The sequence below is a fragment of the Podarcis pityusensis genome (genome assembly GCF_964106645.2).
Source record: "Podarcis pityusensis genome assembly, chromosome: 1".
Taxonomy (NCBI): Eukaryota; Metazoa; Chordata; class Lepidosauria; order Squamata; family Lacertidae; genus Podarcis; species Podarcis pityusensis.
In genome coordinates this window covers 57,379,815-57,523,993 of record NC_138028.1, presented here as the reverse complement: position 1 = coordinate 57,523,993, position 144,179 = coordinate 57,379,815, and the positions used below count along the sequence as shown (strand labels likewise).

Here is a 144,179-nt window from a genome sequence, read left to right as displayed (position 1 = left end):
ATTAACTGCCTTAAGATGTGAACTTTGTACTGGAAAGAGGAGTACCACCTTCTATGAAACATGGTTTGATTTTATTCAATATGCGCAATCCATTCAACAGAGCTTTCACCCACACATGGAACACAGTGGAATGACAATTCCAATTAATTACTTTATTGATGCTTGTGAAAACTTAGAACCAGAAAGAAGCTACGTCTTACTTAGAAGCAAATCCGGACATTTGTTGTTATTGTGTAATTCTGTTTATGATTTAAATCAATAAAATGTATTTTTAAAAACCCAAAACAAAACATAGCCTTCATATTCCTTTGAAACAACCCAGCAGCTGCAGTTCAAGCTACAGTGCAACATTAGTTCAGACAAATTCATCCTACTCCAAGTTCTACGAGGCTCTGTGCCTGCACTTGTAATCACTCAGCCCATTCACTTCACTTGCTATTCAAAGTAATGTGAGTTCTGGCACGGTCTACTTTGCTATGCTTTTCATCATGTACCTCGTGTGCACCAACACTGGGTGTTGTCTCCAAAACAAATAACAGTGCTTCTTTTCTTTTCCTGGCATATTTGAGAAGATCTTTGTTTCCCCTTTAATCCTTTGAGCTAGAATTAACTCATCCTGCATACTTGCAAAGTTTTCCCAGCAAAACGTAATTTGCTTGTCATTCTCGTTTGGTTGTTATTCTGCTTCTGCACAAGAAGTTCTTAAAATCAGTTTTTAGCACCAGGTGCAAACATCTGAGCAAGTCTTCTTTTTGTACCCAGAGAAGATGTCCTGCTCCTGTATTTTAAATATTTGGTGGGATTATTTGTTAAAATGCATGTCATTCAATTGTACTAATAGTGAAAGGTCAATTCGTAGAATCATAGAATTTTAGAGTTGGGATGGACCTTGAGGGTTATTTGTCCAACTTCCTGCATTGCAGGAATCTCAACTAAAGCATCCATGACAGATGGCCATCCAACCTCTGCTTAAAGACCTCCAATGAATGAGAGTCCACCACCTCCCGAGAGACTCCGTTCCACTGCTGAACAGCTCTTACTGTCAGAAAGTTCTTCCTGATGTTTAGTTGGACTCTCCTTCTTGTAACTTGAATCCACAGGTTTGGGTCCTAGCCTCCAGATAAGGACAATTCATTTTCTTTTCTTATTAATTAAAAATACAAAATAATGAAAATCGGTATGCCATAAACAGAAAAGTTATCCATCCCTTCCAATATAGAGTCTTCAACAATCACACTTGATCACAAACATTCTGTGTGGAAAATACTCCAGCTATTTGTACATCCATTTAAATTCCTATACATTAGCCCCAGAAATAAAACTATTGTTATGCCTGCCAAAAGCCAACGGTCCCAATTTAGGTGGATACTAAACACATGACCAAGCATGTTTACATGTGGGACTGGCTCCAATATAATTTAGCCTACCTTCCATGGATCAGCTTCAGCATTCTTAACATTGTCTAAGTTTTACATTTTTCTGCCTGTACAAGTAGGAGCAATTTATTCTTCTGTTACTTTGCCATGACCATATTTGATATATATAAATAAAATAAAATTAAAATGAAATGAAATGAAATGAAATGAAATAGAAGACCCTTGGTACCAAGGGGACGGAAATTAGTTTTACATGGAAAAACACTTTCCTATGGAACTGTGGGCTGCTCTGTATATAACAATTTCCTCTAAAGGTATTGATGTTCGTGTAGGAAAACATATGTGGGTTGTAATGTATCACGTGTGCTGTGAGTGATTTTCCTGCTACAATATTTGCTGTGGTTAAACCCATGCACCATACATATCAGTGCACACAGGCAGACATATCTCAATGTAAAAATAGTGGGGGGAAATGTAAAGTGCCTATTAAAAATACTTTAATGAAGGAAGTGGTGGTTAGTGGTGATGGGTTAGAGTTACAGATGCTAGCATAATTACCTGCTAATAGACAAAAAATGAAAAAGGGATTGAAAAAGCAGACTTTGAATTTTCTGTTTGACAAAATACATCTTTCCTTGATGAACAGCTATGTCTGGAAATCCCTTTGTGGTTAGGAGCCACAAAATCAGATTACGGTTCAAGGTGCAACTCACTTTCCATGTGTATTTCAAGCTGATCTTCGAGAAGTCACTGTGTCAGTGAATGATTCTATGCTACCCAACCAAGAAGATAAAGCCACCAAGCTTTCATTGACAGAGTAATCAATGAATGCTTTACAGTGCATTCCTATACAATATTATTCAGAAGAAGACTCCATTAAATTCAGTGCCCACTTCTCTGGGAGTAAGCCCTAGTGAAATACAAATATTGTGCTGTTAGTTGGGTATTTGGTGGAAGCCAATTTTAATTAATAAAGAGAAGTTGTCATTGGTGGTGGATTTGATTGTCCAGAGCACACTTGAGATTGTTTAGTTTCTGGTGTGTAATTTTAATCCTTTTGTAGCAAATACAATTGCTGAATAAAATGTAAACTATCTCAGCTTTCTGTATTACTATTGAAATTTCGATAATATACTCATGAACTGAGCAGATGGATTGTTTAATCAATTTATAATACTTCAATTAACATGTTTATTACCAAAACCTCAATATAACTGCATTTCCCCCCCTTTTTTTCATTTTTTCATTTCATTTTTTCAAGTGTGAAATTAACTAGAAATTTCTTAGCTACCATTGATTGGCATAAGAAAAGGCCAAGTGGAGCCATTTTTACAAACTTGGAGAGCAACAATAGCTTCACTTTGCTTGGGCCCTGCTCTGTGGCCCATTTAGCACAATGGTTCATCCAACTCTGAGGGATGATGAGATTTGGAGGACTTCAGATTCCAAGCGTGACTCATATTGATGCAACTGCTTGGGCAAAAGGTGCTCTTGCTTTTTCCTGGTCATTCCAACCTGTTTACAGTAATATGTCACTCACCAGTACTGCTGTCACTAGGAAGCAACGCCCCTCTGTTCTGTAACAACAAACAACAACATACCTCTGATAACTCAACATGCCTGTTTGCATGCCCAAATACTGACTTTCAAGCAAGATTTGGTGGTTTGTTGGCACATATCATTGGGGATGAGTTGGTGTGTGTTTGTTTGTGCCTTCAACAAAATGTTGCAATAGAGAGGTCCCGTTCAGAATTCTCCCACCCCCCTAATCCTAATCACTTTTTTATTATTCTTTGTCCTCAGTCAGCATTTCATGACCAGTGATCATGCTCAGCCCTCACTGTGCATTTTCCCTAAATATTAATTGTAGTTCAGATAAATTTAGGCAATGAGCACATGGTAGTGATTGCAGTTTGGATCAATAAGATGTAGGGGTTGATTCTTCGGCCCATACCATTTTTCATATGAAAAACCACCACCACACTTATCTTAGAATGGAAAAATTGCATATAATGTAAGCAACCACAGCAATTATATGATAGGCATTGCAGCTCTTCTAAATATCAGTCCCCAAAGGATTCCGTTGTTTTTATTTGTTTGTACTCACACAGGGAAACTCCTAAAACTTTAAAAAAACTGTTTTAATTGTCATGCTTATTAATTGTTTGTTTTAGTCTATGTAGTTTAGTTAAGGACGTTTTGGTGCCCCAGTGGAATTGTTATTGTGTATTCTAATTATGTATTGTAAACTGCTTAGAAGCCATTTTGGCTTGACAGCAACATATACATTGATATCATTTATAAATAGCAAAGAGAGCCAGTGTAATGTAGTGGTTAGGATGTTGGGCTAGGACCTGTGTGACCAGGGTCTAAATCTCCACTTGGCCATGAAGCTTGCTGGGCAAACTTGGACAAGCCATAGTCTCTCAGTCTAACCTGTAATAAATGTGTAATAAATGTATAACAAATGTGTAATAAATGTGTAATAAATGCAATAAATGCAATAATAAAATACTTGGGAGCCCCTCTAGTCCATGTACTGTAGCACTGAGCCAGGCAGATCAATGTTCTGACTCTGTATAAGGCTGTTTACTATTGGTATCCGAGATGAGCAGCATGCTGGCGAGGCAATGGAGTATGCAAGACAGGTTCACAAGTGAATGGAATGAGGTTAGCAGGCACATAGGGCAAGTGGGAAGAGCTAGGTGAGAAAGCAAGCAAAAGAGGTGTCTACTCAGGCACTCTATGATGCTGTGCGATCAAGATGAACATAGTGGTGAGGATGCAAAGGGTAACAACCGCCAAAAGACACAGCCCAAAACAAGCACTGTGGGTGATGGGAGAAATAAATTAAAGTTTAGGGCTTTCAGGCATGTTATCATTTCTGTCTCCAACAAAAGGATCATACCAAATGGGTGGAAGATTTTCACATAATTGTCAATTAAGATCTGTCAGGCAATTATATCTCCCTTCCCAATCTTTTGCTTGTTTGTCAGCATGTCTGACCTATTTAATTCAAGGAGCAGCTATTGCAACAAAATGAGAAAGATAGGAGAACAGCTTGAACGACAGACTGATGAAAATATATATATACAGCTACAGATTCAGTTATCAACAACAGAAAGTTATCAAGAACAGAAAGACCATGCAGCCATGGTTGTTGTTATTACACAATCAGAAATGAAGTTTAGAAACAGTCCTTATAAACTGAAGTCCTTTAAAAATGCAGGTCCAGGAGACCTTCTAGAAAGCAGAATTAATGGCTCCAAATGAGACAGATCAGAAGAAGGTGAAAATCAGAAGGAGTTTGATTTTAACTATTAAGAAGTGTCAAATTCTCAGAAGATTTGTTGGGAAGGTGTGCAAAAGAAATAACCTCCCTAGGTTTAAAATGCAGTTTGTGATTACACAGTTATAACACCTTCAGCTGTGTTCCATAATGTCAGAGATGGGTGGGAAATAATGACTGCTTTTGAAGCATTTGACTTTGCAAAATCACACAATTAACACTGCATGGAGGGGAATAACAGAACTCTGCCCCTGGCTCCACATCCCTTCTGTCCATGCAGTGGGGGGCAGTGGGGCCTGTTCCTGGTCACCTGGAGCCCCTACACACAAGCAGGTGCTCAAACGTTGCATTTTCTCTACAAACAACCATGTGCAACATAAGGTTGTTGCAGGAAGAAGCCCTAACAGTGGGGGTGAGGCTAAAGCACAACCCTGCTCTACCGCCAACACAGATATGTCCTACCTAAAAATAACACATGAATAGGGGTTATGAATTCACAACGTGTATGTGCATCACAACTGCCCAGTCAGACTTTGGGGAAGTCACTTTTGGTGGTCCCCCCGGCTCGAATGCACAGCTCGTATCGACTGGGTGCTATGAGCTCAGTATTGTGGGCCCAATTTTATGCAACTCCCAGTTTAGGCCAGATAAGCCCCCTTCCTACTGAATTTCTAGCACCTACTGGAGACCTCCGTCTGCATCAGACACCATCAACTTATAAAACCATACAATAATATATTAAATGTATATGGCTGCCCATCAATAAATATTCCCAGGGCTCCTCACAAATCAAAACAAAATTAAGATTACAGAATACAGTAATAAAAATTATATAATAATCTAGCTCATCATGAAGCTGCAGCTCTGTGTTCACAGAAGTCCACAGCCCAAATCATAGGTGCCAACTCCCTGAGTTCCTGGGTGCCGGAGCACCCACAAATTTTGCTGCCAGGGCCAAGCACGCTGCATGTTCCTGGTTAGTCACAGGAGTGCCTGAGAGTACTTGTTCTGTCAACACAATGGGATTCCCCCATTTGCTGAGACACAAGGAACTGAAAAACTAGGTATTGATACATAATATTTCCAGTTGCTGGTTTATAATTACAAAAGAAGCAAACAGGAGAATGGTATGTAGACATTTTTAACCTTCAGCTGGTATCAAATGCAGCAGCTTGGATGCTGGTGGGGGCCAACTGATTGCACCATATGACATCTTTAGTGTACCAGTTGTACTGATAAACTAATCAATTCTTGGCTAAAGAAAGCTCAGTAGCTTTTGTGTCTGGATTTTTGAAATATGGCAACCCTGTTTAAAAGCCTGCACATGGGAGTTTGGCCTCAGAGGCTGATATTGGGTCCACCATTGAGATCTGAGATCTATTAGATTATGAAAATCACATGTGGGTAGAGTGCTGTTGTGCACAGCTCCTGCTTCTGGCTTCCTGTGGGTATCTTGTTGGTCACTCTGAGAACAGGCATATGTTCTGGGCCGTCATTTTGTTTCTTTTTGCCAGGACTGAACCATCCCAGATACTCTTTAAACAGGTGGCTGGCCTTGAGACTTCCATCAAGGGCTAGAGTTAAATAAGAGGCTCTCAGCATGTACTGTTTTAGATGGATACATACATAGCTGACTCAGGAAAAAGCATAGGAAAAGCAACAGAATAAGTACGGCTGACTACTAAGAGATTCAAGTAAACTGGGTACAGATGGAAGAAGTGAATCACATCACACTTACTCCTTGATATCCCAATGGTCTTCTGAGTATTTGCAGGTTCTAAAAGGCACAGGGCATCTTTATGTGTACACCTTGTCAAACTATCTCCCTCCAATTCAAGGATAGCAATGGAAACAGTGAGCTGGGGTTCAAGCAAGCAGCACTTGTCTCCACAGTCCATCATATATGTTATGCTAACCCTAACGTGTCATACCTGAATAAGACTTCTGTTGTCTTTCAGATATGAATTCCTTTTTCATTGTTTACCATTTTTCTGGTTTTAAATTGCTTTTAGGTGTTGTATTTTACCTTGTCAAGTTGCTTTAAGACTTTTATTGTATCAAGTGAGTGACTAATAAATGTCGAAGTAAATGTTAATATTACTAATAATATCAACAGCTACAGTATTAACCATGACGACTGTGGAGAAACTTCAGCTTCAGAGGCAATGCTCTGAATATCAGCTGCACCAGTGATGCCTTCATGCCTTTCTTGTGACGTTGGAAGCATCTGGTTAAACATTGCAAAAATGGAAAACAAAGAGAAACCAAACTCAACAGATTCGGACATCTCTGTTTTCTATGGGTTTACTCACATGCGCACATTGAAAGAGCCTATATGTTGCTTTTGCTTTTACAGCTGTTATAGCATGGCTTGCAAATATACTGTCATTTCACAAATGGAGAACATGATGCCACAGCTGTTTGAATATGTATGTACAGCTTGGGATGCAAACAGAATGGCTGTTCCTTTGGCCTTCATTGGGTCCTAAAGGAAGGATGGCTCTACAGATGTTATTGGCTTTTCAGCTCCCATCATCCCTGACCATTTGCCAAGCTGACTGGGGTTGACAGGAGATGGAGTACAGCAACATCTGGAGACTCACAAGTTCCTGACCCTTGTAAAATGTTCTCCAGAGCTTCGTCCCCCACCCCATCATTTTTTAATGTATTGAAGATCCAAATATATAATAGCCCCTGCAGATTAAATCGTTGTGTGAGCTGGCTGGGACTGATAGGAACTAGAACAACATTCGTCACAAAAACCTTTGCCCACAGGAACGTCCAAGCAGGCACATCATCATCATCATATACTATTTATATCCCGCCCACCGGCTGGTTTTCCCCAGCCACTCTGGGCGGTTTCCAACAAAATATTAAAAATACAATAAAATACAGTGGTGCCTCGCAAGACGAAATTAATCTGTTCCGCGAGTGTCTTCGTCTAGCGGTTTTTTCGTCTTGCGAAGCAACCCTATTAGTGGCTTATTGGCTTAGCGCTATTAGCGGTTTAGCGGCTATTAAAGGCTTATCGGCTTATCGGCTTAGCTGCTAAAAGGCTATTAGCGGCTTAGCGGCTTAGAAAAAGGGGGGGGGAGCGAAAAAAAATCTCAAGACTCGCAAGACATTTTTGTCTTGCGAAGCAAGCCCATAGGGAAATTCGTCCTGCGAAGCAACTCAAAAACAGAAAACCCTTTCGTCTAGCGGGTTTTCCGTCTTGCGAGGCATTCGTCTTGCGGGGCACCACTGTATCAGACATTAAAAACTTCCCTAAACAGGGCTGCCTTCAGATGCCTTCTAAACTCAGATAGATGTTTATTTCCTTGACATCTGATGGGAGGGCGTTACAAAGGGCAGGCGCCGCCACCACCACCGCCGCCGAGAAGGCCCTCTGCCTGGGGAGTTGCACTGGATGCAGAGGATTCCAGTGTGTTTACATGTGTGCTCCCTAGCCTAGATCCTGCAATTCTTTCACCTGAACCAGAGTTTGTTGCTCCCTGCTGAATACTGGATTTACCACCAATTTGCTTGCATTGGGTGCAGAGCCTTGGAGGCACTGCATCTATTATGTAGAATGGAAGGCAAGAAGCAGGGGGTGCCAAATTTAGGTACTGCAGAGGGTGCCGCTGAAATCTGAGACCCCAAGGTCTGCCACTGCTCCCAGTGCAAGGATTTCTGGGAAATAATTTTGTGGTGTTCTTACATACATTTTGCAATTTATAAGGGACTGTCTTGCTATCGTTTCATGTACTGTGGTGCAGTTTGGCCCTCAGCTGCTATATACTAGTATTCTAAGTAGTTCCTAATACTTGTTTGCCAGCCGCTTCCAGGATTGTGCATGCATGCATGATGAACCTCTTGGTTTAATGAGTCCTAACAATCAAGCAATTAGAAATTAATGAGCTCTGATACTAAGAGTTACGCTTTAGAAAGGTACTGTTTAGCCACAACTCAAAGGTCAGACTGACTTCCTGCTGTTTATGTAGCATTGTATGACTAGCCTTTTGCGCAGTAGCTAGTTAAAAGGAAGGCTGGCTTGGTATTGCATTGGCAGTGTCTCATTAATATATATGTGAGCATTTGTTCACTTGTGAACAAAAATTAAAGTATCCTGAAACTGTGTGGTGGTGTATTAATCAGAAGCCCCATTTAGTCCCATAGGATCTGGTCCTAAGTAATCACTTACTGTATAGGATTGCATCCCTAATGACATACCTTATGCACAGATTGTGTTTAACTCATAGAAAAAGTTAACATAACTTCATTGTACAGTGGTACCTCAGGTTACATCCACTTCAGGTTACATCTGCTTCAGGTTACAGACTCTGCTAACCCAGAAATAGTACCTCGGGTTAAGAACTTTGCTTCAGGATGAGAACAGAAATCGTGCTCCGGCGGTGCGGCAGCAGCAGGAGGCCCCATTAGCTAAAGTGGTGCTTCAGGTTAAGAACAGTTCCAGGTTAAGAACATACCTCCAGAATGAATTAAGTACTTAACCTGAGGTACCACTGTATAGAGACTGTATAATGGGTTGTTCCATGTTGGCAGGTAGATTAACTTGAAGGTAGACAAGGGTAAGTCAGAGGCAGAGCTAGCTGCTCCAGCACCTGGAGCGGCACACATGCCCGTGGGGGCGGGGCTACCCGCCGGGGGGGCGAGCATCCCAGGGGGGTGCCTCCCGCGGCAAGTGTCCCAGGGGGCAGGGGGGCAATGTCACCCCCTCAGGAATGACACCCGGGGCGGACCGCACCTACCGCACCCGCCTTTCTCTGCCAGAGGGGTAAGTCCACCCCACCCCACAGGATTGAGCCCTGCCACAACACACACCAGCTGATGTCACCCAGTAATGCTGATTGACAGGTGGGCATGGTTTGCAGGGCAAATTGGGGCCACCTGGCAGATGAAAACTGGCCCCCATACCAAAGGTTCCCACATAACCTAGTTTCTAGGACTTCTTCAGTCCCGCCTGGCAATTCTGGGAAGGACTGTCTGGATTCACAGCATGTTCTCTCCTCCTCCTCCTCCTTTCTAATGGCCAAACCCTTTCATTAGGCTAGCATTCCATTTCAAATGAAACCAGTTCTTTTCTTTCTGTTAGAGGCCAAGCTGGAAAAGCTGTGGCAGCAGATATAACGCTGATCGGTTGCAGACAATGCACATGTCGCCTGTCACAGACCTTAATCAAATCAAATCAAAATTGCAAACAAGCAATGCATTTTTAACAAAACTAAAATCAGTGGCCCATTCATATTTTAAAATGTACCTCAAACAACAACTGAGACAATTAAATCAGATTGCAGAAATATTTTCCCCTTTGCACGTATTGATGGGTGTAATTATGTAAATTTATTCTCAACATTCAGTTATATTTCCTGGATCACAACCTTTGTGAGGCAAGAAGAATTTCAATACAGAAGATACTATTTCATCATATGTCCGCAGACAGGCAACTAAAAGTGTTATCCTGTCATATGTGCAGATTAACCAGCCCTTCGGTATCGAGATCAGTTTTTTTATATATATATAAAAATGTTCTGTAGCAATTTAAGCTGGTTCTCAATCCTGATTCCCAGGTATTGAAATTTCATCATTCATAAATGGAATATTTACACACAGGAAAAATAGGGAACATGTGTTGACCTCCCCCAGCTGTATAAAACTACATGATCATTGCTGAATTTCTCTAATCAATTCTATTCCTTCCCCCACCTTTCTAATTCAATTTTTCATTATGTCAGAGGTTAGAAAAAAAAACAGCAAGTGGATCTACACTGAACTGATTCCCCAATCCCTTTCAGCAGCACAACTGAATCCCTGGGTAGCTGAAGGTGAACATCATTCAGCTAGAGAAAAGGTTCATCTGAACAAATGGGCAATGAAATTACTACTGGGAAATCTGTTGACTCACAGTAGAAACAGCATGGAAATATAATTTCCTGGATTGCTGCAGGTTTCTAGCCAGTGGAGACTGGTACATGCAAGTCAGAGAAAAAAGTGCCAATTTATGACTGATAGGAGTTTTTGCGAGGGTTTTTTTTTAACATGGGGGAGCATTCAGTCATATAACATCTGACTCAATACTATTGAGTCTGCACTGGTTAATCCATGTCTTTCACTGACCATGTCAATCATGTCCTATAATGGAACGGTAATTCAAACAACGTGCCTAAACCATGTAGGATATAACATCAGTCTTCTTTCATTTATCCTTTTATTAAAGCCAGTCTGTGACATATTATGTCTACCTGCGGCATGGTCAGATATGAAAGTGTGATTCAGCCACAGCTTCTGCAGCATCATCTTTCCTCAGCCTTACTGACCCCTTTGACAAAACCATAAAAGAAAACATTGTATGGGGCGATGAGAACAGTGTGTCTCTTAGGAGCTGTGTGCAACTTGTCAACTGGTTGTACCAGTTTTGAGCCGAGTACATTCTGTTAGGAGCATAACAAGAGACAGGCAATGCTCCACCATCTCGTCATAATAAATGACACTTTGAGTTAATTATTACTTTGTAATTCTTTATTTAAACTTTGTACCAAAATTCATTTGCAATATAGCCTTTCATGCACAACATGAAAGGCATTATTGTGTGCGGTCTGGGTGTGGCAGGATCCCAGGTCAAGTACAGAATAATTTTGTTTACATGCTTGAGTGGTGCAGTGCATAGTGTACACGTTGCACAGATAGCCACTTGATTTATAAGACTAATTATTTACATTGGGTTGTTTGCACAAATAAACTTTTAATATACCTGGATTCCCTAGGCCAATTCTGTTCTCAAGGGATTGTTCTGCCCTGTGCTTAAGTAATTGCAGTTAAGATACCAGATAGGGCCTTCTGGTCAGAAAGCTGTGATCAAAACATTTGCGCTGATATCTCTGCTAAACTGCTGGAGTAAACTTTCGGTACTGCACAGAGACTTTAAGTCAGTGCTAAAAAATACTCTCCACATTCATAAGGTTCCAGGTTGAGTCTTAAGCATCCAATTGCACTTCCAACAAAAGGGGTGGGTCTTAAGACAAATCAAGTCTAAAATTGCCTGAATGTACCACTGGTAGTCAGATGTCTCTAGGAAGCCTAGGCCCAACCACCATCTGTTATTTTTCCTCAGCATCTGGTAGTCAGAATATGGAAGTTGTATTTAGTTATTCTGGCTAATAGCTGTAGGCAGACACATATTTTCATGGATTTCCCCCATGACCTTCTAAAGCTATCTAAACCAATACATAAAGTGGCAGTGAATTCATAAGATTCTTTTCATTATGGTTTACATTTACATTATTGTTTACAACTGGCACACAAATACCTCAAAGCTACCTATCAACCGCTGTAAAACAAGATACATACAAGAAAATAAAATGTTTCTTAAGGAGTCTATTCAACAACAAGAATAAAAGGGATGAATCCTACTCCATCCCATTAATTTATGAATTATACACTTCTGTGAGTAATGTATTTTCATTTGTCTATCCTAAATCTTCTGCCCATCAAAATAATTGAGAGCCCTCCCTCCTGGTTTTAGTATTATGAAGGTACAATTCTGGCAGGGTTGTGAGCAAAGTGTCCTCTAGTCGTCCCCATCCTCTGTCTGTGGGCCTGATGAACTCCAAGTGGTGCCAGATTGTTGGGTGTAGCTGTCATTGTAATTTGCCCTCAGTGCCTCAGATGTAGCGCCATTCAAAAGCAGCAGTAGCCAACATGGTTTCCCCTGGATACTGTCAAATTCCAAGCCCCATCAACCCCAGCAAAAATGGCCATTGGCCAGGACTTGTAGTTGAACTTCGAAGTTGAACAATATCTGGCTGCTCCTGCTTTAGGGCACTGTGGGAAATTGAAATGGCAGATAGAATAGGACTGGTTTTTTTCCCCATTTTGTTTTGTTTTGCATGCCTCCAAGGCACTCCCAGCCAGGATACTGGGCTCTGGCTGCAACCCAGTAATGTAAAGTACTGAAGCTGGTCCTGATTTATCCATCATCGATCGATCTATGGATTGTTCTATATCTCCATCTGTCTTATCTATTTCTGTTCTAATGTGTATATTTGGAAATTTATGTATCTATTCTCTATGCATTTGTTCACCACGTAAAATATCATAACCAAATTTTGCATATGGTTTCTGAAATCCAGGAGCAGATTTTCATCTATGTTTAGATAAAATTGGACACCACTGTGACTCAAGATGATGGACTGCACCTTTGAAAGCGGCATTGATTTCAATCAAATTTTGGGTGATAGGTTCTGAGATCAAGGAGAAGGCTTTCACTGTGTTTGGATACAATTGGACACTATTTCGAATCAAGATGGCAGACTGAACCTTTCAAAACCTCACTGATTTTGTTGGGTTCTTGGAATTTCCAAGCTACACTGAGTAGTAGGCTACTAGTAATTTTATAAATCTCTGTCAGTACTCTCTCCTTGCTCCCACTCCCAAAAAACATTAATGTCAGGCAGGTTTTTTAGACACCTTCTGAAAATTACAAACATGTAATTTAATTACGTATGCATGTTTTTAAATTTTGTTGCTTCTATCTGTAGATTTTATTAATTAAGCAGTCCATAGATTTTGTTAAACAAATAAAAGACAAAACAACTGCTTAAATATATGATTGCCAGCCTGTCAAAGGTACAGGGTTCATTAATTGGTTGCTTTCATGTTAATGTACAAACCATGAATGGTTTCCTGGAATGTTCATTGTTTTTAAAATGTATTATCTTCAAAGTATACTCACCCCTTATTTTGAAAATAGCAACAAACTCAATGTCAGCATAGAAGAGTCAGTGAGCAGGCTCTCCATCATAATTCTCTCATTCAGCTGCTGAGTTGATCAGGATCAGTGGTGAAAAACAAGAACTGAGTAAGTACCTTGTGGTCAACAAGAAGATACAAAGGTTTACTCTGACCCTGCATAGTGGTCCTCATACTCTATTTTTTATCCTACTGATTGTACAGAAAATTACTTCTAAATGCCTCAGGGAGGCCTATTTAATATCTGTTCTAGCAGCTTGTAGATAAATGGACACAGACTCATTTGAACTGGTATCTTTGAAATGGAAAATACTACGGGAAGAAAGGGGTAAAAAGAAGGTATTATAGATATCCTTCCAAAAGAACTATTATAGAGGGATATGTTTTGTGGTATTGCCCATATCTCTCATGGCTTCCTTTATAATCCATTTCTTATATAATCCTAATCATTTAAACACACTTCTATTTCGTTTATCAGACCAATGTAGTAGAAAGAAAGATGTGCATTGACAGGCGCTGTGTGTTATCTCCCAGACCTAAAACGCTTGATCCATATGCTGTACATTTATGTAGGGAATTTTATATTTTCTGCTAAATTTGTCAAGAACACCGGGGAAAAAGGTATGTGAAACCTCTAAGCTATTCAGTGGCTCTTCTTTGCATGCAAATTACCACTAGCTGCTGTAGTCAGAAAGTCATGAAGAAATACTGTAAAAAGGGCTTTATAATCTTAAAGTGGAATAGAGGTATGCACTTCTGTAACCCAAGAAAACCTTATTAAAAACATTTTTTTTTTAAAAAAAGAAGAAATACATGTGAAGATGGTCATAGTTTTCTCAGGAAATAAATTTCCTTACTTCATTTTCATAATGGTACAGTGGTACCTCGGTTCTTGAACGTAATCCGTTCCGGAAGACAGTTTGACTTCCAAAACCTTCGAAAACCAAGGTGCAAAGGGCTGGCTGCAAGTTCAACTGAGAAAACTGAAAAACATGCAGCGGAAGCCGTTTGACTTATGAGGTGCGTTCGAAAACCGAAACACACACTTCCAGGTTTTTCGCATTTGAAAACAAAAACATTTGGCTTCCGAGACGCTCAAAAACTGAGGTACTACTGAACCCAGCACAACAATGAATGCAGTCAGAAGGTTAGGTCCCATTGAAAATCCTTTTCTCTCCCTCCCTTATCAAAGCTGCTCACCTCTTCTGACCAGCTCGTCCAGTGGTTGTCTTGCAAGTCTAAGATTCTAAAGGACCCCATTTCTCTGTATCTTACGTATTTGTGTACCTGACCAAACCCACACAACTCATGGACCACTAAGACAGACACAGAGCTTTAGACATGTCTTGTGGCCTATCAGGTTTCTCGTTGCTTTTGTAATCTTAGCAAACAACGAAAACAAGACAGTCACTGAACCCCTGATGAATCACCAAACACTGCTAATAGACTCCAATTCAGTGCAGACCTGCTTTAGGCAGCTTCTTCATAGCAGACTTTGAACATTCTTGTTCCTTTCACTATATCAGACCCTCCAAGTGTCCCTATTTTCCAGGGACATCCCTAATTTAGAGAAGCCATCCTGGTTTCTGTGTTGGGTTTTCTTAATATTGATGTGGTCAATGGTGCTACCCAGAGGTGTGTGTTTGTAATTATAACCTGCATGGCAGCACATCTGTTAGCTCTTGACAATTCAACACACCTGTAGTATCTGAACAATTTAACTAATTAGCAGGGAGGGGAGTTTACCTGCTGCACCGAATGCAGCGATGTGATAGGGTAATTGATTATTTTGAAAACTGTATTTAAGTTGACCAAATGTTTTGTATGGTACTGGCTGATGCAGAGTTGCAGCTGTTTGATTACTATTTAAAAATAAAGATAAGCAAAGATATTGCGAGCAAGTTTTTACTCCATCGCCCCAGTTGCTGTGCAAACTTGGTTGGCGAAGAAAGTCCAACATTCTGATTGGATTCCGGAATGTCCCACATTTCATTAGGATGTCTCTATTTTCACTGGAGAAATGTTGGAGGGTATGGAATTATCCAACCCCGGAGCCGTCTGAAGGCAATCCTGTATAGGGAAGTTTTTTTAAAAAATATTTAATGTTTTATTGTGTTTTTTATATATGTTGGAAGCTGTCTATAGTGACTGGGGCAACCCAGTATGACATGTGGGGTATAAATAGTAAAATTATCATTATGGAATGGAACGTCCCTATTTTCATCAGAGAAAGGTTGGAGGGTATGCTATATTTTTTCCTCATTGAAGCATGGTCTGAAACTGCACATAATCAGTGCTGACTTTTTTATTTAGATAGGTTGCTTCTGTAATGTAACTTTCAAAGTGTTGGATAGGACACTTCTGTTTATTTGCTTAAATTGCTCTGATGTGTTTATCAGAATGTCTGTCTAAAATTCCCATGCAGCACAATGCTATGCTCCTTTCCTTAGAAGCAAGCCCCACTATATCCAATGGGACTGAGTCCTAGATAAGCATGCATCCAATTCCAGCCCTAAACTTCTCAGGCATGCTGCTTATTAGCTTGTTCTCCCTTTGCTGCTACTTGTGCATGATGACAAGTGCATGTTTGTTTGCATCATATATCCTCGCCTAACACTTTCGATTTTTCACTGCACCTATAAATGGGGCAGCAATTTATGAGTCCATTCCATCAAATGCATTGTGAATGGTAAAAGCATTTGGGACATAGCATAAGGAGTTCTGTATGACTGGAGCCTTGCTGGAGATTGTGATCAGCATCAGCTACATATTCAGGGTGTTATCCATTATTAGTGTTACGTAGGATAGAACCAATGAAATACCAAAAGCAGTTTAAAACAACAACATCACATTTACAGCTACTGTTGAATAGATTAAAATGAATACAATAAAACAACTGTCTGCTTTCCAAACATCTTCTTTTAAAGGTTGTTGGGTTGTTGTTGTTTTTTGCTAGCTTCTGGAAGGCTGTGCAAGAAGAGGTGTGGGTGCCTCCTTTAGAAGGGATTTTTGGAGCATTAGCATAGCAACAGAACAAACCTTTCTCCTGGTGACAAGCAAGCATATTTCAGAGGACAGAGAGGAGGAGCTTTGAAGATGATCTCAATCAGGGGTTGACTTTGGTAATCTTCCGTAATATGGCGCCCTGTGCGAGGCCAAAATTTGGCGCCCCCAATGGATCTTTTCATTTATTAATCTTCTCCATTTTGTGTCCCTTTGTCTTTGTACCCTGGGTGGGGGAAGTGCCCACACTGCCCTAAATCTGGAACTGATCGCAGTACATGGGCAGGTTTGGGGGAAGAAGGCACTCCTCTAGATAACCGGGTCCAGAATGATTTGGGGGGTTGAAGATAATCACAACCAATTTGAATTGTGCCTAGAAGCAAATGGAAAGTTAGTGCAGCTGCTATAGTAAGGAATCCCCATGCACCCTATATGCGGACTCTGTTAACATTCTGGCTGCTGCAGCTTTTGTATCAATGGTAGCTTCTGAGTATTCTTCAAAGGCAGTTCTATACAGAGTACGTGGCAATGATCCAGGTATGATGTAACTAAGGAATGCATCACCATGTCCAGATCTGTATTCTCTGGGAATGAGTGTAGTTGGAGAACCACTCTAAGCTGGGCAAAGAAACTGCTGGCCACAATGGTCATCTGGGCATCTAGGATCAAGGCCGGGTCCAGGAAACGAATAAGTCTCTCTTAGGTACAGGAGAGATGTGATGTTAATTGCATGAATGCAAACTAATGTGCACATTTTCAAAAAATGTAAACAGCAGCTGAAGCGGGGGGGGGGGGTTAGTATTTGTCTGGGAGCACAAGAGATAAGGAGGGAGAAGTTTAACTCTTTACTCCTTACTCCTTACAGTCCCAATGAAAACTGATCCTCTGCAGCTGCTATTTGCATCAGAACAGCTTCCCTCCCTGGTGGGTGGGTAGATGTATCAGGACCACAACAATGGGAGAAGGGTTAAACTTTCCTTCCCCACCAGTTTCAGTTCTGATGCTGCTTAGGGCCCCAGAGGCTATTTATATTTATGTATTTCTTTCATTAATTTCCTGTACTGCTTTACTTTTCTTTTGGGGTAGGGGGAGATCTCTAAGCAGTGTACAACCTATCTTAAACCAAATAAAGATTGAAAATGAAATACAGAAGACAATAAAGACCCACATTTTTAAAATGCATGTCTTTTTTATATTAAAAAGTGTGTTAATTGCATTCACTGAGGCTGAGTCTACACAGGCCATTTAAAGCACACCCATCCCCCAAAAGGGGGAAAAAATAATCCTGGGAACTAGAGTTTGTTAAGGGTGCTAGGAACTGTAACTCTCTGAGGGATAAATCACAGTTCCTAGTATTCTTGTAGTGGAGGGATATGCCTTATGTATGCTTTAAATGGTGTGTCTGCAGACTCAGTTAAAGTTATATCTAGTTTAGCTCTCATGGTGGCTCTGTGTTAACTTAGAGGAATTACTGATCATTTGCTCATTAGAAAAGCAGCAACTGAACTGCCTTGCTGTGCGATTCCTCTGCTAGTTAGCAGCTTTCTTGTGCTTTCCAGAAGAAAGGATGCATTTGCCAATGGACAGCTCCTACACACTTGACATGCTCCAAAGTCATGTGTAGATTCTTCGTTCCCCATTTGCCTTTTTTTTGTACCAGTAATTTATTTTCCAATTATTCTCTTTTGCTGAGACAGCTAAGCTGAGCGTCTCTCTGTCTGCATGAATGTTTGCAATCCTCCTGAGATATACCGTGTCAGATACAGCACTAGCATTATGTAACACAGTGAGGAGTGCAGCACACAGCACACCCACGCTTTTAAAATACCACAAGGTGAATCTTAATTGCATATTTATTGAGAAATAATACAAAGTGTTGCTGTCTGGTCTTTGACCATAATAAAGATTGATTGACTGAATGAAAATTGTTTTTCAGCAGTCATATTCCACACATTCATGAGAAATTTGTGTAGCATTATTCTGTTGTGTCTCATAAACATTTGAAACATTGGATTGACGCATGTGCTTTTAAAAGAAGAATGCACCTTGAAGACATTTATTTATTTATTTATTTATTTATTTATTTATTTAAAAGAAGAAGAGGAGGAGGAGGAGGAGGAGTTTGGATTTGATATCCCGCTTTATGACTACCCTAAGGAGTCTCAAAGCAGCTAACATTCTCCTTTCCCTTCCTCCCCCACAACAAACACTCTGTGAGGTGAGTGGGGTTGAGGGACTTCAACGAAGTGTGACTGGCCCAAGGTCACCCAGCAGCTGCATGTGGAGGAGGGGGATGCAAAGCCGGTTCACCAGATTACTGTACGAGTCCACCGCTCTTGACCACTACACCACACTGGCTTTCTTACCTGTCCTTTTCCATAAAAAATTGGGGTTTACATGCACACACGTTCCAATGCTCTGACCCATTGGCGTGTTCAGGTAAATGCCTGAACACATCTTTGATGTTACACTCATCAAGTGATGAACATGTGTTGCTTTTTTATTATTTATTGTTTTCATGCATGAGGATAGCAATAACAGTAAACAGAAACAAAAATCTAAAAGTCTGGAAATGAAATACAAAATCAGTCTATAGCCACAAAACCATTATATCAAATAATATGGTATCTCTCACATATACTGTACATCTTATCTAGATCTTACATTGTGGTTCATATTGTCCATATCTGAATAAATCACCCAACCACAACTTTTTCACCACTTCTGGTAGTTTCTCGTATTCTCCAGTGCCCATTGTATATTGTATAAAGTCCTACCACACAGCACAAAAATGCTTGTGGCTGTGCTTTTAGTTGTATCAAATGTGTGGAGAAAGTATTTTTTCTGATATTGCTGTATACCATATGTTTCCATACCAAGTCTTCAAAGACACATTATCCAGGTTTTTAGGTGATAAACGTGTGTGTGTTTGAATTAGTACTTAGAAGATGCCTAATATGGACGCAACCTGTTTGGTGCAGCCCCAAACGCTCCTTATAGTCATAAAGGCATAGTTAATTTACAGTCAAATCCAGCTGAATAAAATAGAGCTCATGACAAAAGCAAAATGAGGTCTGGCTTTCGGTGTGAGGAAAGAGAAGAGCCCCCTACTAGAAACATTAATAAAATATGTGATGGAATGAACGCACCCTTTGCCATAATTAGTATTTTAGCACTGTGGCTTGCTGGTCATTGCCACGGCACTTACTATATCAATACTATGTAGTTGAAGAGCATCCTTATAGACATGTTTCTGCAGCAACTTTTGTTATTCCAGAAAGGGATTATAAATGCAAATTTTAGGGTGTGTGACTGGGATGAAAAAAATGAGGGATTTGCCAAAGTAAACGACTGAGGAATTCATCTATCAGCGTTCTCAGAAAAGGAGCCAGATGTAGACCACTTCTAAGTATAGTGAAAATATGTAAATTTGGAAAGCTAAATATTTCTTAAGTTACTTTTCTATCTCCTTTTCAAGGATCCATTCACTGTTTTCACCAAACATACACTTGCAGAATACAGGCAGTTTATACACTCAGAAAACAGTACTCATATGTTTTTCCCCCATCGCACATAAAGCTTTGCCCTCTTAAGGTCCCAATCCTGCAGAATATGCTTCAGCTGTAGCTGGATTGCCACGAAAGCTTCCCATATATTCAGCATGTGTTTTGCGGCAAGAAAGTCCATTTTGTCATGGTGGCAAAAGCTTCACCAGCTGAATTTTCACATGTGCAGTTATTGAAGAGACGGGAGCCATGAAGGGGTGCAGGGAGTGGACAATGCTTTCTCTATTAGCTGCGCACCTCTTACTCTAGGATAAATTGGGTAGGCTTGATGGAGTTGGCCTTAGGGACAGTGTTAAAAAGGTGCTCTTTACTCCACAATTTCATCAGATCCAGGATTTCTGGGCCAGGAAGTTCTCATCATGGTTTTGGAGGAAATCAGTGTTGAAATGAGTCTGGGGGATCTGGGTTAAAATTTATATCCTTCAAATTACAGATTGGGTGAGTTTGGGCCAGTCACTATATTTCACAGTGCAGTTACCTCACAGTGCAGATAAAGGAGAGAGCCATGCAGATTATCCTTGTAAGAATTGTCTTACTCGGCTCCAACAGAACATTTTTCAGCAACACACAAACATACACACAAAATTCCCTTAACTGTTTCAAATAAACACCCCGTGTTTGGTTCCCCCACAATTCACATGTGTGAAGTAAGATCAGCGAGAATGCTCATTTCATTGCAAATTTCTCTTTTCTGCTTTGTGTTTCGCTTGACAACATATGAGAGACTCAAGATTAACCTCTGGGAAAATGTCCCATGCCTCTCTGCAAGCACTAGCCCTCTGTGTGCCAGTAGATAGCGTCTGCTTGCCATCCTGGGGCTCATCCCAGTGGAAACATTTTCCACCATGATCAATGCTGAATAGCTGCTTCTTGGACCTTCCATGTCTTCAGACACCAGGAATGTAGCAAGCTGCCTTATGACAGGTCAGACTGCTGGTTCATCTAGCCAAGTATTGACATCTTTGTTTGCAGTGGTTCTCCAGAATTCAGTCTTTCACTCACTTACTACCCCATCCTTTTAATTGAAGAAAAACAGTGTTTTTTCTAATGGGTAGATTATGAAGTGGAAGTCATCATGACAGCCCTCCATAGCCTTGCCTCCAAGGAGAGTACAAACATGCAGGCAGCTGTCTTAACTGATTATATCCATAAACTCAGTGGCCCTTACTTCTGGCTTCCATAGGTTCAAGTTGTGAAACAAAATCAGCATTAACAAAATATCTAGGAAGCTGAAGCACACCTTAGGCTTTAATTACAAATGCAAACAATTTTGCAAAGATGTGTTATCATTTAAATTGCTCACATGAAATAGGAATCTGCTTGATAATTGTCTTCAATCTCCAAATTTGTCGTAAATCAACTTGAAAGCCTCATTATCCCCTCATTCACACATCAAGGCAGGGAGAATCCATCAGTCGTTGTTTTTCTTCTTAAAAAAAAGTCCTGGAGCTGTGCTCCCCTCACCTATACCATGGGAGAACCCAAGGATTTTTACCGTGACACCTTCCTCATGCAAAGCTTGTAGACCAGATGTGGAGAATCTCTGGACCGCCAGCTATTGCTGAGTTATAGCCCTATCAGGCCAAGCATGAGCAACAACTAGGGATGATGGGACATGTAGTGTAGCAACAACTGGAAGGCCAAATTTCCCCCCATACCAGTTGTAGACAATCAAGAAGCTACATTTTTGTCCTCATCCTCTGATGTACACCAACAAAACCAAAACGCTCAGGCCCAAGGTGGTTCTGGGAAGGAACCATCCTCCATATCTGCTCTTGCAGCAGAAGTGTTTCTCCTACAGGCTGGTCTCAGCTTTCATGGTTAATTCTTGGTCATAAACTCTTATTTTTGCAAGTGATGTTTCTTGGTTTGAGAAGTTATATTGATTCAAAATGGTCACTGCCACAGCCAGTGCTTCAGTTTTTTAAAAGTAAGGGTTCATGTGCATTTAAGTGAGGTCATTAATTAATAATGTATTTCTCCCCAACCTGCCCCCCTTTGAGTCGCTCTTTATTATACTCCTACGTCGGCACTCCTCTATTTACAGACAAACTGAGTAAAACACACCTAGACATGTTGTGAAATTTTATTGTTTCATTTTTTGGCTAGAACTTTTGTAGGTGTAGACAGGCATTTTTATTTTTGTAGCATGAGAGGCATATCCAAAGTCATTGTAACCTGACGGCTGATCCACATAATAGCGCTTTGACCCAAGAAAATATTACAGCACAAATTATGGCATTTGAGATAAGTAACACCCCAAAGGGATTGGAATTTTACTGAATGGCTTAAAATACACCCATTGTGGAGGCAAATTTATAGTAATCCTTTGGTATTTCTTTGTGGATAGTGACTTATCTAGGAGGAGCGTGACCCGGTTGCTGCAGCACAGTCTTAAATTACTCAGGATTTTGAGGTACTGACTAATAAAAAGCTTTCACTCATATAAATTACATTTGGGGCTTGGCAACCAAACAGTCCTCCAGATTTTCCCTAGCTCTTCCCAGATCATGATTATGCAAATCTTTTACAGGAAACTAGTCATAGTTATGACAGTGTTCATGCAAACTACCAGATTTCTCCCTCATTATAAAATCTTTAAAAGTTCATTTCTCTGCCCAGCAACTAATTTTAATCAAGATAGAGAAAGAGGGTCTCCTGGTTGTGTCAGACTAGACCTCTGCCTCCATTTTCTCAGAGTAAGTTCTTAGCTACCACTCTGTTGGTGCCTCCCTTTTGTCTTAGCTGAATTTGACCCTCAGAGCTTTACATGTGGATCCCTAGGTTTCAGCTGTGTTCCATATTTCCATAATTCATGATTATGCAAATATTTTACAGGTATCTATAGTCAATCCTCGTGAATGTGTTCGTGCACAAAGTACATGGTGTGCCACCATTGCATAAGGCACTGAAGGTATGGAGCAACAATATACTTTCTAGCGCAATTTATTTTTCTCATCCTCTTCCGGCCAAAGTAACCGAGGTTGAAATCCCATTTGCCAACGGTTGGGAACTTTTTCAGCCTTTGGGTCACATCCCTCACTGGGGAAGTTTTTGGGGATAGTTTTAGACATGCAAAGGTGGGCAGATCGACAGAGGCAACAAGTTGGGTGTAGCCCTGAGCCAAGGAGGTAAGTAACTAGGAAAGGTTTTTTATGTTAAATGTTTTATTATATTTTTATACGTGTGTGATGGAAGCTGCCCAGGGTGGCTGAGGCAATCCAGTCAGATGGGCAGGGTATAAATAATAAAATTATTGTTGTTGTTGAATAGGACATCCCTACTTTCATCGGAGAAATGTTGGAGGCTATGTAGGCTCCATGCCAGCCTCACAAAGGTCAAAGGTTTCTACTCGCACACTCCAGCCCATCTCTGCATCACCCATCCAGGCAATCAGGAAGCATTTTACAGTTCAACCAAACAATCCAGACAGACAGACAGACAGACAGACAGACGCATTTGAACTGGACACAGAGTAGGCCTGGTGAGGAGTGTGCCCTAGAGAAAGTGGGTGCACCTGGGAATGGGGCATGGCCCAGTGAGAGTGTCAAGGGCCATGTTCAGCCCTGGGCCTCAGGTTCCCCACCCCTGCTATATAAAGTTACCTGAGATTGAGTCCCCTGAACATCAGTACATTGTATTCAGTGTTGCATGCGCAGAAGACAAATTTGGGTAAAGAATCTTTCCCTCCCAGCCTCTGTTCATGTATTTCAAAAGGGTTGGAGGAGTGTCTTCCAAATGTTGTCATCTGGGAGGTCAAGGTTCTTCCACTCAGTTTCAGGTGAATCTTCTACTGCAGTACTGGTCAACACAGCCAATGATTGGTAGTCCCCTATTACCATCTAGAAAAGTTTTTGGGGGTTTTATGGGGACAAAAAGGCCAAGGGACAGATTAGTTGTGCAAGCTGCCTTCTATTTGTGCAATGTTGGAGGCAGCCCAATGGTACTAACACCTGAGTACAGATATGCTGGATTGTCACTACGACTTGCACAATGGAATGCAAGGGTTTGCTAACATCTGCAACTGCAACGTAACGGTGCCTTCTTCCTTCTCCTTCCCTACTATCACAGTATCACCCTCAGAGGATCCTGTGCTGGAAAACTACGGTACTCATGTAATCTGAGGATCTCAAGGACTATACTGGCACAGTTGTGTGCATGCCATTCTTTGTTGATCTGCTACCTATAAGAAAGTTAATTGAAAATGTTGATACTATAGACCAGTGCTTAAATACCCCCTAGTTTATGATTTGGCGTTATGACTTAATAAATTCAATGAACATAGTGTGCATTCTTGTTTCTGGTGGCCACTTATACAGGACAAAGCAAGTAAATGTTTTTGAAACTGCAAAACATGTGTGTGTGTGTGTGTGTGTGAGAGAGAGAGAGAGAGAGAGAGAGAGAGAGAGAATTCATTAATTTGAAAGGTGTCATTCTGAAGAAGATAGGAAAGGAAGAGTTTGTTACATAAGAACTTGTATAAGACACTAACAGTGCACTTCTGTGTAAGTCTACTCAGAGGTAAGTCTCTTTAAATACAATGAGATTTACTCCCAGATGTGTACAGAAGGGCGACTAACCTGTGACCTATGGGCCTCCTCCTAAGGTTTATAGTAGCTCTCCCGTAGATCACCCCAAAGTATGTGCAGCATTTTAAATTAGTCACTGTGATGACATGATGCCAAATGATATTTGTGTCTCCCCCAAAAGTGTCAAACGGCTATTAAAAAAAAAAAAAAAGATTCTGAGTTTAAGAATGGATAATGAATACTAAAAATGATGTAAAATATTAAAATGATTTAAAATATATGAAATACATAAAGCTGATAAGAAGGCCTTTTGGAAAGTGATCTTGAAAATTGCCCTTGTCACCATGCCTGCTTTTACACTTTGGCCAGTCCCACTTTGACATACAGCTCCCAGAGTCTTGATCAATGCCCAAAAAAGGTTTGCCAATCCCGATGTACAGGATTGCAACTTAATTCTGCTGTTCTTCAAATACTTGAGACTGTGTGGGGATGTTTCCCCCAATACCACTGGGTGCATGGAGAATTAACTCTGTAAAACTGACGGAACTTGTGTTATTGGTATTCACATCATGTATTTCCCATGAACATTGAGGGGTGGGGATATTTGCCCAGAATCTTGACTATAGTTTGGAGAGTGCGGATCAATGATATCTTTGTGCTGGTTTGTGATAACAACTTGAGACAGTGAGCTAGTGAGGATTGCATCTTTAGGCAAAAGAGTAGCATCTTATTTCTTCTACGTGACTTCCTACGCTTTTTCTTCTTCAAAGTAAGGGTTGCATAACTAAAGCCTTTATGCAGACATTCCTCTTCAAATTGGATGTTAACCTGAGACAGCTCGTAAGCTATTATTGGAGGCCTGTCTGCAGGTTTTATTTGTATGTTTAAAGACAGATCAACTGCCTTCCAGGTCACACTGCCCTCAGAAGGCAGCATACAAAATAATGTAGCAAAATTAACCCTATATAAACGCATCAAATTAAAATCATATTAAATCTTGAAAATGAATTGTAGCTCATTTAGGGCGTATTCATGTAATTTGAACATGTCAAATTTTATTTTTCTAAAAATCGTTGTTCCCAAGCTGAATTGTTGATTTCACAATTACACCGAAATTATACTAGTCTTGCATCTTGTTAACATCTGTGAAAATAACATTATATGAGGAGGAAATGCTTTGCAAAAAAATGTGCATATGAGTCACGATTGCAAACAAACAGGATGTTAGAAGAAATTTGCACTCATATGCTGGATTTTCATGAGATTTTTTTTTTTTTAAATGCCAACTGATGTGGAAACTGAATTTAGAATTGGGAAAAAGAGGAACTGAAGTTAAAAGATTCACCCATCCCTGGTTGGGAGGCTCCTCTTGGTGATGCTCTGGCCGTTCTCAGCCAAAGGTCTCAGTTCTCAGATGCTTCTGCTACCAGCTGAAGGACCATGCACTACTAAGAGATTGCATTCCCTACCTCCCAGGAAGGAAACCACAGCTAGAAGAAAAACAGTATGGCCCTATCAGAAAAGGAATAGCTGCAAGAATCTTGGGATTGTAAGAATCTGCTTTAAAGTGAGCCAGGCCATTGATCAGTCTAGCTGAGTATTGGCTATATCTCCAGAGTTTTAGACAAGGGGACATTCCCATTCTTACCTGGAGATGCTGGGGATTGAATTTAGGGACCTTCTACATGCAAAGCAAATGCTCTCCCACTGAGTTACAGTTGTTGCCTTCTCTGCCAGAAAGAACATTGGAATCTATATACCAGCTGGAACCCCAAAGCTGAAGCAAAGCACTCCCTGGCTTCTGCTTCTGGCCAGAGGGCATGTCTGTGTATGTGTACTTAAAGGCAGTTAGTTCCATCTGTCCAGATCAGATGATGTCGTTGAGATTATGTCACTTCAAGAATTAGTATCTGTCTTTGATTCCTTTCCTCTCCTCTCCTCTGCCCATTCCCTTTTCCTTTTATTATATATTTATTATACTGAGTCTTCCAGCATTTTAGAATTTAGAAATTCTTCTAAATTTCTGTACAGGGCTTAGGAAAAAAAAATAGGTGCTTAGTAATTAATAATGGTAATTTCTGCATATTTACATAAGGCGTAACTGCTGCTGTGAGATGGAGATCCAATCATATGGAAGTAGTTTCTCACGGGGAGCCAGGCCACGGTGATAATGTATGAATTGGGCATTAGCCACGCCTGGAGTGCTTATTTTGGCAGAATATGCCGGCATTCCAATGCGCTAGCTCAGCACCTTTCAGCAGTTCAGATGATACGTTTTCGAGGGCACTCTTAGACCGACATCCTAAATCAACGTGGGTAGCTGGGAATAAGATCCTTGAGTTATGTTTACTTTAATCATAAGCCTGCCTCTTCACTTTATAAAGAATATGGTAGATTTATAATTAACAATGTACCACCCTGAATTTTTAAAAGGCCACTAATTCAAGAGTTACACTACCCTTTGCGGTTACCGTTCTTGTTGAGCAGGTTTCTGAAGATTATAAGCTTTACCATTGTGTTGCTCTAATGCCTGAGACATCTGCTTCTAAGGAGGCATCCGAGCTGCAGAACAACAATCCAATTGTGGTTGGCAAAGTCTCTCCGTTTTTGGAGATTGTTCATTAAAAAGTGATGGTGAATGACAGGCAGAAATCAGGGTGGGGGGAGTCCATTTGAGCCTAGAGCACTTAAAAGATTTCATCCAGTTTCTTTTTAAAAAAATATTTTTTAATCATTTTCCGTTTTACATCAAATTCCAATACCCCATTTATCCAGTTTCTTGGTTTTGATTTGAAGAAACCCCAAACAGCAAAAAAAGTTTATATAATATATGGGATTGAAGATTAATAATTTTATCAGCATTCACACATACACACACCCCTTACTACGCTTCACAAGTTAACTTTAACAGTTGAACAGGGGTGGAGCTGTGTAGGATTCAAACTCCCATTGGCCCTGGGCCACGTGCCCACTTATCAGGAATGAGGGGAGTTATAGTCCAGCAACAGCTGGAGGGTCACTGGTTCCCTATCTCTGCAATAAAATTACTACCTGTTGACCCTTTTCTTGTCAGTGGTACCTCAGTTTAAGAACAGTCCATCTCCAAGGGCCTTCTGGCAGTTCCCTCACTGCGAGAAGTGAAGATACAGGGAACCAGGCAGAAGGCCTTCTCAGTGGCACCTGCCCTGTGGAACTCCCTCTCTTCAGATGTGAAGGAAATAAACAACTGACTTTTAGAAGACATCTGAAGGGAGCCCTGTTTAGGGAAGTTTTTTTAATGTTTGATGTTGTTGGTTTTTTATTATTGTTATTGGTGTTCTGTTGGGAGCCGCCTAGTGGCTTGGGAAACCCAGCCAGATAGACAGGGTATAATTAATAAATTATTATTATTATAGTCTTTACAGCTGCATTAAATTGATCACATAGTTGCCTATGATTGATGTGCAATCCTTGAGAAGATGAGTGAAAGCAGGTACTTTGAATTATATGAGCAACCAATAAATACTGATGCTTTTGCATTGACTTTGCACTAGTCATTAATGCTAACTTCAGTTACCTTCAACCTGACACACTTTCAAATCATACTAGACAGGAAAGGCACATAAGTTTTGAGGCCTTCAGCAAGGTGGTCTCCAGAATTGCTTTTTAAGTATACTCTGAGAACTCAAAAGTGAATCTACTCATAAATACACAAGTGAAGCAAGAATGAAAACGTAAGCTGATTATAACTTTCACTTATCTAGCACCCTGAAAGAAAACTTGGGACATTAGGAGTAATAAGGCCTGTGGTATGTTGGGTTCATCATATATTTGTGTCTATAGTGTTGAATGGAACTGATCAAATAGTAGGCAACCTTGCCAATTACTTACTGATGACCTGCTACTAAATTCTGGGTGCTATGCTACAGGAGTGCACAGGATAGGTCTGAAGTGTCTCTATGAGCCTTTTGTGACATGAAAGGCAGAGAGTCAACAACTAGCTAATAGTTTAGCAACACTGACGTTGAAACAGTTGTCCAAACAGGGTGCAGCTAAGACAACCCTCTTGCAATATCCGACAGGCAAAGACAATGTCTTGAGTGTATCATCCACATACAAAACCATCCTCTGGGGGAAAGGCAGAAAGTACTGGGTTCAATCCCAGGCATTTCCATGTAGGACTGGGAGAAACTCTTGTAAGAAGTCCTAGAAACCTGTTGCCAGTCAGTGTAGACAGTACTGAGCCAGAAGAGGCAATGATACCAAAGTATAATGTGAAACTTCTGCTCACTTGACGTTTCACCAAACCTAGAAAATTTTCTAGAAGCACTTCAAGATCTTACTGACTGGTTGTCTGGGACCGTGCTGAGGAGGGATGGTGGGAACCACCCCCTCCCTCTGATCCTGAATCTTCCCAGGAAAATGAGGATAGTGTAGATTTGGAACAGCGGTTTGCAGAGAGGCATAGTTCAGAAGGCAGAAACTGGGAAATACTGGATGGGGAACAGTCTCTGGACAGCATTCCTACACTGCCCTTCCCAAGGTCGAGAAGAGCTCAGAAAGTCTCAGAACAGAAAGCGCAGAGGGTACAAGTTCAGATTTCAAGACGTAGGAGTGACGTAGATTAACAGGGATTATAACTTTCACTAAGGTGTGAACCTTAATTGGGAGCACCACCATTTCTAGGGAGACATTTTCTTTTGTCTCTCAATGTGATTACTAAAGAATCTAACTGGTAAGATGTTCCTTTGGTTTGATCTTATTTACTGCCACAGGGGAGGAAGCTGATTCCCCAAATCCTGACACAGGTAGACCTTTAGCTGATGAGAGTGTGGAAATACTCTCTTCCTTGTATCTCCATCCTGCATGAAATCTTCAGATGTTACCTGTTTCACGGATGCTATCTGATACCAAGATGTGCCTAATTAAAAAGGGTATAGTGCAGGCATAGGCAATCTCGGCCCTCCAGATGTTTTGGGACTACAACTCCCATCATCCCTGACCACTGGTCCTGTTAGCTAGGGATGATGGGAGTTGTACTCCCAAAACATCTGGAGGGCCGAGTTTGCCTATGCCTGGTGTAGTGCCTTATTTACCACCTCAAACCCAGTGTTTGATTCAGATTTAAGGGCAGTCCTGTAGAGACGAGGAACCCCCTGGCCTTTTTAAGAAATCATACAGGAGCAGCATAGATTCTAGTCACACAGGAACTCCTCGTATAAACCACCCACTTGTAGAATTCAAAGCTTTTGTAATCACGTCTCTTTAGTAAAATTACACATGGTGTAAGCCATACTGAAAGAAACTTGGCACAAAGTCTACCTTACGAATATTACAGAATTTAATTTTCCTTGAAAACAGAGTTGTTTCTAAAGAGGATTAAATCATTTGGCAATATTATCCAACACAGTTATGTAACTGAAATGGTGAAGAAATGATATGTGCTGTTTTATCCACAACAATATCCTTACTGGAAGAAAAAGAAATAAAGACAATAAAGTTTTTAGAAAGGAATGGAAATGTTTTATAGAGTATTTTCAAACAAATTGTAAACAAATCAAGACATTGGTAGGATTATTGTAAGAACCTGCGGCTTCAAAAATGTTTATGAGATAGATATGAGAATAGATGAATAAAATAATAAGTTAATTTGGAGTATGCAGGAAATGATGAAAATAAATGCAAAGAACCGCAGAAAGAGGGGGAAGAAGAGTCGAAGTTTGAAATGTTAGAACGATTGTTGAATAATTGTACATTTGTACATAAACAGAAATTATAAATTTAATTATATAAAAAAGAAAGTCACCATGTACTTTCACATATCTGATTCTCATTTCTACTTCAAATATTATCATTTTTAATGCATACATTTTCTCCTCTGCTTAACTTACAAAGAAGGCATCCATTAAAATTAACCAAGAGAAAATCTATTGTAACCTAGGGGTTGCTGAGGAAAGAGGATAGTGTAAAATATAATTACTACTGCACTTTTCAAAGAGAAAAGGATAATGTCTCATTTTGGCGTACTTTTATACATGGCACTCTTTCAACACTATCTAGCTTTTCCAGAGATAGACTCTTTGTTGATTTAGTTTAAAGCTGTTTTAAAGAACTTTTCCATTTAGTGCCATGCTAGGCTTTCAAAATGCAACATGTATTTTATTTATGAAAACCTTACAATAATTTGAAAAGTTGTAAGGCCTTTGCATTTTCATCATGCTGTATCATAGAATATGAGCCACAAGGAAAATCCTAAAGAAACATGCCAGTTGTACTGTGAAAGTAAAGGGAAAGGGAAGTCCCAGATTCTTTAATATGCACAACTGGGAATCCATACTGCCTTGGGAATCCTTCAGGATTTTAACAAACAGCATAAAATGGTCTGTATTTAGCAACAATATTTCACTAAAACCAATAAGCACATATTGTGCAAAACATTAAAAGTTGATTGGGCGTGAACCCTAAAACCTATTGATATTTCCCTGAAATATCAGTGTCATTTTGGTAAGAGATGTCGAGGTATTAAACGATCCCATTTTCTTCCTTTGGAACTGCAGTAGGATCAAGTCCATGTTGCTTCATTTGTACCGCAATATCAAAAAGGTAGTCATAACATTCACACCTAAAAGACAAAATGAAAAAAGTTGGCATCTTGCTATGTGATTTAGCACCAATTGTAGCAATATAAATTTTGTGTGTTTTTTCTTATACAACATTATCTTGGTAATGTCTTTCCTCACATTAGAAACGCAATCATAAATAGCAACAAGACCCGAATTAGTTTTTTAAAAATTATGCTTAGCTCCCAAGTCTGTGCTACGATCTGCAAAACATGCGAAGGCTTTTGAAAATATTTGCAAAAGGGAATTGTACTCCCAGGGATCTTCACTTTTGGGAATCTGAGTGTATGAGAGCTGTTCTCAGTATCTACATATATTAAAGGAAAGACACAGGTGAAGCAGAAGTGGCGATACCTTCACCTGAAAGCAACATGCATTCTCTAGTACATTCGGGAATGTAAAATCCAGTGATATTTGCTTGCAACAGCAGAGGGCTACCATTGTGCTTCTTCGTAGTTGTACTCACATAGTTGTACTCAGCTATGAGTGACTGCCAAAGAAGAAGAACTCACATTGTCTTGGCTTTTTCCCAAGTTTCTCCCCAAACATAGACTCCATGACGTCTGACCAGCACAGCACAGGAGTCTGGGTAGTCATCCATTGCCTGAGCCATTCTTTCCTTCAGGTCCTTCTCTTCAGGTGTGTTCTCGACAATAGGAACCACTAAGGTATCATCATACCTGAAAAGATGATGGAATTGGGACACGTGTTCCTTTTCAGGTTAGCATTGTGCTTCTGCTACCTGGAAAGGCTGGTCCAAAGCAATCTGGTTGGCATCCATCTGTCTCAGGAGACAATAGAAGAGTATGTCCCACTTTTCTGCCACAAAGTGATTAACAATGAATTAAAATCAGCAATGGCATCCCGTATACCCAGGGAAGAGCAATCCTTTCTACCCAGCTCTCCTGGTTAAGCTGGCCTCCTGCTGGCCATCAGTGGTACATGACCCCTTCCATCAGTTGAAGGTGCAGGAAGGCAGGAGGACCACTGCCGGGATGCCTAGCAGCAGCAGTCGCCAGTGGAAAGCCCCAATGCAGGGTGTTCTGGAGGTGGGGATTGACTGAGTCGGTCCCAGGTCTGCTGGATCCCAAGCCAGTGTCACTGTTGTCATGCAACAGCATTAAGCCTGAGCTGGGTCATATTACAATTCTCCCACCTTCTGCTCCACCAGCTGTGTGCAGCAGAGCTCTGGATGCTTGGTGGCCCTGCCACTCTGTAAAGGCTCCCCAGTGTGTGTGTGTATGCTGGATTGCAGCCTAAATCACGTAACACAATGACGACACCAGCACCATGTCACTGTGGTATTAGGAAGAGTTTGATCTAAAGCATAGAAGTGAATGAAAGAGGAACTAAATCATCAAAGAGATAGTGAACATCACAGCTTGTTTGTACTAAGGACTTTTTGAAACAAACGTTTCTTTGAAAACATCTCCCTATCTATGTTTCCATTGGTTCATCATGGAATTGGCACTCAGGAATGGTAGCGTTTGGGTGCACAGCATCAATGGGCACGACCAACCACATGACTTAAGGCAGCAACCATGCACCACACGCCTACCCAGGAACAAGTCCCACTGACACTTATTTCTGAGGAGAAATGCATAGGATTGCATTGCAAGTGTCAACAATTTCAAAGAAGTTGAAACTCTTCTTAACTTTGGCTAGACTCTATCAATTGTTCTGTATTTTGCATTTATTTGTCTTAAGCATTTACCAGCAACAATGGAACGTCAGTCTGCTGTGACAAACAGCACAATATTAATCTCTTGTTATTAATCACCAGCATATGGTAGGTGATGCTACACTGTTGGAACGGGTTATTACTGCAACGGACATAACACCCATGAATTGTAAAAAACAAAAGTCTGCTTATGCCACTGGTCATCCTAAAACACTAGAGAAGTCAATTCCAGAAGTTAATTGTGCAAAGATCAGACCACTTATCAGTTTCGTTGGGTCCTGAGTTCTTTCATTTTGAAGGGAGTGAGGAGAGAAAAATATCACGTGTATTCCAAGAATTGATGTTTTGTTCCCTTGTAATTGTTTGCTTAGAAGTCTTAGCAGATCATTCGTATTGTTCTATCATATTCTGAGAATCTCAACTGTGAGCAAGATGGAGCCTGTCCCTCCCTGGAATTTGCTCTATGAATACTAAAGTGGGATTAAGATAACCTGGCATTGTTTAAACCAAGTTAATTAAAACTGGCAGGGTACTAGCTACACACTGTTGGAACCATGACAAAAATAATAAATTAAACATGCCACAATTTATATGCTTGAACTTTGTTGTTCTAAAATAAGATATGACTCTAAGTATATCTCGCTCTTATATGTAAAGATGATTGGGCACCTCTCACTCACAGAAGTATCGTGATTCTTAGGATACTTTCACGTGATCTAGAAAGGTTAAATACAGTACATGTAAATTCAATCCGTCTTGATTACCAGAAAAAAAAAACCTCTGCAAAGGGAGTATTTGTATGTGTCCTCCATAGAAAGGGGGGGGGGGGGGAAGAGGCATTAGAAGTGAAAACCAGAGCAGCATAGTAGGCCCCTCTGCACTATACATTTAAAGCAGTATCAAACTACTTTAAACTGTTTGGGCTTCCCCCCAAAGAATCTTGGGAACTGTAGTCTGAAATATGGGGGTTATGGTGCTCAGAGTTGTTAGGAGGCCTCTATTCCCCTCACAGAGCTCCAATTTCCAGAGCAGTTTAACAATCAATCCCTTCCCCCCCCCCCCCAGGGAACTCTGGGAATTGTATCACTTTCAGGGGAACTGCAGTTCCCAAAATCACTTGGGTGAAGCCATGACTGTTTAAAGTGGTATAATACTGCTTTAAATGTATAGTGCCGATGGGGCTTTACAGTTCAACCATAACCACGTCCTCTCAGTAGTAATTCCTATTGAATTCAATGGGGCTTAGTCCCAGGTAAGTACGATTAGGACTGCAGGCGTACTTATTAATCAGAAAGTCCCAGTTTGAAACTTGACTCTACCATGTATGCGCTAGATGGCCTTAAAGCAAGCCACTCTCATGCTACTGCCCCACCCCCATCTGCAATATGGAAGTAATAATGCTGACTTCCCTTACAATGTTGTTGTAATGGGCACAACTAAATAATTATAGTTACAGTGTCAAAACGATCAAGCTACTGAACTAAGATATTTCATAAACTACCTACAAAGCTAGAATCTGGTATACAAAGTGACACAAGAAAGCCTAGTTACTAGGAAAACATAGGAGATAATTTTACACTAATGTGCAAGAAATGTGCTAGGTTGTTGAAAATGCAACAACTATAGGAATTTGGATTTGAAACAATATCTACCACCCCACTTTACCCAATTCTTCCAAGGATATCTGTAACAGTAACCTGGGATCTCAGGGATTCTGTGGAATTATTAGATAGCTCTACATCAGGGGTCGGCGATGTTTTTGTGTCTTGGGCCGGTTCATGGTCCTGCAGACGCCGCGGTGGGCCGGAGTGCGCGCACACATGCACAAGTATACTCTAGGAGTATAGCATCTAGATCAAGGGAAGTAATAGTGCCACTGTATTCTGCTCTGGTCAGACCTCACCTGGAGTACTGTGTCCAGTTCTGGGCACCACAGTTCAAGAAGGACACTGACAAACTGGAACGTGTCCAGACGAGGGCAACCAAAATGGTCAAAGGCCTGGAAACAATGCCTTATGAGGAACGGCTAAGGGAGCTGGGCATGTTTAGCCTGGAGAAGAGGAGGTTTAGGGGTGATATGATAGCCATGTTCAAATATATAAAAGGATGTCACATAGAGGAGGGAGAAAGGTTGTTTTCTGCTGCTCCAGAGAAGCGGGTACGGAGCAATGGATCCAAACTACAAGAAAGAAGATTCCACCTAAACATTAGGAAGAACTTCCTGACAGTAAGAGCTGTTCGACAGTGGAATTTGCTGCCAAGGAGTGTGGTGGAGTCTCCTTCTTTGGAGGTCTTTAAGCAGAGGCTTGACAACCATATGTCAGGAGTGCTCTGATGGTGTTTCCTGCTTGGCAGGGGGTTGGACTCGATGGCCCTTGTGGTCTCTTCCAACTCTTCTATGATTCTATGATTCTAAGTGCTATTTCTGGCTTCTTCCAGAGCAGAGGAAGTGGGTGCAGCTTCCCATTGGCTGCAGGAGCTTCCTGCAGCCAATGGGAAGCCAGCCAGCGTCACGGAAGGCAGTGCCCGCTCTGCTCCATACTGGTTTAGCACAGCGCACAGGAGCTGACTGAGCGGGTGGCGGGAATCCATGGGCTGGTTAAACGACCGCCATGGGCTGCTTGTGGCCCATGGGCCTTAGGTTGCCGACCCCGATCTACATCTACTAACATAGGTTTGTAAAGGCAGAAGAGGTGTCTTGTACAACAAAAGCCAATTTATGCCAGTTCAGCTCACATGTCCCACTGAGTTCAACAGAATTTGTGCCCTGCATAACCATCTATTGGACTGCAGACATATTTTCTGAGAAATTACCAGCAGAAGTTCTTTTTTTAAAGTGAAGTATTTGCACATTACACATAAAAACAGATTATCTGAAATATGAACAAGAGAGATTGTTCTGAAATCAGGGTAAACTATGACACGAGCCTGAAAACTTATCAAGGGGAAATTACCTGAAATAGCCTCCTGCTGTGCATTTCTTGATCCCTTTTATCATCTCCTGATGAGTAATTTTAAACTCTCTTCCAGGATAGAGAAGTGTAGCCATTACAGCAGCTTTGGAGTGCGTATGGATTACAGCTCCAGCTCCTACGAAAGCGAAAACTTAATGAAAAATATGACTCATACATCACTCTTCAATCGCAGCTCCTTTTTTTCTTGATATGTTCCTGGTATATAAACTTACGACCTACACCAAATATTTTTGCTAACACAGACAAGGTAAATTAAAAGACAAAACAACTCACTTCTTTAAATCAATGGAAAGCATGGCAGACTGCACTCAGTAATCCTCTGAGAAAATGTATGGGTTGCTTCAGTTTCACTAGCTCAGTGAAGCCAGCTTCTTACGCACCACAAAACAATGAAGGAGGCATCTGTACATTTTCCTATAAGCTTTTTATCAGAGATCAGCAAAACTTGTTTTTATTATTTTAACCCCCATTTGTAGCCAAGAGCGCAAGAGAATGTTCCACATATCCCAACATTGGCATTGAATATTAAGAAAACAGAAGAGTGTGTGTCAAAATGAGAGTAGTGGCAAATATTCAACAGGATCCACACCAGCAGTCAGTGTGGTGCTCCTGCCAATGTGACCACACTGCTCCAAGCTTGTCATCATCCAGTTCTGCCCCGTCCCTCCAGGTAAGTTGCAGTGACGCTGGAAGGGTGGGTTAACCCCACCACAACCTTTCTTAATAAAATTGTGTCTACATCTGTACCAATTTCCAATTGTTGTTGTTTAGTCGTGTCTGACTCCCATGGTCCAAAGCACAACAAGCACTCCTGTCTTCCACTGCCTCCCACAGTTTGGTCAAACTCATGTTAGTAGCTTCGAGAACACTGTCCAACCATCTCGTCCTCTGCCGTCCCCTTCTCCTTGTGCCCTCCATCTTTCCCAACATCAGGGTCTTTTCCAGGGAGTCTTCTCTTCTTATGAGGTGGCCAAAGTATTGGAGTCTCAGCTTCAGGATCTGTCTTTCCAGTGAGCACTCAGGGCTGATTTCCTTAAGAAAGCATAGGTTTGATCTTCTTGCAGTCCATGGGACTCTCAAGAGTCTCCTCCAGCACTCCAGGGACAAAAACCAGTTTCCAGTACTAATTACTAATACTAGCATGCAGCTACCAGCTAAGTAGCACAGGTGGGAAACAGAGGCAATATTCACAATTTCTAGTAATTTGTATTCCTTGGGGAACAAACTTAAAAGGAAGCAAATAACAATCTAGAAAATTATCTCTCTCTACTTGCACTTCAGCCACACTCTCCCCCTTTGGGTGTATTAATTACATTCAACACACACATCCCCAGAAGGCATACATTCTCAGAATGAAAATTCAAATGCCCTGTCAAGACTGAAATACCCCAAACCACTTCTTTTCTTTTCTCTCTCTCTAAGATTTGATTTGATTTAATAAAGAACCAGTCCTTTGAGTTTAACCTTTGAACTGGTCCTCCACCCATTCCATTCCAAAGGTGCCAAGCAACAATATGAACAGATTCTGATTTACTGGATCTCTTGTTAATCATGCTAGACATATTTTCAGGATTATACAGTCGTACCTTGGTTTTCGAACAGCTTAGATCCCCAATGTTTTGGCTCCTGAAAGTCGCAAACCTGGAAGTGACTGTTCCAGCTTGCGAACTATTTTTGGAAGCGAACTATTTTTGGAAGCCGAAATCAGAAGCTGTGATTTAGTTTTCGGACGTTTTGGAAGTCGAACGGACTTTTGGAACAGATTCCGTTTGACTTCCAAGGTATGACTGTAGTTCCACAGTCAAACATTTGTCTTATTTTGAACTGAGCTACAAAATTCAGCCTTCATCTCCCTGCATTCATTCCTACCAAGAGCACCCAGACCCCTGTCCACAGACACAGTATAAAACTTTTCTCCAAAACCTGTCTGCTTCCTTGTCTCCTCCTTCCCCAGCCTAAGTGGTAGACAGGTTCACTGATTTTGAACATTCTGCTACTCCTTTCCAAGTGCTCCTCCTCCTCCTCCTCATCGCTTTTAATGTCTTGCCACTGCTAATATGGGACGCGGGTGGTGCTGTGGGTAAAACCTCAGTGCCTAGGACTTGCCGAGCGCATGGTCAGCGGTTCGAATCCCCGTGGCGGGGTGAGCTCCCGTCTTTCGGTCCCAGCTCCTGCCCACCTAGCAGTTCGAAAGCACCCCTAAGTGCAAGTAGATAAATAGGTACCGCTTATAGCGGGAAGGTAAACGGCGTTTCCGTGTGCTGTGCTGGTGCTGGCTCGCCAGAGCAGCTTCGTCACGCTGGCTACGTGACCCGGAAGTGTCTCCGGACAGCGCTGGCCCCCGGCCTCTTAAGTGAGATGGGCACACAACCCTAGAGTCGGACACAACTGGCCCGTACGGGCAGGGGTACCTTTACCTTATTGCTAATATGGCAGCAACACGCCTCCTTCTGAAGAAGGGAAGGGGTATTTTCTCAAGGCACTGCGGGACAGGTGGCCTGGGAGAATGCCCGAGCTGCCACAATTCTGGGGTGGCTGGGAATTATTTAAGAGAGGATGTCTACTAACCCCCCAAAAAACACTGGAAAAGCATTCTCTGTAGCCACCTCTCCCAGGATGCCTCTCCGTCTTCCTCAGAATGAGTCAGAGAGGAGGGGAGGATAAGCTGCCAGCACATGAGCAGCAGCCAAACATTGAAAGGGGAATGGCCAGGTACTCATTCATTGTCCCACTGCTAGCTGAGGCAACTGGGCACCTCTGATTCTGCCACTTATGATTTCCCCCTCAGAAGACTAGTAAGTCAGCCATATTCTGTGCACATACAGAGAGGCTGAATTATTATTATCTTATAATAATAATAATTAATAATTTATACCCCACCCATCTGGCTGGGCTTCCCCAGCCACTCTGGGTGGCTCCCAACAGAATTAAAAGCACAATAAAACATCAGACATTAAAAAGTTCCCTAAACAGGGCTGCCTTCAGATGTCTTCTAAAAGTCAGATAGTTGTTTATTTCCTTGACATCTGATGGGATGGTGTTCCACAGGGCAGGCGCCACTACTGAGAAGGCCCTCTGCCTGGTTCCCTGTAACCTCACTTCTTGCAGGGAGGGAACCGCCAGAAGGCCCATATTAAAAATGTAGTAATTGTTACCCAAAAAGAGAGACTCGATTGGGGTACATATTTGTATTTGCCAAATGAAGCTTCTGTGAATCATTCCTTTTCAAAAAGCCATCAAAAGAGCTTTTTGTTATAAGGAGGCATATATATACTGTAAATGAAATCAACCAATCGGTAACAGAAAGATGCTTTAGCTGTTATAGCAATTACAGCAAGAATTGCATTGTACTGTTATAAAAGCATGTTCCAATTCTGCTGCAGTTTCAATTAAGAAATCTCCATTTTATAAGCAGAATACACTCGTGTTTACGAAGTGCTGACTTTTCAGTAACGCTGCTTGCTGCCTACCTCTCATGGTGTAAGCATTCATGAAGAGAGGCGTGCATTGACTCTTCTTTAGCTTCTTGTGTGGTGGGGGACCACTGATGTCCCGTTCTTCAATGTCACACACAAACATATCTTCAGGCTATAATGAAAGCATTTGGAGACACAGTTTGAGCATTTATGCACACCTACATTTCGACGAACTAAATTATAAAGGGTTCAAAGAACAGAGAAAGATTTGTTTAAAGTGCACTGTGAGCTGAAAAACCACTGAAACTTTTTTTTGGCTCTGCTTCGGAATTTAATAACTGTTTTCTGTTATGATTTTGTTTGATGCTTGGTTTTGCATTTTAATAAAACAAGGGGAAAAAACCCACTGGAGAAACTAGTTCTTGATAAAATACATTCAATATACTGTATTTTTCGCTCTATAACACGCACCCGACCATAACACGCACGTAGCTTTTAGAGGAGGAAAATCCGTAGGCATGCCACCCATAGGCATTCCCTCCATAACACGCACAGACATTTCCCCTTACTTTTTAGGAGGAAAAAAGTGAGTGTTATGGTGCAAAAAATACGGTAATTAGATTCTGAGGGGGTGCAGAAATGTGAGTGTGCAGTGAGTTGTTAAGGCATGGTGGAAGTGACCAGTTCCCTGTCCAGGATCAAACTCGGGGGGGGGGGGGGACCAGTTTATCCACCGCGAAGCAAAAGCTGGTTGATCCTTGTGTTCTTGGAATCCTTCCCCCCCCCCCCATAACCCTGGAGCAGTTTCACAGATGTTTTTAAGGCATCTTCCATTGACAAAAATAAAGTGAAAGTGCCCTTATAAAGTTTTGTGCTGCCTAAAGACAACCCAGAGAAAAATGTTGGGGGCGAGGAGAGAGAAAGTAAGGCAGATGACTGAGATCAGCATTTGACTAGCTGATAAATACTGTATTGGCCTGAATATGTCACACTATTTTCCAAATTCCGACCGTGAAAAGTTGAAGTGCGGCTTAAATTCGTGACCTTACAAAAATGGCCTTTTAGGACATCGCTGCTGAAACAGACATATGGTAAAACAGAACAAAAAAAATGTTTTCTTGCTGATTTGCAAGCTTGAGACTGTTGTGCAGTTAATTCTACTGTTGTCTACTGGGAGGCAGCGGGGCCAGGCAGTGGAGAAGATGCTTCTGTGAAGCTGCATGAGCAGAACCAAGGCACCATTTGCACCAGTGTGTCCGCACAGCACCTCTCTGTCTCTGCCACATCACCTCTCCCCTTCTTAGCAAACTGCAGTGGTGCTGGCGCCAGGTCAGGCGCATGATGCTGCCTTTCCTGAGAACATCATTTTTTAGTTGTTCCCTTTCTGGTGAACTAATTTATGATAATGTTAAGAAAACTGTATGACCAGTACTATATAGAAATGCACACCCTTACATATCACTGATTATATTTTATTTTTAACATTTTTTGTTGCTCGCCTTTAAGAAGTAAACTCCCCTAGGAAGTGCACTTTGTTCGTAATTACCACCATCTTAGCATGCTCGTTGGTTTTCAAAACTCTCTCTTTCAAAGGATTAGAGACAAACAAATGAAAGCTGAGACCGAGAGCCTCTGGAATCCATCTTTTGATTCTGGCACACGTACAAACAATCGCAGAAAAGACACAGAGCCCTTGTCAAATATTTACAGAGCAATCCTATATGCACATTTGTTCAGAAGTGAATTCCATTGCATTCAATGGGCTTGCACCCAGGTGAGTATAGGATTACAGCCTTCATTTGAAAATATACCTTAATATTTATTTCTCTAATGTTGCAGCAGAAACAGCCTATGATTTAATCTGTACTCCTACCTGGGAAGGAGCTCCACTGAACTCACTGGGGCCAACCTTTGAGTCGAAAAGTATAGAATTGCACTTAAGTTTTATTTTACCGATACATTCTTGGGGCACCTATGAGAATTCAATCTAGTAACTTTTTTTAAAAAAAACTGTATTGGTCATGCTTTCTGTTAATCACAACACAATATTCACAGATTGAGTTTCTATGCCAAAAAGACACAAAGATTTCCTTTAAAATCCAAATTATCACTTCCGGGTTGGCGCCATCGCCGAATGGCGGACTCCCTCCGAGCTCCGGAGGGAGTCTGCTCGGCAGGGGCTGGGTCCTACCGCACCGGCGATGCGGGGACCCTTAAAAACCACGGCCACGAGGGTCGTGGACATGGAGACTCGGCTGGCACCGCTAGCGCCCTCCCGACTCGTGAAGGAGCCTTTTTAAAGGCTAAGGATCGGGTGCCGGGGAGAAGCGTGGTGCTTTGAGTCCTCTGCTATCCCTGCCGAGCGCAGCCGCTTGCCATCCGGCGGAGAGCGCTGACTTCTTCTATTGAAAATTCGGACTTTTAGACAACAACCCGTGAGTAATTTGGAAACTGGGTTTAAAAGGAGGAAAAAAAGAATTTCTTTTTGAATTGGATACGAGCGGGGGGGGATCCAAAAAGGAAGTCAGTCCCCCCCCCTATTGTAAACCTTTCAAGACAAGGACGGGGCAACCAAGGTCCAAAAAGATTTGTATTGCTGATAAAAACTAAGAATTTCACGATGGGGAATTATAAGAACTGTGCTGGAGGATGAACTGAGGGAGAAGAAACGTAACCCCCCCCCCCCCCCTGGGAACCGGGGTGATTGAAGAGAGAGCCTGGTGAAAAGAGTCGGAGATTTTGACAGCTGTCAAAGTAGCTGTCAAAGTCGGAAAGCAGAGAGGATTTTATTATGAGAACTTTGCTGGCTAAATTTGCTATAATTTGCTACAATTTGTTAAAACTTGGATACAAAATGGTGAAAATATGGATAACAATCGGACTTTTGGACTAGAGAAGACAAAGTTATAACAATCCCCCTAGAGGAGTTTCGGGACATTACAAAGATGGTCGTAAGTGAAAAAAAACACCATTGGAATTTTACAGGACTGGTTATCTTCTGGGAAAGCTGCGAAACGGAAACAATATTTTGTCTACAGGGTGTTCAGCTAAAGGAGACAATAGAATTTTCTATTGAAGAAAGGAAGGGACTGAACGCAAGTTTTTGTTCCTGAATAATAATAATCCCTGCAGACTTACTAAGCTTCTGAATTAGAACGTTTCAGCAGCGGAACAAGAGGAAACTGGACTACAATTTGGAAAGAACAATGGGGGGAGTTTTATTACAGATCTGAAGTTAAGTGTTCTAAAAATGTTTATGAAAGGGAAAAAAAAAAAAAAAGAAAAGAAAAAACCAGCAAGGAGTCGGGGGAAATAGGTGATTTATGGATTGTAAGAATCCCAGGCGGATAACATGGTTTGGTGGTCAGGGGGAAATTAAACCGGGGACAGGGGGGGAGAACTATAATCCAAAGGCTTGTTAACTTCTTTTTTTTTGAACTAGCTTTGTCTTATCTATTATACTCTTTATTTCTTATCTCTGATACTTTTATTATGTGGGGAGTTTTTATTATTAAAAAAAGGGAAATTGTGGAACGAAAATGGGGTGGGCCTTGGGAAAGAAATTTTTTGTGTTTTATTAAGGGTATTGACGTGGAGTGCAGAAATTTTAAATTCGAATAATGGTTTAACAAATTAAGTTTTTAATTAGAACTGAGAGCTTGTGGAGCCAACAATATGAAAAAGGAATATGGTAGGGGTGGGGGAAGGGGGGAGTCCCAGAAAGCGGATATATGAAAATAAGGATATATGAAAATATGTAAATTCTTGCTTTCTGTATTTTCTTTTTTTTTGAAAATTTTAATAAATATTATTTAAAAAAAAAAAAAAATAAAATCCAAATTATCGAGTTCTGACATCTGACTCATTTTGTCAGAAGTCTTTTTTATTTAAGTGTTTATTTAAGTATTAATTAGGAAGATTAAGTTTTTTTATGCATGTAAATCTGCTTTTTCTTTTCTTTTTTTCTGTATTTTCTTCTTTTCTTTTTTCTTAATTCTTTTTTCTTTAATTTTCTTTTTGTAGTATGAGATTGTAAATTCTTTGTATATGTGTGTAATTTAAATTAATAAAGATTATTTAAAAAATAATAATCCAATTTTTCATTATGGTATACAACAGGCACGTCCAACATCCAACAGGTTGTGATCCATCATCCAATATCAAAAACTGGCAGTGAGCTACCACACTCTTCCATCGTCATTCTTCAACTTAAACATATTATATTTAGCTGGGGAAACCCAGCCAGACAGGCGGGGTATAAATAATAAATTATGATAATGATAATGATAATGATAACAAATTATTACCCCCATGCTAGCCCCCTCCCAAGGCCATTGGTGCACACGGGAAGCCAACACGCCCTGAAATGTCCAATTCCCCCTTTACCGGATGGAAGAGCTCTGTAGGGAAGGGGGCAGTGGCTTACTTTCAAACAAATGTATCTAGGCTGGAGCTGGAAAGGTGGAGAAAGTTCAGCATCCATGCAGAACTAGGAGGGAGAGCAGCTTACTTTTGAGTAAACGCAGCTAGGCTGGAGCTGGAAAGTTCCACATCCATGCAGAACTAGGAGGGAGAGAGTTTTCTTTCCATGGGAACCGGTGGGAGGGGGGAGAGGGAGGAGAAACGTCATGGTCTCTCTCTCACAAGCTGCCCTTCCCTCGGCTCCCTTTCCTGGCTAGCCAGCTGACTGGGAGCCTCCACAGCTGCAGCCCGTGCAGAGCCCCGTGTGCCCCATTTTTGCCTCCCTCCCCAGGGCGGAGGCTTGTTGGGGGTGGAGGCAGGTGTCTCGTGCCTTTCCGGGCCAGCCAGCTGACTGGGCATCAGGCAAAGACGGCGGCCCAGCAGGGGGCTTGAGGTGGCCGCGATCAACCAAAATCCTTGCGTGGTCCCTGAGTCGATCGCGATACAACATACAGGCCCAATTGCACAAACCTATTTTCATCATATTAAGCACTGTTTCTTCCCAGCTTTGCAGACTGCTCCAGCATTCCGGGGTGGTAGAAGGAGAAGCCCCTTCAACCAGCCTCTAAGGTCAAGAGAAACAGTGCTGTACAGAGCCAATTTCTTGATTTATTCTTAGTGGCTATTCCTGCTTGGCCACTGGACAAAAGCAATGCTCCTAATCAGTCCTGCTATTGTTAGGCTCTTCTAACCCAATATGAAGCCAAAGGGTAAGGCAGGCAGCCCACGCTTGTTCCTAACAGTAGCTCACAGCAGCAATGGCATTAATGGCAAGTAGAACCCTCCAATGCCATTTGTGAAATAAACTTGGCTGCACAAAAGAAAATAAACCATCTCCCTTTACCACTCCCGAGTGTCTGAGGGGTGAGGCGGCAGGAACAAAGGACCAATAAATGGAAAGGAAAAGAGGATAAATAAATGGACATACATGCATGTAGGGTGGATCACAATTTAATTCACTAGTCAGTAAGACTTGATTTAAATCTTCTTCTTTTTTTACAGAAAAGCTCATTCTCACTGGTATAATCTTAATATTTACATCTAGAGAAAGGTTTCATATTTGGGATAGTAAATTTTCAGAGTACATTTTACAGTTATATCAAAAATTACTGATTTGGTTATACTAGTAGAAATAGATAAACAGATAATTATGAAATTATTGTGAGGTTTAATAAATTAACTGTTTATATTTGGACAACTTTTCTGCTGTATTTTATTGGAAGGAGAAAAATATTCATTTCCTTAATAACAATTTAAGCAATTTATTTAACTAAAACAATAACATTATAGCAGATGTATCCATGTTTGTTAACTGATGTGGTTAAACATTTTTTTTAAATAAAAAAACTTAGACTAAGTTTTAGCACACATGAAAAACTTAAAACAAATCCTTATTTGTTGATGAATAGCCTTTGGACCATAATGTAACTTAAATAGAAAACTATCTTTAGAAAGATTTTTCCTCCAAAAGCATTTTATTTTAAAAATCCAATTTAAATTTTAAAAACTCTGATTTAAATTTTAAAAATCTGATTTAAATTAAAAAACCAATTTTTATTTTTTTTTAATTTTAAAATCATTGCTTTTTATTCACCCTGCATGCATGTCTTGGTTATGTGGCTTCAATAAGTTTCTCTCCAATACAGAGAAACTCATTTTGGCTGTCCAATAGGAAGTGCAACCCTTCCATACAGGCAAAAGGGCTCCCCAGAGTGAGAAGATCCAAGCAAACTATCACCTCTCTCTTGCAGACAAGGAACACTGCAATCTATCTGGCCCATTCATCCAGGCTGCCTCCTTAGTTTTTTCTTTAGCCAAAGATACCTTAATGCCACCATTCAAGGCTGTTCCAAAATTAGCCTGTTTAGGCCAGAGCTAATTAGAAAATGAAGCTTTTGAGTTTTCTTCCTGTGTGTGTTTAAATATGTCTGTGGCTGCAATCCTATACATATTTACTAGGGTGTAACTCAGCCAGAGTTCCTTATGAGTAAGCATGGACGGGATAAATCTTCAGATTAGTTTTCAAGGAAGATTATCAGAGGTAGAAATGCTAACTGTACCTACCTGAATTCTTTCTTTTTGGACACCAGAGGGAGCAATATATATCTCATTGCTAGAGGGGGAAATCAAGATCGGTTTAGCTGTAGACACAAAGTAGCATGAAGCATATGGCTTCATTTACCAACAACAGAACATACAGCAATTCCTCCCATCACAACATGATCTGCATCTGACAGCAGTGCTTAAGCTACTGCCACAGGCTTAGCTAGCCCTAGAACACCCGACATTATTATAGCTTAGAGGTGTTATTGCTTGCCGTTGCCCTTAAAGCTCTTCATAGCTGTGATTATGCAGGGCACGCTATGAGACAAAGAAATCCCTTTTGATTTGCAGGGGAATAAACATCTATACTGCCGTAGGAATGCCACACTGTCAAGTTAACCAAGGCTGCAATTCTAAGGAAGCCGAAGTAGAAGAAAATCCTTCTGAAGCCAAGGGGACTTGATACACAAATAAAGGGGTTTAGGACTAAAGGGTGAAACATAAGCTGTATGCTTTGTTCTTTCTTACTAGTTGTTCATATTTTACTGTGTTTAGCGTACGCCACGATTTAGGGAGGAGGAGCGGGATTGTAAATGATTTCAAATAAATATAGATGTTTTTAAAAACTATTGCACAAATCTGTTTGTGGGCAAAAGAGAAAGTGAGGCAACGTCTGCACGAATAACCGTTGCCTTTAATAATATTGGAGTAATACGGAGCTCTGGAGCTCTTACTTGGAATTTTGCAGAGCAGAGACACCTAGTGGTTAATTGGCCAGGTTATGCACAGCTGATATTTGAAGACATACCAATAAGGTACCATTATTAATTGAATGTTAAAGGGAGGTGGGTGGGTGCACATTTATGAAGAAGATTCAATTTGATCACTCAACTGGCAAGGATTTGCAGTCAAACTAAAAAGAACACTATATATCTGTTAGGAATACAGTGGTACCTCCGGTTGCGAATGGGATCCATTCCGGAGGTCCAGCCGGATCCCGAGGTTTTCGCAACCTGAGGATCACTGTTATACGCATGCACACGGCGGTAGACCACTTCTGTGCATGCGCACATGGTGAAACACTCCCGGGTTTGCCACTTTCGCAACCTGAAGTTTACGTTTCCCAAGGGTAACGTAACACGGGGTGCTACTGTACAGTGGTACCTCGGGTTAAGAACTTAATTCGTTCTGGAGGTCCTGAAACTGTTCTTAACCTGAGGTACTATTATAGCTAGTGGGGCCTCCCGCTGCCGCTGCGCCGCCACTGTGCGATTTCTCACCCCGAAGCAAAGTTCTTAACCCGAGGTACTATTTCTAGGTTAGTGAAGTCTGTAACCTGAAGCGTCTGTAACCCGAGGTACCACTGTACTAAGAATGAACATGGTATCTTGCATAGAATTGTCAGCAAAGAAAACACAGTGCTTTTTGAAATATATACAATGAGTTTATAAGGCATATATACAGTGAGTATATAAGGCAGCAGCCTCAAGTCACGGATTAACTTTTGTGACACAGGAGCCATTTTCAGTTTAGATGAAAGATTAAGGCTGCAATTGTTACCCCCTGATCAGAAGTGCTGGTGGGGGTTAGGATTAGGTGGCAGTGTCCCTCAGCTGGGCTCTACGAGGGGAATTTCGTTGTGGCCACAGTATGGCCCCAAAATGGGGTGTGGAGTTGGGCAGGACAGCTGTGCATATGGCAAGCAAAAAAACCAAACACATCTACACAAACAGCACTTCCTCTACCTTTTGCCATGGTGGACAGGAACCAGCAGGGTTTCAGGTGAGGCAAAGGATATGCCACTCTGCACCTCCCTGGACCCTCTTGGGATTGTCCTGCATGCCAACCTCTTTGCTAAGGCTTTTACACATTTGCAATAAAATTAAGTAAGGATAATTTTAAAATGTCAGCATTTGAAACTGACATTGCACTGTGTTCATGCGAATGCTATCCTGGCCTTAAGAATAATTTAGCCTTTATTAAGTGGAGAAGTTATACTATATTATTATGTTAAAAAAAAATCAATGGGATTTATTTCTGCGTCATGTGTTTTTGTTTTGAGAGCCGTTACTTTATGGTTTTCACTACAACAGGCCTTCTGCTTCCTCTGTCTCCAGCCCCGAGATGAATACAAGTGGTACTCTCCCATTTATCCCTCCAAAATTCTTTCTATAACCCAAGACACTGACTTCAGTCATCCTGCTGTCCAATCTAGCCTGTTTTCTAAAACCTCTCTTGCTCTTTAGGGGTATTGGAGTCTTACTTCTGTTGCCATTGCTACTTCTACTTTTATTTATCATCTAGATTCACCTTCTTCTCCAAGCATGCAGTACAGTGGTACCTCAGGTTAAGTACTTAATTCGTTCCGAAGGTCTGTACTTAACCTGAAACTGTTCTTAACCTGAAGCACCACTTTAGCTAATGGGGCCTCCTGCTGCTGCTGCACCGCTGGAGCACGATTTCTGTTCTCATCCTGAAGCAAAGTTCTTAACCTGAAGCACTATTTCTGGGTTAGCGGAGTCTGTAACCTGAAGCGTATGTCACCTGAAGCGTATGTAACCCGAGATACCACTGTACTGGCTATACAGAAAGAGGGAAATGGCAATTATCATTGGAAAACTCTTTTTTGGAACAGCTCAAGATCCACCTGCTTGAATCCACATGTGACTCCAAGGCTAGAAATTGGCAGCTCTTGTGGCAAAACCCTTCACAGTGTAACTAATATGTCTTTATCCAGACACACATACTGTATATCTTTATGCCAACAGATTGCAAGTTTTTCCTTTTCCCACCACTAAGTGGAGCTAGGTATCCACAAATGCAAATATCCAGAGCAACTCGGAAATAAGCCAAACATTTCATGTACATGTTTCTTTAGAAAATCTATTTAGAGTACTGCACCTGCACAAAATCATTCACTTTATGTTCTGCTGTCAGCTGGAGGAAATTATTTATATTCTGCTCAGAGAGTCTGAGGACTTACTTGCTTAAGATATACAAGAATGACAGCTTTCTTATCCGGGGCCCATAAAGTTCTTAAGCCGCTGTATTGCACGTAAGTAGCCTTCTTTGACAATGGTATAAGGCCACTCTAATGAAGTTCCAATTGTCTACTTCTTTTCAACATCTATCATGTTTTATCTTTCACTTTCCCTCCACTTATGCTGATCTGTGCCTAAGTGGGTATTAGTTTAAAACAACCACCACTAAACACTCACCCGTGCTTCATGCTGATTCCACCACCAGTCCCTGTAACCCATCCTAAGTGATAAAACTGGCGGCAGAGCTCTGGGATCAAATTCCTTGGATGCACATTCTCCTACGGAAGAAACAAAAAGAAAAGGCACATTTTAAAATGGTTTATTTGCTTTTTAAATGAAAGCTGCAATATTTATCTGATTCCTTGATTAAAATGTGATTCCATCTGATCAGCAACCGCCCCCTTTGAAGTTGTTTTAAATAGAAATACTTAGAAATATTGCTATTTTGAACAGATTTCTGCTCTTCTCTCTCAGTCAAGGGGGATTGCTTCTTCCTGCTGTAACACACGAATCTCTAAAAACAAAGAGTATGCTTTTTCTTCAGCATTATGGTTTGTGTATATGCAAATTTGATGACTCAAAACGCGCACAATAAATTCACTGAGATTTGTTTAAGTGGGTGGCAGCTGTTATATAAAGTCCATATAGCATGGGTGACTAAATTATCTATCTCACATTTAAGATTTTGCTAAGCTAGAACTCCCATCAGCTCCAGCGAGCATCCCACGGATGATGGGAGTTGTAGTTCAGCAGCATCAAGAGGATAAAAGGTTCCCACACATGGGCTCTATCCTTTTGGTCAGTGGTAGACAACATGGCAACCTCCAGATGTTGAACTACAATTCCCATCAGCTCAAGGCAGCATGGTCAAGAGTCAAGGAAGATAGCACTTGGGAGTTTAGCAATTTCTGCAGGACCACAGATGAGCCATCTCTGCAACCAAGTAAGCCTGCAACGTACGTGGGGGATCATGCCTAAAGCCAAAATTGTGTATAGTCATAACATACTGGGTTCAATGGTGGTGAGAATGCCAAAGTCATTTTTTCCAGAACTTTGCCCCCTTTCCATTTTGTTTAACTGCCGTGCACATAGGTTACTGGCTTACCGTATATCATTTTACTTTCTGCAGAAGCGTCACCTACCCTTCCATACTATCCATATAAACTGTGCACTAGGACTATGAATGAATCAGGCCACACATAAGCCATAAGCATCGTGGCACAAGCATCCAGGAGTCCATTGTGATTTCTGTGCAGAATGGGGACCTGTTTGACCTGGGATAGTCCTGTCCCATGCTTCTAGGAGGGCCCTGACCCCAGTTGCTTTTTCTAAATAGCACAATTTTCACTGTTTGCAGCTATGGAGGGTGGGGTACATGCTTTTAGACACTTGGCTATGGTTGACCAACAGACTTTTCAGGTCCAGTCCAATGCAGAATCTGCCCAGCAGTGGAAAGGGCTGCACAAAAAGCATTTGCTCATGTGCATATGGTGAAGACCAGTGTTCCTTCTGGTTCCCTTGCACAGCATTGCTTGACACCTTTAGATATTATGGGTACCCGTGGGTTCAATACCCATCTCTGCAGTGGTTTCAAGCAAAAACATGAAGGTTTCCTGTACCTGTGATATATTGTGCACAAGGCTATCACAGTAGTGTCCATTGACTTTTATGTACAGCTTTAAAACATCTGCTTCTAATATAGCTTCCGAAGTTGCACAGTCGACTGTGCTTCTTTTTTTAATATTTCACTCAAACTGAGACTCTATATATTTTCTTAAAGGATGAGCAACTACAAGATTCCCTAAATATTTACATTTAAATTGAAGGGAAAAATAAATTAGATTTCTGCAACTCGTTCAGCTTGATAAACGGTCATCAGTAACAGACATTGAAAGATAACTTTCAAATGGAGTTTCATGAAATTACTATTAACAACTGCAATTTGTCATTCTTCATTTACCACATTTTAGCAGATGCCAAGCAAACACTCCAGGGCACCTTCACAGTTGATGTAAACTGGAGTATCTGTCCTGAATGCAATGCAGCCATGCAGGTTTACACCAGTTAATGCTGCAAATCATTACTAATCCCAAATCTGCTATGAAATCAAAGTCCTTTGAAACCTTTCATATTATTATTATATGCTAGTCTAGCTATTATACACACTATTTGCTGCAAAGAAAAATGATATACATTTGCATAAGCTGGGTGTAAGCTTCATCTCAGTAGAACACCTTCTAGTACGAGCTTCAACTTATGGTATGTATCAGCGTAATGACAAACATTTGCAAAAGGATTCACCAAGGATTTACAGAATTACTGTTAAGCCAACATGACTGAAGTATATTGATGGCAGGGTGGGGGAGATTGCTACTTTTCTCTAACATTTCAAATGAAGTGAATCATTTATCCGACATGAACTTGAAATTGTTGTTTTTAAAATACAGATAAATCTGGCATGTACAGTGGTACCTCTGGATGCGAACGGGATCCGTTCCAGAGCCCCGTTCGCATCCTGAGCAGAACGCAACCCGTGTCTGCACGTCTCGCTGCTTCTGTGCATGCGCGTGACATCATTTTGAGTATCTGCGCATGTGGCGAAACCCGGAAGTAACCCATTCCATTACTTCCGGGTTGCCGCAGAATGCAACCTAAAAACGCTCAGCCTGAAGCGTCTTTAACTCGAGGTATGAAGGCTGATCGCCGAAGAATTGATGCTTTCGAATTATGGTGCTGGAGGAGACTCTTGAGAGTCCCATGGACTGCAAGAAGATCAAACCTATCCATTCTGAAGGAAATCAGCCCTGAGTGCTCACTGGAAGGACAGATAGTGAAGCTGAGACTCCAATACTTTGGCCACCTCATGAGAAGAGAAGACTCCCTGGAAAAGACCCTGATGTTGGGAAAGATGGCGGGCACAAGGAGAAGGGGACCACAGAGGACGAGATGGTTGGATAGTGTTCTCGAAGCTACCAGCATGAGTTTGACCAAACTGCGGGAGGCAGTGGAAGACAGGAGTGCCTGGTGTGCCCTGTTCCATGGGGTCATGAAGAGTCGGACACGACTAAACAACAACATGACTGTATTCCAAAATACGCACTAGGTTGTTAGTGAAGGCAGGTCCACGCAGTCATGAGCCAGGCTGACTGTGTGAATAGCAGTTTTAGTCCCTCTCCCCACTGTGCATCCACAACTGCCTTCATTCACACACCTGTGTGAAGGTATTCTCCATTTTACCATCTGTTGCCTCCAACTCAACCATTTCACCTTCCTGTTCTGGCAATCCTATATTCATATTGTTCTCCAAAATCACTGTGTGCTCTTTAATTCCACTTCCCATTTCATCCTTCTCTGGTCCACTTTCATCAATCCTAGCTCTGATCTCTTTTAACTGCTCATCAAACAATTGCTAAAGGATGCCAACAGTCAATGGAATGTCCAACAGAGTATTTACCATACTGAATGTTCCTGTTAACAATTCAGTCTCAATCTTAAGATCTTCAATCTCCCGTCTCCACTTTAAGATCTTCACAGTGTTATCTCTTATCAGAACACATTCCTTTCCCACAAAGCAAATATGAAGTAACAAAATTACTTTTGATTTCAAGGCAACACTTTCACGGGGAAAATGGAGAATTAAAAATTCTTAGCACTCAGAACTCACTTTATCATAAAACTTTCTTGGTTCAAACAGTTAGAACATCCCCCCCCCCCGCTTGCTTTCAGCCCTTTAATGATCAACTCTTCTTAAAGCCATAAAGTAGCTCAAACACCAAATGTAAATTTCAACCAGCAGACAGAAACATCTTTCTCATTTGTAAATTTTAACAGTCACAGAGATATTTAGAAAAAAGGCAGACTTGCAGCCCCTATAGCCTCCAGGGCTCCTGAGTGGCTTTTGGGCAACATGTTGATTCCTCCATTCTAAGTTGCTCACCCCCACCCAGATTCCCAGGTACTGACAGCTTCTTGGTCTCCCGGTGTAGAAAAAGGCTTTTTCAGAGCATCAGAAGTTATTAACATGTTCACTCTTATCTCCAGAGTGAATTTTGATAGCCAAGATTTATGTCCTGGCTATCATCAGTCACCATGTAATTATCTCGGTCGGCAACTTGCCAACAGAAAACGTTCAGTCTGCCATGTTCATCCCCTGGAAATCCTCCATTTCTCATAAAACTAGAACCCAGAGCCATCCAATTAAGTTGAATGGTGGAAGATTCAGGACAGACAAAAGGAATTCCTTATTACACATTTGCTACTACAAGAGGTATTGATGGCTACTAACTTGGGTGGTTTTAAAAAAAGAATAACATCAACAGTACAGTGGAACCTCGGGTTGCGAATGTGATCCGTGCGGGAGGCACGTTCGCAACCCGTTCCGGTACTTCCAGGTTTGGCACGGTGTGCAACCCGAAATCACGTAACCTGAAGCGTCTGTAACCCGAGGTACCACTGTATGGCTATTAAAGACTACTAGCAATGATGGCAATGTTCTGTCTTAACTTGGAGACAGTATGCCTCTGCATACCAGTTGCTGGAGGAAACCATTGGAAAGAGCCCTGTTGCACTCAGTTTCTGTTTACGGACTTTCCATAGGTATTTGGCCACTGCAAGAACAGGATGCTGGACTAGATGGGTCTTTGATTTCCAACTTAATAATAGGGAAGTGAGTTCAATACTGACTGGCATAAACCAGCTGAATGCCACGTTTCTGAAAATACAGTGGTGCCTCGCAAGACGAAATTAATTCGTTCCGCGAGTTTTTTCGTCTTGCGGTTTTTTTCGTCTTGCGAAGCATGGTGTCGGAAAAGTTTTGGAAAAGCTTCAAAAATCACCAAAGTCTTCAAAAACCTCAAAAAAAGCTACCACACCGTGTGCTATGAGTTGCTCCTCGAAGTCAAGTCGCAACTGTATTAACAGTTTTAAGAAAAAGGAAACAAACTTGCAAGACGTTTCCGTCTTGTGAAGCAAGCCCATAGGGAAAATCGTCTTGCGAAGCAACTCAAAAAACCAAAAACCCTTTCGTTTTGCGAGTTTTCCGTCTTGCGAGGCATTCATCTTGCGAGGTACCACTGTATGCTCTCATATGGAAGGAGTGTAGCTCAGTGCTTTAAACATGAGAAAAATCACCTGTGGAAGTGAACATTGCACGATCTGAAGCAGTCCTTGAACCAACAAATATTATGGAATGTGTTAGCTTAAAAGTTGGCAAGTAATTTTCTTTGTCCATCAGACACCCGCCCCATTTCATTTCTACCACGATTCCCAAACGAGCAAATTTCCATTTAATATAATGGTGTGAAGAACGGTCATATTCCTTTTCTAAAAATAGCAACCATAAAACCTTTAATTAGTCAGTTTTGTACAAAATGTATCAAAATAATTCACATGATATATAATTTTGTTGTTTTATTTTTGGAAGGAGATGAATTACATCTTAATTATAGAGAAGAACTTATAAACTAATATAGTCAGAGCTTCTGCAATTTTCAAAATTCCAAAATAGAATTTGAGCTCTTCTCATTTCAGTTCCTTTATTACAAGAATTAGAAGCATTAATAAACTGAGGAAGCAACAATAGATGAGGCAGCTGTGCTGATAACCTTAGTAATTTAAGTGCACAAAATGATACATATGTAAGAAGTAGTGTCAGACAACTCTCCCCCACAACATGATTTGCAGTAATCCTTTAAAACTAGATTAATTAAACAGCTAGTTTCCCAGGGGAATTGACAGTGGCATTATCATGTTTGAAGGGCCATGGTGATTCCTGGCACCCTACAGTTATGTTTCCCCTCTGCTGAAACCACAGTGTCTCCCCACTGCCACTGCTCCCCTGCTTGCCTGGATACTCGCTGGCTTGCTCTTTAGCCATCTATTCTCTCTTCTGAGGATAGGGTATAGACAGTAACAGCCTGGATAGCCCACTGCTGATTTGGAACTGGAGACCAAAGGAAGTGGAGCAGTAAGTAGGCTTCCCACTTCCTGTCAATATTTGCAAAATGGGCAGCAGACAGCCTTAAACAGAAGAACGAATGAGACTTTCTGGCCTTTGAGGTATAAGTATAAAAGTTGGGGTGGGAACTAATGCTATCAGCTTGGGGGCTACCCATAAGGTAGCAGGAATCAGAGAATAGGAATAAATGTTGAGATATAGTGGAGTCTCCCAAGGATTGATATTGGGACCTGTGCTTCTTAACTTGTTCATAAACATTTTAGAATTAGGAGTGAGCAGTGAGATTGCCAGGTTTGCTGATGAGACTAAACTGTTCAGGACCATTAAAAGAGATTGTGAAGAGCTCCAAAAGGTCCATCTGCAGCCATTTGGGTGGGTACATTGGGGAGTTCTTTGGTGGTTGGGCTCCCAGGCAGAACTGAACTGAAATGACAGATCTCACACTCTCTCTTGTTGATTTCACCAAACCAATGGGTCCTTTCACTGATTATGAAAGTGGTAAAACTTTTATTTCTTTACACATTGAAATTACTCATTCTGTCAAAGTTCTGACCATCTTGGATCTTAAATATAAAGCTAGAAGATTACTGCAGCTCAGTTCTATGCTGACTAATAATAATAATAATAATAATAATTAATAATAATAATAATGATAATTTATTATTTATACCCCGCCCATCTGGCTGGGTTTCCCCAGCCACTCTGGGCAGCTTCCAGCAAAACACTAAAATACAATAACGTATTAAACATTAAAAGCTTCCCTAAACAGGGCTGCCTTCAGATGTCTTCTAAAAGTTTGGTAGTTATTTTTCTATTTAACATCTGATGGGAGGGCGTTCCACAGGGTGGGTGCCACTACTAAGAAGACCCTCTGCCTGGCTCTCTGTAACGTGGCTTCTCGTAGCAAGGGAACCGCCAGAAGGCCCTCGGCGCTGGACCTCAGTGTCCGGGCAGAACGATGGAGGTGGAAACGCTCCTTCAGGTATACTGGACCGAGGCCATTTAGGGCTTTAAAGGTCAGCACCAACACTTTGAATTGTGCTCGGAAACGTACTGGGGGCCAGTGTAGGTCTTTCAAGACCGGTGTGGTCTCAGCGGCCGCTCCCAGTCACTAGTCTAGCTGCCGCATTCTGGATTAGTTGTAGTTTCCAGGTCACCTTCAAAGGTAGCCCCACATAGAGCGCATTGCAGTAATCCAAGCGAGAGATAACTAGAGCATGCAGCACTCTGGCGAGACAGTCTGTGGGCAGGTAGGGTCTCAACTCTCAGCTCAACTCTCTCAAATAGTACTCAGAACGCTATTCAAATTAAAAATGAACAAGAAAATTAGTAAGTATTGACAAATAAAAGCATTAAAGCTCATAAAGCTGTACACTTACAATTTGTAATACAGCTAGATACGTGTGTGTAAATATACTTATTAAGTTAACTGAATTTAAGCCTAGTTTCCAGTGGCTACCCAAATGTTGTAATCCAAAAGCCACTCCGCCCCAGAATAAGAAGCAATGTAAACAGCAACTGTATGTTGATTAGTAGGCACTTCAAAAATAGATATTAATATAGGTATTGTGTTAATCTTTGATGTGGGCACATTTGCCAAGTAAACTCCACCCAATTTTAAAATGCATTATACAGGCGCATATGGAAAACAAGATCTTAAAATAACTTCAATAATTAAGCAGTGTTTTAAGAAGTACTCCCCAACAGAGCAAGATTAGTGACTTGCTACAGGCCACATAGTAAGCTTCATAGCCAAGAAGAAATTAGATCCTGGATAAGAGTTGACTCCAGAAAGTGGCAATGTCACTTTTATTTACCCCGTAAGGACTCAAGATTGGGAAGAAGCTCCCTGTCCTGCCTGTGCCAGCATTCTCATTTTGCACAGAATCCAGGATGCAGAACTAGGGAATTATTGTTTTCATGCTCTATTCCTCTGGGTCAGGCATAGGCAAACTTGGCCCGCCAGATGTTTTGGGACTACAACTCCCATCATCCCTAGCTAACAGGACCAGTGGTCAGAGATTATGGGAGTTGTAGTCCCAAAACATCTGGCGGGCTGAGTTTGCCTATGTCTGCTCTGGGTTATTGGTCTTCATCTGGTGGCTGGGACCCACTACCAAGTCACAGCCTGATCAAAGGTGGGTGCAGGTCCAACAGCAGCATTACTACTATACAAATATATAGGAAATGTGAGAGGATGGGGGAGGTCTTCAAATACATGTTTGGATGAAAGCTGTGTCTAAGTCTGAAAAAGTAGGAGACTGCTGCTCTAGGTGAAAGGGGGTATTGGTGGTGCTTTATCAGTGCTGGCATACATTTAAAAAATCCAGTCTGATTCCCATCACTGGTAAAAACTGAAGGCACAGTTGGATCCTACAGTTCCTTGCATTTGCTGGTTATCAGCTACTCCTGATTTCTGCCCCTGACTCTTTCAACAGCTATGACAGCCAGACGTGATGAAGCCTCCCTCTCCGTTTTCTCCTTTCCTTGCTGACATGGCTTCTGTCGATATGCACAGTATTATTAATAATAACAGCAATCTTTGCATCATGCTTCCCAGCCTGTAAATGAAAACTTTTCATCTGCTGAATTTTAGGTTTTCCCCCAAACAGTGTCTTCTCGTTTTACAAAGAGAAGTTCCCCTAGGAAGGTGAGCAGCTTAGCCTTGCTCCGGCGGGCGATCTTCCCTGCTACACCGGGGACCCTCGGCGACTGAACCTGGTCCCTCCCCTCCCACCGGGAGGCCCCTGTCTTCTGCGTGAGGGGAGAGGGAAAGAGAGAGAGGCTGGAGCTGCTCGGCTCTGCTCTTTACCTCGGCTTTCTCCAGGCCCTTCCTGCAAGGACAGCCACAATCGCCTCGCTGCTGCTGCTGCTTTTCAGCCATCTCGCTGCACGCGAGGATGAGAAAAGGCCCCGCGCAGGGAGGAGCTTGGCTGAGCCGCCGGCAAAAGGGGGCGGCTGCCCTCCAGGCCGGCGGCGGTGAGTCCTTATGTCCTTCAACCCTATCACCTCAACCCCGACGAGCCACAACAACAAAAACGCGATGCATTCAGTGGAATGCATACATTTACTCAAACGTGAAACCGACCAAGTTCAACGGAGCTTACTCCCAAGAAAAGGGTCGCAACCATTAGGCTCCAAATGTGGCTATTTAGCAGGCGGGGATGCGCCTAATTTTCCGCTTAGTAGGGAGTGATAATGCCTTTTTTTTTTTTTTTTACATTTTTGTTATGAATTCGCCCACGAGGCTAGATATGACTGGGGAGCAGCTGGTGAATATTTTAAGTCCACAGAAGGGACGGGGAACCGGGGAGCAGGAGTTGTTAGACTCCAACTCTCAGCATCCCCAGCCAGCGCTGCCAATGGTCTTGCACGATGGGAGCCCATCAGCGCCCGAAGGCTCCCGCTTTGGATATCCCTCCTTTTGCAGGCACAAGTACCAATCCATCACTACCCTCTAATAGCCTCCCGTCCGGATAAGAAATAATTCTGAATCTGCTTTGGGTTCAATTTATTTATTTAAACAAGATACACAATGCTGTACGGCGCCCACCATCTCCTATGCGTTTGCTGCATCCTTTCTCCTGCCTTAGTTCCCATCTCTAATATACGTTAAGGTTGTTGGGTCAGAGTGACTGAACGGACAACTCGTGTCTCCGTTTCCTTTGTCTCCCCGGGTCTATTTTATTGCCTGGGCATAGGGACTGATTAAGTCACCTGTTCTTTGTAAGATGGCACTATATAAGTAATAAATATCTGATGGGCACAGAGGTGAAGCCTCTTTGGGCGAGAGACTGAGCAGGAGTGAGTGGGCTGCCCCGGGTGTCAGATGGGGGTGAACCAGGGAGACCATTTGCTTATTTCCAATCAGCCGACTTCGAAACGTGCTTTTGCATTTAGACTACGGCTGCTTGCCACATTTATTTCAATGCCTGGAAAAATGAAAAGAAAAATCGACCTAGCGCAGAAACGTGATCACCAGAAAGCGTCGCTTTTTTATTCGCCCGCCTGCTTTCCGGCTGCTAAATGGGAACCTTTCCCAATGGGCGGCAAACTTTCTTCAGAGAGCGAGAGAGAAACCTGGTGCATCCACTCGCTCGCGCTGCCCGGGGAGCCTCGACTCCGGAGGAGGAGGAGGAATTCCTCTCGCGCGCATTTTTGTTCAGGCGCGTAAAGGGCACCGCGCCGTCGTGGGAGTATTTCTTTTCAGGCAGCGGCGAGGACAGCCCGGTGGGCGAAGGGAGGGGGTGGTGAGAAGAGGGCAAGATGGCCGCCTCCTTGCGGCTGAGCTGCAGCGGCCGGGGAGCCGCGAAGCTGCTGCTCGGCAGGAATGTCGCGCTGGGGGCTGCCTGGAGGTTCCTGCACCTCACCCGGGAGCGGCTGGGTGAGTGTTGGGTTTCATTACAGACAGAAGCCCCGCATTGGTCACCTGCCTCTAAAGGGTCGGGGTTATTTGGCTGCCTGTGGGATCAGGTCGCGGGGTCATTAATTTGGGGGGCGCTGGTGGGAGAAGGTGGTGCTTGTTTGGGTGGTCGGAGGGTCGCAGGTGCCCTTGCTCTGGGATGGAGTTTAAGATTCATCCCCGGCATTCCTAGCGGCCTTTCACGTAGGTCTGTCTTTTCGATGTACCTGCAGCTGCTTCTGTTATGTCACAGTTCGTTTCTATGCTGCCTTTGGGGCGAAAAGGGTCCCCGATCCGGTTTTCAAATCCTAAATTCAAACGGTATGATTGAGTGGGGTTTCATGTGTCACTCGCTTAAAAAGAGATTTAAAAGTAAAAACAAAAACCAAACAGACATCTTTTTTGTGCCTAAAAGCAAAAAAACCCCCAGCCCTCCAAAAATGTGAAAAGGGGGTAGGAGTAACTCCAATACAGTGCAGGTAGCCAATACAGTGGTACCTCGGGTTACATAAGCTTCAGGTTACATACACTTCAGGTTACAGACTCCGCTAACCCAGAAATAGTGCTTCAGGTTAAGAACTTTGCTTCAGGATAAGAACAGAAATCTTGCTCCGGTGCCGCAGCAGCAGCAGGAGGCCCCATTAGCTAAAGTGGTGCTTCAGGTTAAGAACAGTTTCAGGTTAAGTACGGACCTCCGGAACGAATTAAGTACTTACCCCGAGGTACCACTGTATATTGTTCACTATAAACTACCCACCAGTCCTACTCAGCATGGCAGTAGCCAGAGATGATGGGGTTTGTAGTCTAAAATATTTTAAAGGGGTTAGGTTTTGGAGAAGGAGGAACAGCTGGAAAAATTTTGTCCTTGATGTGTAACAGTCTCTTCAGCAATGTCTCTGAAGCTGTTCCTCTTAGTACCTTAGTTTTAGGGATAAAAATCAGCCGTCTGAGAAGATGCCACAATATACACTTCTAGAAGCGGGTAATTGGAAGGGACGCTGACGGTCATCTAGTCTAACCCCCTGCAGTGCAGGAATCTCAACCAAAGCATCCATGGCAGATGGCCACGCAACCACTGCTTTAAAAACCTCCACAATCTCCCAAGAGCATCCATTCCACTCTCAGGCAGCTCTTATTTGGCATTCACTCGGGTGTTCTTGTAAAATAAAACATCCATGAATTATTTTTTAAAAGACAGAAAAAATGGGAACTTTTAACACATTGTTAAAGTTACAGAATCTTAGAAAAGTCTGTCAATTCCAGGCGATATGTTGAAAACAAAGAAATGGTTCAGATATTGGTTCTAATTATAAATATGGCTGCATTCATGAACTCTGTCTGAATAAACTTCTGTCAAAGAGGACCCTTAAAATCCCTGTATTGTAGATTATTATCTAGGATATTCCTGTTCTTCATTTCAGAAGGACTCCCTTAGACAGAAGACAAGGGGTAGATGGTTTCTTAGAAGTAAGTCCAGCTATGGTAGCTGGTGCTTACTCCCAGGTAGGTTTGCACAGGACTGTAGTCTTCAGCCCTCATCATGTGTTTCTTGCATGAAGAGGTTGTGGGACCACACATTTTAGGCCCGCCCAAAGCTTGTGCATTATGGGATTACTTCTAAAGCAGTGAGTTTCTTTCTGTTTGTTTATCTAACTATTTGTTACCAGTCCTTCATAGTTACAAACAATTCCAAAACGAGATACATAGCAATTTTAATACACAACACCTCAAATTACAAAATAAATATCTTTGTAGACTCCCTGCACAATTTAAAGTACTGGAAGGTCAGGATTCTCAATCACAGGGGAAACCTACAGTAATAGAAGAAGTAACACCACCATCAGGCCAGGGCTAAGTGTGCAACGCTGCAGTGCCTTTGATGTGTGCTATCCCTTTGTGTGAGTAATGCTTAAAGAGGGCTTTAATGAACTCACGGCTTATGTAAAAACTGAACTGAGGGCTTTACACTCTGAGCCAATATGTCACACGAGCTCTGAAACTGGAGGAGGTTGTTAGGCAGCATCATACCTGACCCAACATTACTTCTTCTGTGACTTTTCTGTACTGCCTAAAAGCTCTGCCTTATCTACTGATGGGGAATATTTGCAGCTTAGTAGCATTGACCCAGTCTGCCCTTATAGGTGGGCTTGCAGTGTCAATACTCTCTTATGACACTGGCCCAGAGAATGTCTGAAGGCACGGTGGTGGTGATGGTAATGGAGTCTGCCTTTGAGCTGTGCCTAGGTTGGAGAGCCGTATGCAAGTTGTTGTGGAGTTTCTTGGAAGACGAGTAGGACATGACATGTGCAACACTAATGGTAGTAGCAGTTATTGCTTCCTGTTCTGAATATTGCTTTGACGGTGCAAGAAGCCACATAGTTGAGCTGGAAGACTCTTTGAAATCCGCTGTTAGCCAAATTGCTACACTCCTTCAAAAGGGCACTTACTTTTACAATTGGGAGCAAAGCACACCACTCCAGAAGTGATAATCTAAACGTTAATGTTAACTCATCTTGCCTCTAACCTTTCTGTATTGTTGCCTGTGAAATATTTCTCACCAGCCACATTAATTTTAACCTGCAGGTGGCAGAAGTACATATTCTGGAGCATAACCATACAGTTATCCTAGATGAATATTTGCATAGAAGGGCTGCTTTCTAGCTGATAGATGCATAACTGAAGCAGGAAGAAGGGTAAGGGATGGATCCCTACAATGAAAAATGATTTGACATCTTGTCCTGCCATTGATACGTTGATGAATATTGTAGAAATAGATAAAGTGAGATGATTCATGTTCCTGAGCTCTCTAGAGAAATGGGGACCATAGAAATATGATTAATAAGTATATTGTATGTTGTACATAACTTTTAGTTTGCATTCAGTAGTTTGCATTTTAGTTTGTACGGTATTATGTCTTAGAGATACTGGAGCACTATATCCTGGGTTCTAGCTAAGTTAATTAATGTAGCTTTACCACAGGAGTAGGAACCTCCAGCCCACACACATAGTACAGCCCACCAGTTGGGAAGAGCCCCCTGTCACTCACAGCTTTTTCTTCACTCTCTGTCCTCTTCTCCAGCTACTTTGCCATCCCTTGGTAGGGCTTGCCCTGAATGAATGAATGAATGAATGAATAGTAATGTTAACAACAAAGAAGGAGAGATTTGTTGAGTTGCTTGGTTAGCCGTATTCAAATTCTTTTCAGTTGTATGCATTTTGCTTCACTATTATAGCTGATCGCTATACTGTTGTGTTTCATGGCTTATGTATTTTTTTATTATTTGTGTACCACTTTTCCACAAAATTGAGTCCAAAGTGGCTCATATCATATCAACAGAGCAATAAGTATTAACAATTTCAAAATACATAAAGGGATAGTTAGAAATAATCATAATATCAATAAATAAATGCAAAACAATTCAAACAACAGTGTAGAAAAAAATACACATAACCAAACCTAATTTAACAATTTAAAACTAAAGAGCGAGAACAATGCCTAACAGAAATAAAAAAGTGAGCATTCACAATATTATCATATTTGTGGAGTTCTTTGGTGTTCTCTGGAAATTCACTACCATGCATGTACAAAATCCTATCTGTTACAGTAATGGGAAAATATGTACCGTATTTTTCTCACCATAGGGCACACCGGACCATAGGGTGCACCCAGTTTTTAGGGGGGGAAATCAAGAAAAAAATATTTCCCCCCCAGCCCCAAAGAGCAGCGTACAGGCTGCGCACAACCTCTCCCTGCCGGAGGGGTTGCGCGCGGCTATGGCACAAGCCAAGGCAGCGAGCAGGATGGATCCCGCTAGCTGTTTTGGCTTCCCCTTTAGCCCCGTGCTGCCTCCTTGCCAGGAGACGCTGCACAGGGCTAAAGAAGCCATAGCCCCGTGCAGCCTCTCCTTGCCGGAGGGGTTGCGCGCAGCTATGGAAGAAGCCAAGGCAGCGAGCGGGATGGATCCCGCTCGCTGTTTTGGCTTCCCCTTTAGCCCCGTGCAGCCTCTCCTTGCCGGAGGGGTTGCGCGCAGCTATGGAGCAAGAAGAAGAGTTTGGATTTGATATCCCGCCTTTCACTCCCTTTTTTAAAGGAGTCTCAAAGTGGCTAACATTCTCCTTTCCCTTCCTCCCCCACAACAAACACTCTGTGAGGTGAGTGGGGCTGAGAGACTTCAAAGAAGTGTGACTGGCCCAAGGTCACCCAGCAGCTGCATGTGGAGGAGCGGAGACGCGAACCGGGTTCCCCAGGTTACGAGACTACCGCTCTTAACCACTACACCACACTCGCAAGCCAAGGCAGGGGGCGGGATGGATCCCGCTCGCTGTTTTGGCTTTCCCTTTAGCCCAGTGCAGGCTATCCTTGCCGGAGGGGTTGCGCGCAGCTATGGAGCAAGCCAAGGCAGGGGGCGGGATGGATCCCGCTCGCTGTTTTGGCTTCCCCTTTAGCCCTGTGCATCCTCTCCCTCCCGGGAGAGGCTGCGCGGGGCTAAAGAATCCATAGCCTCCTTGCCGGGAGACGCTGCGCAGGGCTTTCCTGGCTTTTCTGGGAGGTGGGGGGATTCCCTCACCTTTCGCAAAACCGGCAGAAGCCGCACACACTTTAAAAGGGCTGCACGACTTATTCTGGCTTTCCTGGGAGGTGGGGGGATTCCCTCACCTCTCGCAAAAGCCCGCAGATGCCGCACAACCCGTTTAAAGAGATCGCGGCTTCTCCTGGCTTTTCTGGGAGGTGGAAGAAGCAACTGATGCGGCCCGTCAGTCCCTTCTCCCTCCTGGGGAAAAGCCCGCAAGAGCGCACAGAGCTTGTGTGTGGCTCTTGGGGGCTTTTCCCGACTGCCTCCCCCCTGCATTCGCTCCATAGGACGCCCACACATTTTCCCTTGCTTTTTAGGAGAGAAAAAGTGCGTCCTATGGTGGGAAAAATACAATACTTTATCTGGTATGTAAAACTGTCAGCAGCTGTCTTGGTAATAGAGGTCTGTGATCACACATTTGATACCTGATGTCTTCATTATTATTATTATTATTATTTAAAAATGAGACCACATTTCACACCATAGTCTGATTTTGCAACAGCTTATTTAGTCACCTTTCTTGCTTAATGAATAATGATCCCGTTTTAGAATTTCTCCAATAATGATGTTGTAACTCTGACACATTACTCAAAGGCAGGTCACTGTGGTTTCTTTCCTTTCACAGATGGGTATACTTTGAGTTTTTCCACGCGTTGCTCAAGTCCAGTCTGAGATCAATATGAACCTTACCCAATATTATACCAGTGCCTCAAAAAACCTTATGGAATGCATAGTTCTTTGTGATTACATACTGATGACTTTGACAGGCTAGGTTAAATTAGAAAGTCATATCTAAAACCTCTTGAAATTAAGTTAAGGTTGCTTGTAGTCAGGATTTGAGCAATACATGAAATAGTTCTTATAATAATCCAAAAAAGTATGTAATCACAAAATTCAGTTTCTTGGTGATATTGTTTGGCATTATGCTTTGTATATATGCCTTTCATTCCCATGACAGATCTACAGTAGAGTAGCTTGGGAAAGTTGATACTGTGCAAGCAAGCATAATTTAATACTATGCTTGGGCATCCTATGTGCAATAGTGAATCATGTGTTTTGATGGAAATTTTATTTGTAAAACTTAATAAAACATATTTATTAAAAAAATACAATGCTTGGGCATGTATTTTTTACACTGCATCAAGTTTATCTCTTTGGTTGCCCCTGTAGGAGTTGTTAAGTTAAGGATATACTGAGATCCAATTATTTAGACTAAAACTGATGTGGGTAAATTTGTATGTAGACTGAGCTGAGCTTATGACACAACCATGAGGACATCTTTCACCTTGATCCACTTTTACTTAAATTGCCACCACTCAACTCTCTGTTGCAGTGTTGTAGTACAAATTACAAGTTGTGCTTGTGGCAAGCTCTTTACGCAACAACTTCACCATGGGCATAATTCAGCTCACATTCTGGCTACACAAATTACGGTACAGCTGCCAGACGCCTCCTGTATGGCTGCTTTGTAGCAATTATGATGGAGTTCAGTGGGATTTACAAAGGAGTAAGTGTGCATAGGGTTACATAGGATTTATTACTCCTCTTTACGCTGATAAAATGAAATCATATCCTTATCGGGCGACTTGATATTCCTTTTTTTCTTTCTTTCCAAGGTACCCCTGCAGTTAAAATCCTCATGCCTGCGCTATCACCTACAATGGAAGAAGGAAACATAGTGAAATGGCTGAAAAAGGAAGGTGAATCTGAGTTAACTTAAATGCCGTTTTGGAGCACTGAGAACTGTGTCTTTTTTCCACTTCAGCCTACATCTTAATTCCATCAAAAAGAATTACCACATCTTAATTCCATCAAAAAGAATTACCACAGTGTAATCACTGCAATACATTGTATTTACACATTGATATCCTGTGTCTCCTCTCAGAAGCTTATGGTGGCATATGTGGTCATCTCATCCCCCTGCCCCACAACTGTATCCTGGTGTGAGCTTTGCGGCCAAGTGGAGATTTGAGCCTAGGTCTTCTCAGTCGTAGTTCACACTAACCACTACACTACAGTGACTCTGCACTACTTCTAAACCATTATTTATTTATTAACGTATTTGTATACCGCTGAATCACAAAAATCAGAGTAGTTTGTATCATTTATTTATTTAATTTGTATACTGCCTTTCATCGATAGATGTCAGGGCAGTTCACTACATAAAAATACAAGATTTTTTTTTAAAAAAATTGCAAGATTTATCAACTCTCTGGAATGTTTCCAGTGACTGCTGCGGTTGCGATATGAATTAAGATGATAAAAATTGTGCAAAAGAGAGACTCATTTAATTCAGTTTTGGGCTTCTGATGTTTACTAAGGCAAAAATGTATGCATCAGTTGATATAACTTTAAAACATGTTGATTTGTAGCTAAACAGAGCTTACTTCGCCTGCAAGCCATAAGCCGCAGAAAGCCTGAAGCCACCAAATTTGCAGCACATTTTGCACTTCTTTCCCTTCAGGCATTTTCTGGCCTAAGGCAGCGCGTATTTGTTTCACTTGTTCAAAGGTATTTGCAATTTGGAAGGTGGACTGACTGAACTTTGGTCTCCAGCCCACATGCAGGGCAGATGACAGAAGCTTGAGATACCATCCTTCCTGCAAATCGAACACTTAACACAGTAGGGGGAGAGGTTGTAGTCCAGCCAGCTTTGCTAGATTGGATTTAAAAAAACAACAACGTGCAGGGAATTTTCTAGATAGAGAATCATTTAAAATGTGTTTTACCCCGCCCCCCATGTGTATTCTGAGTTGGTTTAGTCCATTCCACCACAGGACTTTACAACTTTAGTTCTTCATGGTGTGCTCCATATGTAGATCAGGTCTCCACTGGTAGAAAGAGGCACCTCTTAAATGAAGGAAACAATAAAATTGACTTGGCTTTTGAGAGTTCTGTAGCATGAATTATTCGGACTCCTACTAGTCTATAAAATATTTTAGGCATATGCTATTAATAAATCAGCCTATCTGTAGTGTTAATGAGTTTTTGAAACATTCTATCAGTTTGCAGGTGCCATCTCTAAATTAGGAAAGGCTTTTTTTATTTTTAAGACTAACTTCTTAACAAAATGATATTTTGGGTCATTCATTACCACTGCTCTTCTAGATTCTTGTCACTTAAAATAGCTGCTCTTTATTAAGGCATTTGGAAGGTTTTAAATCAGTACGGTTTAATCACATATTTTAAAGAGGATTTGAGTGACGGGGGTGGGGTGGGACCCAAAGATAGTCTGAACTCTGGGCCTCTGAAAATTTGCATTAATATGTTTGTTTAAAAATAAAGATAGTTAGCTACCTTCGTTGCTATCTTAAATAAAGCAGCACAGGAGTTTGAATCTCCCATAGCATTAAAAATGACTCATTTTTGGCCCCAGTTTCTGTTCTGGACATGGGATTTTCTTATTCTTCTCTCTAAAATTAAGCACTCATGCAGATGCTTGCTATCCATCTAAATAGTTCCACATCTATTCCATATGTCAAAAGGACATTCCAAATCAATAACATTCATTCACAAGGCTAATGTATTGAAATACTGGCAGGTAAACCCATGGAAAGCAAATAATGGGAGGAAAGATCCAATAATTTCTATACAGGTGTTTTATTGGACAGATAATTAGACCATTATTCCTTTTCTTGAAGTGAAATGTTTGAAGAGACCAAATACAGTTTTGAAAGAAGTTTGCATTTGGGAGCTGCTTACTGTTACCAAAGGCACCTGAGTTATAAACATCACACTCTTTCAATATTCTCTCCTTTGTTTTCCATGAATGTAGTAATGGAGAAGGAAAAGACAAAGACGTGTGTGTCATTTCATTGACACAGCTATTACACATTGCCACCGTAATTGCTCAATGTTTTAAGTGTTTCATAAAGAAAGCAAAGACAAATCCAATTTAGGGCTTAGGCAAGTCACTCCATTTCCTTTAGGCAAGACTGTTAAAAGCCTTTTTTCATATTTTGATGAAAACTGTACTGCATGCAAAGTTGGTACATAAGCAAGCCTTTGTTACTTCAGTACTCTAAAGAGAAGGTGTGTGTTGGATGGCTTTGACCCCAGAACCATTCAGAAGCCTCTCCAGCTTCCCACTGTAATCCATCTTTAATGGCAGCCATCCAGCAGGTCTTTCAGTAGACAAAGGCGTCTGAGTTCACAGGTCTGCTATCACAAGGCAGCAGATGGTGATCTTCTTGAATTGAAAAGAAAATACTGTCTTGAAACGATTCCATTTCATTTAAAAAATGAAAATGCATTTCTAAAAGGACTGTTTCATGTTGAAAGAAACTGAGCTTGCAGAGTCGCTTCCCAATTTTCTTCTCTTTTTGGTAGGGTGGAGAAGGCAGAGGAGCATTTCTTATCTGCAAATGATAGTATGAATTAAAATATCATTTGTTTGAAATCTCTGCTTAGAAGCTCAAAACAATTTATCATTTAAAGAATATATTGCTTATCAAGAGTGGACTAGATTCTTCTTTATCTACAATTTTTGTTGCTGATTCAGATGGTCCCATTGATTATTATTTTTTAATAAAAAAAAACCTCTCTGGATTGTCCTAGCTTGGGAGCAACCCTTATGACTGATTCTGAATCAGCCATTGGTTCATATCCCTTACAGCTTTTTAATGTTTTCATTTAGATTTTTCAGTGCTGCCTTTCCCTCACTGCCACCCTAATCTCTCCCCCAATTGCCCCAGTTCACACTGTCCTTGCTTTAACAGTTGTTACTGTCCAGCTTGCTGCCATCCATTTCCCATATAGGTTTGCTGCCCCCAACTTGACACCCTTTTCCCTTGGAGGTAGCAAAATGATAGAGCTGGTAAAGACTAAAGCTGAAGTTAGCAGTGGCAAAGAGAGTACAGTCGTATCTTGATTCTCGAACGGAAACCGTTCTGGAAGTCCATTCGACTTCCGAAACATTCAGAAACCAAGGTGTGGCTTCCGATTGGCTGTAGGAGCTTCCTGCACTCAAGCGGAAGCTGTGTCGGACATTCGGCTTCCGAAAAATGTTCGAAACCCAGAACGCTCACTTCCGGGTTTTCGGTGTTTGGGAGCAAAAATATATGAGTACCAAGGCATTTGAGAACCAAGGTATGACTGTACTTGGCTTCTTGATATTTAGTGCACCTACATGACAGGCTATAACCTCCACCCCATCCCAATATGCCAAATTATATGATGATGGGATTTAGGGTGGTTTTTGATTAAAAAGTGGTAATAAGGTTCTGCAAATGCCTTTATTCCTCCCTTTATATTACTGAGATTCCTTGAACTGTAGAATCATTTTGTAATGCTATTGTGAGTTGCTAAGTGTAGTCCCTCTCTTTTCCAGTATCAGTTTTCACCATTGTGTCTTGACTTTCTTTCTAAACATGCTACACTATATGGTTTTAAAATACTGTTTTTTCTCAGTGCTCTGAAATGAATTGATTTAAAATGTTGAACTATCTTTTGATTTTTACAGGAGAAACAGTGACTGTTGGAGATGCATTGTGTGAAATTGAAACAGATAAAGCAGTGGTTACCATGGAGTCAAGTGATGATGGCATATTGGCTAAAATAATGGTAGGGAGAACTTTTTTATTCTATATTACGGCCTTTGGTATATGAGCTCAGCAATCAGTAGACTCTTTGCTAAGACTTTCCTTTATTTCAGGGATGTGGAATTGGATCTTACTGGCAGATGAGATCCTCCCTTCTCCCCACCACTCCACAGGCCAACTTTGATACATGGGCAGAGCCACTCACTTGTCAATCACTTGATATTATTACGTTGTCAAGCAACAACATGAAAGGGGCTCACCTTTAAGTCTGTTTGCAGGAGGTTTAGTTCATTTGCAAGTGGTTTTGTAAAGGCAATGTTTCTTAGGGTCCATCAGCTGATTGGCTGTGAGAGACATCAGTGTAAGCAAGCATCAAATGATACATGTTGGCACAGAAAAATCTCAATTTCACATATACCTTCATGGGGTCAAATCTGGCAGTGACTAACCGGAAACAAGACCTTGGATTGCAGTGGATACCTTAATGAATATGTTGACCCAGAGAGCAGCAGCTGGGAAATTGACGATTTCCACACTAGCGATCGTTAGGAAAGGAATTGAAAATAAAACTGTCAATATTGCAGTGCCATTATACAAATCTGTGGAGCAACCGCATTTGGAATATTGCGTACAATTCTGTTCGCTTTCCCTCTAAAAGGATTTTGGAAAAGCTTCAGAAAAGAGTCACTGAAATGATTAAGGGGACTCCTCTATGGTGAAAGGTTTTAGCTGTACACTTTTATGCAGCTCATAGTTGAACTGTGGAACTCGCTTCCACAGGTGGCATTGGTGGCCACCATCTTGGAAAGGATTGGACAAATTAATGGGGGATAAGGCTATCGGCGACTTCTAGCCATAATGGCTGTTGTCTGCCTCCGCTGTTGGAGGCAGTATGCTTCTGAATACCAGCTGCTGGGAACCACAGGAGGGGAAGAGTGCTCTTGTGCTTTGATCCTACTTGTTGGTTTCCCAAAAGCATCTGTGTGACCATTGCAAAAACAGTATGCTGAGTTAATGGGCTGTTTGCCTGATCCATCAGGCTCTTTTTATGCTCTTATTGTTGAAATGGGTTTACAGATCAATTGATCCCACAATATGTGTACAGTGGTATCTCGGGTTACGAACTTAATTCGTTCCGGAGGTCCGTTCTTAACCCGAAACTGTTCTTAACCTGAGGTTCACTTTTGCTAATGGGGCCTCCCTCTCCCACCGCGCCGCTGGCACATGATTTCTGTTCTCATCCTGGGGCAAAGCTCACAACCCGGAGCACCTACTTCTGGGTTAGCAGAGTGTGTAACCTGAAGGGTTTGTAACTCAAAGCGTTTGTAACCCGAGGTACCACTGTACTCATACACATGTATATAAAATACGCTTATGAGGATAACTTATTTGTATTCAAATGTGCTTGTTAGGCCTGTTGGCATCAGAATGTGATTGATTTGCTAGTCCACCAAGCATCTGTTTTTTAAATGTTTTTGTAATGCTTTTTTTTTTTAAAAAAATAATATTTATTAAAGTTTCAAGGAATACAAAAATTAAGCAAAAAGTAAAAATATAAGCAAATACAAAATACAGAAAAAAGAATAAAGTTTTTTAAAATATAGCAAAGAAATGAAAAATAAAAATACAAATAAAAACAATTAAAAACACGTTAATTTTCCATAACCTATCTTGCTTACACTTATTTCCCCGGACCTCCTTGTACCTCCCTTTTTTGTATTCCAGTTCAGTTTGTTAGTTCAGCAAATCCTTACCATTACGCTTTTACCCATTTGTAAACCTTTTTTCATTTCTCTTAAAGCATTACAGCTGGAAACCACTTAGTTTCTATCCAACATCCTTCTAAAATTCCTTAATTTTACAATATTTCTGTAAATAGTCTTTAAATTTCTTCCAGTCTTCTTTCACCGACTCTTCTCCCTGGTCTCGGATTCTGCCAGTCATTTCTGCCAGTTCCATGTAGTCAATCACCTTCATCTGCCATTCTTCCAATGAATGTTTTTGTAATGCTTTTTGACGGAAGGATTTTATTTTAACAGAAGCTGCTCTGTGTCTGGAAGTAATACTTTTTTCACACCACATCATTGCAGCTGGTAATGAGGAGGAGACCTTTTGTATTGTCAGTATGATGGGTTGTTATAATACAGTACAGATTGAACGAGTTGAGAAATGTGTTCATTGAAATGAAGGGTATTTCTTGTTTTTCCGTTCTTCTTTCCCACTATTGGTAAATACATTGGGGGAGAAAAAGGGATGTAGCAGAATGGAGAACAGTCTTAACCAAGCAAAGTCATATGCAGAAGCCCTTCTGTCAGCATATCTTACACTGAGGCTGCATTTAAAACACTATTATAAAGTCTACTAATGTTGCACATTAAAATCCCATTAAGGCAGTGTTATGATGTGCAGTCCCTTGTGTAAATTCTTATCACATCACTGGTCCTGATACTGAACTTGTAGTGAGCTGAAATAGTTTGCTTAAGCGTGTTTTGCAAATGAGTTTCAAAAATAGCCCAATGTGTGAAAAGGATATGAAATAGCAGCCAGGCTAGTTAAGGAAGAAACCAAGCAAGAAAATGCCTGCTTGAAGCATGACGTAAGATGTGCCCTTTTTAGTTGCTTCTTACGCAAACACTACAGTGTTTGTTTGTGATAACCAAATATGTGGATTTCTGTTCACACAAAAAATCCCCTGCGCACCCCCTATCACCTGGTTAAAAAGCAAATCTTATTAAATGGGAAAATATGGAACATCCTGGCATCTGTTCCCTCCCCTTTTCCATTTCCTCCTCTTCTTTTTGTGGTTTAATTAATACAGCTTATAATTACAGTCATTCTGAACACTAAGAATTCTGAGCATTCACTCATGTGAATCTCCATCATCATTTTGAAATGGTATAGCCCAGACACAGGTTTGTCACCTTATCTGTTTCTGGGGACAATGTCAGTAAGCATGTTTACTATTTGCTGAGCATATTTACCTCAGTACAGCATGTTTCTGACCGTGCAGTCCTATTGGGAGCAAGTCTCACTGTAATCAGTAGGAGACTTGAGATAAGTTTGATTGGATACATATGCGTAGAATTGCAGTGTGAAATAGTTTGCTTTGTGTCTATGCTACAGCTTCTGCAACCAACTTCTGGAGCATGGCATAGTTATACTAACTAGAATATGAGACTCTGTTGCAGGGTCCAGGTTGGCTGCTAAAAAATACTCTGGTTCTTTCATGGGCTTGTATTTAACTTTTAGCGTTAAACCTTCTGCTAGATATCCTGCAGGACTAGGCAGTCCTAGCCCCTTAGAAGAAGTGGTTGGGCTGGTGAAGCAGCTGAGTGGGTGCAGGGGAGCATATTTCTCTTTCCCAACTATAAAACATTTACATTAGTTACAGGTGTGTGCATGTAGACATCAACCTGATTTCTCTACCACCACCCCCATCCATTTTCAGAAGGAAGAAGGAAGCAGAAATGTGCGTTTGGGTCAACTAATCGCCTTGCTAGTGGACGAAGGACAAGACTGGAAGCAAGTTGAAATACCAACTGAAACGAGCATTGCTGTGCCAGCAGCAGCAGCAGCAGCTCCACCTCCCACTCCTTCAGTAACATTGGCCCATAAAGTGGAACACCATCCTGGAAAGCTACAGTGAGTTTCTGCATACTTTTGAGCCAAGGCTTTCACTTTTTGATCATGCCCAACAAAAAGTTAGCGTTTGATGACAACCAAATTCAGTGCCCTTAATACTGCTGCAAAGCTATGGCAAAAAGAGTGATTACGCCTGTAGATTTGCATGCTATACAAAAGAGAAAAATACAGTGGTACCTCCGGTTGTGGACGGGATCCGTTCCGGAGGTCCGGTCGGATCCTGAGGTTTCCGCAACCTGAGGACTGCTTCTGCACATGCACGCATGGCAAAACCCGGTAAAATACTTCTGGGTTTGCCGCTTTCGCATCCCGAAGTTTACGTAACCAGAGGGTTACTATTGTTGTGCTTTTGGATGAAGATGCAGGAATCTTTAACCAACAAACCTTGGTTAAAGCATGAAGGTAAGAGACCAGTTTTAATACCCCTGTGAACTTTCAGTGATAGCAATGGTATTAGCAGTACTGGCTGTATAAAAAGCAAGGGGAACCATGTCGGTCCATAAGAATAAAAAAAACTCTCCGAAAGCCAGAGTTAGGTAATATCTTTATTAGGACCAAACAAAATGTCACAAAATAGTGACATGATTTCAGAACTCTTCATCAGGCAAGATATTACACAAAGCAGAAGAAATGAGGAAAACTGCTGCGGTCGTAGACCTTCCAATACTGGTGTCATAACATTGGAAGACTTGACAGACATCCTTCACTTCAGAATGTAATGAGCAATGCTGAAATAAAGCATTGAAATAAGTGACCAGTTATACTGTAGTTGAGCTTGTGACATTCTGCATGATGGGGAACCCTTTAATGTCAAGGAAGTAAAGGGCCCCATGTCTTTTTGGATTTGCTTGGAGACGAAAGGATTTAACTTTTCTGTAGGGCTGTATATTGAGTCAGACCGTTGGTCCATTTAGCCGAGTATTGTCTGGTCTGATTCTCAGCGACGCTCTTGGAAAGAGTGTTCCCCGTGATTATTTTTTCTTCCATTAAACACTTTTCAGAATCTCAGTTATATGGTTGTGATGGGAGATATACCCACCAACTTATTTTTCATGTGTAGAGTGTTTTGATCATTTTTTTTGTTGGTATAATCTTGAATTGTGTATGTGAAAACAATCAACTTCTAAGCATTCAAAATTATGCATAGCTAGAGCTGTACAACTTGATAGTTTCCTGGCAATAAGAGAAAGAGCCATTAGTCTGGAAATAGGGTCCACAGATACATAGATCTACCAGGTATTGGTGGATTTCTAAAGTTCATTTATATGTATGCAACAGGATGATCAAATGTGCTTCTTTTTAGATGCTACATTCTTAAATATGTTGTTTAATATTCTGGCTGTCCTGTATTTTTTATTTTATTTTATTTTTTTATTTCTACTAACTTCAGGGTTACCACAAGTCTCCTGATACTGTGTGTGGCCTGTTGTCATTTTGACTACAAAAGTGAAAGCATACAAAGGCTTGGTTCAGAATTAGAATATAGGATGATGGTGTATAAACTCCTTTACCAAAATTGACAGGTTTTTAAATATGTGCCTTTTTAATGCAGTTTTTGCTTTGTCTGTAGGTTTCGGTTAAGTCCTGCTGCTCGCAACATTCTGGAGACACATGGACTTGATGCAAGCGGTTGCACACCTTCAGGTCCTCGAAGCATCTTCACTAAAGAGTACGGCACCTGTTCACCCCTTTCTTCCTTTATTTCTATATTTCTTCCTCAATTATTTTTTGTAGGAAGGATCAATGCTAGGTAGATGGTGAGACTGATTTGATGTCCATTGAAACAGGTATTGGAAGCTATCTTAGGAAGATTTTCTAATCGTTATTAGATTGTGGCATATTTGAACTTTGAAATATATTGGTATATGTGTGTGGTAGAAGAAAGGAAGAATGAAAGAGAAAAGCAAGACTGCATCAAAACCTCATAAAGGAGGAAGTGAGCAGGCAAGGGCTGGAGTTGCTAGGTCTATCTAGAGTCTTGACAGGAAAAGACTAACATCTAACTCAGTTGGCATGAATGGGAAAGGACTTGTGAGTAGTGGAGCTCAATGTATACTAGTGGCCAAAATTGTGGAAACCTTTTGGGGAAAGTGTATTTCCGAGATTTGTGGTCTAAACTACAGAGCTTGCTGATCAGAAGGTCAGCTGTTCGAATCCCTGTGACAGGGTGAGCTCCCGTTGTTCGGTCCCTGCTCCTGCCAACCTAGCAGTTTGAAAGCATGTCAAAGTGCAAGTAGATAAATAGGTACCACTCCAGCAGGAAGGTAAACGACGTTTCCGTGCGCTGCTCTGGTTTCGGTGTTCGGTTGTGCCAGAAGCGGCTTAGTCATGCTGACCACATGACCTGGAAAAACTGTCTGCGGACAAATGCCGGCTCCCTCGGCCAGTAAAGCAAGATGAGCGCCGCAACCCCAGAGTCGTCCGCGACTGGACTTAATGGTCAGGGGTCCCTTTACCTTTTTAACACCTGATTCGCTCTCTAAACACTCGTGCACCTTGGCTACATTCAAGTGAAGGAAAGCTGCTGCATATCAGCCTAAGCAAGTTGTGCTTCCTTTTTCTGGTTATTTGGCTATAACGTTTGATAGAGTATAGATAATTGAACAAACTTTATTGCATTACATTCTTCATTAAATTATCTTCCCATTGATATATAATTTATGACATTACTAAAAAAAAAAGTGGTGTTATGAGCCATCAAACCTCAGAAATACACTTTTCCCAAAAGGTTTCACACAATTTTGGCCACTAGTTTATGCATCACACATTCCACAGCCACAAAAGATTCTGATGTCCCGATTAAGCAGTTTCTGATATTGAAACCTGTGTGATCAATAGATTAGTAGCAGATGAATTACAGTGGTACCTCAGGTTAAGAACTTAATTCGTTCCGGAGGTCCTTTCTTAGCCTGAAACTGTTCTTAACCTGAGGTACTACTTTAACTAATGGGGCCTCCTGCTGCCACCGCGCGATTTCTGTTCTCATCTTGAAGCAAAGTTCTTAACCCGAGGTACTATTTCTGGGTTAGTGGAGTCTGTAACCTGAAGCGTCTGTAACCTGAAACATCTGTAACCCAAGGTACCACTGTATAGTGCTTTGGTTTTGAATTTATTGAGATTTTTCAAGTAGACAGAAATTACATAACTTGGTTGAACCATGGCGTTGGAACAGTTTCTCGAAGGCCTTCTTGTCCAACCCACTGCTGATATACAGTGGTACCTCGGGTTACAAATACTTCGGGTTACAGACTCCGCTAACCCGGAAGTAGTACCTCGGGTTCAGAACTTTACCTCAGGATGAGAACAGAAATCGTGCGGCGGTGGCGCAGCGGCAGCAGAAGGCCCCATTAGCTAAAGTGGTACCTCAGGTTAAGAATGGTTTCAGGTTAAGAATGGACCTCCGGAACAAATTAAGTTTGTAACCAGAGGTACCACTGTAGGTATCTTTTGCTATAGAATCCCTGATGGGAAGCCATCTAACCTCTGCTTGAAGGCTGCTTTCCCCCTTCCTTAGAAAAAATTGTCTGCCTATACTGTTATAGACCTATACCAAGGCAAGACCTAGATTTAAATGGTTTAGGAAATTGTATATTAAAACAAACAACAATGAGAAGCAGCACAGCTTGTGCTTCGTTCACATTGTGACCTGATTTAGACAGAACAGTGAGCTGTGTGGATGTTATATCATTTGTAATAGCAGCTCATTATCAGAAAGCTTAGTCATTATGTAAGTGTAACTGTAAATTATGGTATGTAAGTAGTTCGTGGCAGGTGGGAACCCTCTAGGTCACAAAGATATCTAATTAACTTTTCCTTGTAGCCATGGAGATGTACCACAGATTTTGCTAGAGGAGTAGAGGGAATGTTTTCAGCTAGAGAAATGCCTTTAAAACACACACATGCCAACACCTACCTTTATTATTTCTTTTAACAGAATAAATTGTCTTGGAATAGCCCATTTAAAAGAGGAGTTTGCTGCTTAAATCATCACTGTAAAATTACTAAATCGTGGTAAAAAAGAGGGACACATTCACTCATAGTTATTGGTTTTTTTTAAAGAAAACACACACCCGTGTATGGATTTTTTAAATGTTTGGATAAGCAGATTTGAATGAATGTTAGTTGGGAAAATATATGCCGTGCAGCTAAGGCTTGCATCCAAAGTACTGCAAAGTCTCATGTCCCATAAGTTCAAGGATTTATGCTTGAGCAATGAAACTTGGCTGGGCATGTGCCCTGCACCCATCCCAAATCCCAGCAGATGTACGGAGCACATGAAGGGAGGGGAGAGGGGAACATTATATTGCGCAAGCATCAATCGTTGTGCTAATCCAGGCATAGGCAAACTCGGCCCTCCAGATGTTTTGGGACTACAACTCCCATCATCTCTGACCACTGGTCCTGTTAGCTAGGGATGATGGGAGTTGTAGTCCCAAAACATCTGGAGGGCCGAGTTTGCCTATGCCTATGCTAATGGAACAAGGGCATTGGATATTGCCCTTAGAACTGAATTACCGAAACACTTCCAGGGTTGCTTCTTTTGCAGCCTGAACTTTACGTTACCCAAGGAGTTACTGTACAGTGAAATGCAACTGATGCTATTTCTGTACAGTATCTAAATACATGGTTCTTTGCTGATTCAGAGTAGATTTTTTCAAGGTTGGCGCTACTAATAGGTATAGTGAGGCAGCTATCTCGGGCAACACATTTCAGGTGTCATGAAAGGGCAATAAGTTGTTAATTTTTTTATTATTGTATTTTTAATGCCAGGATGGGAGAAAAGGTGTTCATGACGTTTGGTAGCTCAGATGCCAAAATAACCTTGCTGACCCTCGGTTATTGACTTGCAGACAGGTGGGAAATGTCATTGGCTACTTCACCTCAGGCTACAAAATGTATTGGGCTAGCCTTGATACTTCTGGTGTGAAACTATCACAGAACAGGAGTTCTCAGACATTTTTTGAATGAAATTATTACTGCTTTGTCTGGCTGGTCAGGCTTACTAGTTGAAGGCAGCAAGGCAAGTGTCTGTTTGCAGTATAACTTGTTTATTTATTATTCTGTAGATCTCTTGAATGCAAGAAATTTAAAAGATTGAAATATATATCCAGTGCCATCCAGTTTCAGTATTAAGTGCAATTCATCACACATAATGTGGTGGGTTGTATCATTGTCCTGGAAAGTACTGCAATGCTTACAAATATATATTCACATTGGCACTTACCGTAAACCTTGATTAATCATTGCTGCCATCAAATATTGTTCTCGTTCCTCTTTCAGGTTTCCCTATTAGCATGTTGTTACCCAATTAACTTTTATGTTTACTGGACAGTCAAGTGTTTTATGTAGTATGCAAAGCTGTGTAATTGCATAAGCTGTCTGCAATTATTTTCATAATGGTGGTTACTATCAGTATAGCATGTGGGCATTACTGACAAGCAAAAGACTCAAATTCTGTAGATTTTACGTTCAGCAGTTATTTTTTGCCTTGGCTGCTCTTTTCAAAACTCAAAGGAATGGCAGTACATATATCCTGTGTATTTGAGCCATTTCCTTGGGAGTGTGTGGGAATTAAGCATACAATTCTTCTATTGATACCCTGTTCAAAATACCTGAGCAATCAAGGACTTGAACTTTTCCCATATATTCATTCATTTGTGACTTGGAATACCTTGAAGTGTTTTAGCTGGATTATTACTGTAATTTCCGTGTATAAGACTAGTGTTTCCCCCCCCCCAAAAAAATAAATGTCCAAAATTTGGGGGCGTCTTATACAGGGAGGCCATCTCCCCCCGTTTTCTTAAATTGGAAACGGAAAAATACGGTGTGTCAATAGTTTCCTCTGTTTGATTAGGCAGCATTACTTTATTTAGTAATTTTGGCACTTTTCATTCTATTTGATTAGCTATCCAGTGTTTACATAATTTAAAAAAAACCCAATTCCTATACAGTGGTACCTTGGGTTACATACGCTTCAGGTTACAGACTCCGCTGACCCAGAAATAGTATCTCGGGTTAAGAACTTTGCTTCAGGATGAGAACAGAAATCGTGCTCTGGCGGCGCGGCAGCAGCAGGAGGCCCCATTAGCTAAAGTGGTGCTTCAGGTTAAGAACAGACCTCCGGAACGAATTAAGTACTTAACCCGAGGTACCACTGTATTAAAGGAAAAAATATGGACTAGGATCTTAGAAAGCTACTATAGGTGCAGCCAAGGTTTTGAGCTTGGCTAGTTAGTTTGCTTTTTACACTTTTAATAGCCTCCCCATGCCAGCTGTATCACAAATTCAAAGTTTCCTAGGTTTGGAGCTACGGCACAGGGATCTGCGGCTTGAAAGACACAAGCCAAAAGTCCCTCGTGTGTGTGAAATTAGTTGCACAGTTCTTTGGAGTCTGGCCATAGTCTTACTATGAATGCAGGCGATATTTGTGGATATTTGAATATTAAAAATAGGGGCAGGTGTGTTTCTACATAATATGTATGTACCATGCTGTTTGGAAACCTGCCAAATTCAGAAGGGCTGTTCATTCTTCCAACTTTGCTCTCACATCTGCTTTGAGTTGTATTGCAAGGAACAGGTAAACATGGATCTCTTGTATGTGAAAAAATGTATGATAAATGTATGATAAAAAAACTTACTTGGATGGGTTAGGGAACCCTTATGCTTTCAGTAAACCCTTTTCAGTAGGAAAAATAAATAAATCCTAAAATAAGTGAACTATGGGCAAAGTTGCCTACTTGGAAGTGAGTCTCTAAACATGCATGAATCAGCAGTTCTGTGCATAGAAGTAACATTCAGTGTGCACATGACAACTGCCTGCTGCCTGAATGTTATTTACAGATTGCAGTTCATGGTCTTTATGTCGGTAGTTGGATTGCTGAATGTTATTGGCCGTAACTGCCAAGGAGACTGAATGTTCCATGGCAGCTGTAGTTAGCCAGTAAAATGACTACTTGTGTGGAAGCCAGAGGGGAAACTAGTGAATTGTGTAAAGATGGACCTGCCATGTGGGAGATATCACCTCAGTAGTTTTCTGTCTTGAAGGTGACTTAACTACGGCTTGGGAAATCTATCTTTTATTTATTATTGAATTTGTATAATGTCCTTCCTCCCAAAGGCGGCAGACATCAAAACGTTAAAAAAATACAACGTTAAATAAATTTTATTTAAAAAAAACATATTTTAAAACAATTTAGAATATTTCAAAGCCATCGCATCCCCTCACAGTTACTAATTTCAGAATTGCCATGGCCAGTATCTTATCAGCCATCAAATACCTGGGTAAGCAGATATCTTTAAATTTTCTCCTGAAAGTCAGTAATGAGGGAGAGAGACATCTCACCAGGCAGGGCATTCCACAAACGGGGAACTACCACCAAGAAGGCACTGCTGTAGGTCATTGCCAACAGCACGGCTGCTAGAGCACCACCAATAGGGTTTCCCCTACCGATTGTGGGGCCCAAGATGGTTGACATGGGGGAGATGCTTTCTTAGGTGCTTGAGTCCCAAAACTGTTAACACTTGGTACACTAGCTAACATTTTGAATTGGGCTCGGTAGTTCACTGGCAGCCAGTGCAGAAATTTCAGGACCAGTGCTAGCCTGGCATCCAAACTGAAACCTGCTTATGTAGCTTTGAGAAGAAATTCGGAGTCCAGTTGAAGCCGTGGCCCTACAAGCAGTGCTTTTCTTCTAGAAAATAAAGTGCCAGAACTGCTTACCCCTTGAGTACCCCTAGAAAAAAGCACTAACTACAAAGAATCCTCTTAGTTGTTCTGTTCACACTATTCTGCTAATCTTACTGACAGTATTTGGCTCGATAATTCCCAGTCTGGTTCTTTTCAGAACTGCAGGTGGCAGTAAGACACAATTTTTATAGGCCGTGACATCTTAACCAGTTAAAGTAGCTAAATCCCTTGCATTCTATCTTGCAAATTAATTGTGGAAATGGATCTGGATTCTATATAAAGGATTCATTGGTCAATTACCACAAAATCTTTACTAACATGAACCTGTATTTGGTTTTAATAATACTGGCTTTTACCTTTATTTGGAAATATATACATTGTCTGTTTGTTCTAACCTCTATACAGTTTAGCGGAAGCAGTTTCTGTCCTGTTAAAACATACCTTTGCTCTTTTTGTATCACAAACCAAGAAATCCTGGAAACCAGCTTAGATGCAAAATTGGAATATGAATTATATTTTTTAATACACCAAGTGTTGGGCTATAACCACATTTCCTCCAGTGATAAGGATCTATCCACAACCTATTATAGTATTTTTTTAAAAAAAAGATCAAATAACTATATACAGCATACTTTGAGAACATCTAATAAAAGGCAAAGTGACGCTTGTTTGTGTAAATTAAACAATAGTGAAAAGGAAGCTCACACACCAGGTCAGATGTTTATGGCTGAAGTTCATACTTCATTGAAATCAGTGGCAAAACCCCTATTGATTTTAATGAGCCAGATTGGCTCCCATAATTATTAACTAAAGCGCTGCATGTCACAAATAAATTAATTCATAACTAGCAGCAATATATTATCTATGCAAGTCGCAGGGGAAGCAATTAAATTTTATGGGGGTACTGTGGCATCTAAAAGAAGATGTATGTATGATATATATGTAATTTTCAGTACATTTAAGCATCTTTCTGGCTGACAAATGGCCTGTCCTGTTGAACCCTGTAATTATTTATTACTGTTACTAAGATTTTCTATAGTGCTTTGAATATGTTAATTATTCCAAAGTCACTGAAGCTGGTAATGGTATGAAAGAGTTGATAATGGTTTTTTATCGTATGAGAATGAGGGTGAAAACTTCTTTCAACCACAACTTTCAAATCTCTGTGAATTAGGAAAAATCTATTAATAATGCAGCTAGCGGTATAAATTTCCTAATAGCTATTTTAAGCTGTCCAGTCTTCCTGCACAAGCTAGTTATGGCTTTTTGAATTAAGAAATTGAAGACTGTAAAATTTTATGGCTTTATTATATCAGTCTTTAAAAATAGTCAATGTTCCATTATATGAACACTGTAATATAATTCCCCAGGCTTCTTTTTGTTCTTTACCTACCAAAATGCATCTATGTAACTTGGAACAAGATTATTTTTTTCCCACTGACAGGTTTCACACATACAGTTGTATGCTGGCTTTGATTTCCAATGATGTCTTGTAGTGCAAAATAAGAAAACAGTACAGTTGCCTTAAGAACGAGAATGAATGACAGAAAATCCTAACTAGTCTATTACTATTTGCAGTCAGTAGCACCTCAATTCTGTTGTTTGCTTCAAGTATCTGATATTACCACTGAACATTGAGGTTCCATTTAATCCCCTTGCTGATAGCATCTGTTAGATACATTGACCCACTTCACATGTCACAGGAAACCATAGTTAATAGTTTGCCATGAATGTGCCTTTGGGGGCTGGTGTGTGGAGGAAACAAACTTCAATTTAGCTTTAATGTTACTCCCAAACCAGGGATCATGGCTTTTGTTTTACTCCCAACAAACCATGATATGTAGCCTACATATTTTAGGTTTACTGCGTACAACCATTTAGTGCCTGTACAGTGGTGCCTCGCAAGACGAAATTAATTCGTTCCGTGAATTTTTTCGTCTAGCGAATTTTTCGTCTTGCGAAGCATGAAATCCCATAGGAATGCATTGAAATTCAATTAATGCGTTCCTATGGTCAAAAAAAGTCCAAACAAAGCCAAATTTGGTACAACAAGAGTTTATTAAGGGCTCTTCAAAGTCACACATACTGTAAAGAGCATTTCAAAAATTGAAGGAACAATAAATTCAAAAATGGAAGGAACAATAAAAATCATAAAAATTCAGAAAAAAAACCACACAAGCTTCCAGATTCTTGCAAACCCCTCCTCAACTGTTCCCCCAGCCACCCACCACACAGAAATTCAAATCCAGATTTTTTTTTTAAAAAAACCGGCAGAGTGGCCCAATGGTCACAAAAAATCATAAAAATGCAGGAAAAAACCACACAAGCTTCCAGATTCTTGCAAACCCCTCCTCAACTGTTCCCCCAGCCACCCACCACACAGAAATTCAAACCCAGAATTTTTTTTTTAAAAAAACAGCAGAGTGGCCCAATGGTCACAAAAAATCATAAAAATGCAGAAAAAAAACCACACAAGCTTCCAGATTCTTGCAAACCCCTCCTCAACTGTTCCCCCAGCCACCCACCACACAGAAATTCAAACCCAGAATTTTTTTAAAAAAAAACAGCAGAGTGGCCCAATGGTCACAAAAAATCATAAAAATGCAGGAAAAAACCACACAAGCTTCCAGATTCTTGCAAACCCCTCCCCAACACCAAGTCCTTGAATTCCAAACACCCCAACCCAAAATCCAAAACCCCCCCCAAAAGTTTTAAAAGTTTAACTTACCAAATGGCTGCAAAAGAAGTTTTGGAAAAGCTTCAAAAATTGCCAAAGTCTTCAAAAACCTCAAAAAAGGCTACCACACCGCGTGCTATGAGTTGCTCCTCGAAGTCAAGTCGCAACTGCACCTCTTCAATCAATGCACCTTGGGTTTTAACGGTTTTACAAAAAAGGAAACAAACTTGCAAGACGTTTTCGTCTTGCGAAGCAAGCCCATAGGGAAATTCGTCTTGCGAAGCAGCTCAAAAACCGCAAAACCCTTTCGTCTAGCGAGTTTTTCGTCTTGCGAGGCATTCGTCTTGCGGGGCACCACTGTATATAATACTAAGCCTGGAATCATGGTTTGTTCTTCCATATGCTAGCACAGCAGTTGCAATCATGGCAAACAATTTATAGTGGTTTACTGTGATGTGCAAAAAAGCCGATCTTTAAGAGTCATCTAAGCTAGTAGTCATCATCACAGCCTGAGGCAGTGAATTCCTTCTAGGTATTCTTTTTAAATCACCAATTAAAGAGAAATGGAGGATAAAATGAAAAGGTAAATAATGATACTTTTGTTATAATCTTGCCAGTATGGATGTAAAGTTAACTTCCTCTAAATCAGGCATCCCCAAACTCAGCCCTCCAGATGTTTTGGGACTACAATTCCCATCATCCCTGACCACTGGTCCTGTTAGCTAGGGATGGTGGGAGTTGTAGTCCCAAAACATCTGGAGGGCCGAATTTGGGGGTGCCTGTTCTAAATCATGGTTAAAAATTCAGGAACCAGCCTCAGGAATGTGAGTTCACTCTCCCTCTCTCTGAATCAAGTTCTTTCCCTTCTGCTGTAACCACATTTAAAGGAAATGTCAACATATAACATAGTTTTGGACCCGATTTAAATGGGAAGCTTTGTCAGCCACCATTAATGTAGATATTTCCTTAGCTATAGTGAAAATTCACCCTAAGGATGTGGGGAAAGGGACTCCATATCCCTCAAGATGGCTCTCTATTTTTTGATGAGGAAACCAGCACATACCGCCCAAGTGCCCTGGAAAAAAATGGGGCATCCTGTTTCTTCGGGTGAGATCGCGGTGGCCATTTTGGATGCTGCGCTTTTGCTCCATGCTCTCGCCCCAGAAAAAGTGCTTCTTCCACATTGAGAGTGCAGCATGGGTCACATGACTCGTCCAAAAGCAGACCAACGTTCAACTTATTCTGGATCCAATCCATATTTTTAGAAGCCTTAAATACGCCAGTAACTTTCTAAATTGTCTTGTGTCTTGTAAAGTACGGTGGATATTTGAGCTTCATATTACCCAGTCTGAGAAATGGCTGAGAGGAAGAATAATGTTTAGTTGGTACTGTTCCATTTAATGTATTAGGCTGACTATAATAACTGTAGCTGTATGTGCAGCCATAATTGTAAAGTGAGGGGGAGGGGGCTGTATGGACTAACTAGATGAGAAATCTCTCATGATACATGAGAAATACAACAGTGCTGAGCACAAGGTTGATCAACTTTTAGTTATTCATCTCTGAACGATTTGCAATAGATTTGTGGAAAATGTTTTTTTGTGTTAAAGGATTCAAAGTTCAATTTGTTACAGTAAACCAATTGTTGGTCTGAGCCATGTAGAAAGAACCCTATTCCTCAATTCTGCCTTCCTGAGCCACTATTTTGGACCAGGAACCAATTGAACCTTTGTGTTTCAGTAAATAAAAAGAGGAGATCTCACCAGTCTACAGTCTGCCCACCTCATGGATGCTTGTGGAAATGTCACCATTTGAAAGATCTGTTTGGTACACTGGATTAATAAAATCTGTTATAAATCAAATTATTCATATTTGAATATTTTAACTTCTTGGGATACTTGTTTAAATTCTTCATATCTGAAGACTTTTTAAACAACTGGAGTAAGATTTTTAAAAATCAAAAAGTGATTCTGCTTCTCTAACCATGAAAATGACATTAGTACATTGGCTGGAAGCATATACATCCCTGGATAATTTGTTATTTTCTGATGGAACTTCACCTGTACCTTGTACTGAGCATTTCATGCACCAAACTTGTGGGAAGATTATGTTCTGTATATATTGCATCATAATCCCTGGACAGAATAATAGCAGTGTCTAGAAAAGGTGTTGGCAGGGCAGGGAGATTTGCGTGCGCAAGAAATCAAAATGAAAAATGTGTTTGCTTCCTATTTCATAAATTCTAATCTTGGATTAAACACTTTCCACGCAGTCTTCTCACCTAGGGTTTTTAATTTTAGTTTTAGTCTTGTGATATAAAAAGCAGGTCAGCTGCCAGCTACATTTTTAAGGTCTTGTTGCAGTACTAACTCACAGCCTTGTCACGTTTTTAGCTTTTGTGTTGCCAACCCCTCACTCCCAACCCAAGTTACACATTTGATTTCAAAGGTGATGAAGTTGTCGTGGATTAAATTCCCATCCCACTATGGGATGTGGTTTGTCCGAAATATATATCTCGAGGGCAAAAAGAAAATTGAAAGGTAGCCTTAGCGGAAGAAAGATGATAAAAGCTCTTTCCCCCCACTCCCCATACCACAACTTGTCATATTAGTGAACCACTGTTTCCATAATTGTTGAGGATTGCTTGGAGCAGGAAGTGGCTCTGGTTTGAAGAAAAGAACTTTACAAATATTTCAAACAGTTGTTGGGGTTCACAGCAATCCTCATTAGCATTAGAGATTTAGTTTTTAATTCGGGGGTGTGGGTTGTTTTGCATTTCTGCTTTTACTGTATTCTAAAGTGTGTCTGCATTTGTCGTTTAAACAACAGGGATGCCCTCAAGCTTTTAGAGCAGAAGCAGAAAGGGAAACCTATAGCAGCAAAGCCAGTGGTTTCTTCACTCCCTGCACAACAACCTGGAGTGCCTTCAGCAACAACACCTCTTCCTGCTTCTCGTCCTCTGGCTCCACCTGTTTCTGTGCCAGGTCGACCTGCTTCCGTGGTAATAACTATGGCAGAATTGCCTTCCCCCCTTGAATTTTCAGACAGGTCAAAACGAAACACGGTAATGTGGGTTAAAATAAGAGGAAGCTTTGTAGTAACCAAGAGGGATCTTCATATTCAGATCACAGTATCTCTTTCAAATAGCTGGTTGGGGGAATAGATAGATACAGGGCTATCTCTGTCATAGTCACATACAGATGGGACTCGAGAGATGCCAAGGAAGAAGAAGGGAGCGAATTCTAGAATCTGTCACATCCCGGTTGAAAGAAGACAGAACATTTTGCATATGTCCACCACAGGGACATGGATAAGCATGCGCAAGTGTCCCCAAATGAACAGGGGTCACATAGCACTGTCGAAATTACATTAGTTAAGCTTATAAGGTGGGCAGGATCCCCACCCCACCCCCATTTTAAAGGATCTTTAAAACAGCATTTCCCAACCTTGGGCCTCCAGCTGTTTTTGGACTACAACTCCCATAATCCTCAGCTAGCAAGACCAGTGGTCAGGGATGATGGGAATTGTAGTTCGAAAACAGCTGGAGGCCCAAGGTTGGGAAACACTGCTTTAAAGGATGCATTTCTTAGGATCTACTTAGATTGAGTTTTCTGCATTGCGTTGGGTTGGACTAAGTGACCCTCGGGGTCCCTTCCAACTCTACAATTCTGTGGTCCTGCTGCATTTTTTCCCTTCCTTCACCTTCTTTTCTTGGGTTGGTGGGAATTTAAAAAGAGCCTCCCGGCTCTCCCATCGCTTCCCTATCATGGAAACTCCAGAAAATATACAGGGCTATCTGAGAAGACACAGGTGCTCTTTTTTAATTGCACAAAAAAAAAAAAAAGACTTGTGGGAGATATACAAACTTGTTGAGGCTTTTTCCTCATTTTTGTAGGGAACAAATGAACTGGCCAGGAGCACACCTTCAAGTAAAATGCATCTATCACTTGTGTCAACAGTATAAAAATAAAAAAGTGTGTAATGAGTTCAAAAAGATGAGAGGTCATTTGAAAAGTTTCCTTATGGCAGAGATGGTTCTGGGTGGATCGCATCATTCCAGCTTTCACCATCAATGTTGTTTTGAAATTCAAACTTTGTTATTTATTGCTATTAGCATATTTCATTGAACTTGTCTTCCTTTAAGGTAGTATGTGCAATGTGTTTTTTAATTTGTATTACAGGGCACCTTCACTGAAGTCCCTGCTAGCAATATTAGAAGAGTTATTGCTCAGAGGCTAACAGAATCTAAAACCACCATACCTCATGCATATGCAACTGCTGATTGTGACCTTGGTGCTGTTATGAAACTAAGGCAAGAGCTGGCAAAAGGTGAACTATTACTATTTATAAATTTTTGTTTCATATAATATGCTCCATTTGCTGATCTATCCTGATCTACTATTTGGTCAGCAATTCTGCATACTTTGTCATGGATGGTTAGGATTTATATATTCAGCGACCCAGCTAAGCATTGCTGGTAATAAATTAAACTATCCTGCACATGAAGGAATGAAACTGTTCACTCCTTCGTGTTTTGTTTGCCTCTTATAAAATTGTTACTTTTTGCTGAGGTTCTCCTGCACAGGAAATTTAATTAGGGTTGTTACTGTGATGTGTTATGTGTTGTTGCTTCCCATTTTACCGTTCTTCAGGATTATACAGTAATTAAAAGTGGGTAAGAAGTGTTTTAAGTAAACAAACAAGCCTAGCAATGAAGGGGAAACACACTCTTTCTAATTAGCTTTGGAGTCAAGCGAGAAAATAAGGTACAGTGGTACCTCGGGTTACATACGCTTCAGGTTACATATGCTTCAGGTTACACACTCCACTAACCCAGAAATAGTGCTTCAGGTTAAGAACTTTGCTTCAGGATAAGAACAGAAATCGGGCTCCGGCGGCGCGGCAGCAGGAGGAGGCCCCATTAGCTAAAGTGGTGCTTCAGGTTAAGAACAGTTTCAGGTTAAGAATGGACCTCCGGAACGAATTAAGTACTTAACCCGAGGTACCACTGTAGTTGACTTGTTGCGTCAGAGCCATGACAATTGAAGAGAGGGAGAAGAAAGGGCTGTGGAAAAAGCACAGTTGGGCATTGCATCAGAGAGGCCAGAAAGGGACCTAGAAGCTGAACCGAGAGGCGCAAATGTTGACTTATTGACTTGGTTCGGGAAATAGTCTAACTAGGTACATATTTCTCTATTGATTTGTTCTTATGAGTAATTACTCACTCTGTAAACCTAGGGTTTTCCCCCTAAAATAAACAAAAACTGTTAACTTGTTGTCTCACTAAAACCTTAATTGAAAGCATGACATGTTTTGGGGGGAAAAATTTCTTGGGCCTTGTTTATTCACCCCACACCTAAATGTCACACCACTCTCCTCAGTCCAGGGAGTAAGTTGGGTGGGTTAAAAGTCCAAGAGATTAAAGGGCTGTTGAGTGGAGGCAGCCAGAAGAAAAAAGATATATCCACTTGGGGGCAGTGATGAAGCTAACAAAAAAGAATGGTTGTTTTGGCAGGTTTGCTTGCCTCCTCTCCTTCTCACGGTCCAGGCTTTAGCCCGTGCCATCACACTGCAAATCACCAAATTGATTTAAGCAATTTTGCTTTCCCCATATTTCCATTTAAGCTGCCTTGATTTCTTAATTCTGTTTCGGCTGTAACGATTTTCCGTTGAAATTGAGAGTGCTGCCTCTCTATTACTTAATGCCTTAAACACAGAATGAAATTGCTTCCCTGATTGGGGGTATAATTTAAAATGCCCTGTTTAAAAAGGTATTGGCGCTTCAAAATTGCTGGTTCACTTTTTATACATAAATTAAAACATTTACAAAATGAGTACATGCTGTGGAAGAGGGATGGGGAAATTGCTGCTCTGTGGGCTGGATGGGGTTCACAGTGCTCTGGCCCACAGGCTCGCTCACCCATAAACCCACACACCTCTCCAATGCAAGGCTTTTTTGAAGCCTAATTGCTGTGCTGGAGGGGAAAGGCTAGAATGAGAGACTGAGAGCATGAGCTATCAGTGTTTGGAGCAGCCCATCCACTCTCAGCTCTAGCCATGCCCACTTTGACCATGCCCACTTTTGATTTCGCCCTGCCCACCACTGGCCATGAGAGAATTTGTTTCTTATAAAAGGTGAAAAGCCAGAATTATCTGGGAGACAGCAGCAGGTGTTTTTTTTTTGGGGGGGGGTTGTATTTAAAAATTTTCTCTAAGGATACAAATAGACTAAAACACCTCTTGTTAGACAAATATGCGCACGTGAACAACTGTCTGAAGCTGAATGGGTCTCATTCGATAAAGTGTAACAGACGATGAGTACAACTGCTGAAGATGGCATGTGTGTGTGTGTGTGAGAGAGAGAGAGAGAGAGAGAGCGCGCAAGAGAGAGAGAGAGGTCAAGACAGAAAAATATTGTTGAACTAAGCAATCTTTGTGCCCACTTAATAGGAGTCCAGATTGGGAAGAATATGTAAAATAGGTAAAATCTGAGGGAGATAAAGGATTAGTTTCTTGAGGAAGATCTGCGAATCTTTCACAAGGTTAGTTCCCATGAAGATGCTGTGTCTTAGGAGGCATGACTTGATCAATTTCACCAGTCCTCATCATCAAGTGGAGGAGCCAGGCTCCGGTGAGTGAGATGCACCTGAGATTTCCTCCAGATATGGAGCTACAGTGCAGATGGTGCTATTTTTCTAGAAAAAGAGGAGCTGGAACTCACCATGAATGCCTCCCCTTGTTCTTTCATAATGCCAATGGCGCCCACCTGAGAGGTGCCAGAATTGAGTTCCAACTGGAAAAAAGCCCTGGAGAAACCCACTCTTGCTCCATACACAAAGCTTGGCAGGAGCCTGCAGAAGCATAGCAAGGTTCTGCCTCTCAGTTCAGAACAGAAGGCAAGACATGGGGGTTCCCTCAGCTTGGAGCAGCTGGCAGGTTTAGAAACAGAGCCAGCCTCTTCCTGTCCCTTCAGCTGAACAGTTGTGAGTTGCGGTTTGTTCCTCCCCCCACTCCTTCCCAGCTGCAAAAATTAGAGTGAATTTTTTTGGCGGGGGGGGCGTTCTTTTTAACAATTTTGCGTATTTTTAATACTATTTTACATGAAGGAGACTTCATTATGTTCAGCGATTAATATGTTAAATGATGATATTGATGTAAATAACACAGCAAGACATTTTCCCTTGACCTCTGCATTTCAGAGACCTAGCATGAAACTTGAGAGGAAAGAGACTCTCCCCTATTCCTTCATCCCTCTGCCAGCAGAGTCCCTCTGTGAATGGTTTTCATTGAGATGACTCTTGGGACTGACTGATGACTTCCCTAAAGCTTCTCTTAGATCTCCCCAGGCTCAACTGGTTGTGCTCAGACACCCAGCAAGTACCTCTGAGCCTGGGAGGGGGAACATCCTAAAAAGTGAGTTTCTCTGCCTGCCATCTCCAAGGAGAGGTCTAGCACAGAAACAATGAATTTTGTGTAGGTGGAGAGAGAGGCAACTGCCCTCCGTTGGTCCTTCCCTGGGGGGACATTCTCCTTTCAGGCAGGGAACAGATTAGTTGGGGAGGGAAAGCAGACAAGAGGAACCCTGGTGGCTGAGGAGGAGGGTTGAGACCAGGAAAATCCAAAAAAGATTTTATTCTCCAGAGTCTACAGATATTGCATTAGGTTGCAGAATGGCAGCAGATTTTTGCTAGGCATTCAGTCTCCCTTAAAAAGGGAAACTGATAATTTAGATCAGTGCTGCTGACACTGTTGTACAAAAGACTTTAAACCAGAAATGCTAAATAGTACACATGATAGCACATGATAGCAAAGGCTATATTTGTGTCTAATAATTAGCTCAGTTTCATAAATGTAGACAGCTTGGGTGGTGGGAGAGAAGACAGCCTAGTAGAAAGTGTAGCAAAAGGAAACTTCCAAAGTGAGCCTAGCACAAAGGAGATAAAAGGTATTCAGAAGCAGTCTGATGTCTTTCATATAATGAATGTCTCTTCAGCAGTGACTATACTTGGGGGGGCGGGATTCCTTGATTCTCCTAATTCAAAATTACGTGTTCAAGATATGCAGTCCCTCTGATGACGGTCCATTTGTGCTCCAAAACCTGGTGCATTTTAATGGAACAAAATTTGTCGTTGCACCACTTTACAGTCTTCTGAACCTTAGCTGTAGTTTGGTAATCGGCTTCTCTTTCTCGTGTGTGTGTGTGTGTGTGTGTGTGTGTGTGTGTGTGTGTGTTGCAATCTAGCATTTAGCACTGATCATTCTTAAATTGGTTTTGATGGCCAACATGGTCACCTGGATGTCATGCCACAGGCAAAGGATTTTGATTTAATGGAAGCTTTGCTTCTGCAAAGAGTTAAACTGCTTTGATACGGCCATATTCCCAACTGCAACAAGAATCCACAAGTTCCACTGTAAGCTTCCTCACATGAATGGCTTTGCCTTTTGGCTGAAGCATTTCAAGGTTACCTTTTTAATTAGCAGCCTTGGACGATGTGAAGGCCAAAAGTCTTCCATTAGAATTCTAAACAGGTACGGTTTATTCATATGGTGATTCTGGTTTTCCAATATAAAACTAACTCTATTGAAGTTTGTGTTTTGTTTTTGAGCTCCCTTAATTAGACGCTTGACAGCATTACAATTGGGGGAAGGGAAAAAGAGATTTCCAGCTTTCAGATCTCTAGCAAGAGATTTCTATGGCTTAAATAAGAACATTGCATGGTATTTATATTATTTTTTCTTACTGCTAGGGTACTTTGTTAGGACAAATAGGAAAAATGATTATGCAGCTTGAGACAGGCATGGGGTCAGTGGAAAAATAAGGTCAATATGAATTGGTGGTAACATTCTTCTATGGTTCTGCAAATTCTCTCCTCCCATCCCCAAATATATGGGGGGTTAAGTTCATAGTAATTTTGTCTGGTTTGAACCTTCCTCAGTTATATTTTTGTAGAACAACTGTGTGTCCCTTTTCTGTTGTTTGTTGAAAGGCTATCTTCCTATTTATTTTCTACACTGCTCTCAGAAAAATATATTTTTTGCTCCACATTATTGATTTAAACAAACTGCTCCTCTCAAAACAAAGAAGGCCAGATACATTTTGAAACATGTTTTAACAATCTAACCCTGTGCATGTCAGCTTGTTTTGAGTTCAGTAGGACTTAATTCCAAGCAAGGTTAGTGTGTATATAGGATTGCAACCTAAGACATAATAAAGTTCACTGTAACCTAATGAAGGATTTTCTACCACAGTTCTGTTGGCTGCTGGTATTATATATAACAGTGTTGTGGTGCTAACTGCAGTCTGCGTTCTTTTATATATATGTATATATCTTTGGAATTTTGAATATTAATCCTGAGTTTGTGCAGATCTAATAGAATTCAGATACCCATTTTTATTAAACTTTCTAAGCAGACCTAAATAGAACCTGAACCAATGAAGGAACTGCCCTGTGGTATCCAAACCAGAAAGGACAAGGGCAGGTTATCGGGGACGATTTGTTTGTTTTTACCTTTATCAAATACGTTAGAATTTTCAGCTATGCAACAGAGTTCCTACCTGTTTTACTTCTATTGTTAAAGCAATTTCATGATTTGCCAATGCCTTCATCTCAGTAATCTGAACAGGACAAGTCCCCAAGGGACATCACACAATGACATGTTTTGCTTTTACAGTTGAACAGATATGCAAGATAATTCTTTTGATTATTCCATTTCATGCATCATAGAATATCAGACTGAACAATGAGATTTCTATTTTCTGTGTTTTTCTCATTTGGTTGTATTTTTAGACATACAGTAGAACTTTGCATCACAGTAAACCAGTGTGTAATACAGTGGTACCTCGAGTTACATATGCTTCAGGTTACAGACTCCGTTAACCCAGAAATATTACCTCGGGTTAAGAACTTTGCTTCAGGATGAGAACAGAAATCGTGTTCCAGTGGTGTGGCAGCAGCAGGAGGCCCCATTAGCTAAAGTGGTGCTTCAGGTTAAGAACAGCTTCAGGTTAAGAACGGACCTCCGGAATGTATTAAGTACTTAACCCGAGGTACCACTGTACTTACACATTGCTGTCATTCACTGGTCTGTGTGTATGTGTGATAAAATTATGGATAATACTTTGTGCTGGTATTGTTACCACAAATGTTTGACTTCAGGTTAGCAAATCTGTGCATGACATTATTCCTCTGCATGACATTATTCCTTCAATTAAATATAATTATTAACCTGTTTCGTTCTTTTATGCCTTTCCAAAAAATAGTTGCGCGTCAACTGTGTTTTGGTTGGTAGGTAGGTATATGAAATCATTTATGTGCTATGAGCTGTATTCAGCTAAATTGTTGCACTAGCAAATGCCAGCAAAAGGATTCCTGCTAGTACAACAGGACTTGCCTCAGTCTCCTCACCCCTTATGCATTCTACACCATGCTCAAATCTTCTCCATGCTCAAACCCCAGAACAGATTTAAGGGACACACGGTGGGTGGGGGGAGAGAGAGCAGGAGAAGGTTCCATCACACAAGAAAAATCCTTGCCCTTAATGGAACCTTAGCCTTAGCTGTACATCGTATACTACCCTCTATGTTGTATAGAACTCTTACCACTTTCATCCAGAATGTTGTTATACCTTAAGAGCTATATTTTTTAACTAAAACATATAATGAATATATCACTTTGGGTTCTTTCCAATGCTGTGCCATCCCATTTGCACAACAGACTTCCACTTGGGCAACTGAACTTCCTCCTACTCCTTTCTTTTCCCTTGTAGCCCTTCACCCTCCCTCAACATCTGCTCTAGAGACATATGTAAATAGAGCTCCACATACACAGTGTTGGGTACAACCCTTAATATTTAAAAATGCTTTCCAAAACTACCTGCATTGATGAAGTAACCTTTAAGCCTTTAGTTTACTGGTTTAATATCATGTTTATTTTTAACTTGATTACAGTAAATGATTACAGAAAGCTTGATATAACAGCAGTATTTATTCTGAATGACTGGCATCTTTCCCCCATTTTCGAGTTCAGCACTACTCTTGTATTCCACGTTACGTGGTCAATGAACATTTCATTTCAGTGAGTCAGTTGGAAACCTTGCCTGCTCGACTTGGATGTACAGCTCTAGTTACCATCTTTTTGATTGTATACCTTTTCCCATGATGTTGCTTGCTGCCGCTGGAGACCATGTGTGAATACCAAAACAACATGGGCAGGACCGAACCTCTAGGTCTTTTGCACATACTCCTGCCCTGGCAGAATACTGATTGAGTGCAAAATGCTCCTTCAATTGACCCAACTTATGTGGCTGCAGTATTCTTGCAAGCTTCCCTGTGTGAAAAGAAGAGCTGTACTTCTTGTGTGAAAAGATAATAACATCACCTGTCTTGACACCGACTTTGGTATTGTGAGCAGTTTGAGGTTTAAATGCTAATACTGTCAATCCCTATAAAGATGCTGCCTAGCTCAGGGATGAGGATGAAGAGATGATAGTAGAGTGGAGATGAGGAAATTCCAGCTGTACTTCTGCAAAGGCATCTTGGCCATCATTGCAAATCTCTACATATTTTGTCTTGAATAAGCCTTCCCCCCTTTCTCCTTCATAGGTGGACCAGAGTAGAGGTGTTTTGGTGACTAGTGGTTTTCCATCTCCTGTCTTGTTCTCCATTTCCCCCTTGTATTTACATCTCCTCTTAAAAAGGCATCCAGATTCCTGGGTTGGTCTTGTTTGTTCTTTGCTGTTATCTGCAATAGAATGGGAGAAAAGAAAACATTATTATTGTGGAATGCATTTTAAAAAAAAGACTTTCCATTCTGGTAGACTCTATTTTTTTTTTTTTTAATAATATTTTTTATTGCTTTTTTTCCAAAGTCAAAATCCATCGTCAATTTACACAACAAAAGCAGTTTTACAAAGAAAAAGAAAAGATTAGAAAGAAGAAAGTTCACTTTTCCACATCTTTTTTCATATTCAACTGGACTTCCCCAGATCTTCCATCCCTGCATTCTTTACAATAAAAGAATATTATACAGCAAATTAATGTCTTGTTTCATATGTTTTTGTACTTTCATCTATTTATATATTCTAAATTTAAACTTTTCACCGTCATGACTTAATTTCCATCATTTTCAAATCTCAATACTGAAGCATGTTTTCCCCAAAACTTAGCAAATTCTCAACTTTCATATAACTTATAATGTTTTTGTAAATAGTCCTTAAATTTTTTCCAGTCCTCTTCCACTGCCTCTTCTCCCAGGTCTCGGATTCTGTCCGTCATTTCAGCTAATTCCATGTAGTCCATCAGTTGCGTGTGCCACTCTTCCAGTGTGGGTAACTCCTGTGCCTTCCAGTATTTAGCTATAAGGATTCTTGCTGCTGTAGTTGCATATAAAAAGAAAGTTCTATCTTTCATTAATACTCTCTGGTCCACAATGCCCAGGAGGAAGGCCTCTGGTTTCTTATTAAAGGTATACCTAAATACCTTTTTCAACTCGTTATAAATCATTTCCCAAAAGGCCTTCACCCTCGGGCATGTCCACCAGAGATGAAAGAATGTTCCTTCAGCCTCCTTACATTTCCAACATTTATTGTCTGACAAATGGTATATCTTTGCGAGTTTGACTGGGGTCATGTACCACCTGTACATCATTTTCATAATGTTTTCTTTTAAGGCACTACATGCCGTAAATTTCATACCGGTGGTCCATAACCTTTCCCAGTCTTCAAACATAATGCTGTATCCAATGTCTTGTGCCCATTTAATCATGGCTGATTTAACCATCTCATCTTGAGTATTCCATTTAAGCAACAAGTTATACATTCTTGAAAGCACTTTCGTCTTAGGTTCAAGTAATTCCAACTCTAATTCTGATTTTTCCACCTGGAAACCAATTTTTTTGTCCTTTTTGAAGATCTCTAAAATTTGGGCATAATGAAACCAGTCTCGCACCTTTCCTTTCAATTTTTCAAAACTCTGCAACCTCCAAGTGTCACCCTCTCTTTCTATTATTTCATAATATTTTGCCCAGCCACCCCCCATATTAAGTATTTTTGTGGCCTTAGCCTCCATCGGTGATAACCACCTCGGAGTCTTATTTTCAATTAAGTCCTTGTATTTAGTCCAGACAGTGAACAAAGATTTCCTGACAATATGGTTTTTAAACATCTTATGAGACTTCACCTTGTCGTACCACAAATATGCATGCCACCCAAAAGCATTGTTAAACCCTTCCAGATCTAGGACATCAGTGTTTTCTAACAAAAACCAATCTTTCATCCAGCAGAAGGATGCAGCTTCATAATACAACCTTAAGTCCGGCAGGGCAAATCCCCCTCTTTCCTTTGCATCTGTTAATATTTTAAATTTTATTCTGGGCTTTTTGCCCTGCCAGACAAACTTCATAATGTCCCTCTGCCACTTTCCAAAACACTCCACTCTGTCCACGATCTGCAGGGCCTGAAACAGAAACAGCATTCTTGGCAATACATTCATCTTAACTGCTGCAATTCTTCCCAACAAGGAAAGTTTCAATCTTGACCAAATTTCTAAGTCCTTTTTAATTTCAGTCCAGCATTTTTCGTAATTGTCTTTAAATAGATTCAAATTTTTCCCGGTCAAATTAACCCCCAGGTATTTCACTTTTTTAACCACATTTAATTCTGTTTCCTTTTGAAACCCATCTATTTCTGAAGGTGTCAAGTTTTTTGCCAAGACCTTAGTTTTTTGTTTGTTTAACCTAAATCCCGCCACCCGACCAAACTCAGAAATTAGTTCTAAAGCTCTTTTTGTGCTGGGTTCTGGCTCCTGTAATGTCAAAACCAAATCATCTGCAAAAGCCTTCAGTTTATATTGTTTTCCTCCGACCTGTATTCCTTCCACCTGCTGGTCCTTCCTAATCAAGTTAAGCAGCACCTCCAGGACAGAAATAAATAGCAAGGGTGATAAGGGGCACCCCTGTCGTGTTCCTTTTTCAATTTTAAACTCCTCTGTCACCACATTATTTACTATCAATTTAGCTTTTTGCTCTGAATAGATTGCTTCAATACCATTTTGGAATGCCCTTCCCACTCCCATCCCTTCCAAATTTTTCTTCATAAACTTCCAAGATATATTATCAAAGGCCTTCTCCGCATCAATAAAAATCAAAACTGCTTTTGTATTCAAATTTGTCTGCAATAACTCCAAAACATCAACAATATTCCTGGTGTTGTCAGACAAATGCCTGCCAGGGAGAAAGCCTGCTTGGTCTTTATGAATTACTTCTTTTAAAACTTTTTTCAGTCTATTTGCCAAGATATCAGCAAAAATTTTGTAATCCACGTTTAGGAGTGAGATGGGACGGTAGTTCTTAAGTTGAGTCTTTTCAGATTCCAATTTTGGTAACAAGGTGATGAATGCCTCTTTCCACGATTCTGGTGCCCCCTTCCCTTCCATAATTTGGTTACATACCTCCATTAATGGTTGAGCTAAATATTCCTTCAATGTCTTATAATATTTGGAGGTAAGTCCATCTGGGCCTGGGGATTTGCCCAATTGCATGTTCTGAATGGCACTTTCAATTTCCTGTTGTGATATTTTGTAATTCAGGGCTGTTTGTTTATCTTGTGTAAGTTTTTGCAGGCCATGACTTTTTAAAAATTTATTTATCTCCATCTCCACTTGGGGTCCTTGAGTGAACAATTTTTTAAAGTATCTCTGGAAACACTTTCTAATTTCTTCTGGTTTCTGAATACATTCTCCTTCAACCTCTAGATTGGTAACAAAGTTCAATTTTTGTCTCTTTTTTAGCTGCCATGCCAGGAGTTTCCCACATTTATTAGCCGACTCGAATGATCTTTGTTTCATCTGTTTAATTTTCCATTCAATTTCTTGATTTGTCAGTTTCACATATTGTGCTTGATGGAATTTTATTTCTCTTAAAACCTCTTTTGATTTTGGATTAAGCCTCAACTTTTTCTCTCCGTCTCTTATCTTCTCCAAAATCTTGTCCTTTTTACCATTCCAGAGTTTTTTCTTTATAGTATTCTGTTGTATCAGGAACCCTCTCATAACAGCTTTACTCGCGTCCCAGATTGTTTTCTTTTCCACCGAAGTGTTCAAATTTATTTCAAAGTAATCTTTCATCGTTTTTTGGGCCTTCTTCACAATCTCCTGATCTCTAAACAAGGAGTCATTCATTCTCCATCTGAAGGATCCAGCTGGTGTAAGTCTTAAATCTATTTTCAAAGCATTATGGTCGGAGCAAGTTTTAGGGCAGATCTCTATTTTTTTAGTCTTAGGAGCCAGTCCTCTAGATATCCAGATTTGGTCGATTCTTGTCCAGGATAGGTGGGCCTCAGAAAAGAATGTTCCTTCTTTACCTAGAGGGTTCTTTGTCCTCCAAATATCAATCAAGTCCATATTGTCTGTAAGTTCAAAAAAAGTCTTAGGTAGTCTGCCATCTTTAGTCAAATTTTGATTTTGTGACTTATCCATATGCGTGGAGACAACCCCATTCATATCTCCCATCAGAATGATGTTAGTATAGTCAATATAGTCCAGCATTATCTCATGCAGCTTCTTATAAAATTCCGATTTCCCCTCATTTGGTGCATAAATTCCTACTATCAAAAATTTTTCTCCTTGTGATTGTATTTCAATCGCCAAAATTCTTCCTTGTTCGTCTTTAAACACAAATTTTGGTGCTAGGCTCTCCTTTGCATATATCACAACTCCTCTTTTTTTGACTTTATCTAATGATGTAAATTCTTGGCCTAGTCTCTTGTTGGTTAGTACTCTTCTATGGAGCCTAGTTACATGAGTTTCTTGAAGGCAAATGACGTCTAATTGTTCTTTCCTCAATATATGAAAAATTCTCTTCCTTTTCTCGGGGGAATTTGCGCCATTAATATTCCAACTAAAAAGCTGCAAAGACATCCTGGATCAATTTGTCAACCGATGGGGTTGTCTCCCTTGTCGTCTATGTCCAGAGGTGGATCTGGTTTTGCACCAGGCGTGGGGGGTGGCCAAGTGCCTATTGTTCCTTTCCGAAGGTCCTCCCCGTAGTCGTTTAGGAACTTTTCTTGCTCCTCTGCTGTTCTAATTTTTACCTTCTTCCCTTTCACACTGAAGGATAGTCCTTGAGGGAATTCCCACCTGTATCGGATTGAGTTGTTTCTCAGCAAGCTTGCCAGATCTTTATATGTAGTTCTTAAATCCAACAACTGTTTTGGTATATCTCTAAAGATTTCTGCTGTCTTTCCCTGTATCACCAATGGATTTTTAAAATGTAGGCCGAGTATGTTCTCTTTTTCTTGCTTATATCTCAAAATGATCAAGCAATCTCTTGGTTTGTCCTTCCTGGCCACTCTTCCCAGTCTAAAAGCGGTGACAATTTTGAAATCCTTCTCTTCTGCCAAGCCCCAGAACTTAGATATTTCTGCTGTCAAATAGCCAATCAAGTCTTCTTTTTCTAATTCTGGGATATTTCTAATCCTAAGATTGCTTTCCCTGTTTTTCAATTCTGCCATGGACAGATACGCTTGCTGTTCAGTAACCTGTCTGCTCAGTGGTCTTACTTCCCCACTAAGTTCCTCTATCCTTTTTTTATTTAGGTCTGCTTTTGTACTTGCTTCCTCGGCTAATTTTCGATTTTCTGTTATACTTTTTTCAAAATTTCCTATTGCCTGTGTGTTTTGGGCAACTTGGTCTGTCAATCTATTTATTGTAGCTGTCACCTGGTCAAATTTGGTCGCTTGTTCATCTGCTTTCTTGTTTAATGCCGCCAGCTGGTCCAATATTTCTTTAGAAACAGGGTCTAGCCCACCTGCAGCCATATCCCCAAAAGCTGGCTGTCTAGATTGGCCTTCTTGTAGACCTGTCACAATTGGAACAGATGATCTACGTACCTGCACAGGCAGAGTTGATTGCAACAGTTCAGTTTGTTTTGCTTTCTTAGCAGCCCTTGTTTTTGCTGCACCACTCATTCCACAGCTGTCCAAGTTTCAAGGTCAAATTGTAAATCCCATGGGAAAAGCAATCCAGAAAATAAACATCCGAACACAAAAAATTCCAAGACAGCCAGCAGTTCTCAGAGACAAATAGTTCCACAATCCAGCAGGGGGAGCTCCCCAAAAATTAGGGAGAAGGATAGAAATTTTCCACCATTAAGTTCCCAAATAAAAAATTAAGTAAAAACCAAAACAAGGGAGAGAACCCTCTGGATTCACTTTAAACTGCAGAAATAAAAGTTCTTTACAAAGGTGCACACCACCGTTCCTTTCTTATAGTTTACAAAGTAGCCCAATGTATCTTTATACCTCATACACAGTTACCGCAGTCTGATGTTACTTTGTATCCAGACAGCCCGAGAGCTGAGTTCGTAACTTTATAATCCACAAAAAGTAGAGAGAAAAATCACAGTCTCTGTCCACTTATAATCTGGTTTTAACTTTTCTTTTACTTTTAACCAATCAAGTCCGAATTTGCAGGGTATATTCCAACTTCTTTTAAGCTCCTTTCAACGCTTCCGTTTTAATAAAACTTTGCTTGATACTTTAAACAAAGACGGAAGACTGACTTCCTTTTTAGCGTCTCCCGCTTTCAGCCGAAATTTACAAATTTGAGTTCAAATAGAGTCTCAGATTTCTTACTCACGAGTAAGTAGTTTCAAAATCAAATGTTGAAAGAAGAAAGGTCAGCGCTCATCAGCAGCAGCCGCGCGGCTTCACTTCCGCGGAAAGAGCGATGGATTCACAGCACCGCTACCCCCTCCACGTTCCAGGGCTCCTTACGGGGTCCCTTCTTCGTTTCCGAGGTCGCTCCTGGTGCCCGTCGAATCCCACGGCCACGGGCTCACTCTACCCGTGGTTTTTCTGAATGGGTCGTCGCTGTGCCGCAGCGCACGACCCTTTTCCGCGGAGCCCCTCTTCAGCAGCTGAAGAGGACCGCCATTGCCGTTTCGCGCCGCCTCCGGAAGTCCTCCATTCTGGTAGACTCTAGAGGATGCAAGTATTCTGCTTTATATACTCTCAGTTAATAGCATATCATTTCTAAATCGCTGTTTTCCTATAGCAACAGCAGAAATATGTTTTGAGTTTCAGATTTATGGTACTATAAAAACACCCCTGCTATGAAGATAAGTAATTAGAACTGTTTTTGACTACATGATTTTCTAAGAGATCATTCTGTTCTTCTGCTAATGACTAGTATATTAATTGTACAAATTGGGGCAGGTGGACTGTTTATCTTGAAACTATGTATCTTAATTTCTTGCTCTCTTTTATACAGATGATATTAAAGTGTCAGTGAATGACTTTATTATCAAAGCAACAGCAGTTACCCTGAAAGTAAGTAACCATTCTTTAATTATAGTTGTAGATTTTCTGTGTTCAATAATGGTAAGTGCTGTGTTGGGTTAGGCTTAACTGAAGGTTTGGTGCCTTGGAAGTGAGCTCAAAATCAGTTTCCCCTTTCTCTGTTCTTCTGGAATATCTGCTAGCCTCAGAAGTAGTTTCTTAGTCACCATTCAGATAGACATTCTCTTAATGGTGAGATTACAGCTTCCGTGTTGTTGCCATACCAGAGACCATCTAGAGCATCCCTCAAACTGGTACCTTTCATATGTTTTAGACTACAGCTCCTATCCGTCCCAGCCAATTTGGCTAGTGGCCTTGCTTCCAGGTGGGGGAAGGCTGATCTAAATTCTTCTACAAACATGGACTACTATTGTTTCAAGGTTATCCAGTCTTCGGATTAAGATCATCTTTAAACCTTTGTTACCAATTAGACAGCACTACTGGGAGCAAACTCGTAGAATTTAAGCACATCTTGCCTTGAATATGGTTTGGTATGGCAACTAGTACAGGTGCCTGCACTACTATTAATAACAAAATGGGACAGATTCCCACTCCCCATTCAGATCTTCTTCTGACCAACAGCACCTCTGTCTGATCTGGATTAACCCTCATTATCTTAGCCCACGTCCAATTCATCATTGTATCTGGTTGTGAATGAATAAATGCAACCCCACCACCTGCAACTGCCAAAAAAAGTACCATATGTTTGAACATAGGTTTATGTTTACATAGCAGCATAAAATGCAAAATTTTCTTACTGCCCTGTTTTTCAGTTCTAGCACTATGCAAAGCAAATCCTGTGTGGACTGCTATCTTGGATAGGATTTGAGAGTGTCATCTTCAATTAAAATTATTTTCCTCATATGTGGGCATCTTCTTCCTTAAGAGGAAGCTAAAATATTTCCCCATTATTCTGGGATTTCTAGTTCACTTGATCTTTATCAGCTCACTGAATTTGTAAGAAAGATGTGCTAGTTTTATTTGGCCTTCATGCAGAAAGCATTGTTAGTGAAGGCGCCTTTCTGTTGAATATTTGTGAGTATCTTTTCCAACTCACAAGCTGTCCAGCACACTCCTCTGCGTGCTCCACTCTGCACAGCGTTGTTAAGCCTTTTGAGGAGACAATCGCTGATGCAATAAACTCACTTCACACCCACGATTCAGGCAGTAATTTGTAATGCTGGTTTACAGCTTAATGGTTCAGTACATCAGTAGGGGAGCAGGTGGTGTTGTGGTCTAAACCACTGAGCCTCTTGGGCTTGCCGATTGGAAGATTGGCGGTTCAAATCCCCATGACGGGGTGAGCTCCCGTTGCTCTGTCTCAGCTTCTGCCAACCTAGCAGTTCGAAAGCACACCAGTGCAAGTAGATAAATAGGTGGCGGGAAGGTAAACAATGTTTCCGTGCTCTCTGGCTTCCGTCACAGTGTTCCATTGTGCCAGAAGCGGTTTAGTCATGCTGACTACATGATCCGGAAAGCTGTCTGTGGACAAACGCAGGCTCCCTCGGCCTGAAGCGAGATGAGCGCCACACCCCATAGTCACCTTTGACAGGACTTAACCGTCCAAAAGTCCTTTACCTTTTTAACATCATTAGCCCATAAATCAGTCACTAGCATGATGTTAGTACGGTTCACATCTGGAGATGGTTTTCTTCCTCCCTACAGGGAGAAGAACAGAGCTCTTTCTCTCTGTCTCTTATCTAGGCCCAAAGGCACATTGCTCATGCTTCTGACCTTGAAGCCACCTGCTTCTAGATTGTTTACATTACACTGTGCAGATAAGGAATGACTACTAGTTTCAGTTTCACATATGCCAGCACTTTCTTCCTAGGTTTAATATGGAAAGAAAACTGAGCTTGATCTTCTTTTACTTTTTTGTCTTTTAACTGAAAATAAACCCTTGCCTGATATTCCTTTTTGGCCCAGCACTGGCTTGTTGGTTTGTTTAGTTGGTATTATTTTTTTCTAGCTTGAGTACTGCTAGTATAGGTAAAGAGGTTAATATGCAGGCTTATGGTATTTTATACTTCAGTAAACTTTTCTATCCTTAAAAGATCATATAGTTATTAGCTATGACCAATTAGCATCTGTCAAAAAGCAGGTCTCCCATGCTGTACTAGTTGCAGCCTTTTAAACTCTCCAACAGCAGCCCTACAGAGGATGCCCTGCAGTAATCCAAATGAGACTTTGCTGAGGGCTGCAGTGTGCTAGCCAAGTCCAGATCCTCTGAGACAGAGCAGCTCATGGTAGAAAGCATTACTGGCTTCCTTTTTTATCCAGGTGCTAAACTAGATCAAAAATATTCCTCAACTGGAAACTTTATCCATTGGCGCTGTCTAGAACAGCCAAACACCTGTCTTCCAGTTGAACCAATTATCAACATCCTTGCCTGGATCCCCCTCAGACCTGGCGCCAGGCAAGACATCTACCAATAGCCTGCTTTATCCAAATTTAGTTTCAGTTTCTTAGCCCATGACATTGAGAGATCTTTTTGTCATTAACTGAGTCTTCCTTTCATCCAGGGAAGTAGAAAATAAGCTAATTGATGTTGATGATGGGGCTGACCTTTAAAACCCTAAACAGCTTCGGTCCTGTATACCTGAAGGAGCGTCTCCACCCCCATCGTTCAGCTTGGACACTGAGGTTCAGCACCAAGGGCCTTCTGGCAGTTCCCTCCCTGCAAGAAGTGAGGTTACAGGGAAGCAGGCAGAGGGCCTTCTCAGTAGTGGCCCCCGCCCTGTGGAACGCCCTCCCATCAGATGTCAAGGAAATAAAGAACTATCTGACATTTAGAAGACATCTGAAAGCAGCCCTGTTCAGGGAAGTTTTTAATGACTGATGTTTTAATGTATTTTTAACCTTCAGTTGGAAGCCTCCCAGAGTGGCTAGGGAAACCCAGCCAGATGGCGGGGTAGAAATAATATATTATTATTATTATTATTATTATTATTATTATTATTATTATTAAATGCTCCAACTTCAATCCTAGGAGACTTTTCAAAGGGTCGTGTTCCACTTCTTTCAAGCGAGTTTCCATATGTATGGTGACTTGTGTCTGAAAAGGGAAACTTGCAAATGGCAGCTACTGGGGATACATATAAACATTACATGAGCCAGGAAGGAACAGGCTTTAGGCTTGGGGAATCTACCTTGTGTTTTACTAGAAGCCCCAGATCCTTCAAGCAGAGCCTAGAATTGAAGTATTCTGAGTTCAGGCATTTGACTATCAGAATTGAATGGAGCTCATATTCCTTCCACGTACATAAAATCCGCTGTTGGTGGGGATAATATTTTTAATTTGCTCTTGTTAAACAATTAGGAAGTAGAAATCCTTTCCAATCTACTGCTTTAGGCACACATATGTCTTGCTCAGTCCATTTGTGTGACCAGCATTGGGAAAATTTCACAAGTAGAATTCAACATGTACAGGTTTTAAATAAATTAGTTACATTAGCTTGATGGAAGCCATGAATATGGGAACATGAGTAGGGGGGAAATGAGAACATTCTCATACAAAATATCCATTTGTATCCAAAGCAAAAAAACAACCCTCAATCTAATTTTAAAATGTGAAATTTAATTCTGACATTAACAAGTTTCAAATTAGTCAAATTTTGTTTTACATTTAGAGCAGATGCTGCTAACAAGGATATGTCGATGTGAGTTTTTCTTCTTTTTAACACTGAACTTGTATATTCTCCTATGATTCAAGTGACAACAGAAAATCCATATGTACTTCCTTATGATTGGTGCAGCAGTCACAATTCTTGTTTCCAAGGCATCTGCAAGTTGAGGGTTGATATCCGATGGGATTGGAGTCTGTTAATAATTCACTAGCAGTTCAGAAACCGTGTATTTCTTGGCTGCCCGCAGCTGTGCAATTTCCAGTATCCTGTACATTCATGCCTTGTGACAAAGTAGGTATACATGGATGCTAGCTAATAAGATAGGTCTATTTTTAGACTCACATGGCAGATCTTTTGTTATTCTTAACCTTGCCTTGCTTAAGGCAAACCTTTCCACATATGTGAATTCCTCCATCATCACACATTCTAAAGGATTTTCCTTTTCCTTGGTAATTGGTTATGCCATTATTCTTTTAACAGCTGCGCCTCCCTCTGTTTCCTTCTTCCAGCAAATGCCAGATGTGAATGTGACCTGGGATGGAGAGGGCCCCCGGCAACAGCAATCTATAGACATCTCTATCGCTGTGGCAACAGACCGAGGTCTCATTACACCAATCATAAAAGATGCTGCAGCCAAGGGAGTTCAGGAGATTGCAGCTTCTGCAAAGGTAGGTATTCCACATACATGGTCGTAATCTTTCGGAGCATAATGGCATTTAGATGTGCAACCAAAGACATAGTGTACCTCGGAAAAAACACACTGCTTGAAAGCTGCTTCTCTGTTGGATATGAGACATCTGTGATGATGTCCCATTCCACAGGAATTACTGTGTTTTGCTTTTGGCAGGCATTCAGGGATTTTAAGTGAAATTAAAATCAACAAATACATTTTGTTTCTGGCCTACATTTATTTAAAGTTCCCCAGAGGGAGGCTAATTTTGAGTTCTTTTGTGGAAGTTGGGGACTGCACATGCTGTTCCTTTCTTCTTGCGGTAGGTCATCATTATTAATCCCATTCTGCATACAGGAGCCTGATGCTCTGAGATCGAGTCTCGCCTAGGCCATCCTAGTGAGTTCATCAGAATAGTGAAATTTGTATCGGACTCTTTATGATTTGCCTTTCAGTCTTTTAGCCACTGTGCTGCACCAGCTTCACAAAAGCTGGCAGTATGGAAAATGGAGGCTTTCTTAAGATTATTTAGAATTGCCATGGAGGCCATTAAAAGCCTAGCTAGTGCACTAGAGTCCACCTCAGTATGGATGTTGAAATCACCCAGAACTATTGTTCTGGACTCCGCCAACACTATTCCGCAAATAAGTTTTCATTACCCTTTGAGAGAGAGGTTTAGATGTTTGTGTATTTTAGAAAAAAACCAATAGGCAAAATATCCTTGATCCTTGCCCACATTTAGGCCTATCCTCAACTCTTTGCTTATTGAAGTATTATAAACCACAACAATGGAATGATTTGGAAGATTATATTTTGCCATTAATCACCATGGGGTTGTAAGTAATAATTCAAAAATCAATTAGAAAGAAGAGTGTGCTTTTCTTTATCTTCCTGCTTGCCAGTTGTAGTAACTGTTACAGTAATTCTGAAAGGATGATCAATGAAGGCAATTTCATCAGAGATGCATTTAAACTTCAGTGGAAACATATATTTTTATCTCAAGCAATAAGCAACTAGGCAATGCAATATAGGCCAAGTATAGTCATCCATATCTCGGTTCAGTAACCAAGACTGCAATCCTAACCCCACTTATCTGGAAGTCCAATACAATTTAAGAAGTGGAAGAACAGTCCCAGAGAAACCTATGTGTATCTGTAGTGTTCCTTTTGTTTTTGTGTTTTTGCTGAAAGCAATGTAGACCATTTCATTTTGTTGATCTTTACTCCTTAGCTTCCTGCCACGGGGTTGTGCGATTTTACTTTGTTTTTTCTTTGATAAATGTTTGATAGTGTTGTACTCATCTGTAAAACTTTATGCATGTCATCTTAATTCACAAAGAATATTCTAGTTCTACAAAGAGCCACTGGAGCATAATCTTAAATGAAACTATTGCAGATTTCTCCTCCTGTGTTTATGCAAAACCTAACAATTTGTCTATCATAACTCTAATGTGCAGCAGGAAGTAGGCATCCATAGTAAGAGGTATTAATCTACAAGTATCTACTAGGCCAATATATTTCCATAAAGATAATGGATGGATTTCGGAAATCTGAGACTTCCATCTATAACAATAAGCTTTGCTATTAATATCTTCAGCAGAATTCCAATCCCATCTTAAGACTACTGGGGCATTCTTTACTGCCAGATATTTTCAAATAAAAGGTGCATTACCAGCACTGTAGTAATAAACACTTGTCAAGATTAATATTTTTGCTTTGAACATAAGCATGTATTATCCCTCTCAGTATTGTCATGACCTGAATATATTGAAGGGCTAGGTCTGGTCAATAGAACTGTCCCCTAATGCGCTGGGATTCTTATAACAGATGTAACATGCTTTGGCATAGCTGAGCACAGTATTGGACTGTAAGGACTTACATATATCACTGTGAATTGAGTTTACAGTGTTATCTTTATCACAGCTGAGCTGAATATTCCTCAATTTTAATTTTCTATAATTTCTTCCTGTCTCTCTGGCAACCTCTTGGATACCTTTTATTTCATTCTGCTTTAGTAAACTGAGATAGATTATGTAAGTGGTCTAAGTGATCTTAGAATCTCTGCATGCATTGATGTTTTATATTGAAATTGCTGTGGCCATGGTGGCAAGACAGTAAAAACAAATATTTCCCATAATTGTGGGGAATTTTCAGTGACACATGTCTTTCAAATGCATTTGTTGCACCATTACTTTTTAACTGCTATAAATCTGAAAAATTGAAATTTCCGTTCCAATTGTATATTGTCCGTATCTTGTTTCTGAAAAATGCACTTTCAGACAGTGATGTCATGTGTAGATATCTCATGCATCCAAATATGTCATATGAAATCATAGGAAATGGTAATTTTTCACGAGTCTTGTTGCCTCCTAGAAGGAATGATTTGACACTTTGTTAGCTCCACCCATCAGCTGTGAATCATATAACAGGACTTACATTTTCCTCTCATTTTTGGTTGGAAAACAGTTGGGTGAAATTTCCTGTCAGCGTTAGAATTAATGGCTACTTACAGTGAGATCAGACTATTTCATCTATAGGTTGTAGGCAAAGCAGTGCTGACAGTTGAATAACTAACACAAGCTACGCATAACAGAAAATGTTGTCTGAGACTATTCTAAAGCTAATTGAGGGATCACCACAGAAATTTCTCTGCTACCCCCTGTATATTCCTACTTTGGAAGCCTATTCCCAGAAGATACAAATTTAAGAGTTTTGCCAACACAAGTTACAGCATCTGCTTGAATTTATTGATATTAATTAAACTGAACTATTTATACAAGCAAAATACGTTTAAGAGCATATTTATTTTACAAATACAATTAACTTTGCTAAAAGATATTCTTAAATTACTAACATATGTTTGGATTTGATTTCCATAGGCTCTAGCAAAGAAAGCAAGAGATGGAAAATTGCTACCAGAAGAATACCAAGGAGGATCTTTTAGGTATTTCAAATGTATTTTAATTGCTAAAAATTTAGTAGCGTGGAATGAAGTTGTACTCTTGAATACTTGTGTTCCAGAATATTGTTAGTCTGTAAGTGAAGCACTAAACTTGGTTTATCTAGCTTTTTGTAATCTTAGACTGTGTTCAGATGTACCTACAAATAGCACATCTGGTGTACTGCATGAGCTTAGCTTCCATACAGTTTAACTCCTCTCATAACATTCATATTTGTTCAGAATGCAATGCTAATTTTCATTTCACCCTCACTCCATGCTGCGGGAAGCACAACTGGCAGCAGCTCTTCCAAGTTTCACACGGGGGACACTCCCAGGCCTACCTGGAGATGCTGAGATTTGAAACTGGGATTTCCTGAATTCAAAGCAGATATTCTGCCACTGAGCTGCATCCCTTCCCCTTAGCAGCATAGAGTATACAGAGAGAGCAGTGCAATTCCACTGACTCAAAAATATTAAGTATAATCCAGTCTCTAGTCATGTGGCTGGTCATGGACAGTATTGCACTATAAATATGTTGTTTTTCCTAGACTCTGGATAATGGTTCCTATGGATGTCTTTAAAATTATACATAACATGTCAGAGGAGTAATCTCTATAGAATTGTTTCTTGAATGCAAACTTCTAGTTTAATTATGAACAACTGGTGACTCCCAATAATGTTTAGGATGCACTAGTAATAAAGATACCAGCTAATACACCTTTTTAATTGGGATATGGTTCTGTAAAACACAGCACCTTTTCTTTTCTTATGAGGGGTTTTCAGATTAGAAAATTCCTCCTTGAATGTAAACAGGTATTTCATTAAAACTGTTTAAAGGCTAATGGGGACATAGCAGAGCAAGAATATAGACCCTTGTTGGCAGGGAAAGCTTCAATGTTGAGAGATGTTTCACATAAATTTAAGAATTTTATCATATCTAAATGAGTGTCCTCGAGTTGGCCAGGAGGAATGTCCATTGTTAGCTTATTCCCATGTTGAATAGTGCAATAGAGTGAGTTTAATATTTAATTTTTTTAAAAATTGTGGGGTGGGGGTTGGTGTAGCATGCTGTGTAAAGGGTTTCAGAACGCCAGGAAATTACAGCTGTTGAGGCCACAGCCTTAACTGATGCATTATTGAGGCAATATTGATACGCCATGGTATCCTATGCTGTGATTAATTTCACCTTGGATGCTTGACCCCAGCTTCCAATCTCTTGGCCTATCTGCACTTTGAATTCTGTAAGGCTGAGACCTATTCTGTAACAGTCTTGCCTAGCAACAGCAGACTTCTCTACTTCCAGAGGCTAAGATTGGCCAGAATGAAGTTGTGTATATGATGCTGAGCAAAGATGATAACCTAAAAAGAGCCTTCTGTTTAGATGGGCCTTCAGGGGTAAATGCTGATTTCCTGTTGGCTTCCATTTCCCTTTCTTGTTTTCTGTTCTGAAGATCTTTGTGAAAAATCCTAGACGGTAGGAATATTGGGTGCATGGAAACCCCATTACAGCTGCTTGGTACAAAGGATACACTTTATTATAATTTCCAGGACCATCCCATGTTCTACAAAATTGTGAAAGGAAATGGCAATGACAGTGTTTCCCACCCCTGCCCCCCACTAGAATTGTCATGTTCAATTTATGGCAGGGAAGAGTCTTCTTATTTAGCAGGGAGAAGTTGTTGTTAAATCAAAGTTACTGAATACCTGCATAGGCAGCCAGGAAACCTTTTTCTCACTTTACCAGATGTTCCTAGCATTACTTCCATTGCTGTGTAGCAGCTAAGCTTGCTTTCTCTACTCTTGGATTCATTCTGACATTACCTCAGCTGAAGAGACAGGATAAATCACACTGTAGCCAATGTGTTTTTAAGAATCTATTGCTATGTTTCTCATAACGCTAGTAAGCCAAAGAAGGTAGTTACATCCTAGAGTCTTAAATATTCTGAATTTGCAGTAGTTAATAGTGATGAACGGGTTCAAAGTCTGGCTGGAAATTGGTTGGTTGTATTATTTTCTGCATCCATGCCTATTCCAGAATCTATATAAGAGACTCTTATGCCGTAGGACAAAGCTTTCCTCCAAAAGTCCACTATCACGACTCCATGGCCTATTTTCAGCTAACAGTGCAACCCTACACATTTCTGCTCCAAAGTACTCCCCACTGAGTTAGCTGAATTTAAACCAGCCCCAGCACACGTCTTCCGTCTCAGCCAGTGGTGACAAATGAGAGAAAGAGGTGTGTGGTGCCAAATGATGAGATGGGAAAAGCCTGAGGGGGTGTGACTCTCTGTATATAGGTTGCAGACTGAAGTCAAAAACAAAAAACACGAAAAACTGTTATTTAAATTTGACTCAGTATTGATCCAGAGTATATTCCATTGTATAGTTAGCAAAGTAACAACTTAAACATGTTGCAGGATTCCCAGAAAATAGACCAAAGGCAATTGTATTTCATCCAGCAGAGCTTTGCTGCTACTAAAGGCAAATAAGCATAATGGTCACAAATCCAATACATTCAGGATTGGCAATGTCCATAAGAAACCCAGTTGCAGCAGATTTAAACTTACAGTAACTTAATTAGTCTAAAACTTTAACACTAAGTATACTATGTACAGAACACCACACCAGAAGGAAAAGAGATAGAAAGAGAAAGTGAAACTCGGGCTCCTTCTGGCCTTCCTTTTATTGTCAGCATGACCTTGACTGAAGAGATAAGACAACCAGTTTAAGCCAGCTGTACTCAGCTTCTCTGAAGGTATAACCCAAACATCATGAACCTTCTTTCACACAGAGAAGCTTCCAGAACCCTCTTGAATTAAGTAGAATAGGAAAGATCTCTACACATCAGATCAATACTTTCCGCACTAAGAAATGCAGACTGACAAAAACAACCCCAACTAGTCTCCTTTTAGTTTGTCACATACTCACAGAATCAAACTTATACTGATACTAAAGTTATATGAATATAGGGAAATGGTGTATTTCTTTGTGTGTGGTTTTTATTCATCCTTATTCTTTATTCTAAACCTTTGGTTTTAATTCATTAAGTTAAATTTCTAACTCCATATGTTTATGGCAGTACATATACTTTTTTCTGTGTCTAAATGAATCCTTAGTAATTTCCTAAATATGTTTTCAAAGTGCCTTCTTCATACTTATCCTTCCCCCCAATATTTGTTTGTCTGTCTTCTTTTCCCTTCCACCAATAGCATTTCAAATCTAGGCATGTTTGGCATCAGTAGCTTCATTGCTGTCATAAACCCTCCACAAGCCTGTATCTTAGCTGTGGGGCGAACTCGGACTGAACTCGCAGTTGCGGTGGATGACGAAGGGAATGAGAAGCTTCAGCAGCATCAGTTGATGACAGTAACGCTATCAAGTGATGGCCGAGTAGTAGACGATGAACTAGCTTCACAATTTCTGGAGAGACTTAAAAGCAATTTGGAGAATCCAGTTCGCCTTGCCTTGAGCTAAAATGGTCAAGATTTGGTCCTCTGCTTGGCAATATAGGGGATTGAACTGCAAAAGGAGATGAAAGAAAACCAGGTACAAAAGATAGGAAGATAAATGCTTAGTGAGACATGGACAATTAAACAGCTTATTTATTTGAACTGACTTGAAACACTTTCAAAGATTTCCAGATCTTGGTTTTTATATGCTAAATACTGTAATTGAACATGCTGAATTTAAAAACTGTTTAAGCAATTGCACAACAGGGTGGCTATATCAGATGCGGATATCTTCAATATGTCTGAATGCATAGATCTGGTTGAAAAGTAGTAAAAGAGAACAAAACCATCCTTTCTTTCATTTTTTTTTTCAGACTGAAAAAAGTTGAAAGCATTTTCAAATACCATTTTCAGTCTAGCAGATTGTCTGTGTCAGTTATGCAGCTGTTTAATAGAGAAAGAGAGTGTTCCCATTAAAACTAGGATTCATCCATGTGAACCTGGACTTTTTGTTGGGAATTCTTTGTATTGGTTCTCTGCTTACTGCATATGTAATGGTATGATAGTTTTGAGACGTTAAGAGTAATAGTGAGTCAAGTCTAAAGTGTAAAACAGATATAAATGGGGGACATGTGTATAAATATTTATAACAATGTAATGCCCAGTGCTGACTTCAGAAGAACAAATTGCATTAAAAACACAACGGATATGAAGTACTCCTTTTCCTGTTGAGTTCTGTGTTGTCTACCTGTAGTTTCTTCATCACCTTTATAATTCTAGTCACCAACTAAAATCCTGCCCACCAGCATATTTTTTTCCTAGAAAAAAAGGTGTCAGAATAGTCAAGCTGCAAGCCTACCAGTAGCCCCTCCCAGTCTGAGAACCAATGTTTCAGATCATAGGCCACATCATTGCCCTTCTCTCTAGCAATCTGTTTATGGAAATTTAGCAAACTTGAGAGTCTTCTAACATAACCATGAAGACTCTATGCCTATATATGGAGAAGATAATGCTTTCTGTCAGCGAAGCAGGTAGCACTGGATACCAGCCTTTATCTTCATATTAAATAGTATGTAACAGTGTGAATTACAGCTTCTTGCTGACCTTTAGCTCAAAATTAACTTAAACAGGATGGGTTTGTCCCTATGATTGAGGCACCATTACCATGCCTCTGAGGCCTGTTCTGAATTACAGCCCTATTATACATGTGGCCACTGCATCAGTATAGGATATTAGGCCATTCAAGCACATTAGATATGTTGAAGTTCAAAATGACAAGTCCTCGCATCCTAAACTATTAATTGAAACTACACTCACTTGCAATCAAGTGGGCATCTTCTAGATGCAAGTGCTTAGTCCTGCATTGCAAATTAGGGACTTGGAACAAACACAAACATCTTAAAATTGCCAATTTTTCAAAACAAAGATATACATAAGATGCTGACCGGCATTCTTGGACTGAATATCTGTTTACTTGATGTTCTTGGTGATTTGAGCTATGTGCTATTTTTCCATCAGATATACATTATGTGTAATTAAATTGGCCACTGCACCATCAAGTTTAACGGTTCTGATAAATGGCATGATATTGTAGGTGCAACTTGGTATAAGTGCATATGTTTCATTGTTACCCATGGCATTGAACAAATGGGAATTCCAGTCCAGCTTTTCTGTGTGCTTCAGACTAGTGGCAATTCCACCCCCTACCAAGAAAATGATTGAAAGGGAGTTCCTTTTCATCTGGACTTTGATCAAATTGTGCCTCTAAGCTGGCCAAACAGAAGAAGATTCCTTGGGTCCTTAGAGATGTCTTGCTCTGAGGAAACTGGAACTCTTCTATCTTCAATAGATGAGTTGAATTAAGAAGATCTCCAAGTTTGACTGGAGAAATTTTGAAAGAGTTCCACCAGCTCAGAATGCAAAGATGAACTATTCAGAAAAATACAGGCATTACCTTGCTGTAGGACAAAGCTTTCTCCCAAAAGCACAACTCATAGATGAAGGTCCCTAAAACCTTTGGCCCACAAACTTTTTCAGGGCTACCTTTTCCATGCTTCCAAGCAGGGATTAATGGACTCCAGGAAGAATCTACTGGCTCCATTTGGTTTGAATTCAGAACAAATATTTCTTCACTTAAAATATTAAGGTATGAGACACTGCATATATCTTTTTTATGATTAAAGTTGCATCCAACTTCATATCTTAAATAAAATGAGTTCTAAACCAATGTCTGCTTCATTGGTTCTTTGCAAAAAAAAAAAAAAAATTCCAGTGGCACTACTATTGACAGAGTAAGGGATGCAGGTGGCGCTGTGGGTTAAACCACAGAGCCTAGGACTTGCCTATCAGAAGGTCGGCAGTTTGAATCCCCGTGACGGGGTGAGCTCCCGGTGCTCGGTCCCTGCTCCTGCCAACCTAGCAGTTCGAAAGCACGTCAAAGTGCAAGATAAATAGGTACCGCTCCGGCGGGAAGGTAAATGGCGCTTCCGTGCGCTGCTCTGGTTTCACCAGAATTGGCTTAGTCGTGCTGACCACATGACCCGGAAGCTGTACACCGACTCCCTCAGCCAATAAAGCAAGATGAGCTCCGCAACCCCAGAGTCGGCCATGACTGGACCTAATGGTCAGGGGTCCCTTTACCTTTACTCATGACAAAAAAGTTTGCTCATGACTTTGTGACAAGTTGGTTGGTCCCATAAAAGATAATACTTTTTTGTTGTTTTGTGGAATCCCTCCAACACATAAAATGCACAAACAGAGCTAGCTATTTTTGTCTAATTTTCTGTGAAAGTGTACCTTGATCTGTCGACCTCCTTTCATGTTGTTTCTTTAAAGGCAAGACATATTTTTAAACAAACAAATGACTTTTTAAGAAGTTTTCACTCATGATGCATTAGAAGCTTGTATCATTGTGCTTCAGTTAGTTGGGCATGAGGGAAGGAAGGTGGAGAATAGTGTGCCCAGGAAATTAGGATAGCACACAGTACCCAGAGTGCAGCTGGACGTCATATCAAGTGAGGACTCTCATGTTTGCGCACAATGTCTGGCTTTGAATACATCTCTAACTGTAGATCTTACGAACGTGCCTTACCTGAAGTTAATCCATCTAAATTGTCACATTTTGAAATGTTTTAAGGTGCAAAATAAAAATGCTCTGCATTCAGAAAATTATCACAGTGGGGTGTGGATTGAGATAGAACCTTTCTTCCTGCTGTGTTAACATTTTTTTTATTCCTCTCACAAGTAAACACAGAAAATTTATCTCGCAAGTGAAGTCTGAAGCAGTGCAGTCCATTCTCCCACCTCAGTCTGTTGATTGTGTAGACCAGCCCTGAGTTGCAATCAAATATATGCATTACTGTGTTAATCAGAGGATGTGCTGTCACAATGACTACAGTTCTTGAAGAAAGCTGATTAAGCGATGAATCTCACCAGGTAGCTTTGGACAAGTTGCTGTAATGAGGTCATTGTAAGATGAATGTGAGCTGTGTAGATAAATGCAAATGTTCAGCACATAAAGATAAGTTCCGGAAATGATGTTATCCATGATTCATGGGTGGGGAGGGAGCTGCTGGGAGAAAAATAAACCAAAAAATGTATTTTTGTGGTTGTTGCTTAAGTCTTTTTCTGAATTTCTGAATAGTTTCCCACATTTTTGCTAATTAATACAAATTCTAGGATTGGGCATTCATCAACAAAAAGTTTGCTAATTTTATTTCCCATCATCCTGGTTGATGTTCAGAGAAGGCACCGGTTCCAGCTAACAGGACAGTGCATTGCTACATCCTCTATAAAGAGCAGATCACTAGTCTTGAAGACAAATTCTATTTGAAATGTTCCATGTTGTTGATTGGCTTTTAACCAGCTAAATATGTATGCTACAAAACCACACTGCAGTTGCTACTTTGAAAGAATGTACAGTCGTACCTTGGTTTTTGAACAAAATGTGTTCCGGAAATCTGTCCAACTTCCGAAATGTTCGGAAACCAAGGCGTGGCTTCTGATTGGCTCCCGATTCTGCAGGCGTGCCGGAAACAGTAGCGGAAGCCCCATCGGACGTTCAGCTTCCAAAAGAACGTTCAAAAACTGGAACACTCACTTCCGGGTTTTGATCGTTCAGGAGCCAAAATGTATGAGTACCAAGGCATTTGACAACCAAGGTACGACTGTAAAAGGACAGGATCATTGGTGTAAGAAGATGTCGGTTATCACTCAGCTGTCACTCACTATTAGAAGGACATGTAAAGGTAAAGGGACCCCTGACAGTTAAGTCCAGTTGCAAACAACTTTGGGGTTGCAGTGCTCTACTTTTGCCTTTATTGAGTTTTGCAAGAAAATGCCCCATTGGAACACACTCATAACTTTATACAAAAAATAAATTCAAGGTTCATGTGGCATTGTGGAAAATAACAAGACAAAAACTTGAGGCGCTGGCTTAACTGAGCACACCTGTTCCAGTTACTTGTGGTTCCTACTGTCAGAAGAAATAGAGAAGAAAGTACACTCTCAACCTTTCATCAAAGTGAGGGGCAGGGAAAGAGAACTAAGAGATCTGTCACCTGCAGGGCACTAAGCTCTTTAGGAGTCCTGAGTTCTAAAAGCCTGTACTGCTTTAGTCACAGTCCAGATCAGGGATTGTGTCTACTATGAAACTAATGAATCTTAAGCTTAAGGCCCCAGAGGGGTCCCAGAAATGACTTTAGTTCACATTGCTTAAAATTTTGGGATCTGTCTTGGACACATGGTGGGATCTATGTAAACCACTTGGAAGTCTACATCCAATAAAGCAGTTTGAAAGTTTTGTTAAATAAAATAAATAATAAATGTAGATTGTATATAGAACCAAGTGACTAGGAGGGATCAGGTGTCCTGAACAAGCACCATCCCACTTTCCTAAAACTTTGAGCAGACCTGAGCTGATTTAGGTCTGAGTTCAACTGAAAAAACTTTTGTCTATGACAATTCTGAGTCATCTTTCCCAAGTTTGTCTTCATTTCAAGTCTATAAAATTGACCGTGACTAATCAGATTATTTTAATTGCGACAGAAAAGGAGGGCAGTCTCATTGCTGGTGAGCTAAATATATTAGTAACCACACCTGGGTGGGTGGGGCTAGGGTAAAAAGCTCTCATGAAAGGAGACTGCGGAGACATGGTTAATAAGGCAGATATAACTACCTATTGTGTGTTAGGCTTGAAGCGTCTTGCGGGTGGAGCTGAACAAATTTGCCCCTCCAGTCACACTCTTCAATGTAACGCTGAAATGAAGGCTCTCGTTAAAGAGTGCCAGAAGAACAGAGACACCATCAAGAGTCAAGAGACCGTAGCAGGTTTTTGGAATGAAAAGTCAGTTGAAATATCAAGTCACCGCACGTATTTGATCCTCGGCATGCTCTTTCAATAAACTTTTATTGAAAGACCGTTACATCCATTTTGTTTTTCCTTGTCCCTATTACTTGGCTTATGGCTCTCAAACACATAGCACTTTTATCATTTAATCTTTGTAGGTTCTGCTTTATCACCCGCTTTTTCCTGTCCCAACTATTTTCCTTCTGGCAATATTGGTAATATTTTTCAAGTTGCAGTACAATGTTTTGCCAATCTGCATCAATAGGGTGCAGGTCTCTAAAGGCCTCGCAGTTGTCCTCAAACCTGTGTATATATTTGGTTGAATGATCTAGCATTCCTTTACCCAAAGACTCAAGGATACTAACAATGCATTAATGGAATGAAATAGAATAATAAAAGGAAATGTGTTCTTGTAAACCACTTAGAGGTTTTACAACAATCTAGCAGCATAGAAATAAAAAATGAGCACACACTTGTTGACACACTTGTGCATATCTGTACTTTTCCCAGGAAGCCTTTAGTCCCAATACCTATTGTAGGCATAATTGTAATAATGGTGTATCTTTCCCATCTTCAGCCTAGCTTCCATAGCCCTCCCCTTCCTTTATTGTTTCTCCGTGTCCACTTTTAGATTGCAAGTCCAATGGTACAGGGACCTATTGAACCCCTGGAAAATGTGTGCATTTGGTGCTATAGAAATGAACAACTATAATAGTACGTATGATACATAATTACTGAACTTGTCACATTTTTTACAGCTGTGTTTTTGAATCATCCCATCCTTTGTATCAAAAAAGCACAGTCAAGCTGTATTGTATGATTTTGTATGTCTTTCCCATTTGTTCTCCACTATCATGCTGTTTATTTTCATCTGCAGCTGCTCAACCTTTGTTATCTTGCACGTGAATCATCTTTAATTAGATTGTAGCATGTATCTGGGGTGTATCAGCAAACTTAACAATATAAATAGAATTATCACTGGCACCTTCTTGTCTAAAGGCTAGGTTCCTGTCTGGTGGAGAAGGGGGGGATTATTTTAGCTGTACAATATCATTTACTGAGTGGCACTAGGCTGGTTTAGCTTCATCCTTCAGTGTGTGTCTAATTTGTATTAAATTAATTTTTCAGTCCTAAAGCAAAATAAGTAGCTTATTTTTGTTGCGCTCCCGTGGCATATCTTTGTAATTCATTAGCAAATGCAGGAACACAGAATGGTTGCTCCTCTCTGTTACCAAATATATTACTAGGGCACACAGGTGTAAACACTTTTTAAAGGCTATGAATTCTTTGCACACTTACTTGAGAATAAGCTCAACTGAACTCAGTGGTACTTCTGAATCAACATAGGGTTGTGCTGTGGGTTTAGTTGCAAGGGAAACTTGGAAAGCAGCCTTATATCAAATAAGACCATCAGTCTACCTAGTTCACAGCCATACCTGAAGACACCTGGAACCTTTGCCTACAAAGCAATTCTCTTTACCCCTGAGCTGTTGGGGGAAATCTAAACATGTTCTTAACTCTCCCAGTAAGATCTATGTTATGAATGAGTGGACGAAGCCTTTACTTTTCTAAGTTTCCAGAATTAATCTGTTAATCATGTTTAACATGTTAATCTGTTGCAGCAAAAAACAACGAAACGTCTTATGGCACCTTAAAGATCAACAAATTTATTTATTTTATATAAATTTGCATGCCATTTCCCCATATAAATATGCTCAGAGCAGCTCACAACGGAACAAAATTGCAAATCAATACAGCATTACAAATATCAAATCAAAACACAACAGTGCAACAAATAATTCGACATGATTATATGAACATGATAACATTTTAAAGCCGTCGTAAAAAACCACTTGTTACAACATAGCAATTAAAGACCTATGATAAACATTCCAGTGCAACTGCATGTTATCACCAATAATATCACCAACAGCCAGTACATGGCAGTACTGTGTGAAACGGTGCAAAAACTAACATGTAAGTGTACTAAGTATATTATCGCATAAGCTTTCTTGAACTTCAGCCTACTTCATGCTTCTGATGCCATGGACTTAAGTCCATGAAAGCTTATGCCATAATAATTTTGTTAGTTCATAAGGTGCTGTAATGTTTGTTTGTTTACTTTTGTGTTGTTGTTTTTAAGGAAAAGAAGACTTTGCTTCTTTGCCATTTTCTCTGCTTGGTCTTTTTCTAGTACATTTTCACCACACTGTTTTTGGGTATTTGGTTACTCTTCCCTGCTCAGTTTGTGAGTCAGCCTAAACAGTCTGACATGTGTTCAGATTTTCCACTCCACCATGCTTCCTGTTTCAGCAACACATTTAGCCCAATAGCAGCCATAACAGGGGAAGATAAGGAGGAGGGTGGCGTCGATTCTGTGTATCTTACACACACGGACACACTGTGAGAAGTCTGAAGCGTTGCCCACAAGGAAGCATTACAGAAATAAATGCTTCAGTCAAGTGTGAATGTTCGCTGCAGTTGACATACAAAGGCAGTAGTTGTGGAGGTGACTATACACTCTGCACATCTCCCAATTGCAAAATTCAAACCGGTTAAGGCTCCTGACACAAGCAGAAAAACACCAGGCAGCTTTGCAAACCGAGAGCGGAACACCAGAAGTAAGCAATAAGCGTAGCTAAATTGCATTGCGCTTGTGGCAATGAAGCTTCTGACAGGGGTTATTAGCTTGAGCAGGTGACAACATTCCAGCTGTCCAGGCACTTAAAGCTGTTGGAATATTCAGAGGAGTAACAGGCTTTAAAGAAACCTCAAAGTGCTTCAGGCCAGGACGGCCTGTACACTCTTGATGTGCGTGGGAAGACAGAAGTTCTAGGGAATCTGGCCAAGAGACAAGTTGGCAGAAGTGGGTCACATGAAATGGCCTGAACATTCAGAGAGCTGAGGAGACCATGGTGAGAATAGAGGGAAAGCGTTACCCAGGGTCCTAGGAACAGGAGGGGTTCTTCGTTGTTGGCAAGAAGGAAGTCAGCAGGGAAAGGGGTGCTCTTATCAACCATTTTAGTGTTTTGCTGTGTTTGTGTCAGATTTTATGTTTGATGCACCCTGCCCTGGGGTCACTTGCATGATGAAAGGCTGCAGAATGCAGACCAGGGAGCCAAACAAAGCAGGTTACCAGGTCTTATGGTCTAGGCCAGGGATGTCCAACAGGTCGATCAGGATCGACTGGTTGATCCCTGGGAGGTTGCTGTCGATTGTGGGCTCATTTTCCTTTGCTTTTGCCTAAGAGCACCCAGCCCCGCCCCCCCCCCATCTCTGTAACGGAAGACGGAGTTTTTGCTGTGAGGCAAAATGCTTTCACAGTGCTGTTTTGGTGAGCGACTAATCCCTTTCCTCCTTAAAACTTGCCCCCCCGATGGAAGTTTTCTTCCAGAACCCCCCCCCCCCAAAAAATGGGCATAAAATGGGGTAGTACCCACCTCTAAAAAAAGGTTAAAAATTTCACCTGAACCCCTAAAAAACGGGGGTAGATCACTGCCAGATTTTAATTTTGAAAGTAGATCGCAGTCTCTCGGGAGTTGGAGAGACCAACCATACTCAATCTAGTGCCCTCCTACTATCTCAACTATAGCTCCCCTTATCCCTGAACATTCTACATGCTGGCTAAGGCTGATGGGAGGTGTAGTCAAAACATCTAGAGTCACCAGATTGGAAAAGGCTGGTATAGATCCTAAAAAATCTATTTCTTTGAGAGCTATAAGACAAATTCTATTGTTGCTGTCCTATTGTGGCTAAACCTGTGACAAGGGCCCAAAAGCAGAAGTACAGAAGAGTAGAAGCTGAATTCCACAAGCTTTATTTCAACTGATTGAAAAAGCCCTTGGTTTCAGGCTTCTTAAATTTGCAGAAGGTTGTTGTTGTTGAGTCATTTAGTCATGTTCGACTCTTCGTGACCCCATGGACCAGAGCATGCCAGGCACTCCTGTCTTCTTGCAGAAGGTAGAACGCCACAAAAGTTCAATGTACAATAATAGTATGGAATTACTATAGTGTATATTGCAATAACATTTATCTTTTAGATCGTATTTTTATATTTTTATTCCAGGTATGGTTTTCCCCCATTTTATCCTTGCAACAACCCTGTGGAGTAGGTTACTATGACAAATACTGACTTGTTCATCCGACAGGTATTAACTTGGTTTTGATCTGACAGTCCTCTTCAGTAGAAAGCTCTTGCAGGAATGATGAGTAGCATGACACAACACGAGAGGAGGGAATGCTACATATGTGAGTGAGAGAAGGAAGGGGAATGTGGAAGATCAGAGGATAATGTGTCCTGTAATGGACACACACACCCAAACCAAAATCCTTTTCTGTATTTTTTTTTTAAAAAGGTTTATGTGTTATTTGTACTACTTAATAGTGTCAAGAGAAACAAAGGTCCAGCTGCTCCACAGAATTGTAAGAGAGACTTGCAAAAACTCTTCAGCCACAAACAACTGTGTAAAGAAATGTTGCGTTACCATTTTGTAGGGGAGGAGATGATAGCAAGTTTTCCAAGCCGTGAAGCTGATTCGTATTGTTTAATTCTGTTGGGGCGACTGAGGATTTGACACTTGGAAGTTCAGGATTTTATATATACTGTTGTACCTTGCTTCTCAAATGCCTTGGTACTTGAACAACTTGGAACTCAAACACTGCAAACCTGGAAGTAAGTGTTCTGGTTTGCAAACTTTTTTCAGAAGCCGAACGTGCTCCATTTTGGGTGTTATGCTTCCGGTTTGTGTACCCCACTTCCTTTTTGAGTGTTATGCTGAGGTCTGTTTGTTTTTGCTATTTATTTTGTGTTTTTGTTTTTGTGGCACTTTTTTTGTTTTTGTTACCGTGTGGAACCCAGTTCAGCTACTGATTGAATGTGTGACCGCAGTACATTGTTTATTGCTTTCATTTTATGGATCAATGGTCTCATTAGATAGTATAATTCATGTTAAATTGCTGTTTTAGGGATTTTTTTAAAAAAAATCTGGAACGGATTAATCCATTTTGCATTACTTTCTATGGGAAAGCACACCTTGGTTTTTGATCGCTTTGGTTTTGGAACGGACTTCCGGAACGGATTAAGTTTGAGAACCAAGGTACCACTGTATATATACACACACAATTGATCAGCTTTGGTGAGGAGGTGAGAGTTGAGGGATGCCACTCCCTCCTTCATCATAACTTCCTGTCACACCACCCCTGGCATTGCCCCTGGTAGGACTACAAGCAGAGCACAGTGCATGACTAGGTTCTGCTTCTGCAGTCCACGTCGTATTTGTTTTGGCTTCCATCTCTTAAAACCAGTTTCCTGCGTGCAGGTAGTGAATCAGGTCTCCTCCTCCCACCCCCACTAATAATCCTCTCACACAGCAGACAGAGAACTTCCTGAACTGGAAAATATACATATAGATAGCCATAATGCTTACTAAAGCTAGACATGATCCAGCCAAAGTTAAGCACGTCTAAGCCCCTTTTGTTTTCTCAGTCAGTACTTTGGTTTGCCTGATTTAAGCCATCCGTATGTATTGTATGAGAGCTCTTGTATGCAAGAGTGCTTTAGGATTTCAGTCACCTAGCTGTGAAAGAGATTTCTTGCCTATTTTTTATTTCTGTAATTAAAGCTCAAAGACAGATAAACAGCATGGAATTACATTTGAAAATATCCAGAAGGCACACTGACTGCATTCAACCGTAACGTCCTGTAGGAAAATAGAGGCATTACCTTTTTAATGTGAAACATGCCTCTTGTATGTGCCTTGGTTAATCCATTCAAATTGTTTTGCTCCCGCTAATGAAAACCCTTGAACCCAGTATGAGAAAGCAAAGGCTGTGGGCTTTGATTAGGTTTAAAATGGGTTTGAGGCAGCAAACCTGGTTTTCACAAAGTAGAAACACCAGGGAAGCAAGCTTCTTTTAATCTGCACTTTGCATTAAATTTGATTCCATCCCTGGTATTAGTCACTATGGTTCCAAAGGTTTTAAAAATGAGATTCAGAGATGGAGAAAATGCTGACTAGTAATTCTATACATAAGAGCTAGAAGGATTCTCCCAAGTATCAAATGCAATTTTAAGCCGGGAACTTCCAGTTGCTGGTACAACCCCTAGCAGAAATGCCAAGTTACTGTAAGAGTGAGTCATCCAGGCAGATGGTTACAATAAGCACATGCTTGTCTTAACTAGAAAAAAAAAAGTGATTGTTAGATTAAGTGGACATGATACACTAAATTAGACTCAATGATGCACTAAAAAAAAAGTATTGGTTTCAGAATAAATGCATAAAGCCAAATAGGCTATTAGGTCATCTTCATGCTATTTTTATATTCATTTTAATATAAATTTCCTGTACAAGATGGCAATCTTGATGGACAATCTTGTGTGGTAGAACAGAAGAACTGCTTGCACTGAGTTGTTTAGGACTGTTTTAGTACTGTATAAAAAGGTAAAGCGGCCCCTGACCATTAGGTCCAGTCGTGGCCGACTCTGGGGTTGCGGCGCTCATCTCGCTTTATTGGCCGAGGGAGTCGGCGTACAGCTTCCGGGTCATGTGGCCAGCATGACTAAGCCACTTCTGGCAAACCAGAGCAACACACGGAAACGCCGTTTACCTTCCCGCCAGAGCAGTACCTATTTATCTACTTGCATTTTGACGTGCTTTCGAACTGCTAGGTTGGCAGGAGCTGGGACCGAGCAATGGGAGCTCACCCCGTCGCGGGGATTCAAACCGCCGACCTTCTGATCAGCAAGTCCTAGGCTCTGTGGTTTAACCCACAGTGCCACCCGCATCCCTACTTAGTACTGTATACTTGTCTCTAAATCTTCTGTGGCTTGCTGCAAAAGCTGCCATTGTCCAGTGTGCTCACCTCATAAATTTCAGGAAGTAAACATGGGAAAGAGAGGGCCTAGATCAGGGGTAGACAATGTGGCACCCTCCAGATGCTGTGGACTGCGGCTCCCATCAGCCCTGAACATTAGCCATGCTCACTGGGGCTATGGGAATTGTAGTCCAAAACATCTGGATGGCCATGGGTTGGAGAAAGCTGATATGTGTGACTGAACAAGCAAATACAAAACAGTTCCCGGCTTGATTCCAAAGCTGGTCATTCCAAGATGAGCCCAACGCAAGTGATTCCTGCTCCCTGCAAAGCAGGTGCCAAACCATTGCCGAATGTCCAATGATTCCACTTCTAGATGCAGACTGCCATGGTTCTCCTGTCCATTTTATTCACCCCCAATAGCTCCATCAGTGCAGTGGCAGCAAAGGAAGGTGTCTCAGCAACTGCCTCTGCCACAGCGTAGCAGCGCGATTGCTGCAATGTGAGTTGACAAAACTGCCTACCCGCTAGTCATCTGCTGTGCCAGCTTATACTATTCTTAGCTCTACCATAAATCAGAAGGACCTGCAGTGACAGATCTCATTAATAAAACAGAAAAATGTTAATAACAAACATGTTGTTTGTAGCCTTATTTCTAATAAACATTATCCTTTCCTCTGCACATTCCAAAAAAGGTGTTCAGCCTATCACACTGTTACTAATAAAAGCAGGCAGCATACCAGAGTTCCATACTGGAATCATTAGCTGTTCAAGTCTTTCCACAAAAGACCTATGAGGATTATAAACCTACCAAACTGCTGTAGGTCTAAACCTCACCCAGAAAGAAACAAATGTTTAGCAATAATAGCAAAACTGATCTCCATAACAAATAGCCCCACCCCAGATAGAAATGATTAAGAAAAATAAGATATGCTTGTACATGTTAAATGCTTCTTTTTTTTCTTTTTGCAAGAGAACAGTACTGTACAGTGATGCCTTCAACTCTGCAGCATAGGAAAAAAATATCCAGGATGACAAGGCAAATTTCTGGGCTGGTGCTTTTTTGTTTTTTAATCATCTGGTTAATGGGTGGAAGTATATTTTTGTTTTGTTGTTAGCATACTGCCAATGTTTCCTATTGCTTAAAATGGGGGGGCTTTTTTTAATGTTAATGTTTAATATGATTCTCCCCACCCCCTTTTTCTATGGTATAATGTATTTGTGTAAGTTTTTCTGTGTATGTAACTTCTAGTCCTTCTAGGTGACAAGTGACTAATAAGTTTAATAAATAATATAAATCAAAGAAACAAATTCAGTTTTCATTAAAGGCTCTTCCCATTTAACAGCTGCATGACAGCCAGAAATCTGAATGCCTGTGAAGTCACAAGCAAAGCTGAATTGAAATTGATTGTGTTTTTTGGCTTACCCTACAATTGCTAAAGTACAGGCCCCTTTGTCAGGGGGTGGAGTGGGGGAATTTAACATTCCCAATTTTCACACAGTGTGCCAACTTATTTTATGGCTGACTTCCTCAGATGCTATTCCCAGATACCTCTCCTCTACTTGGGATACACAGATGACATCTGCATCATCTGGACTCATGGAAAAGTGACCCTTTTCTTCACAGTAGAGTTTCCACCAGGATTTGAATGATTTCTACTCCACCACTAACCTAACCCTGCACAGTTCTGTTCAGCAAGTGAAGTTTCTGGACCCTCCCTCTCAATGCAAGTACACAAGGGGCATTAAAATGCCACTGGAAAACAACTGCTATGCTTATCAGCATCCTTCCCGTGATCACCTCGAAGAGCACACCACACAACTGTGAGCTTAACTAATTTGACACGGGTCCATGATGGTAGAGTTAGCTGCATGTCATCATTTGAAAGGTTGACCTTGATCTCTGTTGCTTCTCAGTGTAAGCAAGCTTTGAGATCAAGGACCTCTGGAAGTCTGTGTCATTTCTCTAAAGGTTAGAGTTCTCATAGTAACCTTAATTCTCCAACTCCAGTTGGTTTACAACACAATGAGGGCTTTGGATCTCTTAGATGGGCTCTATTGACTGCATCCATGCTCGGCAGGGGTGGAGATAAATGATTCTTGTGCCAGGGCTGGCATCATTCATGTATCCAACCCAGAAAAACTTGTGTCTGGGATGTCAGCCAGGAGTTATTCAGCCTGACTTGATGGAAAACAACGAAGCCTTTAATACTAAACATTTAATAAAAAGAAGACCCTTTCAGCACTAAAGAAAACGGCATTTCCTCTTGCTCTCTTCCTTTTGCTGTGTGTCACCCTCATCTAACTGTTATACGCCATTACACTACAGACTACCAAGAAGGCGCTTTGATGTGGTCTACTCAGAAGGAAGTCACAAGGCAGCACAGTCTCTATTTGCAATCTAGGCTTCAAGCTTTGTTCACGAGGTTATTAAATAAAGCTTGTTGCCTTGGTGTGTGGTGTACAAACACACATTTGCAAATATATGTTGAAACAGCAACAGCTATCGGGGAAATGTTTTTGCAAAAATGTGTGTTTTAGGCAAAAATGCATAGAAAAATGCATATTTTAGGAGAGGTTTGCACTAAAATGCTGATGACTTTTCATGAGGACTCTCCCCCCCCCATTTTTATTCTTCCAAACTACTGTGGAAATATAGAGACCTAAAGGTTGGAAGAATTAGGAATTGAGAGAAACCAAAACCGACATATCCCTATATCTGAGCATCATGTTTCAGAAGCATCTCCAGCTGCAAACCTGAGGGAACCATTCTCATAATATTATACAACAGCAGAGCCACAGCTCAGTTTGGGCTCTGCTCTATTTTGCATAATGATTAATCCAGCTGTGATGAAAATATCACAGGAACCTTCCTGCAGATTCCCAATGTGACTAATATTGATGCAACCTCTGCGGTAAAAGCTGCTACTCTTCCTTTGTAAATCATTCCAACGTCTTCACTGCAGTAATAGCATTCTATTGCTATCACCAGAACAGGGCGAGAGCACCCTGCAGAAGACCTGTGGGAAGAGTGAGTCCTTAACATTTTCATGGCCCAGATCATTGGACAGTTAATAGTTTGTGCTTTAAGGTAGCCCTCCCCAACTTACTACCCTCCTGATGCTGTGGTGGATGATGGGAAAGCTTGCTTTCATGATCCATGTTTTGGCCGACACCAGCTGAAACCTGGTTGCTGTGTTCTGAACCAACTTCAGCTTCTGAAAACTATTCAAACACAATATGAAATGTGTGTTTGTGTGACATGCTGCCAGTTCCTCCTTGGGAGACATAGTCACCTTGTATCCTTCTTTGCTTAACACACAAGATGTTGTCCTCAGTTTAACCCTTTACATGTCCAGGTGGACACTTGAATACATCTTGTGTGTTAAGCCGAGTGATTTTCTCAGGAATACTTGTGTTCTAATGTGGCTGAGGGACTGCATAGATTAGTGCTGTGCTGAATTCTGTCCTCCCATTTCCCCAAAGTTTTCTTCTCCTGTGAAACAACAAAAAACTGCTTAATTCTTAGGGACCTTTAGAATTTTTTACAATTTTTCTGAGTGGGTGTGAGGTTTCAAGTTTCTCTTATTGTGAGGCAGCTGTGGGGGTGGCGTGTGTGCCCTTCTTTCCAGTGAACAACTCTGAAGGCCCGCCCCTTGCTTCCCACACTTTCTGATCTGAAAAAGTCATATGAGAATAAAGTGCCCCAAGATGTCTTCCCTTGGGCTTTAATTGAAGCGTGGGCACCTAAGGAAGGCTGCAGGGTGTAGACTACTGGCAAGAATATTTGTGGAATGAAAGAAGGGGCATTCTCAAACACCTTAGCCACCTGAAGAGTAAGGTAATCTCAACAACGACAAAACCCCTTCACCCCAGCTATGAGAATTTATCTGAAATTTTCTCTCTTTTGATAATTATTGAGTGCATTTCTTTTTTCTAGGTACATGGTCAGAACATGGTCAGAAAAAAACGCAGGAGAAATATCCAACATAACACTAGTTAAGAAAGCAAGAAGAGCCTGCTTGGTTGTGCCAAAGGCACATCTAGTCAAACATCCAGTGGTCTGGGGATCAGAAATCTAATTTGATAGATAATTTGATTCCCTAAATTTGAGCCATATAAAAATAATAGTTTCACAACGGAGGATATTTCCATATATTCCTAATTGCAGGTATGCAGTATTACATTCAGATCCCAAGAAGATATATGACAAGTGTGGAAACCCCCTCTCTCTCTTGTGAGCACAATTTCCTTTGCTTTGTAAGTTGAACAGGGCAAAATTTCTCCCATATCTTGATCAAAATGCACTAGAGCTACTAGGAGTAAACATTTGCTTTGGGTGCTAGCCTATGGAATTCCAGCTAGCCATCCCTGTTAGGGTATATAGCAGCCTTCCCCAACCTGGTGCCCTTCAGATGTTTTGGGCTACAACTCTCATCAGCCTCAGCAAGCATGGCCAGTGGCCAGGGGTGACAGGCATTTTAGACTAAAACATTTGAAAGGCAACAGGTCGGGGAAGACTGGTATACAATATGCAAGTCCAATAATTTTAATAATCAGAAATTGTGAAAGAAGCTGTGTCATCATTGAAGTAGGTAATGAGTGGGCCTGGCAGCCGAAGGGTCCCAACTCCCTGAGCTTTAAGAAAATTGTTAACTTGCTACGGCACATTTATGCAGTTAATGCCATTGCTTATAATTAATCTGGCAGACTTTTAAGCAGAGTCACTCCCCTGGCATTCAGATGGATTACGCTGCTGCTTTTGGCTTCACTCAAATATATGCAGTTGAATTTACTGTACACAAAGCTCAGGTTTCTAAGAGATGCATAATTTAAAGTGGAGCCTGTTAAAGAAATGGTTTGCCCTTAAGGCAGGAACAAAGAAGAGAAGCAAACTCCCCGCTTCCCCCAGATTCTAGAGCAAACCTTCAGGGACTTAAAATAAAAAAATAAAATCAGCACTGCAACTTTATCGAGATTTGTGTTATGCTGGGACTGAGAAGCAACACACAGTCAAACCTCAGTTCCCAAATGCCTCCGTTTTGGAACGTTTCAGCTCCTGAATGCCAAAAACCCGGAAGTAAGTGTTCCTGTTTTTGAACATTTTTCAGAAGCCAAACATCCGACGCGGCTTCTGCTTGAGTGCAGGAAGCTCCTGCAGCCAATCAGAAGCCACGCCTCGGTTGTTGAACATTTTGGAAGCTGAACGGGCTTCCGGAACAGATTACGTTTGACAACCAAAGTGTGACTGTATACTAAATGGTGCCTCCAGTTTTATAGAAGTCATTTCTTAGCTGCCGATAGTTCTATTTTTTCTAGAAAAAGAGGTGCTCACCATGAACCCCTCCCTTATACTCTTAGAATGGCAATGGCTCCCACCTGAGAGATGCTGGAACTGAGTTCTGGTGAGTTCTGGCTGAAAAAAAAGCCCTGCCTGCCGCTAACGAATATAAATGTATTTATTTTGCCAAATTCATTGGAAATTTTGTGTGACCAGATACAAAGGACAGGATTCCTGTTCCTTCAATAATTACATAGCAGCTCTTTCCACTGAGATAAACTGGGTGGATGGGGAGTAAAACGGTAAATGTAATTTTAGTGCAAGCAGGTGTAAAGTGATGCACACTGAGGTAAAAAAAAGAATAAGTCTTAATTTCACTTATACATTCAATGGTGTGGCTGAGATCTTGTGGTTGTTGTGGATGGCTCAGCTGTAAAGAATGTGAATTTGAATGTTAAGGATCATTATGAAAGGGATGGGAAATAAAACAGCCAATGTTATAAAGCAACAGTGTGATTGTCTAGTTCTGGTTACCTCACCTCACCTCAGAAAGGAGATTGTAGAGAAGGTTCAGAAAAGGACAACCAAAATGTTCAAGGGGGTGGGGCAACTGCCCCATGAGGAAAAGCTAAACAGGCTAAGCTTTTTAGCTTAGAAAAATGGTAAGTCGGTGAGGTCATGACAGAGACATATAAGATTATGCAGTGCGAATAAAGAAAATGTTTCTCTATCTTTCACAACACTAGATCTCAGGAACATACAACAAAGCTGAATGTTGGAACATGGGAGATTCAGCACAGAGCAGTACTTTGCCACACATAGTTGGGTTCATGAGATGTATCAATGGCCACCAACTTGCAGGGGTAAAAGATAATACAAATTTATGAAGGAGATGGCTTTCAAAGGCTACTAGCCATGATAATGATATTCTGCCTCAACTTTAGGAGCCAATGGAAAGAGTGCTCAAGTCCTATCTGTGGGCTTCTCATAGACTGCTGGTTGGCCACTGTGAGAACAGGATGTTGGATTAGATGGGCCTTTAGCCAGATCAGGAGGGCTCTTACGTGCTTAAAGGAGAGAAATTGAATCGACCATATCTGGTTCTTAGATTCATCAGCATTGATCCATTAGCTTCCTTCTTCCTTCTATAACAATGCTTTATTCATTCATACATTTCATGAAATTTATATACACCTTGACAATAATCCCCCTATAATGTATGGATGACAGAGAAAGTCAGAGAGATGCATGTGATTTAATCCATGAGAATTAAACAAATGAGGAAATGTTTCTACAATTCAGGTGCCTGGGTAATTTATTAGTGGGCGGTCTAACAGCTGTGCTTTCTGCAAGATTGCTCTGTCTGGTAGTGGAGAGAAAGAGGTGGAAGCCCTCTGACTGTCTAACCCAGAGAATATGTTTCTTAAGGAAAACTCTAGGTTTTGAAAGTGGCCCACGCTTTCTTTATTTGAAAACAACGGGAAATACCTTGCAGAAATAAAAGGCGCTGCTGGTACAAGAATACAATGCTATTTCTGCTCTAAACATCTGAGGAACAGAGTCTGCTCTGAGCATGTGATTTCTGCTTTAACAGCATGTGGGGCTATGCACTGTATCTCTGCATGTTAACTTTTAACAAGAGCCATATTTTAAATTGAGCCAAGGTCAAAGGGTCAGCTAGAGCACCTGAGATTTCATGTGAAACCAGGCCCGTTCAAAGGGCTCCTCTTTCCTGACACGAGAAAAGCTTTTGCACAGACCTATCTTATTCTGCACTTGAGCCAATCACTTGTACAAAATGGATTCTTTACTCTCCTCTCCCCCAGCATAATCAGCAGCACTTGAATTGGCCTGTAGACATCGTAGCAACGGGCTCCCATTTTGCATATCCCATTTTGTATATCTTGGTTTGTGATGGGAGTCTACATACAGTGGGAAGGGAGAAGCAGGCAGGCAGAAAACAGCCATATACTCTATCCTGAATGCCTTAGAGGAACGGCGGTCTAAAAGTACCACAAGTAAATAAGGAGAGAGGTTTTATTATTATTATTATTCGGTATTATCACTGTACATTACATAATTCTTCCAAAGCTCTGTTCCTATTCACACTAGGGGAAAATGAAGCTAAAATGAGTCCTTTGCCTGTGTCTCTGCCCAATAAAGGTGGATTTGGGATTGGTTAAATTAGAGGCAAGAGAGAAAGGCGCCGGACCGGGCTGAAATAAGCCCCCATGCCAGGAGTTGCTTGTTCCTGTTTTATGAGAAACAACACAGACCAAATTAGTGTACTGGCATGTTTTTTTGGGCCATCAGAGACCAAAGAGTTAATCCTATTTACAATAACAACTGCTGTGGGACTTGGATAGCCTGCCTGGAGTTGGTCCAGCCAGCTAATTAAAGCCCAGGCTGGAGGAAAGATGGAGAACCTTAATTATTGCTCATAAAACCAGAAGGAAGGAAATCAGGGGAAGAAAATACATTACTGAGGAGGTGGGCATTGCCTTGTCAAAGTGCACCGTTTAATCTGCTCTCGTTTTCCTTTTCTTTCTCTTGCTCTCCTCTGTCTTTGCCATGTACATTTCTCTTTGAGGTTCTCGTTTATTTATCTCCTCCCCCCCTTTTCTCCTTATCGTTTCTTTCATTCTTGGGCATTCATTTTTCTTCCTCTTTTATTTTAGGTATTTCTTACATTATTGCTTTCATTTTCTCTTTTCCCTTGAGTAAAACATTCTTTTGTTTCATTTATGGGTAACCAGCATGTGAGCTTCGGTTAAAGCTCGCAAGCTTTCACCGCTTGACGCCTCTTAATTATGGCTTTCAGGGAGTTTTTTTGTTCATTTGATAATGGCATTTTCCTTCCTGGGCCTCCATGAGTGATTGGGCCAGTCAACATGGATGTTTTTCTTATGTGCTATCCAAGAGAAACATCTGAACTAAATTTTCTTTCCAGGTTTGCAGAGTCCAAGCAGTAGCCAGAGGACTTCCCAAGCCTCCACAATATACAACAAAAATTAGCAACACATCCTGTCCCAGGTTCCAGCCAGAAAAACAGCAAGCACAATGAGCGCACTAGCGGAATGGGAAGAGAAATATACACTAAGCCCAGTGGTGGGAGAAATAACTCCCACAATAATGACCTAATTACTGTTATGCCTGATCTGTAAAGTGGTTTAAGTCCCACCTTCTTTTGTGACTCAGGTTGCATACACAGCATACATTTAAAGCACATGTAAAGTATGTTCCCCAAAGAATCCTGGGAACTGTAGTTTATTAAGGGTGCTGGGAATGGTTGCTTTGTGGTGGGTGAACAACAGTTCCCAAGATTCTTTGGGGGAGGAATGATGTGCTTTAAATATATGGTGTGAGCATAAGGTCAAGAGCATAAGGTCAAACAGATTCCTCACTGGCCTTGCAGACAACTTCATTGTCCAGAAAGTGGGAGAAGCAACAAGAGGAACAGCCATTTTAGATCTGGTCCTAACCAATGTTGATGACCTGGTTAGTGGGGTAGAAGTGGAAGGATCATTAGGCGCAAGTGATCATGCTCTTCTGAAGTTTACTATACAGCGGAAAGGAGCAGCCAAGCATACTAGGACTCAATTTCTTGACTTTAAGAAATTTAAAAATGGAGATGAAAAGGTGGTATTGTTTTTAACTGTTTTCTTTTTGGTCTTTTTTTTTTGTTTTTTTTTTTTGGATTATGTATTGTGTACTTTTGAATTGTGTATTTCTTTTTTTCTTTTTAATTTTTTTATCGATGTGTTCTTTTTATTGGAAACCTTAATAAATATCATTTTTTTAAAAAAATCAATTTCTTGACTTTAAGAAAGCCGACTTCATAAAACTTAGGGAAGTGCTGGGTGAGATCCCATGGACAGTAATACTAAAAGGAAAGGGAGTTCATGATGGCTGGGAGTTTGTTAAGAGGGAGATAGTAAAAGCACAACTTCAGGCAATACCAATGAGACGGAAACATGGAAGGTGCCTAAAGAAGCCAGGGTGGCTATCTAAAGAACTTTTAACTGAGTTAAGATTAAAAAAGGATGTGTACAAAAAATGGAAAAGGGGGGAAACCACCAAAGAGGAATTCAAACAAATAGCCAGCACGTGTAGACACAAAGTCAGAAAAGCTAAAGCACAGAATGAACTCAGGCTTGCTAGAGAGGTTAAAAGCAACAAAAAAGGCTTTTATGGGTATGTTTGTAGCAAAAGGAAGAACAAAGAAACAGTGGGGTCACTCAGAGGAGAAGATGGTGAAATGCAAACAGGGGACACAGAAAGGGCTGAACTCCTCAATGCCTTCTTTGCCTCAGTCTTCTCCGATAAAGAAAACAATGCCCGACCTGAAGAATTTGGAGCAAATGATTCAGCAGAGGAAACACAGACCAGAATAACTAAGGAGATAGTACAAGAATACTTGGCTAGTTTAGATGTATTCAAGTCTCCAGGGCCAGATGAACTGCATCCAAGAGTATTAAAAGAACTGGCAGATGTGATCTCAGAACCACTGGCAGTCATCTTTGAGAATTCCTGGAGAACAGGCGAAGTCCCGGCAGACTGGAGGAGGGCAAATGTTGTCCCTATTTTCAAAAAGGGGAAAAGAGAGGACCCAAATAATTACCGCCCAGTCAGTCTGACACCAATACCAGGGAAGATTCTGGAGCAGATCATTAAGCAAACAGTCTGTGAGCACCTAGAAAGGAATGCTGTGATCACCAATAGTCAGCATGGATTTCTAAAAAATAAGTCATGTCAGACTAACCTGATCTTGTTTTTTGACAGAATTACAAGCCTGGTAGATGAAGGGAACACAGTGGATGTAGCCTACCTTGATTTCAGCAAGGCATTTGACAAGGTGCCCCATGATATTCTTGTAATGCGGTCTTGACTATGCTACCACTCAGTGGATTTGTAACTGGCTGACTGACCGAACCCAAAGGGTGCTCATCAATGGTTCCTCTTCATCCTGGAGAAGAGTGACTAGTGGGGTGCCACAGGGTTCTGTCTTGGGCCCGCTCTTATTCAACATCTTTATCAACGACTTGGATGATGGACTCAAGGGCATCCTGATCAAATTTGCAGATGACACCAAACTGGGAGGGGTGGCTAACACCCCAGAGGACAGGATCACACTTCAAAACGACCTTGACAGATTAGAGAACTGGGCAAAAACAAACAAGATGAATTTTAACAGGGAGAAATGTAAAGTATTGCACTTGGGCAAAAAAAATGAGAGGCACAAATACAAGATGGGTGACACCTGGCTTGAGAGCAGTACATGTGAAAAGGATCCAGGAGTCTTGGTTGACCACAAACTTGACATGAGCCAACAGTGTGACGCGGCAGCTAAAAAAGCCAATGCAATTCTGGGCCTCATCAATAGGAGTATAGCATCTAGATCAAGGGAAGTAATAGTGCCACTGTATTCTGCTCTGGTCAGACCTCACCTGGAGTACTGTGTCCAGTTCTGGGCACCACAGTTCAAGAAGGACACTGACAAACTGGAACGTGTCCAGAGGAGGGCAACCAAAATGGTCAAAGGCCTGGAAACGATGCCTTATGAGGAACGGCTAAGGGAGCTGGGCATGTTTAGCCTGGAGAAGAGGAGGTTAAGGGGTGATATGATAGCCATGTTCAAATATATAAAAGGATGTCACATAGAGGAGGGAGAAAGGTTGTTTTCTGCTGCTCCAGAGAAGCGGACACAGAGCAACAGATCCAAACTACAAGAAAGAAGATTCCACCTAAACATTAGGAAGAACTTCCTGACAGTAAGAGCTGTTCGACAGTGGAATTTGCTGCCAAGGAGTGTGGTGGAGTCTCCTTCTTTCGAGGTCTTTAAGCAGAGGCTTGACAACCATATGTCAGGAGTGCTCTGATGGTGTTTCCTGCTTGGCAGGGGGTTGGACTCGATGGCCCTTGTGGTCTCTTCCAACTCTATGATTCTATGATTCTATGGTGTGTACGCAGCTTCAGAAGGGCCCAGCAGAAGGTTAACACAGTTTGGGATTAATACAGTTTTGCACATTGTATATATGGAACAAGCTCTCAAAAGTGCATCTTAAGGGTACCTCATGACTCCCAAGAGATGGATTCAAATAAATAGTTGCACTAGTGAGAACCTGCACAATGAGACTTGGCAAACCTTTTCCTCTCCACATGCCTCCTCAAATTGGCACGGTTAGGGCAAGGTACTGGGGAAACCCTAAGAAGAGTGCATGAGGGTAGAAGGGGGAAGATCATTCCATCCAGCAAGGAGAAATGCTTGTGCTGACGGAACAATCCTATCAGCATGACGTTGAATTCTACCCCATGTGTTTATTTAATGTAAACATTTATATTCCGCTTTTAGAAGAATTTCCTCCACAAAGAGGCTTGTGATCTCAATTAAAAAGCAACACCATCTGGAAATGAAGATACAAAACTACAAAATACAATAAACTAGAATAAAAAGTGGAGTACAGAAATAGACTATAAAGCATAATATACATAATAAAAAACAGATTAAGACATTAAAAAAAACCAACAATCTAGGGCAGTCCTGCCATGCAAACAGATCAAGGTATGGAGGACTTCTCTTCCAAGAAATGGAATGCATTCTCTGGATTGTAAGCCTTCACCAGAAGCCTTCAGTGGGCATTCAGTTTCTGTTGAGTATCTTCCTCTGGCTGTTGGCTGTTGCTTCAGGAGATATGAAATTGTCCCCCCCCCCCCCCCGTAACTAGCAGGATCAAGTAGAAAGAAGGACATATGGAATGATTTAAAGGGGAGGCAGGGAGGGAGAGAGAATGAAGTAGTATTAAGACAGACTTTTCATTGCTCATAAGCTACCCACGTATCTTTGGGGTTTTCCTTCTTTTTTTAAAATCATGATCATTTTGCATGTTTGACCAGTTAGCTATTCCACCACGTTATGTGCTATTGGTCACCCTTAGATACTGTTGCTAGCAGTATTGTTTATTTTAAACAAACATTCTCTGAGTTCTGTGACTAGAAAAAGGAAGTGATATGTTATCTGTTTGACTTTGTTGGTTCTTGATACTGTACTCGTGGGCCACTGGAAAGCAGAACTTGGTTCTTTGAAACCAGTGATGCGATGATTAATCAGCCGCTGTTCTCAACACATCCTGTGACTTGATGTTTTAGCTAGGCTTGCCATACATCAGGATAATTCCTGACATGTCCTGCTTTTCGGGTGTAAAAATGGCGTTGGGGAATTTCTTTTAAAAAAGCTCAACAACCCTAGTTTTAGCAAAAATTAAAATAATGCTAAAGATCTGGGGTAACAGAATTTTGGGGTGCAAGGGCACACATATCTACTGGAGTTAGCAAATGTTAGAAATAAATAAACAGTAGAATTTATTGAAGGGAAGATGCCAGGCCAGGGCCTCACCTGGGATGGAAGTTGCTAAGAATGACAAAAGGTGCTAGAAGCAAGTCATTAATACATCCATGAAAAACATCAACAGGGCATGAGATTCCTTGTATGGACAGAGTGGGAGGTTGACAAGGTTCTGGGGAGGGGGCATGATGTCACACACAAAAACCTGTGTCCTTTTGAAATCTAGAGGTGGGGTGAGAAGGGAAAGAACTTGAAAAGCTCCTGTAAAGGCCAGAATCATCTTGGTGCACTGGCTGAAGGCAGAATGAGAAAGAAGCACAGATAGGTCTGGGAATCCAAGGCTGGGCTGTTGTGAAACTGCTCCTCTTCCTGAGATGTAAACGCTGTGAAATCCATTTTCTCAAAAGGAACAAGGTCCCTGGTGAATCTTGCGCACTGCTTGGCAAAGACTGGGTGGCAAGTAACAGGACTTTATGGCATGAAGCAATAATCGTGTTGTCAAAAAGGGTGCCCTTTATGTGTAATGGGCTGTAGAATGCATGACTGAATGCTAATTCCTTAACAAAAACAAAAGTCTCTACCACACAGAAGCCTAGATTTTTTGGGGGGGAAATCCTTACCTATTCTTCTTCAATGGCTACTAGCCATAATGGCTATGATCTGCCTCCACAGTCAAGAGGCAGTAATGCTTCTGAATATCAGTTGGTGGGAAACCAGAGGGGGGAAATGCTGCTGTGCTTGAATACTGCTTGCAAGTTTATCACACCTGGTTGGCTGCCATGAAAAGTGAATGCTGGACTAAGATGGACAACAGGCCTGATCCAGCAGGCTCTCATTTTGTTCTTCTTCCTGGTCTGCTAGTGTATCTTCTTCTTTGGCAATCAGTCGTAGCCGAGTAAGATTGTCTTCCATAAACACAGTTTTAACAGTGAGTCTGTAAGTGACTGCGGAGGCCAATTCTGGATCCACACATCCTTCCATAGTGGGGACATAGGTTTCTGGGCAGCAATTGATCATGGTGAGGGTTTGCCAAGTGTGCCCTCCTCTTAGCACGTTTCTCCCTTTTATCCTGAGTTTGAGCATCTTCTAAGTCCATGACACCTTTGGTAAAAGCTGTTCTCCAATTGGAGCGCTCGCAGGCCACTGTTTCCCAATTGTCTGTGTTTATACTACAGCTTTTAGATTTGCCCTGAGAGAGTCTTTAAACCTCTTTTGTTGACCACCAGCATTACGCTTTCCATTTTTAAGTTTGAAATAGAGTAGTTGCTTTGGAAGACGATAATCAGGCATCTGCACAACATGACCAGTCCAACGAAGTTGATGTTGAGGAATCATTGCTTCGACACTGGTGTTCTTTGCTTCTTCCAGTACACTGGCATTAGTTTGCCTGTCTTCCCAAGTCACGTGTCCAAATTTTCAGAGACACCATTGATGGAATCTTTCAAGGAGCTGGAGATGGCGTTTATAAACGCCATAAACACTAGTGCATAGGGAGGTTGTTCATGATGGAGCATTCCAACATATTACCTGAAATGGGCTACCACCACCCACCATTGTAGGTGAAGGATCCTTGGGCATCTGCTGCCTTGAGAGGATTGCTTCTCTACCCTTCATGGGATTCTACCAGCTATCTTATCTGCTGTTTTGAAATAATAATAAATTTTTATTTATACCCCGCCCTTTCTGGTTCAGAAAACCAGACTCAGGGCAGCTAACAACAAATTTAAAACACTTAATTGTAGAAGCAGCATAAAATACAGTATAAAAACATGAACAACAATAAAATTCAAAGTTCAAAAATCAATTTGGGGAAAATCCATCTAATAAGCATTAGATAGTCACCAGGGCTAGCTGGCTGAATTAGTCCTACTTGGGCCAGCGAGGAGGCCAGGGGAGAATTAGCTGTGGGGTCTCAGAGCGGGTAATCTTCATAAAAGGGGAGGGGGAGGGAAAAGAAGGGAGATAAAAGATCAGGCTCAATTCAAATTAAAGGGCAGGAGGAATAGCTCTGTCTTACAGGTCTGGCGGAAGGAGGTTAAATCCTCAAGGGCCCTAGTCTCATGGGACAGAGCATTCCACCAGGTCGGAGCCATCACTGAAAAGGCCCTGGCCCTGATGGAGGATAGTCTGACTTCCTTAGGGCCAGGGACCTCTAAATTACGGTTATTCATGGACCTTAAGACCCTCTGTGGAGCATACCAGGAGAGGCGGTCCCGTAAATACTGAGAGACACTTCCACACGGTGAATGATCTGTAGATGGGATTCAATCACATAGCAGCAAACTCAGATGGAGCAATTAAAGTGGATCTGTGTTCTTGCACAAGAAACTGCTTTCCACTCAGCCCCCAAATTGACCTTTTTGCAATACAGAAAGTGACAGGGAGATGCACCGGAGATGGTGGCATAACCATTTCTTGACGCAATTGTAACCTCCTGGAAAACAACTCAGAATAAGTGCTCACTGAACTCCTGGTGACATATACAGTTTGCGAAATGTGTGGCAACAAATAGTGATGAATGCTCAGTAAATAGTCTGGAAGCGACATGGGGAAACAGGAGGGGAAGGCAAGGCAAGAGCACTTATCCCCACCCACCTGCCAGCAAGGTGGGTTTTAAGGAGGGATTTGAAAGGTGTGGCATCAAGAAGATGGTTGAGAAGGCAGGTCCCAGAATTCAGAGCACCAAGGAAGAATGGCTTATTCATCTTCAGATGGTTGAAAGTGGTGGAGATGGAACTGCAGAGGCGACTGGCAGTGATTTAAGGAGCTGGGTGGGGGGTGGGCAGGGAGCCAAGTGCATGGAGGAATTTGAAGATAACGCCCAAGGAGATTGTATCCAGGACCAGACAGGAAGTCAGTGTATGTATTTAAGGATGGAAATGAGGTGACTGGTAACAAGAGAAATTGATGATTTTGGCAGGAGAGGAAGAATCAAGGGAGGCGTTGGGAATGATGGTGCATGTGCTCATGTGTATCTTGTTTCATAAGAACCCAAGTCAGGTTCAAAATCTGAGAAGGAAGAGAAGGACATGAGTTATCTCAGCAGCCTTAATTCAGCAATGACTTTACAAGCCAGTGATACCCTGCTGGCTTCCCATACCTACCCAGACACACATGTGATTTATAGCTCAGGGATGTCATGCTAGACTAGCATAACAAGTAATCCCAGGTTGCCCTAGCCATACGTAGTAATTTTTAAGTAATTAATACATTTTTACCTTGCACTGTAGCCAACAAGGCTCTCAAACCAGCTCATAAGATCTGTGGAAATATAGTTCTGTCTTCAGGCTTACAATCTAAGACATGACATACAAGGAAAGTGGGGTGGGGAGGGAGGAGGGGGGGAAAGTTCAGGCACCCACAGTTCTTATAATGACCAGCTGCAATGGAGACAACTCAGCAAGCCTGATTGAATGCCTGCTGGTGGTGATAGTTGAGGGGAGGGCGAATGGCAGCCGGTCTCTTAGCAGGGGTGACAGAACAACCCTGATTTCCTTCTGCTTCTCTGCTCTGTAGCTTGATGGAATGGCTGCCACTAGGTGTTTACTATGGAGAGGTCATTCACAGGTTAGTTGCGTTTGAATGAAACTCTGGCTGGATCCAGACACATCAAAGAAGCGTTTCGGTTAAATGCGTTGTAAACTTTGTATGAGAAATCGGGTTGGCAGAAACGGAACTCCACAGCAACATCTGGTGTCGCAGTGTTAGAATGCATAAACAACGCGTATAAAGCACTTTTTCTTTGCCAGTGTAGCTGAGTCCTCTCTATTGCAGAAATGTAGAAATAACTATCTTGCATTTCCACAATCACTTGGAATACAGTAAAGGTGAATTGAAACCATCTACACTACAGCAGTCCTTTCCCATTCTTTTAGCCCATAGCAACTTCCTGTACATGCAAAAGAAGAAGAAAATGTGGTTTAAAGCAAGCTAAGTGGTTGTTATTGAAGGATAACTGACTGTGTGAAGAAATCTTAAATGTGTGGCTCCTTATGTTCCTTCATCAGAACTATCACAGCTAACTTTGTGTAGTGGGGCCTTCTATAGGCTATCGTGCACGACAGAGCAATGTAGCCAGCACATCTAAAGATATCGAATGGATCTTGCGCCCAATTTACAGCTGGGAAAATTGGAAATGACTGGCCAATCCTGCAGCAAGCGAAATCTGAATAACTCAAATGCAGTTAAGTATTGTTGTGACTACTTAGACACTTCTCTCTTATTACGGATGCTGAAATAATAATTACGGTACGTTTGCAGACATTATGTTTGATTGTCTTGCATGTGTATAATCAGTCTGCTCAAGGTAATATGCAAGCATCTTGTAAAACTTCGTGAATGTACTCTCGTCGCTTATGAAACCTGACACAGGAAACTACAGCAAGGCCTATTTTGCATGTGGGCAAGCAGTCACTGATCTGGGACAGAGAATTAGAATCAAAGCCAGTTCCGCAGCTGGTCTGGTAGCTTATGCTAAATGGCTTTTTTCTCTACACCAGAAGAAGGAAGAAACAAAGTTTTTGATTCTAAATATACATACCTGGAAGGAAATCTTGATCTATTGGCTTGTGAGCATGCTTCGACTCAATGCCAAAATGCTTCCTCCGGAAACTGCATATGGGGGAAACCAAGAATATTCTTGACCGACAAAGGTGATTACATCATGACATCTGGAGCTTGTCTTAGTACGTTATCATAGGTGGTGCCATTCTCCTTTGGAGTAATCCCTGCCTCATTTGTGGGGGAAGTGCTACTTCTCCCCATGGCAGAGAACTCCTAACCTTATTTCTTTCTTTGGGTGAATTACATCAGCTTAAATGTCTCCACACACAGCTGGGTCTGGCAAATGAATTCCATATGTAGGCAATATGATATTGGATTTCCTACTGTAAACTTCTGTACGTTTACCCCTGATGAGGAGGTAGTGGGCCTCTTTCCAGGGTTTCCCCCATATATGTTATCAGCTCACACTTCATATGTATGTAATTATCTTTCTGAATGTACTTATTTATAGGAGGCCCTTCTGTGAATGACATTTTATACTGTTGCTTTTAGATTTGAATTAATTTTGATAAATGTCCGGTAGTCAGCAATTTGCAATGAGATAGAAATTGCGTAATTGTTGGTTGAAGTGCAGCAGATAAAACGTTTTCACATTTGGCTTTGTACAAAGTCTCTCTCTCTCTCTCTCTTGGCCAAGATTAATGCAAATACCCCTGATTTCATTCTTAATTGAAATTCTGAATTTTCTACCCAGGGCAGGCTAGACTGCTTTCCACAAAGGCTGATAGTTTTGCTAGCACATTATCAGCAGCTTTTTGTACAGTAGATAATTGTTTATTAGAGCAATCTCAAGACCTTCGACTACCAGAGGCAATACTGATGTTTATATAGACCAATGGTATAAGAATCATAGAATCATAGAGTTGGAAGTCATCTAGTCTAGCCCCCTGCATTGCAGATTCCCAACCTGGGTCCCCATCCAATTTGAAACCATATTGGTCCCTGCTTAGCTTTACAAATGTGCTAGCAGTTTTACTGCTACCCCACCAGGAGGCTGCTTCCTATTTTTCCCAAGTGGTGGGGAATACGGGCTAAATCAATTCTTCCTGCTTCTGGACCCGCAAGACATCTACCCAGTAACATCTGCATAGAGCTTAATTCATAAACGCCTATGTGTACTGCTCTGAACAGTGTCATCATCAACCCACAAAGTCTTATAATTCAGGCCAAGAAACTTCGGGCTTTATATACATTGATCTATGCAAACAATAGAGGCAATTTGTACAGTGGATCTCAAGGTGGGTTAGGCACACAATCTCTGTATATTTATTCAGAATTGTCACAGTTTGAGCCAGCCACCAGTATCCAAATCAGATTTTCAGAAACTCAGATTTAAGCAAGGATTTTAGACATTAAACCCCATCTTCTTTCAAAATTGAGAGAACCAACAACTATTGGACATTTCCAGTGTAAACATTAATTTAAATGTATATTTGGGGATATGTTACTAAAATAGTTACATATCACATATCACATATTACGGCAAGCCCTAAACCACAGAGCCTAGGGCTTGCTGATTGGAAGGTCGGCAGTTCGAATCTCCGCAACGGGGTGAGCGCTTGTTGTTCGGTCCCAGCTTCTCCCCACCTAGCAGTTCTAAAGCACATCAAGTGCAAGTAGATAAACAGGTACTGCTCTGGCGGGAAGGTAAATGGCGTTTCCGTGCACTGCTCTGGTTCGCCAGAAGTGGCGTAGTCATGCTGGCCACATGACGCGGAAGCTGTCTGCTGAAAAACGCCGGTTCCCTCGGCCTATAGAGCGCGATGAGCACGCAACCCCAGAGTCGTCCATGACTGGACCTAACGGTCAAGGGTACCTTTACCTTTTTAAACTAAAATAGATAAATAATATAGTAGCATAGGCTGTAGACATTATCTGAAGAAATTATAACTTTATGAATAAAATGAATGAAAAGGTTTTTGTTCCTAATTGTTGCCACCTCATGAGCTACTAGAGCATAGAATATAAGGTTTTAAGAGATACAGAGGGAAGCTTCCTTTGCTGGTTTCTGGAATGACCTAGTATCACAAACTTGATGTCTTTTTGGTCTCCAATGAGTTAATTTCAGGAGTCCCAAAATACAAAGCTGTGTTTACATAGGACCTTCTGAAAAGGGAGGCCTGGTGCCTACAGAGAACAAAACTGAAAATGAAGGTAAACCAAATAAAAAGCCGCAAAGTTCCTCCGAGCCTGTAGCAAAGAAAGCAAAAACCGTTAAAACATTTTTACATGCTTTCCGCTGGAAGAAATTATTTTAATGCACATCAGAAATGCAAATTTAACACTGGTGAAAATAAACGAAAGGAAGATTCTTTGGCTTATTTACATTCCGTTCCGGATTGCTGGATGGGCAGCCTCAGCCTGTTTAGCTGCATCAGCTGATGCCAAGGAACTCTTCCCTTTACCCCTACACTTTTCACATGCGGCTGATGCAGGGCTAAGTTGTTATCTGTATCTTCAATTGTTCAAGGAAGGGCCGGAACCAAGGTGGGGCTGCCTGAAATGTTGCTAATGGGAGAAATCATGCCACACAGGCTTAGAGATGAGGTCTTCCCAGTGGTGGCCCCATATCCCAAGAGTCCCCTCTCTGGGTATATATGCTTGGAATCC

At 41.1% G+C, this 144,179-nt stretch overlaps 2 protein-coding genes and 1 long non-coding RNA gene across 6 annotated transcripts in view; 2 read left to right on the top strand and 1 right to left on the bottom strand.

Moving 5' to 3' along the window:
- Positions 1-29,990: 29,990 nt before the first annotated feature.
- APIP (APAF1 interacting protein) lies at positions 29,991-57,641 on the bottom strand. Its single transcript, XM_080984193.1, has 7 exons — positions 57,496-57,641; positions 48,905-49,005; positions 45,708-45,756; positions 39,237-39,354; positions 35,746-35,881; positions 31,623-31,790; positions 29,991-31,112 (listed from the first exon to the last, which is right to left on the bottom strand). The coding sequence occupies exons 1-7, from the start codon at positions 57,565-57,567 to the stop codon at positions 31,013-31,015; spliced, it is 744 nt and encodes a 247-aa protein (XP_080840319.1). The 5' UTR covers positions 57,568-57,641; the 3' UTR covers positions 29,991-31,012.
- Positions 57,642-58,799: 1,158 nt separating this feature from the next.
- PDHX (pyruvate dehydrogenase complex component X) lies at positions 58,800-112,936 on the top strand. 2 transcript variants are annotated; one of them, XM_080983503.1, is made up of 11 exons: positions 58,800-59,067; positions 65,276-65,359; positions 69,121-69,221; positions 72,648-72,841; positions 74,412-74,510; positions 86,035-86,206; positions 87,387-87,534; positions 101,471-101,529; positions 105,674-105,832; positions 108,713-108,777; positions 111,984-112,936. In XM_080983503.1, the coding sequence occupies exons 1-11, from the start codon at positions 58,950-58,952 to the stop codon at positions 112,246-112,248; spliced, it is 1,464 nt and encodes a 487-aa protein (XP_080839629.1). In that variant the 5' UTR covers positions 58,800-58,949; the 3' UTR covers positions 112,249-112,936. The 2 variants fall into 2 exon arrangements, with proteins under 2 accessions (XP_080839629.1, XP_080839630.1); XM_080983504.1 differs by lacking the exon at positions 58,800-59,067 and adding an exon at positions 59,384-59,406.
- A 31,025-nt stretch (positions 112,937-143,961) lies between these two features.
- LOC308473084 overlaps positions 143,962-144,179 on the top strand; it is a 38,331-nt gene continuing 38,113 nt past the window's right edge. For 2 of the 3 annotated variants that reach the window (XR_013983898.1, XR_013983899.1), the window contains exon 1: positions 143,962-144,160. This is a non-coding gene — a long non-coding RNA (uncharacterized lncRNA). The remainder of the gene's footprint in view (positions 144,161-144,179) is intronic. The other variant, XR_013983897.1, reaches the window with a different exon arrangement.

What these genes read in the sequence shown, in the direction of transcription:
- PDHX (XM_080983503.1), top strand. Translation starts at nt 58,950, where the DNA reads ATGGCCGCCTCCTTGCGGCTGAGCTGCAGCGGCCGGGGAGCCGCGAAG. An exon ending in CACCATCCTGGAAAGCTACA is followed by an intron (nt 72,842 to 74,411) that starts GTGAGTTTCTGC and finishes CTTTGTCTGTAG; the next exon opens with GTTTCGGTTAAGTCCTGCTG. An exon ending in CAACAGCAGTTACCCTGAAA is followed by an intron (nt 101,530 to 105,673) that starts GTAAGTAACCAT and finishes TCCTTCTTCCAG; the next exon opens with CAAATGCCAGATGTGAATGT.
- APIP (XM_080984193.1), bottom strand. Translation starts at nt 57,567, where the DNA reads ATGGCTGAAAAGCAGCAGCAGCAGCGAGGCGATTGTGGCTGTCCTTGC. An exon ending in GAATGCTTACACCATGAGAG is followed by an intron (nt 35,882 to 39,236) that starts GTAGGCAGCAAG and finishes TCGCTTTCGTAG; the next exon opens with GAGCTGGAGCTGTAATCCAT. An exon ending in TGGGAAAAAGCCAAGACAAT is followed by an intron (nt 31,113 to 31,622) that starts GTGAGTTCTTCT and finishes TTTGTCTTTTAG; the next exon opens with GTGTGAATGTTATGACTACC.